The sequence below is a fragment of the Mesoplodon densirostris genome, chromosome 7, assembly GCF_025265405.1.
Source record: "Mesoplodon densirostris isolate mMesDen1 chromosome 7, mMesDen1 primary haplotype, whole genome shotgun sequence".
Classification (NCBI taxonomy): Eukaryota; Metazoa; Chordata; class Mammalia; order Artiodactyla; family Ziphiidae; genus Mesoplodon; species Mesoplodon densirostris.
In genome coordinates, this window is record NC_082667.1 from 64,974,875 (window position 1) to 65,096,770 (window position 121,896).

The window sequence follows — 121,896 nt, forward strand, 5'->3', positions numbered from 1 at the left end:
GCCCCAGCTGACCATGACGGCTGCCCCTTTCCTCTCTATCAATGTCATCAGCCCAGGCCTGGCACAGGTGCAGCCCCTTCCCCTGGGAGCCTTCCCTGAGAGCCCCTCTCTCAGAAGCTCTGCTATTTATCAGCTGTGTGGCAAGTTAGTCCACTTCCCTTGTGCCTCAGTTTCCTCATCTGTGAAATAGGGATAATAATATTTGTAAGAATCAAATGAGAGGGACTTTCCTGGTGGCGCAGTAGTGAAGAATCTACCTGCCAATGCAGGGGACGCAGGTTTGAGCACTGGCCCGGGAAGATCCCACATGCTGCAGAGCAACTAAGCCCAGGCGCCACAACTACTGAGCCTGCGCTCTAGAGCCCATGAGCCACAACTACTGAGCCTGCGTGCTGCAACTACTGAAGCCCGCGAGCCTAGAGCCTGTGCTCCGCAACAAGAGAAACCATCGCAATGAGAATCCCATGCACCGCAACAAAGAGTAGCCCCGGTTTGCTGCAGCCAGAGAAAGCCCGCGTGCAACAATGAAGACCCAACGCAGCCAAAAATAGAATTAATTAATTAATTAACTTTTTTTTAAAAAAAAGAATCAAATGAGAAATACTTGTAAAGTGGTCAGAATGGTGCTTGGCTCATAGTTAGTACTCCATAATGTTAGCGATCATCACCATCATCGTCATCGTTATTCTTGTCACCGTGTCCATGGACTCTGCCCTTGACAAAGACAGCACGTGGACATGTGTGGGAGGCTGCCTGGGGGAGAGCCCGGTATGATTTATCTCTTTTCTCATCACAGCCAGCATAGGTACCAACATGGAACTCATGCTCAATGCCTACTTGATTAAAACTTTGGAGAGAAGAAACAGCCCAGCTAAGAAACCACACATGAGCATTACCTGCCCTGAAACCCGTTTTGAGTTCATTTTTGTATGTGGTGCTAGGTAGGGGTCCAACTTTATTCTTTTGCATGTGGATATCTAGTTATCCCAGCATATCTGTTGAAAAAGACTATTCTTTCCCCACTGACTTATTTTGGCACCCTGTCAAAAATCAATTGCCTGGGGACTTCACTGGTGGTCCAGTGGTTAAGACTCCACACTCCCAATGCAGGGGGCCCGGATTCGATCCCTGGTCAGGGAACTGGATCCCACATGCATGCCGCAACTAAGAGCCCACATGCCGCAACAAGAAGATCCCGCATGCCACAATTAACCTGGCACAGCCAAATAAATAAATATTTTTAAAAAAAACAGTTGACTGTAAATGTGAGAATTTATTTCTGAATTAAATTCTATTCCAGTGATCTATATGTCTATCCTTATGCCAGTACAACACTGACTTGATTACTGTAGCTTTGCAGTAAGCTTTGAAATCAAGAAATGTGAGTCCTCCAACTTTGTTCTTATTTTTCAAGCTTGCTTTGGCTATTCTGGGTCCCTTGAACTTCCACATGAATTTTAGGATCAATTTATCAATTTCTATGAAGTCAGATGGAATTTTGGTAGGAATTGCACTCAACTATAGATCAATTTAGGGAGTATTGCCGTCTCACTAGTATTAAGTCTTCTGATCCATGAACATGCATATCTGTTTATTTACATCTCCTTTAATTTCCTTCAGTGATGCTTGGTAGTTTTCAGAGTATACATAGGTGTTACACTTTTGTTATAGATTCCTAAGTATTTTATTTTTTTGATACTATTATAAATTGTTTTATTAATTTAACTTCAGTTCGTTTATTGCTCCTGTAGAGACATACAATTTATTTTTGTATATTGATCTTGCATCCTGAAACCTTGCCAATCTTTCGTTTATTAGTTCTAATAGTTAGTATTTGCTCACAATTGCTTAAGTGCCTAGAACAGTGGCTGGCACATAACTGGGACTCATAAATTTGTTGGATAAATGAATGAAAAAGTGAATGAAAATAATTTCGGTGTTTTAAGGGTCAGGCCAGAAGACTGACCTGCTGGACCACCTGTGAACAAGCTCATTCTCTCAGTGTGCAGAGTGGCAGCAGGCCCAGGTGGAGCTAAGGGAGTATCTGCTCAGCAGAGAAGATGCCAAGATGGTATCTACAACTTTAAGTTGGAGTCAAACCACAAAAAGCATGACCTGGGTCAGAGCACTTATTTCCTCCAAGATGGGTGTTCTGTTCACAGTGAAAGGAACATCACCCAAGGCCCCTCACATTGGAAGAGCACACCATGTACCTGAGATTATTGACCTAGGACAACCAACACCAAGTTATATTTTAGTAAAATTACTTTAACTTTAAAGAAAAAGGAGAAATCCTTTGAGCATTTAGCCAAAAAACAAAAAAAAAGCATATGATTTTAAAAAGAAATAAAGTGATCATTGGACTTTTTGACAGTAATAAGTCATGCCAAAGACAGAATAATGTATTTCAGATATCCAAGGAGAGAAAAAGTGAGCCAAGATTTAATATCTAGCAAAACTGACCTTCAAGTAAAACATGTAAGAACTCTGGAAATAATATTCCTATGAGTCGTCCCTAAGGAATTTATTAAAGAATAAATAAATAGTGACTGAGTGGGAAAAACAAGAGGTGGCTAGTTTATTGGAGACCTTAAGACACGTGCTCCAGTAGGTGTGTAATAAACCCTATGAAGACTCAGGGACCTGCTACGTCACTGAAGTTTTTAGGTGTCCAGTGGTCGTGGGTGTGCCAGAATATCCCCTTCAAATTAAAAGACAGATTAATGCCTCTTTCATCCTCTACCACAAAGAAGGAAGCTCAGCACCTGGAAGGCCTCTTTGGTCTCTGGAGGTCCCACATTCCACAGCTAGGAATTCTTCTCTGGTGACATAGAAAGTGCCAGCTTTGAGTGGGGCCTGGAGTAGAAGAGGGCTCTACAAGAGGTCCAAACTGCTAAGCAAATAGCCTGTCATTTGGGTCACACAATCCAGCAGACTATATAGTGTTGGAAGTGTCAATGATGGGTAAAGATGCAATCTAGAGCTCATTGCAAGCCCCAGGGAAAGAATCACAAAGTAGGCCCCTGGGATTCTGGATCAAAGTCATGCCATCTACAGCAGAGAATTACACACCTTTTGAGAAGCAGCTCCTGGCCCTGGGCCCTGGTTTAGATGTTTTGCTTATCCATGAGCTCAAGTGAAAAGACATCAAGAACTTCCGGTTATGAACTGGGTTCTGTCAAGCTGGCCAAGTCATAAGGTCAGGTGCAGCCAGCAGTAGATCATTGTAAGATGGAAATGGTAACCTTGCTTGGTTTGCTGGTAGGTCAGCTTGGTATGTGGGTGGAAGCCAAAAAGGACAGTGGCTGCATGACAGTCACATTCAGGAGTTGCCTTGAAAGACAGTTCAGGAGTTGCCTTGAAAGACAGTGGGAAGCAAGGGAAAATCTTCCCAGTGAGCTTCAGACGGTGTCCCTGGTTATGGAAGGAGAGCTGTATACAAGAGGCTGGACACACATTCCTGGGCAGTGGCCCGTGGCCTAGCTGGCTAGTCAGGGGACTGGAAGGAAATGGTCTGGAAGACTAGCGACAAGAAGGTTTGGGGTAGAGGGGTGTGGTTGGACTCTTAGAAGTAGACAGCCAGTATGTCACACATCACCACCCACCAGACAGCATCTACCACAGAAGAGAAGTGAACTAAGTAGATTAAATGACTCAGCCACTTTGTCACTGGCCACCCTGGAACTGGCCCAATAAGCACATGAATGGAGTTGGTCACAAGATAGATATGGAGGCTATGCATAGGCCCACCAGCACGGATGCCCACGTACCAAAGCTAATCTAGCTACTGCTGCTTCTGAGTGTCCAATCTGCCAGTGAAAGAGACCAAAGCTGAGCCCCAGATATGGCATTATTCCTTGAGGAGACCAACCAGCCACTTGGTGGCAAATCAGCTATGTCAGGCCCCTTCCATCCTGGGAGAGCCTGCAGTTCATCCTCACAGGGATAGAGATCTATTCTGAAAACGTTTGCCTTTTCTGCCCACAGAACCTCAGCTAGCACCAATATCCAGAAGCTTAGAGAGTACCTGATCCTCAGGTACGGAATTACATCCAGCATAGCATTCAACCAGCGCACCACTTCACAGTGAGGCAAGTTAGGGAGTGAGCCCGTGACGTTAGGATCCACTGGTGATTGAGATAGACAGATAGGTAGGTAGATAGATAGATTTTTTTTAATTGCACCATCCAGCCGCTACCAACCTCAAAGAGCCCTGACATGGCCTACTAAAGGCAAAACTGAAGCACTAGCTTCAATAACCTGAGGCAATCATCTTCAAGGGTGGGGTGCCATCCTTCAGGATCCAGTATATGCATTAAATCAGAGACTTTCATGTGCTGCTGCATCCCTAAGGCAGAATACATGGTTCCAGGAACCAAGGGGCAGAAGAAGGAGTGGCCACACTTACCATCACTTCCAACGGCCCACTGAGGGACATTGTGCTTCCTGTTTCTGCAGCCCTGGGTTCTGCGGGGTTGGAAGCACTGGTCTCCAAAGGGAGCACACTCTTTCCAGGGGACACAGAACTACATTCTTTAGGTCCCGGTGCATTGAACTATAGGCTCCAGCTGCCAGCAGGGCACTTTGCATTCCATGTGTCTGAGGACCAGCAGACAAGAAAGGAGTCACCATCTTGGCAGAGATAATTGAGTCTGAAGAGCAGGAGGTGGCAGGGCTGGCTTTATACATAGGGGACGGGGGTAAAACACACGTGAAGCCCAGGGCTTCTTAGAGAAATAGCTGATTCCAAGTTTAGGACAGAAAATGTACAAGAGGAGCTTGGGACATCTTGAAATGCCAGAAAGCAACCACCAGAGTCTTGTCAAACAACTCCGGAGCCAACCAACTTGAAGAGGCTCCCAACAGCCAAGACGGGACAATAAAGACAATCATTGCAATGAAATGAAACCCATCAGATATGTTTATTCATAAGTTCACAGTAATTTTTTTTAAATAGCCACCTTCTGAGGATAGCAGGGAACCAGTCCAATTCATTGTCTTAAAAGCTGAGTAAATAAAAGGAAAGAATTAAGCACTTATCCTGCCTTTCCTATACAGACCCTACTGAGAAATCAAATAGATGAGGGGGCAGCATCTCCTTATAAAATTATTCCATCTAATAAACGAAAACAAAATGATAGATTAGAATATCCCCATGTTGCAACCCCCAGTGAATTACTTACCGGATGTAGGTGTTGAGCATCAGTGACTGCCAACACCAATAAAAGTGAACACCAGTCATGAGGTGCCTCCTGGTAAATGAGCACACACCGCCTAGAGTCTCATCATCAGAGGGATCCAACCTGAGGCGAATCAGGTCTCTGGATCTAGCTGCTGATTTGCAGGAAGTGCAGAGAGTAAAGGAGCACATTGAACTGCACCCCCAGGGTGAAACTAGCAAAATCCAGGCTGTGGAAAAACTACAGGTCAAACTGCCCAGGTTCCTCAACAGATAAACTGTAAGGAAAAGAAAGGGGTAGAGGAAACTCGTTAGATTAAGAGAGATGTATCAAGTCTAAAAAAAAAACAAAACAGTAAAACTAAACTATAGTGTGTAGGGATGCACACTTGGGTGATAAAACAACAAAAGAAACTCAGCGAAGTCATTACTGTAAAGGTCAAGAAGTCGGAAGGAGGGAGGCAGCTGGGACAGGAATGGGGAATGGGGAGCTGGGAGGACACTGGGGAGGCTGGTAAAGCTCTATTCCTGGCCAGGGTAGTGGTTACAAGAGTGCTCGCTTCGTTAACAATTCACTGAGTTCATCTGCTTGTTTACTGACCAGTCCCTGAAATCTCAGAGTCTGAGAATCATTGAGTTAGAGCAGGTGCAGAAGCCAAGGCAGGAAGGGCATGCTTGCTGAGCACACTGAATGCACTTGATCTACCCGGAGCTGCTCGAGAGGCAGTTGACTCGAGTGTCCTTGAAACATTGAGCTACTGAGCATGTCTGTTCTCTTATATCACACATCATTCCGAAAAGGGTTTGCTGCAGATTATAAAACAAAACACAGTAGAAAGTGAGACATTCATATTCATAGCACAATCAGCTGTTAGAAGAACACAGATGGTTCCAGGAGAGCCCTGATTTATAAAACATGATTCACACTTACCTTCTCAGCAGCGTCTGCTGGAAAGGGTGTTGCTTCTCCACTGCTTTTGGCTGACTGAGGCCTCCAGCATCCTCCGTCAAAGCACATAATCAAGTGCCGGGTGCTGTGCACACACCACACAGAGCCAGGACCCACTGGACCACTTTACAAGTTAGACCCATGACCACATCCAAGAAGGTCATTTAACTCTAATCGGCTCGACTGGTGGCTGAAGGCAGAGGAGAAATACTCCCAGGTTACCTAAACAGTATCCTCCCCTTGCTCCTCTGAGACGTGTTCCGGTCATGGGTGAATCTGCCAGGCAGTAGACCATACACGTTGGTTATGAGCCTATGTTGCCAGTGACCTGTTCAGGCCACACAGTTGTCATGTCTCAGCCCAGCAGTTATGCTCTGACCACAGGTTTCCATTTCTCATGTCAGAGGAGGGGCCAGAGCAGCAATAACATTCTTCACAGCTGTAAATGTGCACAAGGAATGCCACATACTGGTGGTATGGCTTTGGTTTTTGTGCCTGCAGCATGGGTTCATTCATTCATTCAGTCCACGTCTACTGAGCACCAGCAATGTTCAAAGCCCTGGGATACTTGTCAGCCTTTTCCTTGTCTCCCGCTTTGTGGATGCAGAGCCCACACATATGCTCTCCTCCCTCAGACTTGACTCTAGAACTAGACTTCCCCAAGCTTCACAGTACAGCAGGCACCTTCACATCGCCATGCCTTTGCACATGCTGTTCACTCTACATGCAATGCCCACTCTTGGAACAATCCTCCACCCTAAGCACAACTCACTGTGGTATCTTCCCTGATGTCCTATTCTCCTGCAGCACTTGCCTCTGAGCTCCTCAAGGACAGGGAGTCCGGGTCTCAGTCAGGAACCAGGACAGGGCTTGATACAATGGGGTAATAACAACGACCAACATTTACACACAGCTGACCTATTCCAGGCATATATACAGAGTCATTTAGTCCTCACAACAACCCTATGAGGCGGCCACTATTACCATTCCCATTTCACCGATGGTGAGTAAACTGAGGTTCAGCAAAGTTACATAGCTTGCTCTAAGTCCCAGTAGCAGAGCAAGAATTCAACCAAAGGACTTTGGCCCATAGTCTGTGATGCTAACCAGTGCCAATGAATTCATGTATTCCACAGACACCTACTAGGTACATAACCTGTGCCAGTTACTACTTCTTGAACAAAGTGGATTGGGTTCCTGCCCCATAAAACTTACATTTAGAATTACCAAATAATTAGTATAATGGTTGCCGATGTTAGGAAGAAAAATAAAGCAGAATAGGGGAAAAAAGTGACCGTTGGTATTTTAGACGTCAGAATAGGTCTCTCTAAGGACATCTGAGCAGAGACCTGAATCCAATAAGGGAGTAGTTGTCAATGGAAAAGCCACAAGCTTGGAGTGAAACAGTTCTGGTAACTGCAAACTACTTACATGATGTGTGGCCTTGGGCAATGACTAACCTTCGCCGAACTTCGATTTCCTCGCCTATAAACTGGGAATAATCTAAACTTGCCTTGCAGAGTTGTGAGGAAAAGGGAGAGGTATGTGTAAAGCACCTGGCTTAAGGTCATCTCTGATCTCAGCCCACAACATACACATGCTCCAGAGGCACTGCCTACCTGCCCCACTTACAAAAAAACCTGGACTCCCACCACCCGCTCACACCCCCTGCCGGCAGGATGGCGCACTGCAGCTGTCCCGGAAGCCTCCAGTCGCTTTCCTCACCTCTTTAAAAAGCCTCACCTGAGCACTGCCAGTCATCAGGGAGGGAGATGAATAAGAGACCCTCCCCGCCCTCTAGGAGCTCAGTCTAGGGAGTGGGCCCAACATGAAAGCAGGCAATAACAACCCAGAGAGGAAGTCCCAGCATCTAAGAAACTACAGGAACACAATGAGGGAATGATTAACCATGCCCGGCGGGTAAAGGAAACCCTCAACAATGAACATAAGTGGACATGAGGGGAGGCATTCCAGGCAGAGAACAGAACATGCAAAGTCAGGGAAGCATAAAAGAAGACACTGACTGGCTTGAGGTGCTGTACTTGATTGTGCTACACTTCTGGAGCTTCCTGCCAAAGCAGCTTGGTTGAAGAATAAAACCAAAGGAAGCTGAGTCCCGGGACCCTTATAAAGCTCTATCACCTGCCATCCTGGGAAAAAGCAAACCTTCTCTCAAGAAAAAGCTTTCCTTCCTGAGGGCAGACAGGGTCTCATGTGCCGTGTTCCCACACTTGGTCTTTCTTACCCTTCAAGAAATGGCCCATCCCGTCTCGGTCAAGTGACAACTTTTGCAACCTTGGCCAGGTCTTTTCCTCTCTCTGCCTCAGCCTCCTCCTCTGGGTAGTGGGAAATTAACCCCGGGATACATCCCTCTCAAACAGCCAGGAAAGCTCCTGGTGCCGCAGTGGGTAGGACCCAGGACACACAAGCCCCTCTGGGCAGCCCTGGCCTGGGAGGCGACGCTACAGCCTGGTTCTCTCAGACAGACCCAACTGCACCCTCCACTACCCACTCCTCACAACACCCCATGAAAGTCAGGGACCCACACAGTTCTGTTTCAGGTGTTTTATTAAGTGGGCCATACTGCAGCTGGTTTCTAAGTCGCAAAATAACATAAATTTAACAATGATAACATAGCCAGTTAGACTGTGACAGCTTTTTCTTTCCTTAAAAAAAAAGACTTGAAACACACAATGGAGGGTTAAATAAATAATACATAAAAGAAAGAAAAGGAAAACCTGTTAAAACGTGCTTATGTTTACTTCTGTGCAACTGCGTGCCAAGAGGAAACTGATTTTCTGCACGATGATACATCCTGGCATGTCTCCTTCCCAAATAATACTGACAAAAAAGAGAAAAGACATGGAGCTGACTCATCAGTGCTTGTAGAGGCACTACTAAAAATCCCTTTGATTGGAGTTGGGGCTTCCTGCTCCGCACACTGGTATGTGGCCTGTGAAAGCCAAATATCCATAGTAATGTTAATATAGAAAACATCAGTTTAAAAACAATGTGGAATGGCCTCATTAAGGCGGCGGGGATGAGGAAGCAGGACTGCCCCACACGTGCCGCAGGCTCAGTCCAGGGAGGCCGCAGGCTCCAGCGCGTGGCCACGGCGAGGGAGGGCACCCGCTTCAAAATAAGCGGCACCAACCTCGTCTCCCTCTCCCTATCACTCTTTCACATGAAAGTGTGTAAAAAGCAAATCAGCAAATAAACTCTAAAATAGATTATTTATTCCAAAAATCCTCTACTTTTCTTTTTACAGTGAGTGTACATCTCCTCTCATCTCCTGCACAACTCGCGTAGGTCCCTTGGGGAAGAAGGGGGGCAGAGCTACAGGCGAGTCTCTGGGTCCTGCTGTTAGCTGGTGCTGGGAAGTCAGATGTCGATGCCCTTGACCAGGGATGTCTCCAGCGTGATGTTGAACTCCTGCAGTGTCTGCAACACGCGGATCAAGGAATTGACAAGTGTGTGGTCTTTGATCAGCGCCACATCCTCATACATGTGTGCGGTGATGGGGCAGTCAGCCAGCAGGGCAATCCAGTGGTGCAGGAGGTGATCTCTGGCAGGGAAGGATCAGTCCAGATGCGTCAGAAGGGAAAGGGAAGGGAGACGGTTAGCGAAAGCCCAAGGGGGAAACCTGCTCCATCACTCCCTGAACAAAGTCTGAAGCTGGAGGAGCAGATATCTCCCCGCAGCCCCCTTTCCCTCCCCTAAGAGCACTTGGCGGAGATGTCTCACACAGCTTTAAAAGGCTCCCACTGTGGGCTACCGAGCCCTAGGGATGCCAACCCAACCTGACCCAAACAGGCCCTGTCATTTCCCACAAGGCCTGCTCCACCTCCCCCTCTAGCCCCCCAGACAACCCCACCAACAAGACACCATGTCCTGTCAGCAGCACTTCCTCCATCTCAACAGCCAATCTCTCCTAGATCATCGCTCCTCCCCACAGCAACCACCACCAGGAATAACACTGCAAGCTGACATCCACATAGCACTCAGCATGTGCCAGGCACCATTATAAGAGATTTAACCTTCATGACAACCCCATGATGTGAGGTAGGTGCTATCAGTGCTATTATTATCCCCACTTTACAGATGAAGAAAGTGAGGTTGATGGAGGTTAAGCAGCTTGTCCAAGAGCACACAGCTAGTAAGTGGCTGATCTGCAATGTGAACCTGGTGAATCTGGTTCCTGAATCTGTTTTTAACCACTATGCCAACTCCCTCCCTTCCACGGCCTAAATAAAAACTGCCTTGTTTATCTGGGCTTCGTGCTCTCACCTGACCCACTGGAATAACCCCTAACAATCTTGCCCATGCATACCATCCATGATATCAAATTACTATCATTTCAGTCCCCTGATTAAAAATCAACTCTGTCCCAGCTCCTCATGGCCCCTATCCCTTAAAGTGTTTCCTTCCCACGTTCCACCTGTTATTTCCTGACCCCACATGCTTTGCTTCCTTTAGGGCCTCTCTGTTAGTTCTGTCTGCTTCAAGCTCCGTCCTCACGTCTACCCTTCCATTAAGGCTCACCTCAAATACCACCTACTCCCTGAGCCTCCTCTGATCCTTCTCTACATTTTCAGCAAACGTTATGAATGCATACTTTTTTGAACTCTCCAAAACTTCTGCCTTGTACTAAATAATCAGGACAGGTGAACTTCTAAATGGTAGAGACCGTATTTTATTCAGCTCTATTCCCACACCTTCCGTGAGGCCTGGCATATTCAAATGTTTGTTAAAGAAATGACTAGATATATACACTCTACTTCAAATTTTGTCAGGGGGACGGTTTTATTCCTTCGCATCAAAATGTGGCCCCTCTTACCCAGTTACACACATACGCTTTCATCCCCACCCCACCCCCTCTCTCTCACACGCACACACACACACACGCATGGTACATGAAGAAAGGTAAGGGCCTCTACTACCAAGGCCTCCAAGGCCTCACCTGCCCAAGGGCGCCTGGCCATTAGCCCCTCCCCACCCCCGCACCACACTGGGCCTCCAGCACCACCTTCAGGGCTGGCTGTGTGCACACTGGGCCATGAGGCGGCAGTACCTGGCTCCCAAGCACACCAGCATCTGAAACTTGCCATCCTTGCCAATGTTCCGGGGATTATTGTTGATCGCAGTGACAAAACGGCAGAAGTTCCGGGCCCTCGTATGCCAGTTTTCCTCAGGAACAAGTTCATTCTGCTCCAGAGTCTCGTAATAGGTTTGTGCTTTTTCTGTGAAGAGGAGACAAGCTTGCCAGTGACAAAGGCTCTCAAAACCGACCTGTCCCTGACTGTCCTGTAGGCTGCTTGCCACAGGTCTACCTCCGTGTCAATGCCAGTAACTTAGTAGGAATAACATGAGTGCTCTGAGGCCACTGGTCACACTTCAAAATGATCCTTATGAATGTCTGGAATTCTGCTGAGAAAGAGGAATCTGCATCCTGCTGTGAAGCAGCCAAGTGCTTGCTTTTTGTTAGTTGTAGTCTCAGACTTCAATTCTAAAGGCATCCTAAAAATCACACATGACTGACCAACATTCAATACTGCATTGTCAACTGAAAATGAGAGAGACTATGTATATTTAGTTTGAAAATTTTGAAAATTTGTGTTTCATTCACTTTGATAGTATGGTTTAACTGGCCATTTTGTCTTTATGTTTTATTTTGAAACCATTTACTTTATAAAATGTTCCATATGGATATTTATTTTCACTTTGAATAAATTAAAACAATCAGTACTTTAAAAAAAATAAAAATAAAAAATGAGCCTTATGTTCCCTATCTCTATATTTTAAATTTTTTATGTGGCCCTTGATATAAAGATGGTCCTTTCTCAACAAAACTCTTGAGGGAGAAGCTTCTTGCATCAAATTCTCCAAGGGGGTGTAACACAGGGCTTGGACTCCAATGCAACTGGTCTTTTGGACCTACGAGCAGGAAGTGTGAGGAGTCATGACTAAGCCTGCATTATATATGACAGATGCCTGGAAAGAACCTTTCCTGTCCAATTCTCAGGAGATGAGGGGCGAAGGGTGGGAGGGCTTCTGTCATTACCTCCAAGAAAAGCCAGGGCAAACAAACACATCTAACCCGAAAGTCACCTGATTTGGCTTCTGTACCTCAGACCCCAGTGGTCAGCACCCACATTATGCTGATGATTCCCCCATGTCTCTGCATGCTTTTCCCACCCTGACACCCTAGCCCAACTCACCCAAGAAATCCCAAATAAAGACATTTTTGAAGAGCCGTGGTGATTTGAATCCATGCTGGAAAGCCTGTTCCAGGGCCGAGACAAGGCCACATTCTCCACAGAGCAACAGCGTCAGACTACCTCGCTATATAAGGAAACAGGGGAGAGTGCCAGGCTTGACTCAGCCAAGATGCCCTCCCATCACTGCATCCCCAGCCCCCTGCCCACACCTGGGAGGGCAGCAAAAGACACGCAGGGACCTTGTCTAGTCTCCCCAGCACCTGGCAGGGCCGGACTTAGAGCAGCTCTCAGTGAATAGCTGCTGAATGAACAGATGATGGTGCTGGGCCCCCAGCAGGGGACAAAGCCCATGTGGCCCATGTTCAGGGAGACCCAGATAATTTCAAAGAGGACAGAGAAATACACTGTCCACTGGAGGCCCAGGGACTCTGCTGGGTTGTCAGTGAGTAAGGAAAACAGGGCAACCCTAGGCACAGGCCCCCAGAGAAAGGAATCTGCTGAATCTCAAACTAACTGAGGCACACACTCTATGCACTGGGCTGTCCACAGCACATGGGCCTGGAACAAGATTATTCTCTCTTACTCAATATAAGGCCCTGGGTTGGAGGGCAGGGAGGCTCACCTCTTTCTCAGGCTTATGGAAGTGCTTCACGATGCCATTGACTGCCTCACCGATGGACTCCTGGATCTGTCCAGTGTTCAGCTCTGATAAAAATCAAGCAGATATCCAGTCTCAGGTTAACAGTACTTAGTTGACTGAGCAAAAGACTGAGGACACAGGAAGACCCACGGGAGAGGTAGGGCAGCTTGGACCCTGGGAAGAGTGGCTCTTGCCCACCCAACTTTGCTGAGCTAGCTCTTCCTAAAATCTTGGGACAAAAAGCAAAAGCTAGGATCTTAGAGTTCTGTCCCCAGGAGATGCTGGTCAAGTTTCTTCTCCACTTTGCCCTGGAACTTTTGGCAATCAAAAGAGTGCCAAGACTTGACAGTAAAGCCCAGGAACAAGGAAGGGGAAGGCCAGAGAGTAAACCCCTCTCCTCTACAGGGGCACATACAAATAGCACAGAGGACCCAGGCCAGGATCCAGGAGCTCTCCCCTCTCCTTCCAGTCCTCTAACAAGGGGCCAAACCCCCTCAACTGATTCATGAGAGGAGGGTGACAAATGCCTGGGGCTGCTTTGTCTTTGTCGGCAGAGGTGATTCCTGAGGCAGCTGCACAGGCTGCAGGGGATCCGGGCTCCCTTATCAGGACTTCCAGAAATCTGCCCATTCCCCAGGCAGGGCAACACGAGGGCCTGGCTCCATCTCCCACTTACTGGGCTTGCTGTTGGGTGAGATGGTAACGAGCCTCCGGATGACGCTGGGAGACTGCTGCAGGGGCGGGGTCCGGCATGGCCTCTCGTCCACCTCAGGCTGGGATGTGAGCAGGTCCCCGACTAGGACCCGCTCCAGGCTTCCGTCATCCATGCCCTTCCCCAACCACCGGCCACACGGGAACCTGAGGGTCAGGAAATAGCCTGTCAGAGCCGCCAGCTCCTTGAGCGTCCTTCCCCTTGCTCATCAGCAAAGGCCATCAAAAAGCCAATCCCTGAGGAGAGGCTCTGAAACCGGGCTAGGGATCCTCAAGGCCCTGCTCCTCATCCCACCGTGCGGCATCAGGGAAGCCACCCGAGTGATGAGTGGCCTGGAACCTGTGCACAGCGATGTCATACACCTTCACTTGTAAAGCCCTCCTCCTTCTATTTCTTTTCAGGGCATGAGGCAGAGCCAAACAGGAAGTTGCCTCAGCCTATCACAACCTAAAAGGTCTCCTTGAGAACCCCACACACCCAAGCATCAAGCACAGTCCCTGGTGGTACACCTAGCCCCACTGTCTCAGGGCATAGCTGAGGGAACACTTACTTGTAGGTATGTCCGGTGATCTCATTCCTGACCATCACATACTCCACAAGCCATTTGGCATACAGCCCAGAGTTATCATGGCCTATCTGCACCGTAGTGAGCTTCCCCAAGTTCTGGTACTGTGAGAGAACAGCCAAACAGAGAAGATGGGGTAGGTCAAGAAAACAGAAGAAAAGCGCCACACTCCTCAGAGGCACACATCTGACTGGCTCCCTGCAACCTGGCCCCCCAGTATCTGCAGGGGCAGAGCTCATGGCTCCACCCACTGCCAAAGCTGGCAGCATAGTACTACCTCATGAGGCACGATGCCAAGAAAGAAAGAGACCACTACCTGGAGGAAGACTAGGGCCTGGGAGCAGAAGGCTCTGGAAATGGCAGAGCAGTCTGAGCTCTCTGTGAACATTTGGGCTCAGCAGCTGAAAGAATTCTTGGGGATTTTTCAATACACCATGGACAAGGAGGTATTCAAGTCCAGATGGGTGCCTTCCAGCCAGAAACCATTTAGACAGGGCAGGTTCCCCCGTCCTCAGGTCAACCCTTGGCTCTGGCCTCTGATCGTCTTGGGACAGGTCAGCTGTGCTGAAGCATAACCCTGTATAGAGCAAGGCCTCTAAAACCCTGGAGAAAGCTTCCCAAAGTAGCTGTTGAAACTCAGATCCCCATAGAGGCTGGGGCTGTGGTCACCGGATAACACGTACCTCGAAGGTCATCTCTAACACGTTCCTGGGAATCTGCAGGATGTGTGTCTCACCCAGTTCTCCCGAGATGCAGATCCATGGGTTGGCGGTGAACATGGAGCCCCCCAGCTTCTTGCTTGGTACGATCAGGATGTGGTAAGGAATCACTGTTTAGGGGAAGCCACAAAGGCATTGGAGGGGATCAGGAATCCCTCCCATACCTGAGAGGGCCCTGACCTGCCCCAGGCGTGCTGGCATGATTGGGGTTCCTGATACAGAGCCTGGAGCAGCAGGTCCTGAGGACCCAGTCTCTGGCCAGCTTAGAATATTAGCCAATCTTCCCCTCAATCTCACTCCTCCCAGGGTTATCACCCAAACATCCAAATCCAAGCCCACCTGCAAGCTCAGAGCTAAGTAAACCTGTTCCTTAAACAATATCACCAACTCAACACTGCACTGAATTGCTTTTCAGAGCACTTTTCTATCTATCATCTCTAGGACTCTAATAACAATCTCCAGAGAGGCCAGGCAGGTATCACAATGCCTTTTCTGAGGAACTGAGAGGGAAACAGTTTCCCCCAGGTCTCCTATATTCCAGTCCAGTGCTGCTTCCACTGAAGCCTACAACCCTTTTCTCTGAGAGGGAGGATGGGTGTCATATAGAACAAGAGTCCACACTGCTGAAGCTGCTGAGTCACTGGCCAAACAACTAGTCATGGGGCAAATTCAGACCACCCCCCACCAAACAAAGCATCCTAGCACCAAAGAAAGTTGAGACTCCAAGGGCCTTCCTTAGACCATTTTAAACGCTCTTCCTTGCTCTGCAAATAGGGAGACTGAGCCCCACTGCAGGAGGAGACACTGCTCACAGATCCATAATGAGTTAGGGCAGAACAGGGCCTGCACCCAAACCTCCCACTGCCATCTGAAGTTCTTTCTGCTACTTCAGGAAGATTTGTTGTTCCCTGGGGGCTGGTCTGAAACTTTCTGTGATGCTGAATGACTCTCTCAGCCCAAAACAAGAGGGAGATTTCTTTACAAATGTGCAGGGAGGGCAGTGAACTTCACCCCCCACACCCCACTCCACCTTAGGCCCCCAGCGCCCAGGACCACAGTGACAACACAATGGCCAAAAGTGCTGAGCTCCCCTGTTCAGAACAAGAGTAAGAAGCTTGAGAGAAAATACAACCTCCAAGGAGGGCAAGTACACCTCCCTCCCCACAGAAGAAAGTACAAGTGATAATCTTTCTTTAAAAGGGGAGAGTAAGTTAGCCTCAGACAGGCTCATGAAGACTGGCATTGGGAAGGCTAGTGGGGAGCACAGGGCTACTCACAGATAGTTGTGAAGACATTGGTGAAGCAGAAGTAATCGACGGCATTGAAAGAGAGGAGGTGATAGAGGAACTGCTCCTTCTCATCGTCACAGCGCAGGAAGGCATAGCGCTTGTACAACTTTCTGTTGGAGAAGAGGCAATACATCAGTCTCCCAGACAAAGGAGGGGTAAGAGGCTAGAATTATTCAGTTCTGGAAGGATACAGCTAAGGGAAGAATGTGAGTCAAGCCTCAAGCTCTTTAGGACCACCGAAAAAAGGAACAAAGCCAGCTACTCCAACTGAGGGCTAGAGGGAAAGTGGCTTTAGCTACAGCAGGAACAACAAAAACCAAACTCCACCTGTGTCCGAGAGTTGACGTTACTATAATGTAAAGTGTCAGACGTCATGGGATCTTCTTTCCTAACCTGAGGGCTTCTATAGGGCATCACCCCAGTGTATGGTGTAGGAGTAGCAACAGGAGGAGGTCTGTGGTCATCATTCCTTACCAGGGCTAGTCTCTGACCCTCAGCAGACCTGAGACCCACAAGTCAGAACACTGCTCTGAACGTGAATGTAAGCTGAGGACAGCTTCAGAGGCAAGGAATGGAATGAACCAGGTCACAGGCAAGGAAGAGCTGTGCAGACAATGTCCTTCCCCTCTTTTCAAATTTCCTCCCATCCCCACCCCTCATCCACTGCTCACTCATCAAAGGCCAACCCCTCTGCCTGACACTGCAGGCCTTCTGGGCCTGCACAGCAATGGTACCTTCCCCAAGTAGCAGGGACACAGAGAGCCAAATGCACAGGCCCCCAGCACAAGAAACACACAGAGAACAAAGGAAGGTCCCTGTCCTGCCTGCCCAGACTGCAGTCACCATGCCAGAGAGGTATGGGATTCAGTAGACCTGTGAGGTTCTACCTAGACAGTTTATAAGGTAGTTTCCACAGAAAATTCACCAACCAAAACCTACTCTGTGCAGGTGCTGGAGAGGGAAGCACCTATCCTCACATACAGTCTAGATGAATAAATCTGATAAAGGCCACAGTATAAGACATAATGAGTTGCCAAATGAAAGGCACTCTCTGGGCATTTAAAGGTCCAGAAGTTTCGATGGTCCTAGAACAGGAGGGCCTGAAGGACAGCACAAATTTAGACAGGGGTTGTAGAAGAAGGAGAAGGACAGGGTATAAAAGCCAGTTTGGCTAGAGTTGAGGGCTCAGAGAAGTGATCAGCTAGCAATGAGACTGAAAAGTCTGGCTAGGGTAAAATGAAGGCAGGCCCTAAATATTCAGGCTAAAGAGTTTGTAATCTGCCCTGCAAGTAATAGGTTTCTTAGAAGTAAAGGGAAAGCCATAGCCAACTTCAAGAAATTTGAATTTAGTACAGCTGAAGAGTGAAAGGGGCATGAGGATGAAACCTAGGGAGCAGCAGTGAATAAGGAGACAGATGAAACAGCAGCTAAGGACCTGAAATGTGTATGTGGGAGGTAATGCTAAGCAAGGAGTCACACGAACTCCAAACTGTGAACCGAGGTAGGGAGAAGGAGTATTGGGAGAGGTATGTGGTTCATGCCTCCAATGAAAGCAAATTTTAATAAGTGGAAAACAAATGGATAATGATAACACAGACCACCAGTGGTTAAAAAAAAAAAAAAGGAATGAACAAATGCTGTGGGCGCCTGGAGGAGGAATGGACTAAGTCTCTGAGGAGTCTAGGCAAACTCTGGCAAAGAAGACTTCTGACTAGGCCCTGAAAGGGCTGAACACATCCTGAGAAGTGTGAGGGGTCTGATGTGGCTGGAGCTTTAAGCAAACTTAGGAGAAAGATGAGAGAGGGTAGGATAGAGTAGTAGGTAGGTTTTGATGAAGTACACCTTTCTCTCTCCCTATATCCCACCCAAAACGCAATCTGTGGCAGCAAAACTCTCATTTTCTACTCACTGGAGTAAATTCTGAGCTTCTGTCCTCTAACAGGGCTACAGTTTAAAGAAACCAAAATTAGTCTCCTCACCAAAGTCTGTGCCCTGTTTGCTCCTGCCTAGGCCCTTAAGTTCACAGGCCCTAGACCGATCCACTGCCCTAAACCTTCATAAAGTTCCTGGGCTTGACTCCCTCTTGGCTCCCTCTCTGCCATGTCCTCCTGCCAACTTGCAGCATCTCCCGATAGACGATGCCCACACCGGCCCACAGGAATCACTCCTGCCCTGTCAGCCCCTAGTGCCCACACGGCCACAGACTTTCCCAGGACACACAACTGTCCTCTAGAATCTGGTATGCAAACAATTCCCTTCCAAACTCCAGGCTTAAATGTTCACTTGTTCTCTTTTAGTTGTCCTTCCAATCTTCAAATTTTATTCCTAAACCTTTTCGTCACTAAAGGGAATCAAATGTAAGCACTTTAAGAATTGCTATTTTGTAACCTCTCAAAGTGAGCTCTCTAACCTATCAAGATTTTGAAACCGGTTTCTTGCTGTGGTTTAAACACACAATAAAGTCTAAAAAATTATATTTTCACTTTAAATAAAAACAGATTCTTCAGATTTAATCAATTCACTTACACAAAATTTCCCCAAGGTCCACTTCTCTGCTTTATTGTCCACAGGGAAGTCACATAATAAAGGATACCATGAAAAGATGCCCAAGGAAATGCCAAAAAGAAAAATGCCCAATAGGCTTGCCAATGAAGAAAGAACCAAACATATTATATATAGGAAAAGACAGAGAGGTGGTAACTGAGAGGCAGAGAAGGGAGACAGCCTTCCTCCCCACTCCTGCTCTAGTAACTAGGGTACGGAACGAATGCAAAGGATATAAAATCAAGAGAAGGGAACTGTAGATTTAGTGGCTCCTAGGAGTGAAGAAGAGCAAGCACCTGGTTACTTTGGGCTGGCCTAGGCTCAGGAGAGAACAAAAGAGATAGGGTATATCTTAGAAGTTTCTTTTTAATTCTCCAGTGCTTTCCCCCTCAAGACAGGAAAGAGACCAAGAAAATGCCCTATGTCCAACAGGTATACAGGTCACTTGAGTGCCACAAGGAGAGGAGGACGCCCAAAACTCTGAGGTATCCAATGAGGATTCCATCCTTCTCACTACCTCTGTAAGAAAGCTATTTGGTGGGGGGGGGATATAGATCAAGAAGGTAGGGAGAACAGATATAACAGAATTATTCTTCTACAGATAAAGAAGGCGAAGAAGAAATGTTACATCACCAAAAACTTCAGGAAGAATATACCACCAAAACAAGAAAAGTCCTCCCATCTTCTTTATGGGAACTGATCCGAGGTAGAGCACAACAAGAGCTCATTGGTGGACCAATGGCTGAAAGAGCCTGGATAAACCACAGTAAGTCCCAGAAGAGAAACCAACGGCCAAAAGGGAGGACCACTGCTTCCTGGAGTGGTTGTGGCTAGAGGCCCGAAGAATCCAGGCCTTTAGAACTAAGTTAGAAAAAAAAAAAAAAAAGAACTAAGTTAGAGAGCATGCAGTCAACTGATTACGTCTGAATGTTCCTACTAAAATAAGTGTGCTGTGTTGAGCAGTGCCAAAAGAGTTAATTCATCTACAGGAAAATATAAAAAATATTGCAGTGGGGCTTCACTGGTGGTGCAGTGGTTGCGAGTCCACCTGCCGATGCAGGGGACACGGGTTCATGCCCCGGTCCGGGAAGATCCCACATGCCGCGGAGCGGCTGGGCCCGTGAGCCATGGCCGCTGAGCCTGCACATCCGGAGGCTGTGCTCCACAACGGGAGAGGCCACAACAGTGAGAGGCCCGCACACCACAAAAAAAAAAAAAAAAAAAAAAAAAAAAAAAATTGCAGTGTAAGTGTACAACAGTGTTCTACACAGAAAGGAATAAAGAAAAAAAGAAGAAATGCTGCAAAACCTTCATATGCAATTTGAGTTTAGCTGAATTCAGCAGTAATGATATACCGAATACCCTTCCCTTCCCATGGGGGTTTCCAATCCCTCCCGCCATTTCCAGGAGCTGGTTATACTCCAAGTGGAGTGGCCTTACTTGGTGAGCTCATGGTCTGAGAGAAGCTGCTTCAGGTGTCTGGAAAGTAACTTCTTTTCCATGGACAGTCGCACCCATGCTCTGGCTTTTCCCACATCAGTCTTGATTTCCCCGATGTTCTGGATGTGCCTGAAGGGGGAATGGGAAAAGGGGAGTGGAGGGTAGGCTGGGAGATGAACTCACTATCAATACCTCCCCTGTAACACCAAAGGAAGCCTGGCCAGGAAGCCCTACTGCATCCTGAGAGAGTCCATTTCTCTTGTTCTCTAAATCCTGAGCTTCCATGTAACTTTGCCAGATAGGCTCAGGATAATTTGGGGGGCTGGGGAGGAAGCCAGTACAGCTCTTAAAAAGCAAGGCTAACCCCAGAGGTCTTAGGCCTTGAAATACTCTGGTGTAATTCTCCAAAGATGTCAGGAAACACAACTGCTTGTACAGCTCTACAAATGCATCATGAAGTACAGGACCAATGAGGAGGGATTCCTGGTTAAATGAGACACTGTAAAAGTTCAGGTCACTGAGACCCTGCTATTTAAAGTGGACACCTCAGACTTCCCTGGTGGTGCAGTGGTTAAGAATCCACCTGCCAATGCAGGGGACACGGGTTCGAGCCCTGGTCCAGGAAGGTCCCACATGCTGTGGAGCAACTAAGCCCGTGCGCCACAACTACTCAGCCTGCGTGCCACAACCATGGAAGCCCATGCACCTAGAGCCTGTGCTCTGCAACAAGAGAAGCTACCACAATGAGAAGTCCGTGCACCGAAACAAAGAGTAGCCCCCGCTTGCCACAACTATAGAAAGCCCGCGCACAGCAACAAAGACCCAATGCAGCCAAAAATAAATAAATAAATAAAGTGGACACCTAAGCAGCAACTGAAAACAGGATTTTAGTGGCTTATTACAAATGAGCCCAGACTGACCTCATATCCTGAATGAGGGAGATTCTCAGGGGAGGCATGACTGAGCTGGCATCAGACTTCCTCCGTTCTGAATCAAGAAATATTCCTAGAACAAAAAGTTGGTTAAGTCCAAAGAGATCTGTATACCCCAATAGCTGACTACCCTTCTTATCTCAAATCACAAGTATCTACAGAAAAAAGCTGGGGTTACTTTGGTAACACTTTGATCAATCATTTCATGAATATTAAGTACCTACTAGGTATCAAATTTTATACTTTTATGCATATTATCTCACTTAATTCTCTAACAACTTATAAGATAGCCATGGACGGTATCACAGAGGAGGAAACTGAAATTCAGAGAGGTTAGCTGCTTTGCCGCAGTCACCAAGTGGCAAAGTCAGGACTGGAAGGAACACAGATCCTCTGGTTCCTAATCCAGTATGTTCTCATCATAATCCATGGAAGCAGTGCTTCCACTAGGAGCTACTACTCATGTCCTGCTCTTGCCTCAAAATGGACTACAAAAGAGCCAAGGGAATATGTAAAGAACATGATCCAGAATGCTTAGGACCTCTAGATATAATACCTTTACATCCTCATGTCTGGCCCAACATTTAAAATTAGTATCTTCATCATTCAGCTGTTGATAATTTTTGGCTACAGTTTATCCCTTGGCAATAAATTCTACAGCTTTCCTGAGAAGACTCTGCTCTCATACTCAGAAAGTGGACAAAAAACTCCTTATGAGGCTACTTAGGGAGCTTTTGTACCTGGTTTTTTGCCCACTGTTTTCCCCATGTTCAGTGCTAGCTCAGATCAACTAATTCAAGGGCAAAGACAACACTGAGTATATGCCTACCTTTTCGCCCCCACTTAAACTTATCTTTACCATTAGGACAAGAACATCTAAGAAAGTTAAACAAACTCCCTGGCAGAGAGAGGAGAATGAAGGATGGTATGAAGAGGAGATGCTGCCAAGAAGAGAAGGAAGGAGGGAGACTGTCCTGGAAGGGACACTGCAGGATGTTACAAAGAACAGTAGACCAGGAGACAAGAGGCCTGGCTCCTGATCTGGCCTCTTCTATCAATTCACTGTGTGATCTTGAGTAAATTAAATTCCTCTCTGGATCCCAGTTTCCTCCTCTTGTAAAACAAGGGGGCTGAACTAGATGATTTCTGGGGTCCCTGCCAACTCTGATTATTTTTATTAAATAGAAACAGAAAGCAAATGGAAGGGACCATGCACACCAGGCCTTCACTTTGAGAAGTTCCAAGGCAGGACACTGACAAACAGGCTCTCTTAACTGATAGGATAGATCATCTCAATGTTCATCTCAGAGAAATAAAACAAAAGACTCTGAAAACACTCTAAACAGTATCAATCCAAATTCATTTAAAACCCAAACTTATTCTAAGACTGGCCTCTTGCTGATATAAATCTTCTATCTCACTGATCAAGTGTATAGAAACACATAATAAAAGCAAACCCCATGGTTTTGGCATGCTCTGTGGTTCAGAGAGCCCTGTGGCTTAAACATTACAGAGTAAAGACTTCATTGACCTGAACAGTCTGCTACAGATGATCACTTCAGTGGGGGATAGGAAAGTGAGTGGAGGGAGTTTGTCCAATGGTGCAGAGACCATCTTACCTGAGGTACTGAGGCTTCCTGATGTGAGTTTTCTCTGCCGGTTTTCCTGATAATGTAACAGGTGGGACCACAAGGCTGATTTCCCCTGGAACCAATGCAAGGGAGAAATATCTATCAGTTTAGATTTCTAAGGGCAAGGCATCTAGTGAGCAGAGTCAGAGATAATTTGGACATATAGATATGTGTTTTTGCTAAAAAGTATCTGTCCTATTTGTTATCTCGATATACACCCAGATGCAATGTATACAAATATATATCCCCTTACTAAAATCCAGGAGAAATATAAAGAAGAATGGAAGGGAACAGAAAAAGAAATGATCCCCCACTGGGAATAGGAAGGACGTGGCCAAAAAAGAGCCTGGGAATGGACCAGTGGATAAGAAAGAAAAAAGCAAATAACCTATCAATCTCTCAATAGTCTGTTGGTTGAAGGTCAGCTTGGGTAGTGCATGATGGCTTTTGCACAGAGGAATGGATACTGAGCCTACAAGATTCTGTGACAGCTCCCGAATTTCCTAAAATATTTAAAGGCATTCCTGCCCTTAGTGCAGCCTAGGGAGGGTAAGTCATCACAGGGATGGGGATTTACTGTGGAAGGTACTTTGAAGAAGCCTGCAGCAAAGGAGGCTGGTACTTAACTGCAAATCTGAGATATACTATAGTCGACACAGCAGAACCTTGGCATTTGAAAATATAAAAGCTGCAGTTTAAACTGCTGGAGACACGCAGTGATTTGTCATTTTACCAAGGCACAAATCTGAACAGCATTCTCAAGCCTGACATAAGGAAGCAATTTGCCTACATAGTGAATAAGCCTAGCTGGTCACCCAGCAACTGCTTTGTCTCTTTCTAGTCATCCTTCAGTACACAGTGACCCTTGTTATGGGATTAAAAACTTTATTTCGGATTCATGGTAAATGTTCCTATATAGTTGATATAATATAAATGTAGTGTAAGTTTAATAGTAGGATTTATTATGATCATTTTATAAGTCACTTAATGTCTGTATTTCATAAAAGTAAGAGTAATAATAAGGACAGAAGCTACCATGTCTTGAATTTTTCTATGAACTAAGCACTATGTTAAATGTTTAAAATACAATACTCTATTTAATGCTTTCAACAGTCCTAAAAGGTAGGTACCTCTATCCTCATTTTCTTTAGAAAAGAGCAAATTGAGGATCAGAAAGACTAAGTAACTTGTAAAAGATCACACAGCTAGGAAGTAGAGTGTTGGGCAAGCTTAAGTATATCTAATATTAGAACCATTGCTGTTAATAATGATGCTATACGGCTGCTTCTGGAAGAGAGCATTTAACTTCTGAAGTTATATTTTCTGAAGAAAATTTTATTCTCTGGAATGAATGTGAGGATTTAAGGTCTCAAGATTTTCCCCTTGAGAATACTGAGGATCTGTTTTATTTTTAACCTCCAACTTGATCTGTTTTGGGGGAAAAAAAATCAAGCATTTGAATGGAAAAAAAACCCTCATCTATAGATCAGCAAGCTGTTCACATAAACTTGCTGTATGTTTGGCTTTCCTACAAGATTTAACCAACTTAAAACCCAACAACCTCAATGGCAGTTTTTAAAAAATCACACAAGTTAAAACTAGACAAGACCATTTTTTTAAATTCACTGAATTACCAAACGTTTGAGAAAACAGCTGTTCAACAACATCAATGAGACTACTCCTAAACTGTTACTAACTGGTATATTAATACAATGTATGTAGAAGACAATACGAGACCTTAAAATATTCATGCTCTTTGATTTAGTAATACAACTTCTAGAAACCCATCCATCCATCCATTTACTGAAACCATAGCACAGGCCCCTAAAAAGGCAGAGACAGCCTTTTTCATCACTGTATCCCTAAAATCTGGGCAGATGAGGAAGGCAGCCTCCCTTAACAGAACTGTCTGGAAGTAAAGTACAGCTGGTCACCAGAGAGTCCTCACATGCAATGATACTGAAGAGCCAAAGGCAAGAGCAACACCAGGCCACTATGCCAGAAGGACGCCCGGGTGCTCAGTGATTGCACTGGTCAGGAGGGAGAGCCAGGGCAAGAGTGAGAGAGCAGCAGCTGGGCTGAAGCCTAGTGACAGGGCACTGGGGGTTTTCTAGTTCAAGAGACATGGATTATTCTTTTCCTCTTTTGCAAAGGGGCTGATTGGGACTGCAAGATTCAATACAGTCCAACTACCCATTTGGGAATGTGGCCACACAATATATAGCACCAGATTCTCCAAGAATGTCACATGCATGAAAGATGAGAAACAACCCCTTTTCATTTACCAGTCCTCAAATGGCAGCAGTTACAAAAACAGTATGAAAAAACCAAACCTCACCTTTAATTGTTAGAAAATATACTAAAGGAGAAAGTCCAGGTCCTCGGAAAATGTCACCGAAAGCCAAAGAGAATGGTGAGGATAACAGAGGTTTTTATGAGGACTTGCGGCAGGCAGCCTGCAGGCAGCTAATAACAAAACCTAGGAGGCCAGCAGCAAAAACTGCGGTTTGGGTTCTCTCTACTTTCTAAGCAGATACTATGGGTAGTTGCTCAGTAACGTGCCCAAAAAATCAGAAAATGGGTAGTTGCTCAGTAACGTGCCCAAAAAATCAGAAAAATCAGAAATAACTCAAACAACCAATAATAAAGGATTGATTCAGAGAGGGGTGATAAGATCACCCCTCTGAGAGTGAATTTGATTGCAATCGGGTGGGTACACGATGGAAGAGACCAGGGAGCCAGGTTATAATCCCTGGACTGCAACATAACTGAAGAATGTCTCAGCAGGAGAAAAGTAGTCTAAAAACAGGCTAACAAAATGGAGGCCTAAGGAGAACATGCTGTAGGAACCCCACAAAGATAGTCAGGGATTTCAATCCCCAACTGAACAATCCCTACCAGCAGGCATAGACCCTCACTTCCTTCTGTGACACTGTCAGTGGTTCACTTTTAGAGCTTCAAAAGCAGGACTAAGAACAAAATGGAACCTCAATTGAAAGGCCCCCACTATTCTCTACTGGTTTCTCACAAGTAAGTAGCCTCTGTCTATCCAAACTGAGAGGGGGATCAAATGGGCTCCAAAAGAAATTCCTCAAGCTATGGGAATTCTTTAAGGATATAGCTGCAAAGCCTCAGGGTTTAAAACACCTGTGATGATATGGTATTATCTTTTTAATGCCTCACTAACTCCCTGAAGACTTTTATGGAGAATATCAAGAAGTTTGAGAGGCATATGCTTTACCAAAAAACCTAAAGAGCTCAACTATATTGCCAGGCTTGCTAAACTTCAAAGAAAATGATAAAATGATTATGTATATTCTACTCATTTATTACAGAGAAAAGGAAAGAAACAGAAATCCTTCATGTAGAATTCAGCATAATAAGAGCTGTCATATGCTGCATACCCACTGCATGCCAGGTACTTTTTTTTTACTACATCTAATTATCATAACAATCCTGAAAGTCAGGTTTTAGCTCACAGTGTTGCTACTATACTACAAGACTCTCAGGGGCTTCCCTGGTGGCGCAGTGGTTGACAGTCCGCCTGCCGGTGCAGGGGACATGGGATTGTGCCCTGGTCCGGGAAGATCCCACGTGCCACGGAGCGGCTGGGCCCATGAGCCATGGCCGCTGAGCCTGCGCGTCTGGGGCCTGTGCTCCGCAGCGGGAGAGGCCACAGCAGCGAGAGATCCGCGTACCACAAAAAAAAAAAAAAAAAGACTCTCAACGTTTTAGGGATGTGATACACAATTATTAACATTTTAAAAAATCTATAATCACAGCGCGGTTTGTAATACTGAAAAATCAGAAATAACTCAAACAACCAATAATAAAGAATTGATTCAAGTACTGCACATCTATACAGTGGAAACAATTAAAACTGAGATTTTAGAGGAATAACCACAAACATTTACAGAGAAACTCCCAGATACTAGGCTCTGAGCTCAGTGCTTTACACAAAGTATCTTATCAAATCCTCACAAGAATCCTACAGAGGTGGTTCTTTTAAAATTCCATCATACACATGAGGAAACAGAAGCTTAGGAAGCTAGGTACCATGCTCAGTTTCATAAACTTAAAGCAGGAATTAAACTCAGGACTATCTGATTTATAGTCTCAGCTCTTAAACACTTACTATACTATCACCTAATTAGTTAAGGACATGGAAAAGATATTCTGAGGCAAGAAAAAACAAGTTCCAAAACATTGTGTACAGTATGATCCCATTTGGATTTTTTTTAAAAAACAGCTTTATTGAGACATACTTCACATTACCATAAAATTCATACTTATAAAGTGTACGAAGTTCTGTACCAAAAAAAAAAGAAAAATCTGTTTCAGTATAGTCACAGAGTTGTGCAACCATCACCACTACCTAATTTTAGGTGATTTTTACCACCCCAAAAAACCCATTAGCAGTCACTCCTTATCCCTCCCTAGCCTGTGGCAACCCCTAATCTACTTTCTGTCTATGGATTTGCCTATTCTGGACATTTTATATAAATGAGATCATACACTATGTGGTCTTCTGTGACTGACTTCTTCCACTTAGTATGTTTTCAAATTTCATCTATATTGTACCATGTATCCACACTTCATTCTTTTTATTGTTGAAAAATATTCCACTGTATGAATACACCACATTCAGTTTATCCATTCACCAGCTTCTGGACGTTTGGGTTGTTCCAACTTTTGGTTATTAGGAATAATGCTGCTAGGAATATGAACATTTTCACACACATATTTACACAGACACGTTTCCCTTTCTCTTGAGTACATAGCTAGAAGTGGACTTGCTGGGTCATATGATAACTCTAACATTTCAAGGAACTGCCAGATTGTTTTCCAAAGAGGCTGCACCACTTTACATTCCCATCAGCAATATCTGAAGGTTCCAATTTCTCTGCATCCTTACTAACACTTGTTATTGTCTGTCTTCTTTATTTTAGCTATCCTAGTAGATGTGAAAAGGTATCTTGTTGCAGTTCTGTTGGATTTTTAAATATACAGCTGTACATGGGCATATGTGTACAGAAAAATGTTTTGAAGGACAGATGAGGTAGATTGTCTCTATGCCCATGAGAATGAAAACTCCAGAGGGCAGAGATCTTGGTCTGCTTTGTTCACTGAGGTATCTCAAGTACCTACAACAGTGCCTGGCACACTGCAGGCCCTAAATAAATATTTGCTGGACACTTAAATATATTTCCTAATTTTTCCATAATAAAACTGCTTTTGAAAACTTTTCAAGTTCTTTTCAAATTTAAAAATGCATGAAAGTGTAAGCTGTCCATCTTGCCTAGTTATTCAAAGTACAGTATTTTGAAATAAGGAGAATTCTCTTGGTATTAAGCAGTAAAAATCAAACTTACTCAACTTTTTTGGTACTCTCTCAAATCTTTAGAAGGTTAAGCTATCTGCTTATAAAATAAATGTTAATGACAGACCTTCTCCCACTGGGAATGTACAAATAGTGAAGGACCCTTAAAATACATTTGGTACCTCCTGAGCTCCAAGTTCTCTTTCTCTAGTGTTCTATCTCCAGACTAGGACCAGCTACCAAACAGGATCTGTCAGTTTGGCCTTCAGCTCTATTTGCAGGGAAAAAGATGGCACTTTTAAAATGTCTGACAAATACACAGATTTATAAAGCTTATTTTTAAAGAAGATAGCTTGGGTCACATTTATTTACTTATTTGTTGAACTATTTCAAGTCTCACTCCAAAAGCACCATGCACCATTCTTCAAAGCCAGCCAGCTGGAAAAGTGTGGGAAAGCTAGTAAGCAAAAACAGGAAGACAGTCTGCTCAACAGGGAGAGGCTAGACATTCATTACCTGTTTCACTTGTAGCCCATGACTCCAAATCCTTTCCAGGAGGTCACAAAGGCTGGCAATCAAGGTGTTCTCTTCCACCCCTGTGATGTTCACCTCCCCGTGCCCTAGCTCCACAGCCTCTCGGCCCATCTTCTCCACCAGCATCCTCTTGGTCTATAAGAAATCAGTCGGTAAGATTAGACACCCACAGTTAGCCAGATCACATTCAACGAGAGAGAGTTGTGGCCAACTGCCCAGCATATCTGCTGGAATGGGAGTAAGACCCCACGGATAAAGTGTATTTATTCTCCACCACTGAGGTCAGGTTATAGTAGAGGGCCTTCTTCAAAGAAGATAAAAACACAGAAATCACTATTTGACCCTGGGCAAGTGATTTCATCACTCTAGATTCAGTTTTTACATTTATGAGTTGAAAAGAGTTGAATAAAACCCTTTGGTCATGCTCATCTCTGACATTCTCTGACTCTGACTGCTTAACTGACCCTATTAAACAAACCTTTCAGCATTTAATCCTAGAAATATATCTGAAGTATCCATCAAGGGGAAGAAAAGTTGAGGAGGAATAATTTACTTTTAGGTAAAATTTTTCACGTGCTCATTGTAAAACAAAAACAAAAAACCACACTGAATAATGATAACTGTAGCTTTGTGCCAGGCACTGTACTAAGTATTACATTATCTCATTTAAGCCTAATAACTCTATGAGAAGTATTATTATTTTTCACAATTTACTGATAAGGAAATTGAGGTCAGAGAACTTAAGTAATTTGCCCAAATTCACACAGCAAAGAAGCAGATCTGGTCTTTGAACCTAAAGCTGCCTGAATATTGAATCCAAGTTCTTAAGGAAGATTTAATCATGTTATAAATTTGTGACATATAAAAATCTAGGGGCTTCCCTGGTGGCGCAGTGGTTAAGAATCCGCGTGCCAATGCAGGGGACACGGGTCTATTTGTCTATTGTCTATTTCCACGCTGTATAGCATTCCACTGTATAAATATACTGCAATTTATTATTTATTCTCCTACTGACTGGCATTTGGGTTGTTTCCGGTTTGGGACTATTACAAAGAATTCTGCTGTAAATGTCTCGTACATATCTCCTGGGTCATGCTGCAAAGGTTTCTCTAGGGAATATACCTAGGAGAAGAAAACTGGATAATAAATGCTATGCTGTTTTGCAAAGCAATCATACCAATTTACATTTCCAACAGTATCAGAGTTCCCTGTTGCTCCACATGCTAGCCAACAGTTGATAGCGTTAGGCTGATTACTGTGTTTCTTCAATTCTAACATGTACACTTTTCCACATATCAACAAATCTGAAATTAGGATATATTTCACCATCATTGTTGACCAGGCAGTAGACATAAGAAAGTTGTCACTGCCAGAGCATGCATCTCAAAACTTGAGAATGAATGCAAGGGGCATGGAAAACAAATCCCAGAGACAAGAGACAAGAGACAAGCCCTCTTTCAAGAAAGGCAGCATCACCAATGTTCTTGATGGGAGAAAAGCAACATTGTTGGGAAAAATCATAGATATCAACGACTTAGAATGAACTGATGAAGTTTTTAAAATGCCTGAATTCAAAATATCAGTACTGGTATATCAACCTAACTTGTAACAGTAATAATTTTTTCTGCAAGAAGAAGCATATTTGATTTCATCCCATAAATGAGCATCACTTAGAAACAAATGCAGGAAAATCTTTTTCTTTCCATTGATGAATAAACAGGATGTAGTAGGGGCCAAGTTAGTTCAACTGTCCTAAAAAGCACAGTATACTGACTTGGTTGAAAGGCTGTATTTTTATTAGGAATTTAAGCTCTGAACTAAAATATTAAAAGTTAAGAATGACTATCGTGGGACTTCCCTGGTGGCACAGTGGTTAAGAATCCCTCTGCCAATGCAGGGGACATGGGTTTGGATCCCTGGTCCCAGAAGATCCCACATGCCTCGGAGCAACTAAGCCTGTGTGCCACAACTACTGAGCCTGCGCTCTAAAGCCCTCAAGCCACAACTACTGAGCCCACACGCCACAACTACTGAAGCCTGCGTGCCTAGAGCCCGTGCTCTGCAACAAGAGAAGCCACCACAATGAGAAGCCCGTACACCACAACAAAGAGTAGCCCCCACTCACTGCAACCAGAGAAAGCCCGTCGCAGCAACGAAGACCCAAGGCAACCAAAAATAAAAAAATAATAATAATTTTAAAAATAAAAGAAAGCAGATCTCTACAAATCTGTTATTAAAAAAAAAAGAATGACTATCTTTTGATCCAGCAATCCCACTTCTGAGTATATATCCAAAAGAACAGAAATTAGGATCTCAAAGAAATATCTGCATCCCCATGTTCACTGCAGCATTATTCATGACAGCCTAGATATGGAAACTACCCAAGTATCTACCGATAGATGAATGGATAAACCATATGTGGTATATACATATATATGATGGAGTATTATTCAGCCTTTAAAAAGCCTTTAAAAAGAAGGAAATCCTGCCATTTGCAGCAACATGGGTGAACGTGGACGACATTATGCTAAGTGAAATAAGCCAAACAGGACAAATACTACATGATTCCACTTATATAAGGTATCTGAAATAGTCAAACAAAGTCATAGAAGCAGAGAATAGAATGGTGGTTGCTAGGGGCTGTGGGGAGGGAAAAATAGGGAACTGTTGCTCAAGAGGTATGAAGTTTTGGTATTCATAGGTAAGAAGAACAAGCTCTGGAGATCTGCTGTACAACATAGCACCTATAATAATACAATATTGTGCAATTTAAAATATGTTAAGAGGACAGATCTCATGTGTGTTCTCACCCCAAAAACAAACAAAAAACGCAAAAAAATATAAGGAAATTTTTGGAAGTGACAGATATGTCTACCTTGATTGGTGGTAACGGTATCACCAGTGTATGCATATGTCCAAATTCATCAAGATGTATACATTATATGTGTGCAATTTTTTGTATATCAATTATACCTTAATAAAGCTTTAAAAAATTACTCTTCTTGTAGAATGGAAAAAAACATGCCAACGGCAAGCTTAAACTGAATAATACACCTTAATCTGGCACACAGTAGGCACTCAGCGAATTCTTGTTTCTAGACATGAGATCAGTGCTATCAGATTAAATCAGAGAGGCAAAAACATTTGCATACGTGTAAGACTAATCTGTTGAAGACAATTCAACTACATTACTTAAGATATTACTTACTTAAAATTAATGATTTTAAGTAACGTAAGATGTCTAAAATTTAAAACTACACCTGTCTCTCAGTTTTAAAGAATACATATTAAGTTTTTATCAAGCCAAGTGTGCTTGCTCTCAATTAATGGTATATTTTATTTAAAACAAATATACCTAATTCCAAGTTAACAGGATCTTAACATTAGTACTATCCCATTATATTAACAGTATTTTCAAAATCAAGAAAAGAGTGGTCAGAGCTAAGCCTTGGTCTCATCTTGGCTGCCAAGGAAAATACACATTCAGAAGTGTCCACAGCTCACCTTGTTGCGACATTCCTTCAGCAGACCCTCCACAAACTTCCAGTTGGTTTGGGCAATCACTGACGGGGAAAGGTTGGACAGTTTGGGCTGGCGGATGGTGCTGCCCATATTCCTGGCTTCCTGGATGTACTTCTAAAGTAAAAGGAAAAATCAAAGACTCTTCATGCCCATGCACACAGACCACAGGCAACCAGTACTGATGGGGCCTGAAGAGGGCACTATCACCCCGCACTTTCTTACTGCCTCTTTCCTAGGCTCAGGGCAAAGTTTAAAATGCAGTGCTTGTATCGTAGGGAGAACTGAGAAAATATGATGAATTAATTCTGTTTTTTCTAATGTAAAGCCCTCTTGGCTTTAATGATACAAGAGGTAAAAAACATATGGCTGCAACATGTATGAGTGTGCAAACTCCTATGAGTAGGCAAACCAACTCAAATCTCAGAGTACTATTGAGGAAAATCATTTTCCCCACCAAGTTTGGAGGAATTTAATTCCTCTGCTCCTATCAAAGATATCCATCCTTGCTAAATTAGGGCCTGAAGAACATGTGTGTACACTCAAAACAACAACTGCATTTTCTGATTTTCTACAGTTTGCTGGTGATTCCCCATATGCTGTCTGTTTTAACATATAACCAAATCAATGCAGAAAACTGCACACTGACATCCTCTCAGTATCCCAGGTTCACAACCATTTTTACTCCCGACTTCCTTCTTTCCCCATATGTATTCCAGTAGTACAATTCTGTCCATTCTATCTTCTAGCCCCTCAATCTGCCCCTACTACCAGCCCCTAGGATTAGGCTTCAATTACTATCACCTGCACTACTGCTACCTGCTCCTAACTTGCTAGCTACCTCCAGTACCTCTTGCCTCCCAAATATTCTGCCCACAGCCTCCTTCACACAACCACCACCAAGCTTTGGATCCTGCCTCTCCTTTATTTGCAATACTCGTCTTTGTCCCTAACAATCCTATCATCCTCAAGACTTAAACAGGTGCTGGTTCCTCCAAACAGTCTTGTTTCAGATTACCCCAGACAGAACTGACCTCTGCTTTCTCTAATCAGTGATCAAACACTGGTGTGCTTCTCATATGGCCCTTTCATATGGCCTTTGCTTCCTTAATAAACTGGTATTCCCTGAGGACAAGGCTACCTCCTTATCATCTTTATATTTCAAAGTGTTTACTATAGTGATTTTGACCAAGAAAACGTACTCAGTAAACTGCTGAAAGAAATAATATGGAGGTGAGGTGGAAGACCCAGGGGAGACTTTTAAAATAACACCTACACCCAACACCCATTAGGCCACCCTCACAAAAACACCAAGTACAATTGTACCCTATAAACCAGCAGTTAAAAGTTCATAACCATATTTTGCAATATTAATTTATTCCTTTAAAAAACAGCAAAGGCAAAATATTTTCCCATTCATTGAGATGCCAGACACATATGAAAACAACATGCTTTACTGGATTTCATCTGTATAAAGTGCAAACTGCAGGGTCTTTTCTCAGAGAAGTTGCTGAAATAGGTTTCTGAAGGTGAAGCTCCATTTTCACAAGTTCTCTGCAACTCAGTAAGGCAGGGTCTCCAACCTGAGGTTTATAACTAGAAACTTTACTGGGAACAAGTTACAGTGGAGCTGAGAAACTCAGCTTACGAGCAATAAGGACTCAGGTCAATTCAAGAATCCTCAATCCCCATATGCACCTGATAATAATATTCCTTTGCTCCTCTGAGGAAAAAAAGTCAAGACTACCTGTTTTAAATTAAGATAAAGAAAAAAATAAGAAAAAAGGCTCCTCCTCCCCAGGTTCAGAGAGCCACAGCATTAACCCAAGTTCAGCTTTTCCTCTTTCTCACTCTAACAAAATTAACTTCTTTACCACCATACCACACACACAGACACACACAAAAGCCTCAAAAATTTTAAAGGGATTTTTCCCAAGTTTTAGAATCTTATCTTCTGAGGTTCCTGTCACCCCTCCCACTCTCCCAACCCCTGGGAGGAAGTGAGTATCATTGCACGAGTGACTACTGAAAGGACAGTGAAAGGCTCTCTTCCAAGCACTGGTATCATTCCTGAACAGAGGTGCAAATCTGGTTCAGGGAGAGGACGCACATGGCTAGTGGCCCTGCTGCCCCTTGGGAAACACTGTCCATCCTGGATTTGTCACAACTGAGGCTCATATCAGGGATCAGGAACTAACTTATTTATTAACCCTTCTTTATGAGGAGGATATTTGAATCAGACCAGAGGCCAAGGAAATGAGAAAGAGAAGGAGGGTGTAGCATGATAACAGGGTCATTCCTTGTCATTCTCAAGGTGTCTTACCTCTCTCTGGTCATTGTCTAAACGCAGGTGTTCTGTGTGCTGCTTCTGCCGGTCTTTACGCCTCCACTGGGCAGGGGCATTCCTTTTTGTCCACCTGACAGAATCAAAGCAGACAATTAAGAATATTCCACTAAGAGGGACTTCCCTGGTGGTGCAGTGGTTAAGAATCCGCCTGCCAATGCAGAGGACACGGGTTCGGGCCCTGGGCCGGGAAGATCCCACATGCCGCGGACCAACTAAGCCTGTGTGCCACAACTACTGAGACTGCGCTCTACAGCCCGCAAGCCACAACTACTGAGCCTGCGTGCCACAACTACTGAAGCCCGCACACCTACAGCCCGCGCTCAACAAAAGAAGCCACCACAATGAGAAGCCTGCATACCTCAACAAAGAGTAGCTCCCACTCGCCAAAACTAGAGAAAGCCCGTGCACAGCAACAAAGACCCAACACAGCCAAAAATAAATGAAGAAAGGAAGGAATGAAGGGAGGGAGGGAGAAAGGGAGGAAAGAAGGAAAGGAAGAAAGAAAGAATATTCTGCTAAGAAAGTAAGGTCAACTGACAGGAGAAAACTTAAACATCTAGGGACCAATGCTGGCCATGGGAAACCACCAAGAAACCACCAGAGATAGCTCAGAAACCTTGAGAAGGGTAGCTTAAAGATCAGTTACTAGGCAAGAAAGAGATAACTCCCCAGGGACAGAGACATACCTTTTTTATTTTTTAAAAATTTATTTATTTATTTATTTATTTTTGGCTGCGTTGGGTCTTCGTTGCTGTGCGTGGGCTTTCTCTAGTTGCATTACTGTGTGTGGGCTTCTCATTGCAGTGGCTTCTCCTGTTGTGGAGCACCGGCTCTAGGCATGCAGGCTCAGTAGTTGTGGCGCACGGGCCTAGTTGCTCCGTGGCATGTGGGATCTTCCCAGACCAGGGCTCGAACCCGTGTCCCCTGCACTGGCATGCAGATTCTAAACCACTGCGCCACCAGGGAAGTCCCAAGAGACATATCTCTCTTGAAACACCTAAAAAAACTTCACTTGCAGATCCAAAACTATATTCACTCAACTCTGCCTGGGCTTTGATACACTCATCTCCAAAAGTAACGAAGAAGAGCAATCCTGCTAAGCTATCTACTTTCAGTTCTGTTATTTCAACCACCACTTACTAACAATACAGTGCTAGCTAGGTGTTGTATGGATTCAGTCATGAGATGATTTCAACCCATCTGCAGCCCAGCCTTTTACAGGCCATGATACATGAAGCTATCCCAATTTTCACAGTGGAGACAGGAGCTGATGATACTCTGTCACCTGTTTCCTTGTTCAAACAAGTGAACAACCTGGATAATGTGTATTTTCTCCATATTTGCTTTACAAATGTCAAGGTCTTCTGGAGATAACAGTCTAGGTGCAGATACTGTATAACCCTCACCACTGTGGCTAGGGAGCTGGATCAGGGAATCCCTGGGGTTGACTCACTTGTTGCTGGCTGGCCCGGTGGAAAGCACATCAGACTGCAGCTTAGGGAAGAAGCCTGGTTCATACTTCCCTTGTCCAATCTTCATGTCAAGTAAATGGGGGTGAACCGCAGTATGATCGATTTTTGCCAGTCGCAGCTCAATTGCTTTCTCTGGATGAGAATGAAAAAGTCCAATATTTTAAAAAACATACCATATTCTGGGCCATAAAACAAGTCTCAATACATTTAAAATAATTTGAATCATACAAAGTATGTCCTGTGACCAACAATAATTAATAATACCTTAAAACTAAAAAACAAACTTCTAAATAACCAAGGGGTCAAAAAGGAAATCAGCATGGTTGAGGCTAAAATGGAGTGGATTGCCTATCATTGGATGTAGATTGTGCTCTCTATTGTTAAGAGTACTTGAAACAATTCAGGTTGGTTTCCTTGAAGTAATTTTTTTTATTAGTTTCTGCTTTATAACAAAGTGAATCAGTCATACATATACATCTGTTCCCACATCCCTTCCCTCTTGCGTCTCCCTCCCTCCCACTCTCCCTAGTTGAAGTAATTTTTATTTATGATTCAGAGGACTCATGTGGATGGAACTCTCTCTGGCTCTTGAAAAACATGCCATCAGCACTCAGAGTTGCTGTTGCCCACTACATGTCCTGCCTTCTGAATAGAAAAGAGGTGTTATTTAGGGAAAACCTTTCTTTTAAGATATGTGTAGATCATTTTATTTACTACTGATAATATTTGTTCCTTGGTCCCTATAGGGATAGTTTTTCTTTAATAGCATATTTTTTAGTGGTTGTTTTAAAATTATACAGAGAGCAGAAGTTCTTTATCTGATGTGATTTAGTAGGGTAGTGAATTCGATAATAGAAAAAGTCACTTAAGTTTGGGAATCCTAAAAGGATATATACATCCCTTAAACATTTTAATTTAAACCATATGACTGTATAATCACCAGTCTTTTGATGAAGTGTCTGTGCATTTTCTTTGATTATGGATCCACTAATCAGGGGTCTGCATTGTTTCTCTTGCATAAATCTCACCCATAATTCATTCACACTGAGTTTTCCAGTTTTTAAAGTGGAGCGAGAACTTTTAAAGGACCTTGCAAAAGAACCACAGTAGATGCTAGTTTTCCCAAGTTTTCTGCACTTAAGTGATATGCCTAATTCAACTGCTGTATTTTTAGTGACTTTGTTTTACTGAGTCTTTTTAAAGCACTTAATTTTGTTTTCAGAGAAACAGTTCTTTTTTTATACCCTCATATCTTACCATTTATTTACATAATATTTGGTTAAATTATACAACCCAGTAATAAGTTCAACTAGTGCAGATAAGCTTGGAAACAAATGCATACATTAGTATTTTTTAATCGCATTATAGTTGATGTACAATAGTATATAAGTTACAGGTGTACAATACAGTGATTCACGATTTTTAAAGGTTATACTCCATTTATACATATTATAAAATATTGGCTATATTCCCCGTGTTCTACAATGTATCCTTGTGGCTTATTTTCTACATAAGCTTACATTAGTTTTTTTTTTTTTTTTTTTTTTTTGCAAAGTAATACAAACTCCAGGCATGCAATCAAAAAATTTTAAAGGGAATAAAATGAAATCTCCTTCCTGTGGTAGCCGGAGATCAAGTTTCTTGTGCATCCTTAATGAAAATAATAGTTTTTTAAAACAAATAAATAATGTGTGGAAAAACAGTGCAGAGAGAATTCAATGTTTCCTTTTTTTTTTTGTTGGCTGTGCGGGCTTTCTCTAGTTGTGGTGAGCAGGGGCTACTCTGTTGCGATGCGTGGGCTTCTCAGTGCAGTGGCTTCTCTTGTTGCGCTGTTGCGGAGCACAGGCTCTAGGCATGTGGGCTTCAGTAGTTGTGGCACATGGGCTCAGTAGTTGTGGCACATGGGCTCAGTAGTTGTGGCTCACAGGCTCTAGAGTGCAGGCTCAGTAGTTGTGGCGCACAGGTTTAGCTGCTCCGCGGCATGTGGGGTCTTCCCGGACCAGGGATCGAACCCATGTCCCCTGCATTGGCAGGTGGATTCTTAACCACTGTGCTACCAGGGAAGTCCCTGTTTCCCTTCTTTTTGATCTAAAATCCTACCCTTGTGAAATAATCTCTTGATTTTTTTTATGCCCTCCTCCTAAATACTTTTATATAATGCACTATTTTTAATGTTGTGTTGCACATATATTAATTGTAATATTCTTTAAATTATATACATTTTGATATACATATGGTATATTAAAGTAAAACTTGGAAAAAAAGCATTTCAGTCATATGGTAGAAATTTAAAATATTACAAAAGGGTGTATGTACAGTGACGTGTTAAGACTTATCACTGTTTCCTGTTTCCTTCCAGACATAGACATGCACATACAGCATGTATACCTTTTAAAAACAACACAGATGGGAGCATACTGATCATTGTTTTATACCTTCTTTCATTTAACAATTTATCTTGGAGATATCAGGACACAGATTAGGTTGTTTCCTAAGAACAAAGATTGCATGAGAAACATCCTTGTTCATACAGTTTTCACAGAAGTGTGAGTATGCAAGGACAGTTTCTAATTCAATTTCTGATTTGCAGGAACTTCCCTGTAGTTTGTTTTAGGAGTGAACTTATCTGTAAAGTGATCCCAAGTCTAATGTCTTTCTCTGCACAGAAAGAAGTCATAAGAATGTGCTGATTATTCTCTCTTCACCACTCAGAAGTGGTTGTAATCCCAGTATGCTTTGCATTATCTCCTTTTGTTAAAAGTAATTGCTCATTACAGCATTATGGGAGCTGTGAGAAAACCCAGAGAGTTGCCTGGAGCTGAAGTGTTTCCAGTTGATTTTGATTGGCTAAGCTCTTTGGATGCAGATGACCTTCAGCTGTTTCCTATTTATTAGTTTCACCTTCTTGGCATGATGAGCACAGAGACAGGCAATGGCAAAGGAGGTACTGATTTTATCGTTTGTACTGGTGTATAGAAATGGATTTTTTTTTTTTTTTTTTTTTTTTGCGGTACGCAGACCTCTCACTGCTGTGGCCTCTCCCATTGCGGAGCACAGGCTCCGGACGCGCAGGCTCAGCGGCCATGGCTCACGGGCCCAGCCGCTCCGCGGCATGTGGGATCCTCCCGGACCAGAGCACGAACCCATGTTCCCTGCATCGGCAGGCAGACTCTCAACCACTGCGCCACCAGGGAAGCCCCTAGAAATGGATTTTGTGCTGTTGCTTACAGCTCTGGGAGGTCAGCATCCTAGTGTGGGTACCACGGGTTGATGGATCCCGGAGGCATGGTTTATTAGGCCATCCTTCAAGATGAGTTGTTGCTTTTTTAAAATACAAAAAATGTAGGGAAATAGAAACCCACAACTCAGACCAGAGAGGCCATAAAATTCCAAGTTTCTAGTATCTGTAAGACCAAACCATATAAATGGAAAGCAGTTTAGCCTTGAAAGAGGAGATTATTTCTCACCCCCTAAAGTGTTTTGTTTCTAGGAATCGCACACTTTCAAGTGTATCACAGGGACTTCTTCAGGGATTTCAATCTGAGGCGAATAAGGTTACCCACTCTAGCAGAAATAAATGGGCTGAGTTTCAGATACTGGATTAGACTCATCCTGAAGAGTAGGGAAAAACCAGAACTAGATGTCTGTACTATTGAAAAACCTGCTTTTATGGAGCAGAGGAAGCCCCTTCCTTCAGACTTTAGCATGCCCTGTTTCATGTTTAGAGAGTAGATAGATGTTCCCTGACACTGTAACTAGGTACACTATAAGGAGTAGTCCAGTGTCCAGGAAGCCTCATGAGGAAGGCATTTCAGGGACTCCTGAGTACTCCTTTACTCAGAGTGTCTGTTGGACCCCTATGAGATGTTCGTGTCTCTGAGCAGACCTGTCAGGAATGCCAGCCACGTAAAGGAGTAGCACCTGCTTTATTGACTTTTGGTAAAAGAAGCAGCTTTTTGGTTTTCACATGATTGAAAAGGCCTTTCTCCTTCCTGCCTTTTTTTAAAAAAACCAGAAATGGTGTGTGTCTATATGTGTGTGTACACTGAAACGGGGGGAGAAGTTATTCAGTGTAATATTTATTCAAAATGGGTGTTTAAGAGCCAGTGTTGGGACACAGTAAGACTGGACCTTCAGCTTTAAATACCTCTTGGAGGTTTTCTCCCACAGCTTTACATTCTTTTGATCATCTTAAGTTTGAAATTTAAAGTATATTCTTATCATGTCTGCGATTCTCAAGATTATTACTCTTAGTAGATTATTTACAAGCATTCATATCTAGAAAAGAGAGGTGAAAGATACAAAAACTGAGGCCTCACCTAGAGAATCATTAGAATTCTTCTTAATAATAATTGTTAGAGTAATCATAGAGCAGGAAGATTTCAACAGAAAGATAACAAGCAAAGTTGTACAGGTGCCCGGTGGAACTGAGATATCTCAGAAGAGGCTGAAGGTAGAACTTGAAGTGGCCTAAATTTGTTCCTCAGTTGTTGCTTACTCTCACGTTGGAGTAAATACTTTTTCTGAAAGGCTATATAGATTATCTATTTAATCCTTGAAAGAGTGTGGTTTTTTTTTTTTTTTTTTTTTTGTAATTCGGGAAATATTTTTGTTGTTGCTTCAATTGGGAGAGGGTGCTCACCAAATAGTCTTTAATATGGGAATGGCAGTGCTTTGTGGGGCACAGTGAAAAATGAGATCGACTTTCTTCTTGAACTCTTTATCAGTCTGTTCCTGATTTTAGTGAATATGAAAAGCTTGCACTCTTTTATCCTTCTGCTAAATCAGCTGTATTTTTTAAAAAATCATTATTGATGACCAAATCTCTGAGCTCAGTTTTACCCACTGATTGTTTTACATCACTTATCTATTATCTATCAAATGCCTTAGCTTTCCCCGAAGAAGCTGAGGCACTTGCTTAGAGTGTACTCAACATGTTGGAGATGATGAAGTTTTAGTCATCAATTTTTATTTATTTGCATTACTAGTTAAAAAAAAAAAACTATTTCCAGGGCAGGCTTAGCCAGGAGCAAGGTGGTAAGCTGCTCCAAAGTTTTATTGGTGAGCACACAGGATGCTTTGCTAAAACCTAGTTGATATATATCAGCTTCTGCTCACTTCCTGCTCATTCTTCTTCATTTTCTGGAAAGCTTTTTGTTATTTATTACTCATTTATGAACCAAGCTGAGGTTTGCTTAAATGGTGGGCTGAGTTTTTAGTGCATAAAACTGTTTAACTCCTGTGAAAACTCACTTGAAATCAGCCATTCCAGGAGGATATTACTCATATGATTTTAAAATTGATGTTCCTACTTTGTCTTTAAGTGTCTGAAACCAGCATACCATTTGTAAATAGTAATGTGTTAAATCTCAATCTATTGTATTGGCTTTGCTGATGTATTTTTTACTCATTTAAAAAAAAAAAAGTCTAGAGATTGCATTCTGAAGAAAAGCTAAACTTTGAGCACAAGCTTCTCTTCCAAGATTTTAACTTACTATTTGAGAAGCAAGTACCTTGTTTTTGACTGGTTTTGTGTGTGTTTTGTTTTTTTGACCTAGATTACCAGAGACTGATGACTGTGGCGGAGACAATTACAGCTCTCATGTTTCCTTTCCAGTGGCAGCATGTCTATGTTCCTATCCTCCCAGCTTCTCTCCTACATTTCTTAGATGCTCCTGTGCCATACCTGATGGGCTTGCATTCCAATGGCCTGGATGACCGGTCAAAACTGGAGCTGCCTCAAGAGGTAAGAAACACATGCAGCTTGGATGCTGGTGTCTGTGACCCTGACACAGGATTTGGGAGAGAAGGGCTTTGGGATGAGCCCAGGGTGGTATCACCAAGCTTGTTTTCTTTTATTTGGGGGAATACAAACAACTTTCCAGGAAAAAAGTGAAAACAATGAAGATTTAGCTCTATTTATATAATTCCAGAAACACTTGTTTCCTCTATCACCTGACATACTTTTATAATAATGTCTGTTTATACTATTGTGAACTGCCTTTTTCAAACATGATATTTTACATATTTTTAAGAAAATCTTTTTATTATGTAATCGTTTAAACTTACACAGAAGAGTAGCATAGTGAATCTCTGTGTTTTCAATACTTAGCTTTAACAGTTATCATACATTTAAATTGTATGTTACTTCTGTACTTTCTACCCCCTATTTTTTAAAGAAATTCCACATAATATAATTTTATAACTGCTTTAGTAGCCAGACATGTATTAATAAACCAGTGGTTTTGTTTTATAGGCCACAGTTGCTCTGTAAAAGTTGACCTGATCATAGTGATTCTTGTAGTACTGAATGTAGCTTTGAAAACTTTCCTTGCTGAAGATAAGGAAGGCCTTGAGAGAATGCTTCTCCTCCCTTGCTGTGAGGATGGCCTGCTCCTCTTTCCTATTGTTTCAAATACTAAAATAATTGATTTTAAAAATATATTTGTTTATCTACTGCTTCATTCTAAAATAGATTTAAAGCATCATTAGAAATAAGATTGTCTTGGTTTTTATTTTCCTAGAATTACCAAGAGAACTGGTCTACCTCTTTTGGTCACTTTGTGGCTTGTATGAAACTAGCAGGGGGAAGGCCTTTCCTACTCTGAATTTCGTAGTCAACAGAAAGGCCTGGGAAGAAGACTTTGGACTATGCACACACTGGTATCAGCATGACTCTGTCCCATCCTTCCACCAATGATTTTTTGGGGGGAAGATTTTTTTTTTTTTTTTTTTTTTTTTTTTTTTGCTGTACGCGGGCCTCTCACTGCTGTGGCCTCTCCCGTTGCGGAGCACAGGCTCCGGACACACAGGCTCCGCGGCCATGGCTCGCGGGCCCAGCCGCTCCGCGGCATGTGGGATCTTCCGGGATCGGGGCACGAACCCGTGTCCCCTGCATCGGCAGGCGGACTCTCAACCACTGCGCCACCAGGGAAGCCCTGGGGGGAAGATTTTTATGTATAGCTGAGGAATATGGGTAAGAGGACCTCCAAAGAAGAGACTGTTCTCATGGAAATGGATCTAAGCAGCATTCACATTGTTGGGCATGTCTGGGCAGCCATATTGATGAACATGCCTGATAATTAGATCATACCCGTAATGTTTAAGTTATAGTCAATTGCATCTCTTTTTCTCTCTCCTTTGGTTTTTAGTTATTTATTTATTTGGCTGCGTCGGGTCTTAGTTGCGGCGCGTGGGCTCAGTAGTTGCAACACGTGAGCTCTCTAGTTGCGGCGCACAGGCTCTGGAGCGTGTGGGCTCAGTAGTTGCAGCACGCGGGCTTAGTTGCCCCGCAGCATGTAGGATCTTAGTTCCCCGACCAGGGATTGAACCCACCTCCCTTGCATTGGAAGGTGGATTCTTGTTTTCTTTTTTAAATTTATTTATTTAATTTATTTATTTTTGGCTGCATTGGGTCCTCGTTGCTGCGCGCAGGCTCCCCCCAGCTGCGGTGAGCGGGGGCCACCTCTCGCCATGGTACGCGGTCTTCCCATTGTGGTGGCTTCTCCTGTTGCGGAGCACGGGCTCTACGTGCAGGGGCCTCAGTAGTTGTGGCACATGGGCTCCGTAGTTTTGGCTCGTGAGCTCTAGAGCACAGGCTCAGTAGTTGTGGTGCATGGGCTTAGTTGCTCTGTGCCATGTGGGATCTTCCCTGACCAGGGCTTGAACCTGTGTCCCTTGCATTGGCAGGTGGATTCTTAACCACTGCACCACCTGGGAAGCCCCGGAAGGTGGATTCTTAACGTCTGGACCACCAGGGAAGTCCCTCGCCTTTGGTTTTAGAATCAGAATATCTTCCTTGTAGTTTTTTCCGTTTCTGCCTCCTTTGAATCTATAGAACTTTGTGCTGTTTGGGGTGGGACAAGATTAATTAAGGAAGAAAAGATCTAAATAATGTCAACTAAAAAAAATGCAGGAGGCTGCGAAAAGAACAGAGTTTATTTGGGGACTTAAGAATTGCAATTGGGGAGACACAGATTCAGTTAACCCTGAAAGAGTATTCCGAGGAAGAGAAAGAGTCAGGGGCTTATAAAGACAAAAACCACGAGGTTGTTAAAAGTTGCCCTGGTGAGAGTTGTGATTGACTCTGATGCGAGTCAAAATATTTGTCCTTAAGAAATCACAGGTTATTTTAGGGTAGGGGTCTTGTAAGTATATAGACTGTCACGAATTGTTTTAGGGTAAGGGTCTGATTAGTATCTTGAGTTTCTGGCAGGTGTTCTGGTGTTCTGTTCTTCATCAGGTCAAAAGGTCAGCTTCCATCCAGGCTGAGTCATGCAAACATCGTACTTCCTTAATGGCTTCCCAGCTTCATTTCAGAGATCTCTCTTAGAAATACTGACTCCATTTTGACTTTCCTTTCACAATGATGGAGAAAACCATTGAGTTTTGGGGTACTGGGTTTTTATATGTATTTGTCTACTGATAAATATGCATAAAGAGTAGATATCAAAGACTGGAGAGTGGGGAGCTTTTTGTTGTTGCTTTAAATGGTTGCATATTTAATACTGACACCTCCTTCTGGTAAACCTAATTATCATTTTGTAAAAGTCAAAATAAGAATAACAGTAAAAATGTTCATTGCAGCTCTATTGACAATAGTCTGGACATGGAAGCAACCTAAGTGTCCATCGACAGATGAATGGATAAAGAAGATGTGGCACATATATACAATGGAATATTACTCAGCTATAAAAAGAAACAAAATTGAGTTATTTGTAGTGAGGTGGATGGACCTAGAGTCTGTCATACAGAGTGAAGTAAGGCAGAAAGACAAAAACAAATAAATACCGTATGCTGACACATATATATGGAATCTAAAAATCAAACCAAAAATATGTCATGAAGAACGCAGGGGCAAGATGGGAATAAAGACGCAGACCTACTAGAGAATAGACTTTAAGGACACGGGGAGAGGGAAGGGTAAGCTGGGATGAAGTGAGAGAGTGGCACGGACATATATACACTACCAAATGTAAAACAGCTAGTGGGAAGCAGCCACATAGCACAGGGAGATCAGCTCGGTGCTTTGTGATCCCCTAGAGGGGTGGGATAGGGAGGGTGGGAGGGAGGGAGACGCAAGAGGGAAGAGATATGGGGATATATGTATATGTATAACTGATTCACTTCGTTATAAAGCAGAAACTAACACACCATTGTAAAGCAATTATACTCCAATAAAGATGTTTAAAAAAAAAGAGATTATTTTGATAATAATGGTACAGAATTAAATATATGTCAGAGAACATTAAAGGAATTCCAGAATTTCTAAGGAAAAAAAAAGGAAATAAAGTATTTTGAGCTGAATAAAAATGAAAACACAAAATATCAAAATTTGTGGAATGTCATTAAAATATTACTTGAAAGATTTACAGCCTATCTTAGGCCGTGAATATTACAAACAACTCAATGCCAACAAATTTGACAACAGATGAAAGACACAAACTGTCAAAGCTCACTCAAGAAAACAGATAACCTGAATAGCTCTATATCTAGTTTTTTAATTGAATCTGTAGTCTAAAACCTTCCTACAAAGAAAACTCCAGGCCCCGATGGCTCCACTGATGAATTCTGCTAAACATTTAAAGAAGAAATAGTATCACTTACACAAGCTCTTCCAGAAAACTGAAGGGAGTACTTCCCAACTTATTCTATGAGGCCAGCATTATCCTGATACCAAATCAGACCAAGACATTACATGAAAACTATGAACCAAATCCCTCCTGAACACAGATGCAAAAATTCTAAACAAATTTTTAGTAAAGCGAAGCCAATAATAAACAAAAGGATAATACATCATGACCAAAGAGAGTTTATCTCAGGACTGCAAGACTGGTTTACACATTCAAAAATCAACGAATATAATTCACCATTTTGACAAACTAAAGCTAAAAACCATATAATTACCTCAATAGATGCAAAAAAGCATTTGGCAAAATACAACCACCACTTCTGATAAAAAAAACTCTCAGCAAGCTACTAACAGAAACCAACATTCTCAACTGATACAAAAGTATCCATGAAAAACCATAGTGATGGGCTTCCACGGTGGTGCAGTTCACTGAAAACTATATAACACTGCTGAGAGAACTTAAAGACCTGAATAAATGGAGAGATATGCCATGTTCATGTATCAGAAGACTCAATAATGTTAAAATATCAATTCTCCCTAAATTGGTCTATAGATTCAAGGCAATCCAAATGAAATTTTCAAAAGGTTATTTGTAGACTGGCAAGCTGATTCTAAATACATATGAAATAAAAAGGACCTACAGTAGCCAAAACACTTTGAAAATAAGAACAAAGTTGAAAGACTAACACTACCTGACTTCAAGATTTAATATAAAGCTACAGTAATCAAGACAGTGTGGTATTGGTGTAAATGTAGACTAGCACATCAATGAAACAGAACAAAGAATCCAGAAACAGACTCACACATAAACAGATCACTAATATTTTGACAAAGGTGAAAATACAATTTATCAGAGAGAGGATAATCTTTTCAACATATGATTCTGGAACAACTGGATATCTATCCGGAAAAAATAAACCTGGACCCTTAGCTTACACCATTTACCAAAATCAACTTGAAATGGATCATAGACTTAAATGTAAAGCCTAAGACTAAAAACTTCTAGAAGGATATGTACAGAAAACATAAACTATGTTATCTTGGTTAGGCAAAATTTTCTTAGATACAACACTAAAAGCATAATCCATTAAAAAAACCTGATAAACAGACTTCATCAAAATTAAGAACTGTTCTTTGAAGGACACCATTAAGAGAGCAAAAAGACAAGCCACAGAACGGGGAAATATCTGCAAATCATATATCTGATAAAGGACCTGTATCCAGAATATATAAAGAACTTCCAAAACTCAGTAATAACAAAACAACACAATAAAAAAAATGGGCGAAAGATTTAAACAGGGCTTCCCTGGTGGCGCAGTGGTTGAGAGTCTGCCTGCCGATGCAGAGGACACGGGTTCGTGCCCTGGTCCGGGAAGATCCCACATGCCGTGGAGCAGCTGGGCCCGTGAGCCATGGCCACTGAGCCTGCGCGTCCGGAGCCTGTGCTCCGCAACGGGAGAGGCCACAACAGTGAGAGGCCCGCATACCGCAAAAAAAAAAAAAAAAAAAAAAGATTTAAACAGGCACTTCACCATAGAAGACCTGTGGATGGCAAATAAGCAAATGAAAAAATGTTCAACATTACACTCATCAAGCACATGCAAATCAAAACCACAATGAGATACCACTACATACCTATTAGATGGCTAAAACTGAAAAGACTGAGCGTACTAAATGTTAACAACAATGTGGAAGAACTATAACTCTCATACACTGCTAGTGAGAATGTAAAATACACAACTACTTTGCAAGACAATTTGGCAATTTCTTTAAAAAGTCAACATACGAATATCATATGGTGCAGTCATTCTACTCCTAGGTATGTATGCAAGGGAAAAGAAAACATATGTCTATACAAAAACTTACATACAAATGTTCATAGCTCTAATGCCCACCAACAGGTAAACAAGCAAATTGTAGTAATATCCATACAGTGGAAGACTACTCAGCAATAAAAGGAACGTGAATGAATCTCAATATAATTATGCTGAGTAAAAGAAGACAGACTAAAATAAAGAATGCATACTGGGGCTTCCCTGGTGGTGCAGTGGTTAAGAATCTGCCTGCCAATGCAGGGGACACGGGTTCGAGCCCTGGTCCGGGAAGATCCCACATGCCGTGAATTAACTACTGAGCCTGTGCTCTAGAGCCTGTGAGCCGCAACTACTGAGCCTGTGCTCCACAACTACTGAAGCCCATATGCCTAGAGCCCATGCTCCACAACAAGAGAAGCCACAGCAATGAGAAGCCCGTGCACCGCAACAAAGAGTAGCCCCCCTCGCCGCAACTAAAGAAAGCCCGTGCGCAGCAACGAAGACCCAACACAGCCAAAAAAAGAAAAAGAAAAAAGGAATACAGGGCTTCCCTGGTGGTGCGGTGGTTGAGAGTCTGCCTGCCAATTCAGGGGACATGGGTTCATGCCCCAGTCCAGGAGGATCCCACATGCCGCGGAGCGGCTAGGCCCGTGAGCCATGGCCGCTGAGCCTGTGCGTCCGGAGCCTGTGCTCCACAATGGGAGAGGCCACAACAGTGAGAGGCCCGCGTACCACCAAAAAAAAAAAAAAAGAATACATACTGCATGATTCCATTTATAGAAAAACCTAGAAAATTCAAACTCTATAGTAACAGAAATCATATCAGTGGTTGCCTGGAGACTGGGGGAGAGAATGCAGAGAGGACAGGATGGAGGTATTACAAAAGGGCATGAGAAAACCTTTGAGGATAATGGGTATATTCCCGATGTCAGTGAATATAACATGTAACAAAACTTTAAATGTGTGCAGTTTACTGTATATCAATAATATCTCAAAAATTTTAAAGAGTAAGAACCAAAAAAGCTGGTAATTCTCCTGGTATTGTCTAGATACATATAAAAACATCTCACCTTTGGGCCTTGCTGAGTGTCCTAGGTCAAGTGCCCTTCTCTCTCTGGGCCTACCTTACTTCCTCCCACCCTTACCCCTCCTTCATCAGAACTTATTTAGTCTCTCAAAAAAGTGCTAAGCACTATTCTAGGTACCCAGATACAATGGCGGGCCAAAGGAAAATCTTTACCTGTAAAATTAGTGAATGAGTAGAGTTAATTGCCATCAAGATCCCTTCTAAATGTAAATTTTAAAGAATCTACAGAAAGACCCCTTTAGTTATATTTTTACCATTTTCAAATCAGACTGATTCAAGAAGCTAAGGTGTCCATGAGGAATGGCGTGAGGTAGCTGAACTACTCCTCTAGGCTATAAATCTGAAGCCAGTGGCAAGAACTCTGAACTAGCATATTTGGAGTACGTATCTCAGGGAAATACCTAAGGGCTATACCAAGGGCATGATTCCTGGGAACAGAGCATGTAGTTGCCTGGAGGATCTCTGTGATACCCATTTTTCTGAAATGAGTCATAGAAATGAGGGTTAGTTAACCCTCCTTCCATATCCCGAACTCCACATTCTAATGGGACCACAAGAATTCATGTCCTGGCCACAAATGAGACCAGAGTAACTCATATCAGTATTTGGTGTTCAACAACTGGATTACAGATAGGCTGAGAACTGACTGCCTCAACCCTTTGGACAGAGGGGCAAGGTTTCAAGCGACTAGAGTGTCTCATTTTACAGTCTCCAGCTATAAGCGGACTCCTCCCTTTACTCCCACAAGCAATACATAAATATTGTCATTTTTCAAGTGTAACACAACATGAAAAGATTGGGAAGTCCTGACTTAAAGCGATGGTTTAAGAGATGTTTCTCTAAACCCACAATCTTGTAAAAAATTCTCCATCATGCTCTCCAGGACCAACGCCTTAGGCAGGGTTCAGGACCTGAAACTTGATGTGTGTGTTCCAGGAGGCAAGGAGGACTGTGTTAGAGTATTTCACTTGCATGGGCAACACGTCCTCAAGTCTTGGCCAAGAGGACTGTCACCTTAATGAAAGGCTTGGAGCAAGAGCTGAAAGATAAAGTCAGAAGGCTATCGAGCATAAGGCTGAGGAACCCAGGATTTTGTCCAAACTGTCACCACTTGTATCTTCAAAACCTAAAAAAATGCCTGCCACATTCATTCATACGGTAAATACTTGGTGTGCACTTCCCACACACTGGGCATGTAGTGGGTATTTATATTTGGTAAATGAATAAACAAAATATATAAAAAGGCTACAACAAGGACACTGAATATTGCACAAGGAAGAGAACACACTACTTAATCTGACACCTCAAACTGAGACTATTCTCTGGAGAAACTGACCTAGACGGGGCCTCTATGAACAAAAAGGTGTATTCCATCATGCAAGTAGCAAACAACTTTTAACATCTATATGTTCTAGGCACAATGTTAGAGGACTGGGGGTAAGACAGTGATTAAATACAGTCTCTGCTCTTAAATTGCTCCCTGATAATGATGGCTCAAAACAATAGAGATTATAAAGGGGAGGCAAGAACAAAGCAAAACAGGAGCTTAGCAGAGAATCAACTCAGCCTAAGGACGTCAGAGAAGGCTTCACAGAGGAGGAGACACATCAGCTGGATTTCTATAAGCTGCTTACCCATAACTCACTCGCCCCTTCTTTCTTGTTAACAGAAGCAATACAATTCAGGGTAACATTACACCCAGGTCAATACTCACTTTCACAGCCTCCCTTGCACTTAAGGGTGGTCATGGTTCTGGCCTATGAGACAACAGAAGTTGTTGGGAATTCTGGGAAAGCTTTTGCTTTCTGATGTAAGAGGGAAAATACAGCTGGCATCAACTTTCCCCTTTGCCCTGAATGTGAACATAAAAGGCCTCTTGTAACAAAGAGGCAACAAGTATGAATATAAAAGTCAACATGCTAAGGACAGCTGAGTGAAATGACAGACTCTCATTTCCTGATTGTTGAGCAGCTGAGCAACCACCAATTCTGCACTTCTTGATAATTTAAGAAAAATAAACCCCATTTATCTCATGCACTGCTGATTAGATTCTCTAGTCCTTACAGCAGGACCCATTCCTAACTGACACAGTGTTAAAGGATGAGAAGAAGTCTGCCAGGCAAAAAAGACAGGGGAAAGCATTTCAGGCAATGGGAACAACTTATGCAAAAACAGAAACAGGGAAAGAAGCTGGCATGTTTAGGAACAGGGACACGTTAGTGACATAATCCAAGAGGCTAGAAAGTACAACAAGGAGGCCTCACTTGCTTCATCCACAGTGGTACACTTCTGGTACATGGATGTGCGCAGAGTAGGTGTCCGAACATTCAACAGCCTGATCTTGTCTACTCGGGAATCAAACACCCGGAGCACAGGATCTTTATCATCATCGTCATGACACATGATTTTGTTGTCAATGAAGGAAGCAAACATCTGGGTCTCCAAGAATCTTGAGAGGAAAGGCAGGTAGGGCTCAGGCTGATCTGACAGAAAAGATGCCTGGTGGGACCAAAAGGAAAAAGTCATCAACAGGGAAGAGGGCATGTCAGCCTTCATCAACCAAGGCTACATACCCAAGGGATTCAGTAGGTTAACTCTTCTCTGAAGCTTCCTAGGTTTTTATAAATTGCAAACAGTAAAACCTCTCCACCCTTTTTAAAAATTCATATAATTTCAGATATCCTGAAACTTTGACACACTGGCCCGTTTAACTTACTCAGGTAACCTACTGTGGCAACCAATGTTCCCAGAATCCTGATGTTCAACGTGCATGCACATCTTTGCCTAAGAGAGCTCTTTGACTGAAGGTAAACCACCTGATAGCAATAATCAGCACTCTGCTCTAAAGCAAGCAGACCTTATATTTTATTAACATCAGAAGGACCATGAACTTGTTTCCAGCACATATTATGAAAGAAAAACTCATCTTCAGTCACATCTTTAAGAGAGTCTGGCACGTTCTCACTTCTTACCACCTCCCCAGTGGAATTATACTCACTTTGTCAAAGTTTTGCATCTGCTCCCTGTTGGTAAACCAGGACTCCTTATCCTGGCTGGGCTGAATGACAAACACCTCATAATCTGCAAACATCTGAGTGAAACGATTTGCAAAAACTTCCCGGATCTGAATGTTTAGCTGGTAAATCCTTAGTTCTTCTTCATCACACTGAACTTTGAGATCCTTATTGCTGCTGGGGTCTTCACGTACTTCCAGCTACAAAAACAAAACAAAACAGTTGAGAACGTGCAAGCTTTTCCTTTTATCCCAAAGAAATGCAACTCATCCTTTCCCCCGTCCTCCGCCAATGGTCATTCACTTTTGCAGCAAATGGAGAAAATAAACAAAAGAGAAAAAAACGGGAAGAAAAGAAAAAGAAAGGAATTCTGACATGGAGAAGGGATAAATGAGGGTGTTCCACTTGCAGGTACCCAGCAACTCAATGAAAGTGGAGAGGAACTCATTATGGGCAGAGAGAGATTCAGCGATAGAGGAAAAGACACCAGTTATCTCAAGGGTCAGGGAAAGGAAGGAGTCTGGGAAGTCAACAAGAAAATGATAATGCAAAGCAACAAGGTCAGACTCTGGTTTTCCTTTCATCTCTTTGATTTTTCTCCCCCATATCACTTTCCCTATCTTTCTCCCTAAAAATGTTTCCTTACTGGTTTTCTTAACTTTTTTAATCTCTCTAAATATTTCTCTGCTCTTCTTTAACTGGCTATGATTTTTCTTTTTTAATATCTGCTCTACTAACTAAACAAATCAGGAAAATGAAATGTTTCACACTTCACTAAAAAATAGCCCAACGAAATGATTACAGTACCCCATTTTGTTTATATGTAATTTAAGAAAGTAATTTAATAGTGAGAATGGGGAGGGTGAAGAGATGGGTAAACAACTACAGAAAGCAGACAGTCTCATCAAAGTCAGGAAATGGAAAGTTAAGTACATCCCTGGGAAGAGCAGAGGACTAGAATTCAAGAGGACCAGGTTCTAGCCGCAAGTCAGCCACACAGAAGCATTTAATCTTAGGTAAAACACTCAGGATCTCTAAGTCAACAATTCCTGCTCTATGTGCTTTAGGATGCTGTGCAATTCACAAGGCAATGGATCTGAAAGAGTCTGAACACAAAGATTGCCACCACCATCCCTCCAAGTCTCTCTGCAGTAGTGTTTACAGAGAATGACAGCAGCTTCTCCTTGATGTTGAAGTGAGAAACTACCGAGATTTAGATTCAAGTAGCATTTATACTAGGATAATGTTTGCCAGAGCTAAATCCAGAGTCTCCCACACAGAGCATCCTTTCAGTACTCACAGATATGCCTTGCCCTGAACTGGGTGCCTTCTCATTCCACACTTTATTTCACCAGGACATCATCTTAGCACAGACCCATATACAGCATCATACCTTCTCCAGGCTCACCCCAGTCCTCTTGACCAAGGCCTGCAGGCGGGCGATAGTTTCATTCTCCTTGAGGAACTCGTAGGAATGTAAAGGGGAGCCTGCGATGTTTCCATTCCTCTTGTCGGAGACGAGCTCAGAGGCCCGGAGCCTCTTCAGCTTGGAGGCACTCTCGCTACAGTGAAGGTTCCCTTCAGGGGGAATGCCAAATGCCATGAGAATCTCAGAGACTTCCTGGACAAACTCCAATTTGTTGGGAAACTGAGGCAAGTCCTCCGGCAGCTCAATGAAGTGGTTGTCAATGTCCACAAAGCAGAGGTTAGCCTGCAGTCAAAACACGATGAGGAGTGTGAACAACTCCGAAGTATTAAGGAAGAAGCTTTAGAGGGGATAATGAACAAGAAAGGAAAGAGCAAACGTCTGCAATGGGCATAACTTAGGTATGGTTAAAGAAGATGGGGTGGAAGGAGGTAGACCTGAGTTCCAGTCTTCCCCTGATGCTTTCTAGTTGTGGGATGTTGGGAAAGTTACATAACTGTTTCCTCAGCTATAAAATGGTGATAAAAACAACTTATCTTAGAGAGTGATAAGAATTACATAATAACATAGATGTTTAGCATCTAGCACAAAATTCTCATATATAGTAAGTGCTCACAGAATATTTGTTGAATTCACAAATTCTTACAAGAGTAAAAAGAATGCTACGAGTGTGTCAGAAAGTCTAGGTTCCAGACCTGAATCTGTCACTATCTCCCTATATGACCCTGAGCATACCAGTATCCCTTTCTGAGCCTCATTTCTGATTTGTAAGATTTGATGGCTCGTCTTGATTTTTGTGCTTCCTTCTGGCTTTAAGATTGCTCCTGAGAGGATGCAGAGAGACAGTACTTTCATACATTGCTGGGGAGGCAGGTAATCTGGATTAACAAAAAATAACCTGGCAATATCTATCCTTATTTTATAGACATAACTGACACAGAGAGGTTAAGTAACTTGTCCAAAGTCACATAGCTAGTAAGTAGTAGAGCTGGGATTTGAACTCAGTTAGCCTGACTTCAGTCATACCCTCAAGCTCTTAACCATACATTCTTCACCTTAGAGGTCTTACACATTTCTTGTTCAATTTAACTTAAATATTTTATAGTTCTCATCCCCGTTGGAATTTTCTTGCAGTGCAGCTATTAATTAGAAAAGCTTTTTATTTTTGTATATTTATTTTATAACCATGAACCTGTTCTAGCCAAGACAACTGTCATTTCCTTCACTGCAGAGCATTATTAAATGCTTAAGTGTTTGTTATAGCAAGGATAATAATATTACCTATGTCATAAGTTTGTTTTGAGGATTATGAGACAATTAATGTCAAGGATTTAGGACAGTGTTAGTATACAATAAATGTCAATTAACATTGTTATTATCACTGTGGAATATAAAACTCCAATAAATGAATACACACATACACAATATATATACTATATTACTACATAGGAAAATTCCATAATGAAAAGATGCTAATAATCCCCACATTTATTTGTAAATTTAATATATATATATTTTTTAATCCCAGAAAGATTTTTATTTTTTTCAAGGGAGTATCTGATGAATTGATTCTGAATCTTACCAAAAAAAATAAAAGAATAGCCAAGAAAATTCTGAGGGGAGACTTGCCTTGCTGGATTCTAATACAAATATAAAACAATGGGACTTCCCTGGTGGTCCAGTGGCTAAGACTCTGCGCTCCCAATGCAGGAGGCCCAGGTTCAATCCCTGGTCAGGGAACTAGATCCTGCAAGCCGCAACTAAGAGTTCGCATGCTGCATCTTAAAATCCCACATGCTGCAACTGAAGATCCCACATGCCTCAACAAAGATCCCGCGTACCACAACTAAGACCCGGCGCAGCCAAATAGATAAATAAATATTTTAAAATAAATAAATAAAATGTTTAAAATATACATAAACAATAATCTATTGGAAAAGAACAGTCTTGAACAGACCCATTTATTGTGGATGAATTATGCAATAAATGTTTGGGGGACAAATGACTGTACACTTAGAAATGTTAAAGTATAATACCATACTCAAAAATAAATTTGAGATAGACTGAAGATTTAAATATAAAAAATAAAGCCACTTTATGTTTTAAAAAAGAATCTCTACCTTTTAGAGATACATACTAAATATATGATGACATAATAATGCTGTGTGAGATTTGCTTCAAAATAATCCAGTAGGGTAAATGGGAAAAGAGTGGAGGATATAGAAAGAAGAGTGGCCATGAGTTGATGATTATTGTGTAATGATGGATGCTAGTCTCTTTACTCTTACATGTGTTCAACATTTTCTGTAACAAAAAGTGAAAAAATAAATACCCCCACAAAAGTATTAAAAGAAGGGCCTCCCTGGTGGCGCAGTGGTTAAGAGTCCGCCTGCCGATGCAGGGGATACGGGTTCGTGCCCCGGTCTGGGAGGATCCCATATGCCGCGGAGCGGCTGGGCCCGTGAGCCATGGCCGCTGGGCCTGCGCATCCGGAGCCTGTGCTCCGCAACGGGAGAGGCCACAACAGTGAGAGGCCCGCATACCGCAAAAAGAAAAAAAAAAAAAAAAAAAAAAAAAAGTATTAAAAGAAAATATAAAAGATTACTATTATGCCTTAGGGTAGAGTTGGACTTTCTAAACTTTATACAAGGCTAAAAAATAATTAAAGATAATCTGGGAAACAATAATTGTCATACATAACATGTAAAAGGTTAACATCCAAAGAAATTATTGAGATAAAGATAATTTACCCAGCTGAAAAATGGAAACAGGTTATAAAAGGCAAACACAGAAGAAGTTTCCGTTAATTAACTTCAAATGTATGAAAAGATGTTCAATTTCACTAATAAACCAAGAAATGCAAACAAAATATTTTTTACCACCTGGATTAGCAAAGATTTAAAAGATTTATAATGTCCAATGCTGGCAAAGTTACTAGGAAACAAACAACTCATACACTGTTATTGGGAATGTGAACTGACAACTTTCCGGGAACAATCTTTTTTTTTTTTTTTTTTTTGCGTTACGCGGGCCTCTCACTGTCGTGGTCTCTCCCGCTGCGGAGCACAGGCTCCGGACGCGCAGGCTCAGCAGCCATGGCTCACGGGCCCAGCCGCTCCACGGCATGTGGGATCCTCCCGGACCGGGGCACGAACCCGTGTCCCCTGCATCGGCAGGCGGACTCTCAACCACTGCGCCACCAGGGAAGCCCTCGGGGAACAATCTTAAAGAAATTCTTTTTTTTTTTAACCAGTCCAACCCAAGAACTAGAAATTACCAATATTTTTATCTACTTATATACTCTTCCCCAATCCCATCCCCCAACCTATACAGTCCCACCCCTGTAATCACTATCCTGAATTCTGTTTATTACCTTTTTGCCTTTTGTTTTTTAATTTATCACGTATGTATAGTACATGCCTTTAAATTTTTGCTTGTTTTTGAATTTTATAAAAGGATTATTGTTCTTTACACAGTCTTATGATACTATTTTTCTTCACTGAACATTAAGTTACTAAGATTCAGCCATTTTGTTGTAGGTAGCTACCCATTATTCATTTTCACTCTTGTGTAATATTACACTATGTGGATATACTACAATTTATTCATCAATTTTCCCATCAAAAGGCATTTGACTTGCTTCCTGTTTATTGTTTTTACATTGTTATACATGTTTTCTTGGACACGTGTGCAAGATCTTCTCTTGGGTATATCCTAGGAGTGGAACTGCTACATTGTGAGGTATGCAAATGTTCAATTTTATAAGGCCTAGCTGTGTTCCAAAGTGGTTATAACAATTTACATTTTTACCAACAATCTAAAGTGATCCTACTGATCCAAATATTTCCAAAACTTGGTATCATCAGATTTCTTATTATTACCACTTTAGTGGGTACATTTATTTACACTTCCCTGATTGCTAGTGAAGAAATGTGTATTTTTTGTACAATCTCTCTTCACGTCTTTAGCCCATTTTTCTGTTGGGATGCTTATCTTCTTACTGATTTGTAGGAGTCCTTTATAACCTCCTGATGCTAACTCTTCATAGGCTATATGTGTCCTACACATATCTTCTCCTAGTTTTTATTTTTTCATTTTAAGATGTCTTTTTCTTAATTAAAAAAATCAAAGTTATCAATCTTTTATTTTATGGAAAGTGCTTTCTTCATCTTGTTTACAAAGTCCCTACCTACCCAGAGGTCAAAAAGGTATTTATTAATATTTCCTTCGAGAAGATTTAAATTTTTCTTTTTGACATTTAACTGCTTAATCCGTCTCAAGTTGATTTTGTTATGGCGTTGGGTAGGAATCCTTCTTTACTTTTTCTCCCTATGGACAAGCAATTTTTCCAGCTCTGTTATTAAAAAGTTCTTTGGCATGGTATGTTTATTATATATCAAAATACTGATCCTGCTGTTTATCCCTGTACCAGTAAGTCTTGTATTCTAAGAGGCAGGAGGCCCATATAGTAAATCCAGATTAATATAACTATTCCACAAACTCTCAATCTATTAAGACTGCATGTTTTAACATGTCCATGTATGCGTTCATTCAATACACATTTGCTGAGTGCATAAATTACTCCATTTACAAATCTATAACTAATAAAGAGAACTTTCCCATATCCAAGATTCAAAAATTAGAAGAATCACTTTAAATTTCACCTTCTAGAGTTCCTCCACTAGATAACAACTTTAAACCCGTCCTTGTTAAAGAGACGATAAATGTTTAACACCTAAAAATAACACCTATTTTTTGTTTATTCCTCTAAGATTTTAAAATTATAAGTGCCTTCAGGTCAAGCAACTAAAAAATATAGTAAAGACAGAATTAAATCATCTAGTCATGAAGCTCACCTGCCTCATAAGCCTGTCCATACAGCTAACAGAAGAAAGGCACTGTGACCCACCAGAAGCACACAGTGCAATCATTTATCCTCTTGGTCCTCCTCTCTTTAGAGGAAAAAACCAGTTTGTCCAATAGGAAACATAAAGGCAGCTAAATACCACTATAACCACTCGACAATGCTTGGCTGGCTTTTCTCCCACTGCTATTGACCAAACACAGAATGTCTGTAAAGAACTTTATAAACTCCAAATGCTGTATCCACATATTGTAGATACTCCTAGATAGAGGTGGCCAGAGGAAAGAAAGCAGCTCAGGCACACTTCAGAGATTAAGATAGGAGCCTCTGAGACACTACTAGCCATTCTTTGCAGAGTTGGGCTGAAGCAAGTAGGGATAAGGCAAAATGAAAAGGGGGCCATTCAATTACTAGACTCATACAACAGCCTCACGCTTTCTCCTCTCAGTACTCAGAGGGCTCTGGCAAACAGAAGTAACTTGCAAACCTACCTCAAACCCCTCATGCTCCCCCTTCCTCACCTGAAAAGAGGCCAACTCCTGCAAAACAGCTTGGGGGACAAGAAGCAACCTGGAAGGGGCACTGAACCCAAGTGATCAGTCTTCCTCAGTTAACCTCCTGTCTCGTTGGGAGAGGCCATGGGAAGACTTTGCTACTCTGGGGTAGTGATCACATGGATATCCCAAACCACAAAAAGTTTCCCAAATCCCTTCCTGCAAAAGGTCACAATGGCCCTTCCCAGCCCTGAGTTCCTGCCACCAAATCACAGACAGCCTCACTGGCTAGTCTATCTTCAAGATATTCACTGAAGGGGAGCTCAACAGATAACTGGGGAAAAGCTATTGAAAAAGTATCCTGAGAAAGGAGAAAAAAAAAGTAGGAAAGAAAGAGAGGCCCAAGATAGAAAGAAGTAACACCCCCTTCCCCTGACATAGCTGTGGAAGAACTGCCCCCTTCCTGTGCTCAGACAATGAAACCCAAAAGAGAAGCACAAGACAAAGAATGCCTCACAAAGGCAGCTCAGCACTCTCACTTGCTCAGGGCCAGCTGAGCTCATGTGTTGGTGTAAAAAGAAACAAAGGGCTTTTCACAGACTTTTGATGCCCAAAGATAGGGCAGCAACTGATGAATTCTGACTTGGGGGGTTAGAGAATGTACACTCTCCATGTCTCTGGACAATGTCCCTTTTATAAGTCTAATGTGCCCCCACCCCACTACCCTGATGGTGCCCACCTGCAAAGGCCCAAGTGCATTTCCCAGCCTCAAGGCTTCCTTCTAGCAGCATAAAGATACCACAGGATGGCCACCAAAATGTTGAAAGTAGTTATCTCTGGGTGGTAAAATCTGAGGTAATTTTTACTTTATACTTTTGCATTGTTAGAATTTTTAACTATAAATGTATCATTTCGGAGACATCCCAAAGCTGTCTTTCAGAGATATTATCACGCTCCATTCATTATGTGTACCTTTCATGGTGCTTTACTCCTTGAGAAAGCCAGTCTTTTCTCACCAGCCTAAAGTTTTCCATGGGGACTGCACAGACTCAGATATCCCAGAGGTTACTTGCTAAAAATCAAGTTATAAAATATCCAGCTACGTAATTGTCCGCACAAATACGTGAACTTCAGAGGAACAGGCTGGATGAAGTGGGACTCTGAAACCCTAGAACTGCTTATGAAATACACACAGGTATTCTACAATCCCACTGTCACCACTCCTTCTCAAGTAGACCACAAGGAGAAGCAGAGTGCAAAAGATGCAGCAATGGTGGAGGCTGCAAAAGTGGAGAATCCAATATCCCAGAACAGAGTGAAATTTTGGGTTTCTCAAACAACCCACAGTTTCTCAGTCCTGTTAAGAAAACTGCTGGTCTCCCAGCAGCCTCTTCACACACCCACATACATGAAGCACACACAAAATGATGCTGAGAGAGCCTACAGGAAATAGAACTTGCCCCAAGTATACAGCAAGCTGAGGCCAAAGATGAAAATAAAACAGAAATCTGGCTTCTGGCCTAGTGACCTATTTATCAGATTATTCATGCCTCTTCGGCTTTCTACCTTCAATCATTTTTTACTGCTAATCTTTTTTTTTTTAACATCTTTACTGGAGTATAATGCTTTACAATGGTGTGATGGTTTCTGCTTTAAAACAAAGTGAATCAGTTATACATATACATATATCCCGATATCTCCTCCCTCTTGCATCTCCCTCCCACCCTCCCTATCCCACCCCTCTGAGCTGATCTCCCTGTGCTATGCAGCTGCTTCCCACTAGCTATCTATTTTACATTTGGTAGTATATATATGTCCATGCCACTCTCTCACTTCATCCCAGCTTACCCTTCCCCCTCCCCGTATCCTCAAGTCCATTCTCTAGTATGTCTGCATCTTTATTCCTGTCTTGCCCCTACATTCTTCATGACATATTTTTGGTTTGCTTTTAGATTCCATATATATGTGTCAGCATACGGTATTTGTTTTTCTCTTTCTGACTTACTTCACTCTGTATGACAGACTCTAGGTCCATCCACCTGACTACAAATATCTCAATTTCATTTCTTTTTATGGCTGAGTAATATTCCATTGTACATATATGCCACATTTCTTTATCCATTCATCTGTCAATGGACACTTAGGTTGCTTCCATGTCCAGACTATTGTCAATAGAGCTGCAATGAACATTTTCACTCTTATTCTTTTTTTTTTTTTTTTTTTTTTTTGCGGTACGCGGGCCTCTCGCTGTTGTGGCCTCTCCCGTTGCGGAGCACAGGCTCCGGACGCACAGGCTCAGCGGCCATGGCTCACAGGCCCAGCCACTCCGCGGCATGTGGGATCTTCCCGGACCGGGGCAGGAACCCGTGTCCCCTGCATCGGCAGGCAGACTCACAACCACTGCGCCACCAGGGAGGCCCTCACTGTTATTCTTATTTTGACTTTTACAAAATGATAATTAGGGTTACCAGAAGGAGGTGTCAGTATTAAATATGCAACCATTTAAAGCAACAACAAAAAGCTCCCCACTCTCCAGTCTTTGATATCTACTCTTTATGCATATTTATCAGTAGACAAATACATATAAAAACCCAGTACCCCAAAACTCAATGGTTTTCTCCATCATTGTGAAAGGAAAGTCAAAATGGAGTCAGTATTTCTAAGAGCGATCTCTAAAATGGAGCCAGGAAGCCATTAAGGAAGTACGATGTTTGCATGACTCAGCCTGGATGGAAGCTGACCTTTTGACCTGATGAAGAACAGAACACCAGAACACCTGCCAGAAACTCAAGATACTAATCAGACCCTTACCCTAAAACAATTCGTGACAGTCTATATACTTACAAGACCCCTACCCTAAAATAACCTGTGATTTCTTAAGGACAAATATTTTGACTCGCATCAGAGTCAATCACAACTCTCACCAGGGCAACTTTTAACAACCTCGTGGTTTTTGTCTTTATAAGCCCCTGACTCTTTCTCTTCCTCGGAATACTCTTTCAGGGTTAACTGAATCTGTGTCTCCCCAATTGCAATTCTTAAGTCCCCAAATAAACTCTGTTCTTTTCGCAGCCTCCTGCATTTTTTTTAGTTGACATTATTTAGATCTTTTCTTCCTTAATTAATCTTGTCCCACCCCAAACAGCACAAAGTTCTATAGATTCAAAGGAGGCAGAAACGGAAAAAACTACAAGGAAGATATTCTGATTCTAAAACCAAAGGCGAGGGACTTCCCTGGTGGTCCAGACGTTAAGAATCCACCTTCCGGGGCTTCCCAGGTGGTGCAGTGGTTAAGAATCCACCTGCCAATGCAAGGGACACAGGTTCAAGCCCTGGTCAGGGAAGATCCCACATGGCACAGAGCAACTAAGCCCATGCACCACAACTACTGAGCCTGTGCTCTAGAGCTCACGAGCCAAAACTACGGAGCCCATGTGCCACAACTACTGAGGCCCCTGCACGTAGAGCCCGTGCTCCGCAACAGGAGAAGCCACCACAATGGGAAGACCGCGTACCATGGCGAGAGGTGGCCCCCGCTCACCGCAGCTGGGGGGAGCCTGCGCGCAGCAACGAGGACCCAATGCAGCCAAAAATAAATAAATTAAATAAATAAATTTAAAAAAGAAAACAAGAATCCACCTTCCAATGCAAGGGAGGTGGGTTCAATCCCTGGTCGGGGAACTAAGATCCTACATGCTGCGGGGCAACTAAGCCCGCGTGCTGCAACTACTGAGCCCACACGCTCCAGAGCCTGTGCGCCGCAACTAGAGAGCTCACGTGTTGCAACTACTGAGCCCACGCGCCGCAACTAAGACCCGACGCAGCCAAATAAATAAATAACTAAAAACCAAAGGAGAGAGAAAAAGAGATGCAATTGACTATAACTTAAACATTACGGGTATGATCTAATTATCAGGCATGTTCATCAATATGGCTGCCCAGACATGCCCAACAATGTGAATGCTGCTTAGATCCATTTCCATGAGAACAGTCTCTTCTTTGGAGGTCCTCTTACCCATATTCCTCAGCTATACATAAAAATCTTCCCCCCAGGGCTTCCCTGGTGGCGCAGTGGTTGAGAGTCCGCCTGCCGATGCAGGGGACACGGGTTCGTGCCCCGATCCCGGAAGATCCCACATGCCGCGGAGCGGCTGGGCCCGCGAGCCATGGCCGCGGAGCCTGTGTGTCCGGAGCCTGTGCTCCGCAACGGGAGAGGCCACAGCAGTGAGAGGCCCGCGTACAGCAAAAAAAAAAAAAAAAAAAAAAAAAAAAAAAAAAAAAAAAAAAAAAAATCTTCCCCCCAAAAAATCATTGGTGGAAGGATGGGACAGAGTCATGCTGATACCAGTGTGTGCATAGTCCAAAGTCTTCTTCCCAGGCCTTTCTGTTGACTACGAAATTCAGAGTAGGAAAGGCCTTCCCCCTGCTAGTTTCATACAAGCCACAAAGTGACCAAAAGAGGTAGACCAGTTCTCTTGGTAATTCTAGGAAAATAAAAACCAAGACAATCTTATTTCTAATGATGCTTTAAATCTATTTTAGAATGAAGCAGTAGATAAACAAATATATTTTTAAAATCAATTATTTTAGTATTTGAAACAATAGGAAAGAGGAGCAGGCCATCCTCACAGCAAGGGAGGAGAAGCATTCTCTCAAGGCCTTCCTTATCTTCAGCAAGGAAAGTTTTCAAAGCTACATTCAGTACTACAAGAATCACTATGATCAGGTCAACTTTTACAGAGCAACTGTGGCCTATAAAACAAAACCACTGGTTTATTAATACATGTCTGGCTACTAAAGCAGTTATAAAATTATATTATGTGGAATTTCTTTAAAAAATAGGGGGTAGAAAGTACAGAAGTAACATACAATTTAAATGTATGATAACTGTTAAAGCTAAGTATTGAAAACACAGAGATTCACTATGCTACTCTTCTGTGTAAGTTTAAACGATTACATAATAAAAAGATTTTCTTAAAAATATGTAAAATATCATGTTTGAAAAAGGCAGTTCACAATAGTATAAACAGACATTATTATAAAAGTATGTCAGGTGATAGAGGAAACAAGTGTTTCTGGAATTATATAAATAGAGCTAAATCTTCATTGTTTTCACTTTTTTCCTGGAAAGTTGTTTGTATTCCCCCAAATAAAAGAAAACAAGCTTGGTGATACCACCCTGGGCTCATCCCAAAGCCCTTCTCTCCCAAATCCTGTGTCAGGGTCACAGACACCAGCATCCAAGCTGCATGTGTTTCTTACCTCTTGAGGCAGCTCCAGTTTTGACCGGTCATCCAGGCCATTGGAATGCAAGCCCATCAGGTATGGCACAGGAGCATCTAAGAAATGTAGGAGAGAAGCTGGGAGGATAGGAACATAGACATGCTGCCACTGGAAAGGAAACATGAGAGCTGTAATTGTCTCCGCCACAGTCATCAGTCTCTGGTAATCTAGGTCAAAAAAACAAAACACACACAAAACCAGTCAAAAACAAGGTACTTGCTTCTCAAATAGTAAGTTAAAATCTTGGAAGAGAAGCTTGTGCTCAAAGTTTAGCTTTTCTTCAGAATGCAATCTCTAGACTTTTTTTTTTTTAAATGAGTAAAAAATACATCAGCAAAGCCAATACAATAGATTGAGATTTAACACATTACTATTTACAAATGGTATGCTGGTTTCAGACACTTAAAGACAAAGTAGGAACATCAATTTTAAAATCATATGAGTAATATCCTCCTGGAATGGCTGATTTCAAGTGAGTTTTCACAGGAGTTAAACAGTTTTATGCACTAAAAACTCAGCCCACCATTTAAGCAAACCTCAGCTTGGTTCATAAATGAGTAATAAATAACAAAAAGCTTTCCAGAAAATGAAGAAGAATGAGCAGGAAGTGAGCAGAAGCTGATATATATCAACTAGGTTTTAGCAAAGCATCCTGTGTGCTCACCAATAAAACTTTGGAGCAGCTTACCACCTTGCTCCTGGCTAAGCCTGCCCTGGAAATAGTTTTTTTTTTTTAACTAGTAATGCAAATAAATAAAAATTGATGACTAAAACTTCATCATCTCCAACATGTTGAGTACACTCTAAGCAAGTGCCTCAGCTTCTTCGGGGAAAGCTAAGGCATTTGATAGATAATAGATAAGTGATGTAAAACAATCAGTGGGTAAAACTGAGCTCAGAGATTTGGTCATCAATAATGATTTTTTAAAAAATACAGCTGATTTAGCAGAAGGATAAAAGAGTGCAAGCTTTTCATATTCACTAAAATCAGGAACAGACTGATAAAGAGTTCAAGAAGAAAGTCGATCTCATTTTTCACTGTGCCCCACAAAGCACTGCCATTCCCATATTAAAGACTATTTGGTGAGCACCCTCTCCCAATTGAAGCAACAACAAAAATATTTCCCGAATTACAAAAAAAAAAAAAAAAAAAAAACCACACTCTTTCAAGGATTAAATAGATAATCTATATAGCCTTTCAGAAAAAGTATTTACTCCAACGTGAGAGTAAGCAACAACTGAGGAACAAATTTAGGCCACTTCAAGTTCTACCTTCAGCCTCTTCTGAGATATCTCAGTTCCACCGGGCACCTGTACAACTTTGCTTGTTATCTTTCTGTTGAAATCTTCCTGCTCTATGATTACTCTAACAATTATTATTAAGAAGAATTCTAATGATTCTCTAGGTGAGGCCTCAGTTTTTGTATCTTTCACCTCTCTTTTCTAGATATGAATGCTTGTAAATAATCTACTAAGAGTAATAATCTTGAGAATCGCAGACATGATAAGAATATACTTTAAATTTCAAACTTAAGATGATCAAAAGAATGTAAAGCTGTGGGAGAAAACCTCCAAGAGGTATTTAAAGCTGAAGGTCCAGTCTTACTGTGTCCCAACACTGGCTCTTAAACACCCATTTTGAATAAATATTACACTGAATAACTTCTCCCCCCGTTTCAGTGTACACACACATATAGACACACACCATTTCTGGTTTTTTTAAAAAAAGGCAGGAAGGAGAAAGGCCTTTTCAATCATGTGAAAACCAAAAAGCTGCTTCTTTTACCAAAAGTCAATAAAGCAGGTGCTACTCCTTTACGTGGCTGGCATTCCTGACAGGTCTGCTCAGAGACACGAACATCTCATAGGGGTCCAACAGACACTCTGAGTAAAGGAGTACTCAGGAGTCCCTGAAATGCCTTCCTCATGAGGCTTCCTGGACACTGGACTACTCCTTATAGTGTACCTAGTTACAGTGTCAGGGAACATCTATCTACTCTCTAAACATGAAACAGGGCATGCTAAAGTCTGAAGGAAGGGGCTTCCTCTGCTCCATAAAAGCAGGTTTTTCAATAGTACAGACATCTAGTTCTGGTTTTTCCCTACTCTTCAGGATGAGTCTAATCCAGTATCTGAAACTCAGCCCATTTATTTCTGCTAGAGTGGGTAACCTTATTCGCCTCAGATTGAAATCCCTGAAGAAGTCCCTGTGATACACTTGAAAGTGTGCGATTCCTAGAAACAAAACACTTTAGGGGGTGAGAAATAATCTCCTCTTTCAAGGCTAAACTGCTTTCCATTTATATGGTTTGGTCTTACAGATACTAGAAACTTGGAATTTTATGGCCTCTCTGGTCTGAGTTGTGGGTTTCTATTTCCCTACATTTTTTGTATTTTAAAAAAGCAACAACTCATCTTGAAGGATGGCCTAATAAACCATGCCTCCGGGATCCATCAACCCGTGGTACCCACACTAGGATGCTGACCTCCCAGAGCTGTAAGCAACAGCACAAAATCCATTTCTAGGGGCTTCCCTGGTGGCGCAGTGGTTGAGAGTCTGCCTGCCGATGCAGGGAACATGGGTTCGTGCTCTGGTCCGGGAGGATCCCACATGCCGCGGAGCGGCTGGGCCCGTGAGCCATGGCCGCTGAGCCTGCGCGTCCGGAGCCTGTGCTCCGCAATGGGAGAGGCCACAGCAGTGAGAGGTCTGCGTACCGCAAAAAAAAAAAAAAAAAAAAAAAAATCCATTTCTATACACCAGTACAAACGATAAAATCAGTACCTCCTTTGCCATTGCCTGTCTCTGTGCTCATCATGCCAAGAAGGTGAAACTAATAAATAGGAAACAGCTGAAGGTCATCTGCATCCAAAGAGCTTAGCCAATCAAAATCAACTGGAAACACTTCAGCTCCAGGCAACTCTCTGGGTTTTCTCACAGCTCCCATAATGCTGTAATGAGCAATTACTTTTAACAAAAGGAGATAATGCAAAGCATACTGGGATTACAACCACTTCTGAGTGGTGAAGAGAGAATAATCAGCACATTCTTATGACTTCTTTCTGTGCAGAGAAAGACATTAGACTTGGGATCACTTTACAGATAAGTTCACTCCTAAAACAAACTACAGGGAAGTTCCTGCAAATCAGAAATTGAATTAGAAACTGTCCTTGCATACTCACACTTCTGTGAAAACTGTATGAACAAGGATGTTTCTCATGCAATCTTTGTTCTTAGGAAACAACCTAATCTGTGTCCTGATATCTCCAAGATAAATTGTTAAATGAAAGAAGGTATAAAACAGTGATTAGTATGCTCCCATCTGTGTTGTTTTTAAAAGGTATACATGCTGTATGTGCATGTCTATGTCTGGAAGGAAACAGGAAACAGTGATAAGTCTTAACACGTCACTGTACATACACCCTTTTGTAATATTTTAAATTTCTACCATATGACTGAAATGCTTTTTTTCCAAGTTTTACTTTAATATACCATATGAAAATGTATATAATGTAAAGAATATTATAATTAATACATGTGCAACACAACATTAAAAATAGTGCATTATATAAAAGTATTTAGGAGGAGGGCATAAAAAAATCAAGAGATTATTTCACAAGGGTAGGATTTTAGATCAAAAAGAAGGGAAACAGGGACTTCCCTGGTAGCACAGTGGTTAAGAATCCACCTGCCAATGCAGGGGACATGGGTTCGATCCCTGGTCCGGGAAGACCCCACATGCCGCGGAGCAGCTAAGCCTGTGTGCCACAACTACTGAGCCTGCACTCTAGAGCCTGCGAGCCACAACTACTGAGCCCATGTGCCACAACTACTGAATCCCACATGCCTAGAGCCCGTGCTCCGCAACAACGCAACAAGAGAAGCCACTGCACTGAGAAGCCCACGCATCGCAACAGAGTAGCCCCTGCTCACCACAACTAGAGAAAGCCCGCACAGCCAACAAAAAAAAAAAGGAAACATTGAATTCTCTCTGCACTGTTTTTCCACACATTATTTATTTGTTTTAAAAAACTATTATTTTCATTAAGGATGCACAAGAAACTTGATCTCCGGCTACCACAGGAAGGAGAGAGGAAGGAGATTTCATTTTATTCCCTTTAAAATTTTTTGATTGCATTACTTTGCAAAAAAAAAACAAAAAAAACTAATGTAAGCTTATGTATAAAATAAGCCACAAGGATACATTGTAGAACACAGGGAATATAGCCAATATTTTATAATATGTATAAATGGAGTATGACCTTTAAAAATTGTGAATCACTGTATTGTACACCTGTAACTTATATACTATTGTACATCAACTATACTGCAATTAAAAAATGAATTAAAAAATACTAATGTATGCATTTGTTTCCAAGCTTATCTGCACTAGTTGAACTTATTACTGGGTTGTATAATTTAACCAAATATTATATAAATAAATGGTAAGATATGAGGGCAAAAAAAAAAGAACTGTTTCTCTGAAAACAAAATTAAATACTTTAAAAAGACTCAGTAAAGCAAAATCACTAAAAATACAGCAATTGAATTAGGCATATCACTTAAGTGCAGAAAACTTGGGAAAACTAGTATCTACTGTGGTTCTTTTGCAAGGTCCTTTAAAAGTTCTCGCTCCACTTTAAAAACTGGAAAACTCAGTGTGAATGAATTATGGGTGAGATTTATGCAAGAGAAACAATGCAGACCCCTGATTAGTGGATCCATAATCAAAGAAAATGCACAGATACTTCATCAAAAGACTGGTGATTATACAGTCATATGGTTTAAATTAAAATGTTTAAGGGATGTATATATCCTTTTAGGATTCCCAAACTTAAGTGACTTTTCAATTATTGAATTCACTACCCTACTAAATCACATCAGATAAAGAACTTCTGCTCTCTGTATAATTTTAAAACAACCACTAAAAAATATGCTGTTAAAGAAAAACTATCTCTATAGGGATCAAAGAACAAAATTATCAGTAGTAAATAAAATGATCTACACATATCTTAAAAGAAAGATTTTCCTTAAATAACACCTCTTTTCTATTCAAAAGGCAGGACATGTAGTGGGCAACACCAACTCTGAGTGCTGATGGCATGTTTTTCAAGAGCCAGAGAGATTTCCATCCACATGAGTCCTCTGAGTCATAAATAAAAATTACTTCAAGAAAACCAACCTGAATTGTTTCAAGTTCTCTATTAACAATAGAGAGCACAATCTACATCCAATAAAAGGCAATCCACTCCATTTTAGCCTTAGCCATGCTCAGCAATGCTCAGGAAGTTTTCAGAAAAAGGTTTTTTTTAACCATGCTAAGCATGACTTTTAGGTCCTGAGTTCAATTTGATTCTGCATACAAACCTTCTCAACTGCCTTCAAACCTCTTAAAATTATTATGTATACAATAACCCATATTCTGGGAAATATAAGGAGGAGCACTGAAGGAAAAAATATTACCTATCATATTTCTGGTTTTAATCCTCCTTTTCTCACCTTTAAACATCCCCAACTGCATCATAGGTATTAAAATGCCACTGCACATTTTAATACCCTATCTGGTTTGGTTTCTTCCTCTGTTCTGGTCTAAACCAGACAGTCTTCACCACTCAACCAAGTCTCTGTTTCAAAGTACAGTTGACCTTTGAACAACAGGGAGGTTAGGGGTGCCTACCACCCACACAGTTGAAAACCCGCATATAACTTTACAGGCGGCCCTCTGTATCCATGGTTCCACATCCAAGGATTCAACCAACTATGGATCATGTAGTCCTACAGTACATAGTTATTGAATAAAATCCACATATAAGTGGATCCATGCAGTTCAAACCCATGTTGTTCAAGGGTCAACTGTTTTGCCCAGCTCCAGTCTAGAAACAGTAACTAAAAAAGCAACGAGAATTGTACAAGTCTATACTTCACCCAGAGACAGAAATCTGAAACATCATTATTTTAAACAAGTTGCAAAGTAAAACCTCAGGAACCACATTTTAGTCAACAGATGCTTTTGTTCAGTCTGCAGTGTTCAACAAGAATGTTGTTGCCAATGTTTAAAAATCAAAAATTTCACATAAAAAATCTGGGTCCTCATGAAAAATTGGAAGACCTAGTAACATTAGGCCAGCATTTCCACAAGGAATTAATTGGAGCTAACTAGTGGCTGTCCACTTTAGATGCAGTATATGCTCTTCAATTCAACAGAGTCTCCATTACTTCACCTTCAGAATCCAACCATATCATACCACTTCGCTGTTACCTCCCTAGTCAGAGACAACATAATCTCTCACTTAGATTGTTAAAATGGCCTCCTAACTAACGTTATTCAGACTCTGCCCATGGACCAAATCTGGGACATTTGACCATCAAACTAATCAATCATAGTTATGGCCTATATAACCTACTGAATAAATAAAAATCTATGAGTCCATACAATAATAAACAAGGGAGAATGAAATGTTCTTCCTCACAGTAAAATGCAACCATCCTGGTAACTGGTTCAGACTAGAATCATTAATGGATGTTAAAGCTATTAAGCAAAATTTTGAAGAGAAACAGTATATTTACAGGGTTTCTCCCCACAAATTACTTCTTAATTACAAAGGGAAAAATGATAACTTTCCAGTTAAGAAACTCAGCAGACATCGTCTTAACCAAGTGATCAAATCAACATTACCAAAAATGGGACAAATGAACCATGTGCCTCCTATGATGATAAATGGACATTATGTGCCTCTAGATACAATGCACTGAGAGAACCACAACATCACTTCTGTGATATTGCAGCCAAAAATTTATAACCTGAATCTAGTCATGAGGAAACATCAGACAAACCAAAACTGAGGGACATTCTACAAAATACCTTGCCTGTACTCTTAAAAAATGTCAGTCATTAAAGACATGAGGAATTTACTACTAAAAGCAATGCATGTTACTGGACTAAATCCTGGACAAGGAATTTTTAAAAAAAATTATCATTCACTTTTATGTGAAATCTAAAAAATAAAACAAACTAGAGATTATTAAAAAAAAGAAAGAGACTTACAGATATAGAGAACAAACAAGTGGTTACCAGAGGGGAGAAGGAAGAGGGGGAGGGGCAATATAGGGGCATAGAGGATTAAGAGGTAAAAACTATTCTGTATAAAATACACTACAAGGGGGGCTTCCCTGGTGGCATAGTGGTTGGGAATCTGCCTACCAGTGCAGGGGACATGGGTTCGGGCCCTGGTCCAGGAGGATCCCACATGCCACAGAGCGGCTGGGCCCACGCGCCACAACTGCTGGACCTGTGCTCTGGAGCCCACAGGCCACGGTGCTGAAGCCACGTGCCGGGAGCCTGTGCTCCGCAGCAAGAGAAGCCACCACAGTGAGAGGCCCGTGCACCATAACGAAGAGTAGCCCCTGCTCGCCGCAACCAGAGAAAGCCCGCGCGCAACAATGAAGACCCGACACAGCCAAAAGTAAATAAATTTAAAATAAATAAATAAGCTACGAGGATTTATTGTACAACACAGGGCAGCCAATATTTTATAATAACTATAAATGGAATATAACCTTTAAGAATTGTGAATCACTATGTTGTATACCTGAAACATATAATATTGTGTATCAACCATACCTCAATTTTTAAAAATTTATCATAACAGACATTATTGGACACTGGTAAAACATGAATACAGTATTGTTATTTTATCAATGTTAGATTTCCTAAATTTATTAATCATACTATGGTTATGTAAAAAAAATGTTCTTGTTCTTATGAAATAAAAGCTGAAGTATTGAGGAGTCAAGGAACATGGAGTCTACAATGACTCTCAGTGGTTCAGTTATGTTTACACACATACAGAGATACAGAGGGAATGATAAAACAAATGTGGCTAAATGTTAATAGCTGGTGTATTGTGGGAGAGTGTACAAGAGTTCTTTGAACACTTCTTACAACTCTTCTATAAGCTGGGAATTATTTCAAAACAAAAAGTCAAAAATCTTAAAACCTCCAATGACTAAGCATCTCAGAGTAACAAAGTCCTCACAATGGCCTACAGGACTCTGTACAATTTGGCCTCCTGTTAAGTCTCTAACACTATCTGCTACTACACTCCTGCTCTCTCACACCATGTTATCTACCAGGCTTCCTCAATGTTCTTGAACATACCAATCACATTTTTGTCTCAGAACCTTTCTACTTCCTGCGCCCTTTGCCTGGATTACTTTTCCTAGACATTAACGTGGGTTGCTCACAGAGGCCTAACCTAATCACTCTATTAAAAATTGGAATTTCCCTTCCCCCAATACTATCCTTCCTGTTTTATTTTTTTCCACAGACCTTATTACCACCTTACATACTATATATTTTATTTATTTATTTAATCACCTCTCAAAAAAAAAAAAAAAAAGGTGGGGTGGGGGGGCATTCCCTGGCAGTCCAGTGGTTAAGACTCGGTGCTTTCACTGCCAGGGCCCAGGTTCAATCCTTGCTCGAGGAACTAAGATCCTGCAAGCCTTGAGGCCAAAAAAAAAAAAAAAATCACCTCTTTTTCCCCACTAAAATATAAGTTCTATTATAGCAGGGATTTTTATCTATTCTGTCCTCCCTGAATCTCTAGCCCCTAGAGTAACTCCTGGCACACAGCAGATTCTCAATAAACATGTACTGAATGAATGAATTTTATGTTACTTATCTGGCTCCTTTAATAAACATTTGTTTCCTTCTGCTCTATTTTACTGTTTTGTCCAAATCTGCTGCTCACTATCACTTAACGTCTCATTTATAAAAACAATTCAGTTATAACAAACAACAGAAAAAAGCAACACATCCTCGTTTTCTCAAATATATTTTTTCAAAAATATGAAGGATCATCGTACTGTCAGGCTGAGGAAGGGGCAGAAATAACTCTGCAGAGTGATAGAACAGAACTGATGGAAAGTCAATTTCCCATGACCATCAACTCCTGCCTCCTCTTTTCAGCATCAATCAGACGTCAGAAGGCAGGGTTCCCCTCCCACACTGGAGTGCCCAGCAAAAGGCCACGATGATAGCCAATTAGAAATGGTAGACCTCTCGTGTTCCATTAATTTGTCATCCAGCACCTACCTGCAAAAGATCTGAGTTTTGCTCAAACTGTAACAGCCCTTGTCCTTTACAGTCAGCCCTACTGTATCTGATATGGAAAGAAGAGAGGCCCTATGAAGGGAGAGAGCTCTAGTAAGCACTGACTTACGCTGTGAGTAGAGCAGGATTTGAAACTCCAGAAGGGCACAAGTGAAAAGTTGAAACACATTCTCCACCCCAAGCAGTTCAAAGACCTCTTTGACAGGAAAGTCGAATAAGGGAAGCTCATTGGTACTTGGTCTCTGGCAGACAATTGGCCCATAGACCCCAGAAAACTTCAAGGACCGGCCAGGAGGTGGGAGAGGCACCTCGTAGAGTACATTGTATATGTAGCTCTCTAGGGGCAGTGGAGGGGGCTGAGGTGAAGTGACTGCCTGGTGAAGTTGTTCCAGCACACTCCGACATGCTTTCATGAAGGACATGGGCGTGATGAGGCAAATGCACTTAGAGACGTAGAGCGTATCCCGGCTAATGTCGTAGGAGTTGAAGCGCTGCAGCTTGGTCCCAGGAGTGCCTTCACCATCCTCCATGTCACTGTGGTCTCGGCCATCAGCAAGGGGAGCATGGAGGACATCATACTCAGCATTATGCATGTGGTAGAGGGTCTGCATTGCACTGCAGATCTGCTTGCTAGTCACCTCCTCATAAAATGTGAGGGAAAACCCAAATGTCCGAGAGCCATCCTCCCTTGTGATAATAAAGGCATGGAACTGAGGTTCCCTGGGATCAGCCTGGGTCTTGAATGCCAGCCCTTTGGGCATGCATAGCTGCAAAAGACACAAGGAAACAACTGGTGAGAACCCTCACTGCTGATCCTCTTCTCAGAACACCATCACTACTCATTTACTTAAAGAGCACCTACTGTGCTGGATATCTGGGATATAAGACCAACACAGCAAAATATCTGCCCTAAAGACCTCCCATTCTAAGACACACAAGTAACTAAAATTATAATGCATTTATCAAGGCTATACAGAAATATACACAAAGTGCTAGAGGAACAAAGAACAAACAACTCAGTCTCAGCCTTCATCAGAAAAGGCTTCAGAGATGAACTTATGCTAGGATTCATCAGGTAGATAAGAGAAAGAAGGGTATTTCAGGGGCATGAAGAAAATGCACAAAGGAGGTAAAAGAAAGCTTGGAGAATTTAGGTAGGTGGTTAAGCATGACAGCATCTATTAGGAGATGATGCTAGAAATATATCTAAAAACCAGACAGATGCAACTTCATACCTAAAAATAAACAAAGTTTTAGATTCTATCAGCTCACAAGATTCTGTCATCAATAAAATCTTCTCTTTTCATAGAAAAAAAAAAGCGTGTTCATTTCATGTAATGCAAGGAGATGATATAATCAGGATAGAGATGCACTTTTTTCACTCTAACTCAGATGGGTTATATAAAGAAACTTGGGTAGCTAATCTAACTGACCTGAATCAATCAGCTTCCATTTTCCACTTTTCCACAAACCTGGCTATACAAAGGAACTACGAGGAGCCTGGGTTAACAAGTACAAGGAGCTACATTATGGTATATCCATTACCCTTGAACTTGACTTCTCAAAGCCTAAGTGTTTCTAGAATATAGTATGTTAAAAGGAAATAAGCACTGGACTAGGAGTCAAAAAACTTGAGGCTCTCTACGATTCAGTTTCCTCTCCTGTGAAATGAAGATAATACAGTTTACTCTGCGTACTTCACAGGGTTACTGCATGCATCAAACAAGATCATCCTCAAAAAGCTATTAAAAAGTAACAGAGGGCTTCCCTGGTGGCGCAGTGGTTGAGAGTGCGCCTGCGACGCAGGGGACAGGGGTTTGTGCCCCGGTCCGGGAAGATCCCACATGCCGCGGAGCGGCTGGGCCCGTGAGCCATGGCTGCTGAGCCTGCGCCGCCGGAGCCTGTGCTCCGCAGCGGGAAAGGCCACAGCGGTGAGAGGCCCGCGTACTGCAAAAAAAAAAGAAACAGAGGCAGTACAAAGATATGGTTAAGAGCAGAGTTCTGGAAACAGACTACGATATTTAAGCTTGCTCAACTGCTCGTTAGCCATATGACACTGAACACATTACTTAACCTCTCTGGATCTTAGTTTCCTCACCCATAAAATATGTGTCTGTGTCTGTGTGTGTTTACTTAATATTATCTACATAAGGGGTATTGTGAGGATTAAATGAGTTAATTCATGTATAATACTTATCACAGTGCCTAGCACAAGGTGAATACTCAACAAACGTTAGCTTATTCATTGTAGTATTCATCTACAAATTTAAAATGCTGCCCTATCTAAAATTATAATAAAACAAAAACACCCATTTCTGTCATATTACTCAGATATATACAATACAGATGAAAACTGCTTTAAACCTCACTTATTGTGTAAAATCAATGCTATAAGCAACCAACAGTTCAATCTCACAAAAAAAGTTCACTGACCCAATACTGTGTATTTGTCTGACTCAACAGAAGCACCTTGTGACTTCTGGTATATCTGATATATTCCAAATATTTGATATAGTGATCAAAATGCAGAATCACAAACAATATGCATATAAGAAGTTACTGATACTTGGTGGAACCACTGCTACCATAGTCTGAACTCACAATCCTACTGTGAATTACTCTGTAAATTATCTCACACTTGTAGCTAACAAATACTAACCATTCCCACTGCATCTTGGTCAAAGGGATTCCAGTCCACGTTCTCAGGATATCGTGCAAGGACCTTAGACTTGAATGTTCGTCTCAATGGTGTCTGCTCAAAATTTTCTCCTGCAAGAAAAAGAATGAAGCAAGTCATCTGCACAAAGTCCCCTGAAACCACAGGTTATGAATATCTGAGCTTGGTAGTCCAGCAAGGTACAGAAATGAAGGCAAAAGGGTGAGTATGCCAACCATCTAAGAACAGGAAAGGTATTATAGTTATTAGATCAGTAAGAAGCTGGAAAAGTTTAGCATGGTTAATACTGGATACTGTTAGCTACCTTGGTTTTTCTTTAAAATGAAATCATTACTACAATCTTCTTGGGAGGAGAGGGGAGAAAGCACAAGGAAAGATGAAGGATTATATCCATCATTTTTTTTCCCCTAAAAGCTACATTTCATTTGCTTAAAGTCAACTAATAACATCATAGAAGCATAAATTATTTTAAATTCAAAATAAAGTATGCATTTCTATGATCTCTGAAAAAATACAAAGGGAATTAAAAAATTCAAGAACATTAAGAAAGCAGATTTCAGGATAAATCCAATGAGCTATTTTGTCAATTGAGAATCATTTGAAATTTCTGAAATTCTCCTTTGTTTCCCCCTTCCCCCTCCTAAAAACATTAGAGCAGACTGAAATATGAAAAGAAACTGAAAAGAAAAGAGGAAGAATCAAAGAACCCACCACCTAGAGGGATACAAATATGAAAAAATCTATTGGTCGAAAAAGGCATAAGAAAGTTAGGTCAAAGGGTACAAAATGCCACTGGAGAGACTTATATAAGAGCCACCAGAATGCTTTGGGTGTTCTCAATTTTGTTTTGTTTTTACCTTCAGTTGTACTTGAAATGAAAGGGCTGGCACCATCCCTGGCTTTAGAAGCCTGTATGTACTGGCATAATGCTATATGATAAATGAAATAACATAGTATTACAATAAAGCAATGTTATTCAAACTTTTTTGACCATGACTCCAGTATGAAACAAAGTTTATATCAGGAAGCAATAAACACACACATGATATATATTAATATATATAAATTCACTTAAAACAAAAATTTCACCAAAAAAATACCCTTACTATATGGAATGTGTTCTCATAATTTCTACTCTATGTCATTAAAACCAAAAAGGCTAACTGCAGACCTACTAATGGTCATGATTCACAGTTTGAAAAACACTACAAAATAGTATAATGGGATGAAGAGCTCAACAGGTATTAAATTACTATAAAGCCACTAGTGCTTTTTCTAAAAGTATACCACCCAAATATTGCTTTTCCCAAGGGATTAGGGAGAAGGGAACAAATTAAATGCACCTAAATATTTTGAACAAATAAATTTAGTAGGAATCATGGGAAAATATGTGGGAAACATGATCAAGGACAATTCAATTGAATTCTATATCTATTTACTGAGTAATCATGTTATACAAGGGCCTTAGGTACTGTGGAGGATAGAGATGAACCAGATGAAACACCCATCCTCAAGGACCTTTCCGTTAAACGTATAGGAAAAAGAACATACACAAATAACATTTTCCCAGGAAGGTTATTATCTGGGAGGCTCCAGCTTATGTGGTCTATCCATTCAGAGCACACTTGCACAGGATCCTGTTCACGGGCTCTAGTTGATAGAATAAATTCTGTTCCAACTAAAGTTTTTATAAGTTGGCTTAGAACCCAAAGGGGCTGGTGATTATTAAGGAAGATGCACTCCTCACCAACACAAGACTGGGATGAACCTAAAGTCAGATAGTCCTTCACTCTAAATCAGCCCAGAGGCACCTTGAAAGTTTTTTTAAACAGTTTATATTATATTACTTCTAAGGCACCTGTTCCAGAAACTAATAATGATTCCAGTCAGTGAGTTATTGCTTTTAACAATTAAAACCTTCACTTCCATTTTCTCTCAGGTTTTGTCCACCATCATCATCAGAAGCCCACTTATTCATAATTTTCAACTTCTGACAAGACCCAACCTTCTTTCTGTTAGTAAAGCAAGTTCCACAACTCAATTCCTCTAATTTCTAATCCCTTCTTCCAAATTGATTTTTCTGAAACTCTTTTCTAGCAAATTTCATCTCTCAAAATACATTTCATAATCTTCACTAAATAAAACTGGCAAAATCAGCCGGCAGCTGGTAATACCAGTAGCAACAAAGCCCTACAGCTATGTTGAGCTAGTCTCAGAGTTTTCACTAACACCTGCAAAGAGTGCAAAGAGCCCACCCATGGCAAGCCTGCACTCACTGTACAAAGTAATTAAACAGCAAGCAGCTGACATAAGGTCTTGTCTACAGTCTGACATTCTCAGAATGTATTTTTAAACTGCATTCAGTTCTGAGAGAAGATAACTATTTCTTCCTCCTAAGCTTCTTTATTTTTAATTGTCAGTTTGCTCATTTCTTCCTTAGTAGGCTAGAAAATCCCCTCAGTAAAAACCACGAAATATTTGAACACATACAGGAATCAGGGCAGTTAGCAATGTCCTATATGGAAGCCTTTAGAGAAAGTTTTCCTAAGATGGCTACAAGGTGCCCCGTAAGACATGAAGAGCATTCAAAGGATGGAACAGGGGACTATTTAGGGGGAGAATTTTAAACAACCAGTGAGATGTAGAATGGAGCCAGAAGTGAACATGATGAGCTGACCTGGAGTGCAGACAAAGAGGTGGGGAAAGCTATGAATCACAGGGTGAACTGGCCTTCAGATCCTCTGTCCCCACCACTACCTCTCCACCTCCTGCTCCTTCTTTAAACAAGCTGAGTAAAGAAGTCTTGTTAAAGAGTCAGGTTCTGAGTAAAGGCACAGCAGAGAGCGCCAATCTCAGACAAAAGTCCTTCTGTGTATTAGACTGGACCAGTAGCAGGAACATAGTCTTTTCACTGCAAGGAGAAAGAAGAGGTATAAAGAAGAGGTATGAAGGCCCTGAGAACAATCGTGTTCATTATAATCACCCTATGAAGTGTCAGAAAGTAATAGAAGAAGGAGATCACAAACCTAAGATCTTTCTGTTAAAACAATTTAATCTTTCATCATTTACCGAGGGCTGAGTTTTTTGAGAATAAGCAATGGAGACTTATTGCCTCAGGAACATCTACATAGCCCCACCTCCTGAAACCTACACATGTGTCACAGGTCCCATAAATCCTCAGTTATTTAGACCTTTGGAAATTCAGACAATATCAGGAATATGACATCACAACAACTACTGTCCTATTTTCCTAGAAACAACAACTAATTATTTGCCCAGCACAAATGTCAGCAGGTCTGAATATCAAAACTAAAGCCCATTTCTAACAGCAACTTAAAAATTAGTCAACTAGGTATCAGTCTGTCTTTGTGAATCTGCTCCCTGGAAAGTACAGTTCAGATAAAATCACGACAGATTTTTTTTTAAAGCCTGCATGCCTTACAAGGACTTCTAATAGGTTCTTTGTTTACTTGTTCTGCTCTGGCCAGGCCAGAAACAAATTGATATTTGTATTGCTATTAGCCTCTTGGTACTAGCTTGATTTGAATAACCCTGAATGAGGGATGCTTATGCTGAGAAGCTTCAAAGGAACCCCTAAACTCTCTGAAATAATTTACAAATTTTTGTATGAAGACATTTGCATTTTTCTGGGGAGAGAACACAATTTCTATCAGATCTCAAAGGATCTCATGACTCGAAAAAGTTAAAAACCACAGCTCCAAATGTTTATCCTAATTTGGGCAGAAAATATTTTGACCACTTAAAGGTTAACCTAAATGGGCAGGTTTTCATACAATCTAAAATAAAATACACATACTACTAAATAACTGCTTTCTAGGTTGATGATGACCCAAATTAAGACCATTATTTTCTCCTTTCTTATCATGAGACACCTATGTTGATTGTTTCATACATGCATGTCAACAAGTCAAAAAAGAAAAAATATATATCCTCAAAAGTTCTGTCTGAAGTCCTCTGTAAGGTCATCAGAAAATGTTCACCAAGATCTCCAAGTTGTACATTTATATTAAATTTATTACATCTGTGTTTTTAAATGGTAGAGCAGATATGAAAAGGTAGGTACCCAAACAGCTACCTGAGAAAGACCCAATATGGTTAAACCTCAACCTGGTTTATGTTGAACCACACAAAGCTTCTCCAGATCACAATGTTAGCTTAGATTCAAGCACAATAAAAGTAACCATCATTTCCTGGGAAACTGTTTATAGGACATATCTGTTATATCTACATCTTGGATTAGATATACCAAATAAAATGAATATTTCAATTTCTAAACCTATCAGTAATCAGAGTTTGGATACACTAAAGGAGTTTTACATAAAATTTGAAGTTTAAAAAAACAAAACAAAATGGACTTCCCTGGTGGTGCAGTGGTTAAGACTCCACGCTCCCAATGCAGGGGGCCTGGGTTCGATCCCTGGTCAGGGAACTAGATCCCACATGCATGCCGCAACTAAGAGTTCGCATGCCACAACTAAGGAGCCCGCCAGCCACAACTAAGGAGCACACATGCCACAACTAAGGGCTAGCACAACCAAATAAATAAATTAAATAAATATTAAGGGAAAAAAGAGCTAAGGACATTTTTATATCTGGTCCCTTGGAGGAGATAGGGAGGATAATATAAATATCTGTGAAACTGAAACAAAACACAAAAACAACAATAAAAACTGACTTTGTCAACAGAATAATTTATATCTAGTTTGATGGAAGTTCTGCTTCCAGCGAGACCAACTCTCTTGCAGATAACCATGAACTCCGGACAAAATATAAAAAACAACTACCTGAAGGTCCTAGAAATGAAAAGCAGGCAGATTATGAAGGCAAATGGAGGGTCAACTCTTGGGAAAAGGTAACAACACTGGGTAAATGTCCCCTTTTCATGGCTTTTGGCTAGGCAGGTCCCAGTCTGTGCCATGAGAGGTGGCTAAAATTCGGATAAAGATCCATAGTTATACTAGCTTAAGGAACCGGAGGACAGAATTTAAAGGCAACCACAACAGCTGGGAAGCAAGGGAAGGAAATTCCAGAGAGAGCCAGAGAGGGGGTACCGCTAACTCTGTGTATAAACGCTGCTCAAATCTCTGGCTGATCCCTGAACCATGCGTGCATGGAACAGATCCCAAGCAGCTAGGTTAGGGCTAACAGAACTGAACTGAGATTTAAGTGGCCGCTCACTGCTGGGAAACAGAACAAACAAAATTCAATGTTTTTGGAGGAAGGTGACAGAATCCAGAGTCTCTACAACATATCGTACATAATGTCAAGGACACAATCTAAAATTGTTCAGCATATAAAAAAACAGAAAAACATGACCCATTCTCAAGAGAAGAGTCAATCAAAAGAAAACGACTTTGCATTGATCCAATATTGGGATTAGGAGACAAGGATTTAAAACAGCAATGTTCATAATGAATGAAAAGACAGTACAATGAAACAGACACTATAATTAAGTGGATGGGCTTAACAGCAGACTGGAGATGCAGAAGAGTTAATGAACTTAAAAACAGGTCAACCAAAAAGTAACCAATCTGGGGCTTCCCTGGTGGCGCAGTGGTTAAGAATCTGCCTGCTAATGCAGGGGACACGGGTTCGAGCCCTGGTCTGGGAGGGTCCCACATGCCGCGGAGCAACTAGGCCCGTTGAGCCACAACTACTGAGCCTGCGCGTCTGGAGGCCGTGCTCCGCAACGGGAGAGGCCGCGATAGTGAGAGGCCCGTGCACCGCGATGAAGAGTGGCCCCCGCTTGCCACAACTGGGGAAAGCCCTCGCACAGAAATGAAGACCCAACACAGCCAAAAAAAATTAATTAATTAATTAATTAATTAATAAAAAGTCAAGCATTTGAAGCCCTTTAAAAAAAAAAAAGAAAAATCTCTGACATTAAAAAATTCATTAAAAAAAAAAAAAGTAACCAATCTGAAGAACAGAGAGAAAAAAGATTAGTGAGAGAAAGGGGGTCCGGGGTTGGGGGGGACCCAAAGATATGTGGGGCAGCAAGTCTAACATACATATAATTGGAGCCCCAAAGGAAAGGAGAGCAAATGAGGTAAAAAAGAATATTTGAAGAAATAATAATAAAAAATTTCCCAAATTTGGTAAAAGATATAAATTTACAGTCAAGAAGCTCAGCTGAATCCCAAGCAGGATAAATACCAAGAAAATCATATGCAGTCAAATTTTGAAAAAAAAAAGAGAGAAAGAATTTTAAAGAGAAAATCTTGAATGGAGACAGGAAAAAAAAAACACATTACATTAAAGAAGAAAAAATGATTGAAATTACTACTGCCTTTTTAACAGAAACAATGGAGATTAGAAGACACGGAACAACACCTTACAAGCACTAAAAGAAAAAAAAAAGGCCTTGTCAACGTAGAATTCTATAAACAAACAAAAATCCTTCAAAAGTGAAGGCAAAATTAAAACAATTGCAAGTAAAACAAAACTAAGAGAATTCATTGCTGCAGACCTGCACTACAAGAGTAAGAAGAGCCCATCCCAATAGGTTACATGCTGTATGATTCCATTTATATAACATTCTTGAAACGACAAAATTATAGAAATGAACAGGTTAGTGGTTGCCAAAGGTCAGGGATGGGGGGGAGGGTGGCTATAAAAAGGCAACCCCAAGAATTCTTGTGGTGATGGAACTATTCTGTATCTTGACTATATCAATGTCAATATCCTGGTTGTGACAGTATACTATAGTTTTTTAAGATGTTACCATTGGGTAAAGGGTACAGGGTAATCTCCCTGTATTATTTCTTACAACAGCTTATGAATCTACAATTACGTCAAATAAAAAGTTTAATGTATTTAAAAAGTATATTTTTAATTTTTAAAAAGTGTTTTAATGTTTTTAACAACCTGCCGAGTTTTAAAGCAGAGGCTGCAGGCAACACAATTGAAGCATTCAAAGCTATACAGAGCTCTTTGGACAGAGCTCTTTGAAGGCAGCTTAACTATCCCTCTCTCCAGGCCCAAGACAGAAGTGTCACATAAACTGCCTCACCTCACCACATCAACACCAATCCTACAAGGTCTAGTTCACATTATCTACAGCAAGAATGATGAAATTTTTTCCTCTGGGAATGGATATAACCAGGTTATTACGCTATCGTTTGCATACTGGCATCCTGGGATGTCCTACAATTGATCCCGTTAGTGTCACTGGCCATCAATTCAGTGCTACTCATGCTATAATCAATTTCCTTCCTGCATTAAAAGACATCACTGTATTTTTCGTGTTACAAACATTTCCGAAACTGACTGCACATCAGAATAGTATTACTACTACCAACTCATACTTGGGTTTTCAGTTCACGTTGAAAACCAGCTGGTTTTATCTTCATTTGTTGCCCCAGCATTTCAATTCTGCAGATAATTTCTTAACCCCTGTACAAATCAGAGATCATCTTCTGTCATCTTTGACTAACAGGGCACAATGTAGTAAGAGAAGGGAATGCAAATTTCTAACTAAATTAACCTTGTTATTACTTTTAGATGACTACTTCATTAATATCAGCACTTTTTAAATAGAGACAGCTTTAAAACACACAGTAAGACTAGCAAGCAGAGTTCTGGTAGCTAAAGAAAGCCACCTTACACTGCCCTCATCACTGTCTTCTTCCTCTCTCATACACATAAAATTGAGGTAAATTCACAGCTCCTGCAGCATAAAGTGAAGAAGGTAACTGCTCCTTGAAGAGACAGCCTATACCTTGGCCCACATCACCAAGATGACTGTGGTGCTCAGGAGTCAGACATTTACAAACAAATATCCAGAATGTAGATAGTGAGCTGCCCCCACCTTGGACAAGCCACAAGGCCTCTTCTAAGGCACTATCTAACCCAGGAAAGCTGTTTACCAGGCTTTTCAATGAAAGAGCAATAGAAACCATCTGTTACTCCTATGTGTTCCCCTGAGGAAGATTTGTTCACTTTCTTTCTCAACATACTTTCTTTGTCAGATAACTTTAGATTTGTGTATACAGCCACTACTTTTATTGATGCTTTGCCTCCTGCTTGATATTACCCAGGCACCACACCTAGTCCAACTCATGAACCTAGTATTCCTAAAATGGCTGAACTTCTCACGTACCCGATTTTAACAAGAGACTGAGATTTGAGAACCTATCCAGAGATGACTGCTCCAAACCACAGCTAAGACAGAACTTTGGTAGCAAGGCATCAAGTGTAGATACTGCCTCCCTTTCAGCCCAGCTGAATACCCTGCAGGGCACACACTTGTTGAGCTAACATCTTGAACTAAGATATGTAATTTGCTGTGTTTAGTGGGGAAAGCAAAAAGCTCTCAAATTCATGGTCCAGTTTAACAAACCCAGTCCTGTGAGATGGAAATACACATACTATTCTAAATAGAGTGAGGGCTCCCAGAGGCTTTACGTGTGTATACACAGGCACTTTTCTCTATAAGCTGGGCCCTCCGGAAAACTGGGCTTAGGCAAACCCACTGGACTGGAATCTCTAAGTAAGAAATAGCAGAGGACAAATATGAGCAATGGTCCCCATGCTCTCCTCAATACCAAATTTTAAAATAAGCAGCCTAAATTAAGTGTAAACAACTAGCCTAGAAGGGAGGAAAGAGGGTCAAGGTCCCACCTTGGCTACTAATTGTATGATCCTAAACAACTTACTGAGTTTTGTGGGTCTCACTTTCCTCAACTGAAAGATAAAGAAGCAGAGAACTAGTTGGTGATCTGTAAAGGTTTTTCCAGCTCGATCATTCCAGGACTTAATGACTGCTGGGCCTACAGTCTGACCAAGCGTGGAAATTCTGCCTTTCAAATTGTGAGCTCTAGGCATGCGTTAGTTCTCCCTCTACTGCCTCTCTCTTTCCAAAATCCCACTGAAACAGTAGAGAGGTGGGGAAGCATAAACCTATAGAATGAAAGTGAAGATAATAGCAACAAAATTTTAGAAGCTGGGAAGCAGATGGATGAATCATTACTGACAGGAGACTTAAGAAAACTGAGATACAACATAACCTCCAAAAAGCTCAGGAACTTGTAGCATCAGGTACTTATGAAGTAGGGATTACGACGGGGCTAAAAACAGAAGAATTGATTGAAAGCCTATTTAAGAACCAGCTGGCATCAGCTCATGAATAAACAAAATGTTGTGTAACTACACAATGGAACATTATTCAGCCATAAAAAGAAATGAAGTACTGTTACATCTCGCAACATAAATGAACCTTGAAAACATTATGCTAAGTTAAAGAAGCCAGACACAAAAGGCCACATGCTGTACAATTTCATGTATATGAAATGCCCAGAATAGGCATATTTACAGAAACAAAAAGTGGTTGCCAGGGGACTAACTGCTAATAGGTATGCAGTTTCCTTTTGGGATGATGGAAATGTTCTGGAACTAGATAGTGTGACGGCTGCACAACACAGTGAATACACTAAAAACCACTGAAGTGTACACTTCAAAATGCCACATTTATGGTACATGAATTATATCTCAATTTTGAACCAGCTGGACCACCCAGCCCAGCCCAGCCCACCCCATACATTTTCCACTCCATCTGGCCTCCTCCATTCAAGAAGAAAACAAAGTTTATTCTTTACAATGGATAAATAAAATGAGTGGGGAGGGCAAATGGGTGATGGTGGTCAAAAGCTACAAACGTCCAGTTATAAGATAAATAAGTCTTGGGGCTGTAATGTACAGCATGGTGACTACAGTTAACAATACTGTATTGTATATCTAAAAGCTGCTAAGCGAGTAAATCTTAAAAGTTCTCATCACAAGAAAAAAAAAACTTGTAGCTATGGTGATAGATATTAACTAGACATTATGTAATCATTTTGCAATATATACATATATCAAATCATTGTTGTACACCTAAAACAATACATTGTTATATGTCAATTATATCTCAATTAAAAATAAAAAAAGAAGGGACTTCGCTAGCAGTCCAGTGGTTAAGACTCCACGCTCCCATTGCAGAGGGCATGGGTTCAATCCCTGGTTGGGGAACTAAGATTCCACATGCCGCACGGTGCAGCCAAAAAACATAAATTAAAAATAATAAGGGGCCTCCCTGGTGGCGCAGTGGTTGAGAGTCTGCCTGCCGATGCAGGGGATATGGGTTCGTGCCCCGGTCCGGGAGGATCCCATATGCCGCGGAGCGGCTGGGCCCGTGAGCCATGGCCGCTGAGCCTGCGCGTCCGGAGCCTGTGCTCCGCAACGGGAGAGGCCACAACAGTGAGAGGCCCGCGTACTGCAAAAAAAAAAAAAAAAAAAAAAAGAAGAAGAAGAAGAAGAAGAATGGGTGTCTATACTTGGGATTGCACAGTATAACAGCTGAAAAACCACAGACATAGCTGAGAGCAAGGGTATTGTTCTAAAAATAGGGAAATAAGAAAAGATTTACATACTGAACATTGAGACCCTCAGTGCTCTTCCACCACTTGGCTCTCAGAAACTTGGCAGCTAGGATTATGCCCTCAAGGCAGAGATCTGAAGGAGCATTTTATGTGAACCTGACCAGCACAAGAAAAAAGACCTAGAGATACTGATGGTAAAAGGGAAAAAACTATATAGCCAAATCATTCTATAGTGAACCGCTCAGTAACCAAATCCCACCTATGAACACAGAGATCCCAATCAGCTTCTTGGTGCATTTTTTTTAATTAATTAATTTATTTATTTATGGCTGTGTTGGGTCTTCGTTGCAGTGCGCAGGCTTCTCATTGTCGTGGCTTCTCTTGTTGCAGAGCACCGGCTCTAGGTGCGCAGGCTTCAGTAGCTGTGGCACACGGGCTCAGTAGTTGTGGCATGCAGGCTTCAGTAGTTGTGGCTCGTGGGCTCTAGAGCGCAGGCTCAGTAGTTGTGGCGCACGGGCTTGGTTGCTCTGCAGCATGTGGGATCTTCCCAGACCAGGGCTCGAACCCGTGTCTCCTGCATTGGCAGGTGGATTCTTAACCACTGCGCCACCAGGGAAGCCCCTTGGTGCGTTATTCTTTGATGTAATGCGTAGCCAGAGATCATGAGGTGAAAAATAACTCCCCACTCCTTAAGGATGGGCTGCTCATAGGAAAAATCTGACAAACGCTACCAAATTTGACAAACACTGGAAAAATCTGACAAACACTATCAGATCAAGATAAACATGAACAATGATAAGTCATGTTGAGAGTATGTATGTATTCCTGATATAATATGATGAAAATGATACTTTACCTCTGTAGTCTTCCTCTCAAAAAACCATAACCCCGGTCTAATCATGAAGAAAAACATCACACACATCCCGATTGAGGGACATTCTACAAAACAGTTGACCAATATTCTTCAAAACTGCTGAAGTCATCAAAAAGAAAACAAGCCTGAGAAAAGGTTACAGCTAAAAGAAGCCTAAACAAACATAACGACTATTTATGATATGGTATCCTGAATGGGGAATACTGGACAGAAAAAGAGTTAATGCAAAAACTAAGAAAATATGAATAAAGTATGGAGTCAGTCCACTAAGTCTAATATCCAAATAATAGAATCCCACAAAGAGAGAACAGAGAAAATAAAGGGGAAGATCTTATCAACAAAATAATTCAACAAAATTTCCCAGAAATGAAGGGCATGAATTCCCAAATTTGCAAGTGCACTCCAACGATCCAGCACAGTGGATGAAAACAGACCCACACTTTAATTATAATAATGTATCAATAGTGGCTCACTAATTGTGATAAATGTACCATATTGAATGTTAAGATACTACTATTGGGGAAACTGTGTGTGGGGTATATAGGAACTTCCTGCACTATCTTCACAACTTTTCTATAAATTTAAATCTATTCTAAAACAGTTTATTTAGAAGATTTTTTAAATTTTATATAATTTAAAAAATTTTTTAAATTATATCCCATTTAAACAAAATGTCCAGAATAATCAAAGACAGAAAGTACATTTGTAGTTGCCTACAGTGGGAGGATATGGACTTCATGGTATGTAAATTATATCTCAATAAAGTTGTTTTTAAAAAAAATAAAGAGACAAACAACAACAACAAGCTTGTGGAAATTTAAAAGGTCTCTGCCAAAACTAAAATTAACCAAGAAAGATGTATATATGGGATGTGCAGCAAACTGGAACTATCACAAGAAAAGTATCGCAAAGTATAACTCCAAGATAAAGGGACAACCTAAGGTACTAGCTGTACAATAGGCCTAGCAAGCCAAGATTTCAAATGATCCAGGTTGATGGAGCTAGAGCAAGGATCCCCAGTTTGTGTAAGATTCTCAAAGGAATCTGTGAACCAAAAACTACCATAAGCCACTGCTTCAAAGTATCCATTACAGGGCTTCCCTGGTGGCGCAGTGGTTGAGAGTCCGCCTGCCGATGCAAGGGACACAGGTTCGTGCCCCGGTCCGGGAAGATCCCACATGCCACGGAGCGGCTGGGCCCGTGAGCCATGGCCGCTGAGCCTGCGCGTCCGGAGCCTGTGCTCCGCTATGGGAGAGGTCACAACAGTGAGAGGCCCGCGTACCGCAAAAAAAAAGTATCCATTACAGGTTTCACCCAAGGGTCAAACCACAACATACTCCTATAACAAAAAGAATCTCTCAGATGTTGCAAATCTCAAAGAGAAGAAATATAGAGAGTAATGAAGATTAACATAGTTTTCCTAACTAGATATGATCATGTACAAATAAAAGGAAAGAAAGGAAACAGAGGCACAGTTAAAGCCCTCAAGAAGCCTTGTGAATGGGATTTCAGATGAAACTTGATACCTTACTCTACAGAGCTTAAGACATCCTGAAGATAATGGTATTTTATTTAATTTTGTGATTTCTGTCCTACCTACCTCAAAAAATAAAATGACATAAGAAAAATCATATAAAAATTTTAAATCAGAAGAACATTAAAAGCAAAAAAAATAGATGTTAAGTACCTATAACATACATTTCCCATAAATTGCAAAAAAATGACAGTTTGCTTATAATATATATTTTTTACTGAAATATAGTTGATTTACAATGTTTCAGGTATACAGCAAAGTGACTGTTATATATACCTACACATATACATACTTTTTCAGATTCTTTTCCATCATAGGTTAAGGTTATTACAAGATATTGAATATAGTTCCCTGTGCTATACAGTAAGTCCTTGTTGTTTATTTTATACATAGTAGTGTGTATCTATTAATCCCAAATTCCCAATTTATCCCTCCCGCCCCACCTTTTCCCCTTTGGTAACCCTAAGTTTGTTTTCTATGTCTAGGAGTCCATTTCTGTTTCGTAATTAAGTTCATTTGTATCATTTTTTAAGATTCCACATGTAAGTGATATCATGATATTTGTTTTTTTTCATTTATTTTAATTTATTTATTTATTTTTGGCTGCATTGGGTCTTTGTTGCTGCATGCAGGCTTTCTCTAGTTGCAGCTAGCACAGGCTACTTTTTGTTGTAGTGTGCGGGCTTCTCATTGTGGTGGCTTCTCTTGTTGTGGAGCATGGGCTCTAGGCACGTGGGCTTAGTAGTTCTGTCTTGCGGGCTCTAGAGCGCAGGCTCAGTTGTTGTGGCACTTGGGCTTCGCTGCTCTGCAGCATGTAAGATCTTCCCAGACCAGGGCTCAAACCCATATCCCCTGCACTGGCAGGAGAATTCTTAACCAACTGCGCCACCAGGGAAGCCCATCGTGTGAATATGTCTTTCCTTGTCTGACTTACTTTCCTTAGTATGATAATCTCTATGTCCATCCATGTTGCTGCAAATGGCATTATTTCATTCGTTTTTATGGCTAAGATTCCATTGTGTGTATATACCACATCTTTTTTAACCATTTATCTGTCAATGGACATTTACATTGCTTCCATGTCTTGGCTATTGTAAACAGTGCTGCTATGAACACTGGGGTGCATTACAATATATTTTTAAGTAATTCAACACAGAAAAAATTATGGAAAGAAATACACAAAATATTAAACATGGTTATGTTACTTCTAGAAGGCTGAACTATGGGTGATTGCTATTTTTTTCTTTATGCTTTTATCTACTTTCTATATTGCCTACCTTGAGCACGTATGATCTCAAGATAAAGAGATTATACTAAAAAATATGCATAACTTAATAGCACGAGCCTCTCGAGCTGGTAAAGAAGATTTTTTTTTAACTAGGATTTAGAATACTAATTTAATTCCTAATTTCTATACTTCAAAATTTAGATACCTTAACAATATTAAAGTACAAGGATTAAAAAAAAACTCTTCCTATTTATATGTACCAATTTAAAGGTGAATACTAGAAGACTAATATTAATCACGTAGTTCTTTTAAACCAAAGAAACATGTATTAAAATAGTTATATAATATTAACACAGTATTTGAAAACTGAAATGAACAAAACTTTAACTCAAAGCCAAAACAACTGTAGGAGTCCTGACTCATCACCTACAAAGGGATTTGCATAGCTACATTATTCATTAATAGCAAAAAGGAGAATAACCATCACTCCCTGCCTTGTTACTAAAAGCCCTCTTGGGAGGAAAAAATATTTGAAATTCATAACCCAGTACTACCTTATAGTGAAAAATCTACAAAGGCTCTAGATTTAGTTTCCAACTTGAGTCAACATTGTTCTCCCTTCCCAGATTGCCACAAGTGAGTAAAGCAGGGTCTCCTCACAAATAAAATTTCAAGATAATTTCCTCCTTCCCAGATTTCTGCTCACCCAATACCCACTTTCTCTGTGTTTTTGCAAAGACTTCCAAAGAGGAAAATACAGATCTTTTCCTTAAAGCCCTCACTGTCAGAGTTTTCTCTGTATCTTCTTTAAGTCTTAGAAAATGAAAAGCATTCCTCCTCAAAAGGTCAATTTCATGAACCCAAACTTTCCATAATTATCCACATATTACTCCTGCACATTTCCTCTACTCTTGGCATTATATAGAATGAGAAACCTTGAATTCAAAAAATGAAAAAATATATATACTATCTGAAATTCACTAAAAACATTTTCACATAGTATATTATTTTATTAAGCTTCACCACAACCCTCAGAGGGATTTTACAGATAAGGAAACTGGCTCAGAGATAGTAAGTCACCAATGGGTATAAGGCAAAATGGGATTAGAAACCCCTCCAGACACCCCATCCAATGTTCTTTACACATACTACACTAGAGTTTATGTCTCTTAGAACTTTAAAATTTAGAGCAGTCAAGAAGTAAAATCTTGGTGTAAGAGTAAGTAATCTTCATCAGAAGGCTAAAAAGCCATAAAACCCCAAGTTCTCTACTGTGATACAAAGCAGTATCCTCAAGCCACAGGTCATAATAGGGGCTCCTCCCCAACTAAAGCAACCCAAATCTCCTGGATCCTTTCACTGCACCAAGCACCATCAATCTCCAAGTTGCCATACCCTTTAGCGGTTAGGACAAAGACGGCCCCTCAGAGCCTTCTCTTGGTACTAGGGATCCACAGAGAGTAAAAAATGAGGTTAAACTGGGGGCCCAACCTGCCAGTAACTGAGCTTAGTAAGAGGAACATGAACTCATGAGGCTAGGGCTTTCTATCAGCCCCGGGAAGAAAACCAAGACTAAAAGCCACCACTGTTGCCAAAGCTTTAGATGAAAAGCTTCTTAGAAAGAGCCCAAGGAGTAAACGCTATGTCAATTTTTTTCTCTCCACCTTCTCAATGTCCATTATCGTCTACATCTCTCATATTCTCTTATCTGGATAGACTATGAAAATTAATCAGCTCCATTTAGATCAACAACCCTACAAACACTGATCCTACTTTTCCTAGAAAATCATAGGTCTGCTAAAATGAGGACCCCTAGCAGAATGACTAACAGGGTAGCAATTTTCCTGCAAGTTATTTATAGAAGCAATAGTGGCAGCTGATAGTCTTCAAGCTATTACAGTCAAATACCATCATTTCTCTTTTTTTCCCCCACTATTATTTTTCACACAGTCTGTCTGGCATATTCTTGTTTATTTTACTTGTTCCTCTAACTCTTTAATCTTAGCCTCCATTACCGTGCTGTAAATAGCATATGTTATGGCCAAACAGGATGACTCGACATTGCCTAAACATGCCCCATAGCTCCCTGCTCATCCACCTTTTACCTGCCCCACTCACATCAAGTCTAAGTTGTTCCTATCCTTCAAGACTTCATTCAAATGCCACCTTTATTATGCAGCTAACTCTCTAATTGAGCTAAATGGCAGTATCTTAAACTGACTTCACTGAAGGCAAAATTTAGTTCATACATTCCCATCCTTCCCCCTGTTCCCAATGAAAGCTCAGTTCTTCTGAATAGAACCAAATTTATCCTTTTTTCCAGACTGTTAACATGCCTTAAAACTTTGGTATAGCAGTCAGAGAATTAAACACTGAAATGGTTCCAACACACTAAGTGACACCTGTGAAAGAAGCTCAACCAAACTAGCATGACATCACAAAAGCTGTAAAAAGAAAAAAATATCCATACCCTTTGACCTGCTAAATCCACTAAAATACCACCCAAAAGGTACCAGGAAAAAAAAAAAAAAAAAAGCACCCACTAAAATAGCACTCAAATAGCATTTTTTAAAAAAGCTATTTCTCATAGTAGAGCTATTAACAACTGCAAGAAAAAGAAGAAAAGCAAATGCTTAACAACAAGAAGATAGTTTGGTATATTAAGTCACTGGAATACAATCTAACCATTAAAGCAACATACATAGGAAAAGAAAAAATTCCCAATTACAATATTAATTACAATTGGGTTAAGAAGTCTAAATACAAACAAGGTTGATCAAAATTTTTAGAGTCAATGGCTCCCAACTAGAAGCCCATAAAGCCTTTCTTCCTTTATGGCTGAGTTGGGTCTTTGTTGCTGCGCGCGGCCCTCTCTAACTGCAGTGAGTGGGGGCTACTCCTCGTTGCAGCGCACGGGCTTCTCATCATGGTGGCCTCTCTTGTTGCAGAGCACGGGCTCTAGGCGCGCGGGCTCTAGAGCGCAGCCTAAGTAGTTGTGGTGCATGGGCTTAGTTGCTCCGCAGCATGCGGGATCCTCCCGGGCCAGGGCTCAAACCCGTGTCCCCTGCATTGGCAGGCAGACTCTCAACCACTGCGCCACCAGGGAAGCCGGGGGGCATCATTTCTAATACTTCAAAAAGCTATACTATATAAAAATATTATATAAACTAAAAGGTCAAATTTCTTTGCCTTTAGCTGGAAGTACAGACATACCTGAGAGATATCATGGGTTTCGTTCCAGACCACCGCAGTAAAGCAAATATTACAAAACAGCAAGAGTGAGTCACACAAATTTTTTGGTTTCCCAATGCGTATAAAAGTTATGTTTATACTACACTGTAGTCTACTAAGTGTGCAATAGTATTATGTCTAAAAAAACAATGTACCTATCTTTTTTTTCTTGATTTATTTATTTATTTGGCTGTGCAGGGTCTTAGCTGCGGCACAAGGGACCTTCCTTGCCATGTGTGGGATCTTTTAGTTGTGGCATGCGGGATCTTTAGTTGTGGCATGCAGGCTCTTACTTGCAGCATGTGGGATCTAGTTCCCTGATCAGGGATCGAACCTGGGCCCCCTGCATTGGGAGCGCAGAGTCTTAACCATTAGACCACCAGGGAAGTCTCCAACATATCTTAATTAAAAATACTTCATTCTAAAAAATGCTAACCATCATTGAAGCCTTCAGCAAGTCAATCTTTTTTGCAATAATAACATCAAAGATCATTAATTACAGATCACCAGAGCAAATACAATAATAATGAAAAAGTTTAAAATATTGCCAGAATTACCAAAATGTGACACAGAGATATGAAGTGAGTAAATGCTGTTGGGAAAATGGAGCTGACAGACTTACTCCATGCAAGGTGGCCACAAACCTTCAATCTGTAAAAATGCAATATCTGTGAAGCCCAATAAAAGGAAGTGCAATAAAATGAGGTATACCCATATTAACACCAAGGTGTACTTCTAACTATTGCAAGGCAATCAGAAGTTATAATTGCCAATAATGTACCTTTGAGAATTTTTTAAAATCCAATTATAATTTTATAAATGTGGGGGGGGGGTTAAAATACATAAGCTTTTTCTAACTCTTTATTATGAAAAGTACAATGAATTACCATGTATCCATCATCCAGTTTCAACAAATATCAATGCATGTCCAATGTTCCTTTATATCTGTACACCCCCATAACAAATTATTTTAAAGTAAATCTTGACATATTTTATCTACAATATTTCGGCATGTGTCTCTAAAAGATAAGACCTCTTTTTTTTTCTTTTTCTTTTTTTTTTTTTTTTGCAGTACGAGGGCCTCTCACTGCTGGGGCCTCTCCCATTGCGGAGCACAGGCTCCAGACGCACAGGCTCAGCGGCCATGGCTCACGAGCCCAGCCACTCCGCGGCATGTGGGGCACGAACCCGTGTCCCCTGCATCGGCAGGCGGACTCTCAACCACTGTGTCACCAGGGAAGCCCAAGACCTTTTTTTTCTTTTAACATAACCGTAATACTATTAATACACCTAGAAAAAATTTGACCAAAAGAATCCTTAGTCCATGTTCAAATTTCCTTAACTGTCTCCTAATATTTGAACCTAGCTTGCCAACACTGAGTGGACTTCAAGGAAAATACTACGTAACGGCCTTTAATAATTTTTAAAAAAAAATTGTTTCCAGGAATTTTTAAAATAAAATTGTTTAAGAGTATGAGGAGAAAAAGAGGCAATTTCTCTGTATGAATAAACCACAAACAAATTACAGAAACTTCAGGTCTGGCATAAGATCAGGAAAGAGGGATGGTTAGAGTTAGACATGATTCTCAAAATATTTAACAATCAGTACAATGTGGGCACCAACCAATCAGGACAAATGCTAGCCATACACATATAGTATACAGACTGGATATCAACCCTGGATAGAGAGAGCCCTGACTAAGGAACAAGGAGAAAGGCCTCAGAAACCTGCTTCCCATGCTGAAATTCAACCCTGCCGGCAGTGGAACAATAAGCTACAACCACCGCGGTCACACGCAAAGTTACCACAAGGTCTTGATAAACTTATCTTCTATTTGGCACAGCTGTTAACTGCTGGATCACTATAGCTGCAACTGTTCATTCAAGCATCTATCATTTAAACTAGGCAAAGAAAGAACCCTCTTTTAAGCAAATAGCATGGAAAAGCAGAAAGAGTTCTTGATTCTAGCATGACCTAGAATATAGGCTGTCTGTCTCTAAAAGTTAAAACCATTATCTGGCACTGATAACTAGGAAAGTTAACAGCTGAACCTACTGCTTGTAGGTCACAGCTTTTCTTCAGTTTTTTTAGCTTGCTATCGAATGTAAAAGATAGTCTTGTATGATTATTTAGAATCCTTTCATAACCATAGGCCATGCCCTGACCATTTTAAAGTAAACGTAAAACAACATACCTAAAGAAAAGGAAGAGGGAGAGAGCTCTTGAAAGGACACAAGAAAGCCTGGAATTCTAGGCCTGGTTCAATATACAATCAAGACTTATGCCAATCACTTTTATCCACCTGGATTCCAGTTTCTCCACCTTCATATAAGGCACCTGCCCATTTCCCCAGTTTCACCTCCTACTACCCTCCTCTTCCCCTTTATACACTATCTGTACTAACTCACTTGTAGTTCCTCAAATATGGCATGCTTTTTCATACCTTCATTCTTTCTGTAGATGCTATTCTCTGCCTAGAATGACCTTCATACCTTTCTTTGCCTGCTTAGCCAAAATTTACATTTGTTCAAGTGAGTGCTATCAAAATCTATGGCAGTCCAACAATGCTGCCATTTCTCCGTCTCCAAGTTTTTCTGGAACTCTTCTGTAGGAGCTACTGTCAGAGCTATATACTGGTCAAAAAACAAATCTGCTCCTTTGAATGTAGTTCATATGATATTTTCAGGTCCCTCACCACCCTAGATCTTAGAACTGAAATCAGTACTCTACCTAGGTGTGGTCTAACTAACATCATTTAAAACAGCACTATCCACTCGCTCTTTCAACAATATCTATTAATGAAAGCTAAAACTACAACTTTTTGTCAACCAAACCACACTTTTGCCATAAATCCAACTTGCAGCCAACTACAAGCCTTACATTTTTGTGTTGCTATTAAGTCATACCTCCTTTCTATAATTATACATTACCTATTTCTTTTTTCCCCCCTTGGGTTTTTGTTTGTTTGTTTGTTTTTTTGCCATGCTACACAGCTTGTGGGATCTTACTTCCCCGACCAGGGACTGAACCCAGGGCCACGGCAGTGAAAGCGCCAAGTCCTAACCACTGGACCGCCAGGGAACTCCCTGTATCACCTATTTCATCATACAGCTCAAATCTCTTATTCCCAACTATATCCTAATCATTCCCTTCAAAACATTCTTGAATCAAAAATTGGTAACTCATTTACCAACATGAGCTACCATACTCATGAAATTGTCATACTGAGTGAAAGTCAGACAAAGAGAAATATCGTATGATATAGTTTATATGCGGAATCTAAAAAGAAATGATATAAATGAACGTACTTACAAAACAGAAACAGACTCACAGACTTAAGAGAATGAATTTGTGGTTATGGGGGGCAGGGGGGGCGAAGGGTGGAGGGAAGGGATAGTTAGGGAGGTTGGGATTGACATGAACACACTACTATATTTAAAAAGGATAACCGACAAGGACTTACTTACTGTACAGCACAGGGAACTCTGCTCAATGTTTTTTGGGGTTTTTTTTTAAAGAGTTAAGCTCCCTTACTCTTTTTTTTTTTTAATATTTACTTATTTATTATTTTTGGCTGTGTCGGGTCTTAGTTGCAGCGCAAAGGCTTAGTTGCACTGCAGCACGTGGGAATCTTAGTTCCCCAACCAGGGTTTAAACCCGCGTCCCCTACACTGGAAGGCGGATTCTTAACCAATGGACCACAAGGGAAGTGTGTGGCAGCCTGGATGGGAGGGGAGTCTGGGGGAGAATGGATACATGTATATGTACAGCTGAGTCACTTTGCTGTGCACCTGAAATTATCACAACTTTGTTAATCGGTTATACTCCAATATAAAATAAAAAGTAAAAAAAAAAAGAAGGTAGCTGACAGTATTCCCCTTTTCTACTAGTCTACTCCCTTAATAAAGAAAATGTGGTGGGCTTCCCTGGTGGCGCGGTGGTTGAGAATCTGCCTGCCAATGCAGGGGACACGTATTGGAGCCCTGGTCTGGGAAGATCCCACATGGCGCAGAGCAACTAGGCCCGTGAGCCACAACTACTGAGCCTGTGAGTCTAGAGCCTGTGCTCCGCAACAAAAGAGGTCGCAATAGTGAGAGTCCCGCACACAGCGATGAAGAGTGGCCCCCGCTTGCCACAACTAGAGAAAGCCCTCACACAGAAGAAGACCACAAACGAAGACCCAACACAGCCAAAAATTAATTAATTAATTTAAAGAAAAAAGAAAATGTGGTTAGTTAAGTCACTAACATATTCCTAGCGGGCCCGTGTTGGCTCCTAATAATCACAGTTTCCTCTTCTAAATCCTCAAACTACGTCCTTAAACCATTCTAGATTTTGACTAGTAATATGTCAAGCTCTTACCTTCTTCTCAGACTTGAAAATATGTCTTTTGTGGTAATTCTATGATTCCTTACAGGTTACTGACAGTGACTAAATGATAATCATACCAAAATTCTTTCAGAACTCTGGGGTGTAATTTGTCTGGGTCAGGAGACTTGAATTCATTCAGAGGAATTAAATGCTCCTATGTAAATGCTTAATAATCTCAGGTTTCAGTCTCCTCTTACCAATTCAGTTCTATCCTTGCCAATCTATTGATAATTTACCATGACAATGGAGGGGGGAGCTTCTGGGGCCATTTCAGTCTTGGAGATATTTTTTTCAAATGTGGTTATTTGGGATTTCACATTTAGAGTATCACCCAGTATAAAACATCCTTCTTGAAGAACTATTTATCACAATAAAAGTTTTTTCTTTTTTAGGTTTCTTCAAAGCAAATCCATAAAACTGTTAGAGGAAGCAGAGATGGTAATTATAACACAGTTCTTCTTACCACAGCAGCAAAAACCAAACCAGCCAACCTATTCCAAATGAGGCTAAAGAAGAATTTTGAAAATGAATACACTTCTGCTACCACAGAGAGGGAAGAAAATGTGTCAAGCCAAAAATTTTACTTGTCTCCCAAGGTGAAAATATCCCCAAAATTCATCAACATATCAACCCACAGATATTTACTCATTGTGCAAGACATTTAATCAAAACAATTCATCCAAAACCTAACATCATAATCACACCCTCTCAACAAATCCAAGCTATAAATATAAGCACAGACTGATGTTTTCTCCACTCAGCCACCGGATAGAGACCCTGTCTACCCCACATTCACCCATTCTGTGACATTACTACATTATTCCATACTCAAGCAATTATCCATTAATCTTCATTGAGTTCCTACTGTGTAGCACACAGCTCTATGCCGCTAAGTGCTATAGAGACATAAAAATTTATCATTCAAGGGACCTCCTTGGCGGTGCAGTGGTTAAGAATCTGCCTGCCAATGCAGGAGCCAAGGGTTCAAGCCCTGGTCCGGGAAGATCCCACATGTCGCGAAGCAACTAAGCCTGTGCACCACAACTACTGAGCCTGCGTTCTAGAGCCCATGTGCCACAACCACTGAAGGCTGCACACCCTAGAGCCCGTGCTCCCAACAAGAGAAGCCACCGCAATGAGAAGCCCACTCACTGCAACGAGACAAAGCCCATGCACAGCAACAAAGAGCCAACACAGCCAAAAATTAATTAATTAATTAATTTTTTAAAATTATCGTTCAAAACCAACCCCTCCTGGAATTCATGAACACACTTGAGTAAACTTGTATTTCGTCCTTCAGGCAGACAGGCCTGAGAAATCTGAATGGGTCTCTCATCCAGATGAAGCTAGGAAGGTACTGCTGTATATCCTGTGGTATAGATACTATAATAGTGGAAGAAACAGGACTTTAATGACAGCAAATCTAAATTCAAATACTAGTTCTATGTCTTGTTGAATTTTAAGTAATCTGCCCAAGGTCTCTCTTCTATAAATCTCAGTTTCCTCACCTGTAATGCAGAGATAATAATATCTATTTCACAGGCGTATTGAGAGGACTGAGTGTGTAAATATGTGTAAAGCATATGGGACATACTTGTATGGAGCACAAGAGGCAAAAAAACAGCCATACATGCAAGAATCACATTTAAATCTTCAACCATGAAAACAAGACACAGAAATGCCCTGGAAATTCCCAAATGCTTCCCAAAAGGAAGCCTCTACTGCATGAAAGTGACAGCATTTATCTGCTTCACAGAATGAGTACCAAAGCAGAACCCAGAGCAGGAAACATGGCTGTACCAAAAACACTAAAATGTCCCTAAATCCAAATTTCAAACCACAACTCACAAGGAAGCACCCAACAGTCTTCTTTCCCAGAGTGCCAAGATTTAAGAATCTGGGAGCCTCCTGTCAGGTTACCCTCAATAACAGAAGAGAATTATCTTCACCCTTAAGGCCTTTTATAGTAACAACCTTTTTTTTTTTTTTTTACAGAGTTTCCTAAACCACTAAAATTTTACCAATTGGTACTAAATCAAAGAACAATGACTGGGCTTCCCTGGTGGTGCAGTGGTTAAGAATCCGCCTGCCGGGCTTCCCTGGTGGCGCAGTGGTTGAGAGTCTGCCTGCCAATGCAGGGGACGCGGGTTCGAGCCCTGGTCTGGGAAGATCCCACATGCCGCGGAGCAACTGGGCCCGTGAGCCACAGTTGCTGAGTCTGCGCTTCTGGAGCCTGTGCTCCGCAACAAGAGAGGCCGCGATAGTGAGAGGCCCGCGCACCGCGATGAAGAGTGGCCCCCGCTTGCCACAACTAGAGAAAGCCCTCGCACAGAAACAAAGACCCAACACAGCCATAAATAAATAAAATTAAAAAAAAAAAAAAAAAAAAAGAATCCGCCTGCCAATGCAGGGGACACAGGTTCAAGTCCTGGTCCGGGAAGATCCCACATGCTGTGGAACAAGTAAGTCAGTGCTCCACAACTATTAAGCCTGCGCTCTAGAGCCCATGAGCCACAACTACTGAAGCCTGTGTGCCTAGAGCCCGTGCTCCGCAACAAGAGAAGCCACTGTAATGAGAAGCCTGCGCACCGCAACGAAGAGTAGCCCCGGCTCGCCACAACTAGAGAAAGCCCGTGCACAGCAACGAAGACCCAATGCAGCCAAAAATAAATAAATAAAATAAATAAATTTTAAAAAAAAAGAACAATGACTAACATTTGTTTTACTAAATGTGTATTAAAAGCACTGTACTGGTCATTTCAAAGCCTTGTTGTACTTTAGGCCCAGCTGTGAGAGCAATGGAAATGTTTCTCTTTTACTCTACAGAATGCTGATAAATGGTGTGCTCCCATGCATGCGCACACACACACACACACACACACACACACACACACACACAGATGGGGGAGCTCTTTCAGGCAGTACAGAATTGTGTTATAGCACAGTGCTTAAGAGAGCTAGCTCTGGGATTTCAGATCTAAATGTGAATGGTAAAACAATAAAGCTTTAGAAGGAAACACAGAACATCTTTGCGACCCTGCAATAGCAAAGATATCTTAAACAGAATACAAGATGCATGAAACATAAAGAGAAAAAACTGATAAAATGGATTATATTATAACTAAAAGTTTCTGCTTTTAAAAGTCACCGTGAAGAGAATGAAAAGGAAATACACAAATCACAAGAAGATACATGCAATACATATAACTGAAAAAAGAAACATATCTAGAAACATATAAAGAATTCCATTAAATCAATAAGGAAAAAAAAGACCACCTAAAAGAAAAATGGCAAAAGGCTTGGATACTTCTATAAAGAGGATATACAAATATCGGATATACCTTTGAGAGGTACTCAACTTCATTAGTCATCCAGAAAATGCAAATTTAAGTAATGCAATACCACTACATAACCGCTAGAATAGCTAAAATGAAAAGGAAGGAAAATGCTGAGTGTTGGTAAGGATAAGGAGCAACCTACACTCTCATGCACTGCAACTGAGAATGTAAATTGATCCAGATACTGTGGAAAACAGCACGGCAGTATCTACTAAAGCTGAACATAAACCTATGACCCAGCAACTCCACTCCTAGGTATATACTCAACAGGACAAAGTGCATGCTCACAAAAAAGGCACATACAGGAAATGTTCATAACATATCACTATTGTAACACTCAAAATCTAGACACTATCCAAGTGTCAACAACAGTGGAATTGAGAGAGAAATTATGGAATAGTTTACACGAAAGGAAACACAGTAGTGAGAATGATCAATCTAAAACTGCATGTAACAGTATGAATGAACCTCTCAGACATAATGTTGTGCAAAAAAAAATCCAGACACAAAAGAGCACATAGTGTATGGTTACATTTATATAAAGTACAAAGACAGGCAAAACTAATTTATGCTGTTATAAGTCAGAACAGTGGTTACCTTTGGTGGGTGGGAGGGCAATTACGGACTGGAAGAAGCACAAGGAAGGATTCTGGGGTTCTGGCAACATGGGTGTGCTCAGTTTGTGAAAATATATCACAGTGTACACTTTGACATGTACTTTACTGTGTTTGTTTGTTTCCTTAATAAAGTTTTACTTTTTTTTTAAAGCATAAACTCCAGATTCTGACAGATCTGAGTTCGAACCCCAACCTTTCTGTATATTAGCTGTATAACCTCAGACAAATTGTGTTGTGCCTCAGTTTCCTCGCCCATAAAATGGGAAAAATAGAACTTCTCTCATATGGTTGCTAACAGGCCCAAATGAGATAATATGTAGTACTATCACCCCATTTCCACTTCCCAACAATGTCAAAATTATATAGAAAATTAAGTGATGCAAAGAATAAAAATGTTAGCAATAGCAAACATTTAATGGATACTCATTATGTGCCAGGCACTATTGCAAGCCATTTAATGTATTAACTTATTTAATCCTATAAAATCCCTAAGAGATAGGTTTTATTTCCACTTTAAAAACGATGTAACTAGGGCTTCCCTGGTGGCACAGTGGTTGAGAGTCTGCCTGCCAATTCAGGGGACACAGGTTCCAGCCCTGGTCCTGGAAGATCTCACATGCTGCGGAGCAACTAAGCCCATGTGCCACAACTACTGAACCTGCACTCTACAGCCCACAAGCCACAACCACTGAGCCCACGTGCCACAACTACTGAAACCCATGCACCTGGAGCCCATGCTCTGCAACAAGAGAAGCCACCACAATGAGAAGCCTGTGCACTGTGATGAAGAGTGGCCCCCACTTGCCGCAACTAGAGAAACCTACGTGCAGCAACAAAGACCCAACGCAGCCAAAAATAAATAAAATAAATAAATTTACAAAAAAAAAAAAGAAGTAATTAAAACACAGAGAAGTAAATCACCCAAGGTCACACAAACAGTAAATAGATGATTCTGATCCAGGTGACAGATGTAAATTTTAGGCTACACTATATCCTTTACTATCTCAGCAGAGAACCTCAGCTTTAAGGAGAGGAGACCAATATAGATACAGATATAGATTCACAAATATTTACTTCTTTAACAGTTTGCACAGTTTGTATACCGTATCATGGGAAAAAACACTCACTTAAGAATTAAGGGACCCCAAATTCAAGTTTCAATGCTAAGTTAACTAACCAGCTGTGGGAACCCAGACAAATTATTCAAAACCCTCCCAGCCACATGTTCTTTCTCTGTAAAATGAGACGTCTGGAAAGTCTAACCAGCTCTTGCTTCTCTTTTATGAGCCTTTGTTGCCTATATTAAAAGAATATAGCACAAATACAAGGCCTAGATAAGACAGTGATTACTGATGACAATGACAACATATCTGACTGGTTCCAACATCACTGTGCTAAAGAAATACTTTATTATAGATAAGAATGTTCTACCAAAACAGAAGTTTGATTTTTGTCAGAGTTACATGGCTTCTGTCAAATATAACTGGACCTAAGTCATTTTTATCCTAAAATCCTATGGTATAACACTGTAAATCAACTATACTGTAATTTAAAAAAACAGTCTTAAAGAGTTCCCTGGCAGTCCAGGGGTTAGGACTCAGCACTTTCATTGCTATGCCCCAGGTTCAATCCCTGGTCGGGGAACTAAGATCCCACAAGTCGCGCAGCACGGCCAAAAAAAGTCCAATGGTATTTCTGAATGCTAAGTGTAGTAACAGTACAGAGCAATGGTGATATTAGTTTCTTCTTCCCTAAGTATTCTTCCTAGGCTCTCCTTTTTATTCCTCTCTGCTTCTTGCTCACACTTAGAGAAATTCAAGACCTATCCTTTAGCCCCTCTGTAGTGGGTAGAATGCTGGCCCCAAAAAAGATATGTCCACATCGTACTCCCCAGAACCTGTGAATATTATCTTATTTGAAAAGATCTTTACAGATGTTATCAAAGATCTTGAGATGAGAAGATCATCCTGAATTAGCTGAGTGGGCTCTAAATCCAAAGAGAAGTATCCTTATAAGATAGACACACAGAGAAGACACAAAGGTGATGGTGATGTGAAGAAGTGAGTGATGTGGCCAGAAGCCAAGAAATGCTGGCAGCCACCAGAAGCTGGGAGAGGCAAAGAATTATTCTCCCCAAAGGCCCTCTGAGGGAATGCAGCCTGCTGACACCTTGAATTTGGACTTCTGGCCTCCAGAACAGAGGGAGGGAAAAAAAATCACTATTGTTTTAAGCCGCCCAGTTTATGGTAATCTGTTGCAGCAGCCACGGGAAACGAATACACCCTCCAAACCGCATTTGTTTACCCCTTACTTCTCTAGCTAACTCACCAGCTTTCCTAAGCAAAAGAAATCCATAATTACCCTTCAAAAGCAGCCCAACCTCAATCCTCCCCAATCTCCCACCAAAAAAAGAGCAATAAAAGAAATTATAAAAGCATACATAGACAATTCACGATACGAACACAAAGGATCAATAAATAGTTTTTAAAATCTACCTTAGTAGTAGTCAAAGAAATATAGATTAAAACATAATGATATCCCAAAAAAGGAAAATAATGAGAATTAGTGAGGATGTGGAGAAAGTAGAGCCCTCGTGTGTTGACAGTCTGAAAGTAAAATGGTGCAGTCACTGTGGAAAACAGTTTGGCATTTTGTCAAAAGATTAAACACAGAGTTACCATATGACCCAACAATTCCACTCCTGGGTGTATACTCAAACAGGTGTTCCTACAGAACCTTGAACACAAATGCTTATAGCAGCACTATTCATAATAGCCAAAAAGTGGAAACAACCCAAATGTCCATCAAGAGATGAATGAATAAACATTCATACATACAATAATATCCATATAATGGAAGGAATGAGGTACTAATTTATGCTACAACATGGATAAACCTTGGAAACATTATGCTAAGTGAAAGAAGCCAGTCACAAAAGGCCATGTATTGTATGATTCCATTTATATGTAATATCCAGAATAGGCAAATTCAAAGAAACGGAAAGCAGATTAGAGGTTGCCGGGGGTTTGGGGGAGGGAGGAATAGGGAGTGACTGTTCAATGAGTACAGGTTTCCTTTTGGGGTGATGAACGCGTTATATATATCATAATGGTGATGGCTGCACAATATTGTGAAATGTACTAAATGCCACTGAACTGTGTTAAATGGCTAAAATGGTAAATTTTATGTTATGTGTAATCTACCACCCACCCCAAAAAAAAAAAAATATATATATATATATATACATAAATGATGGCAAGCTAGAAGTGAGCACAAAATGGTATAGCACTTCCAAGAAGAAATTCATCATTACACATGAAATGTGCTTAAAAGTTCATCTCATTTGACTTAATAACTGTCTTACTGTTATATATACTAAAGCAACAGACACTCAGATTTGTATAAAGTATACACGTTGTAAAATTATTTATCATAAAAAAGTATAAACAAACCACCAAAGTGCCAAGTAATCATTAAAATTTTACAGTTCACTCATACTTTGGAATCAAATAACAATTAAAATCGTGTATGAAGAATACTTAATGGCATGAGAAAACTACTCAAGACATATTTAAAAACATGGGAAAATGATCAACATATAATAGTAAATTTAAAAAGCAGGATACATTTTTTTCTCTTATGATCTCAATTTTATAACTCTATATTAGTGTACATATATTTTTTTTCACTGCAAGTGTTTCTGAGGTATTTCCTGAGAATCAAAATATTCCTAAGAGATAAAGTTTCTGCAAATCAAGGAGAAAAATATAAACAACACAACAGAAATATGAACAAAAGGACTGAACAGGTAATTCATTGAAGGAGTGAAACATGAAATACACAAGTGTACATGAAATATATGAAAAGATACTCAGCCTCACAAATAGTTAAATTTAGATTAAAACACACATTTTCTTCCCAGCAGATTGAAAACATTTTGGAAAAGCAGTTAATATTTTGTTGCAGATATAGAGAAAAAATTGGTAGAATCTTATTGTTGGTTAAAGGCTAAACTTTTGAGGAGGGCGATTTGGCAATATCTATTAAAACTTAAAATGTACATTATTCCTTGGACTCACTGAGTCTAGTTTTATCAATTAATCCCATACAATGACTCCCACAAGTGTAAAAATATATGTACTAGGGTATTTGATAAAAGAAAATTTTGAATATATTCACCAGAAAGATCTTTGTACTGATGTGGGATATTTTTTAAGATGTTATTTATAAATATATAGAATGTTATAATTTGAAATAAATCCCCTTTTTACTTCAGCTTGTTTGAATGAGTTTCTATTACTTGTAATTAATTAACGCTTAACCAGGCACAATAAAATTTCAGGAGAATACTTGCTGATATTGAGAAATACTCATGACAGGACATTAAGTGAAAAAAAAAATCAAAACATAAAATGTTTACATTTTGCCTTATCACAGTATGTAAAAGTATACACACATACACCCACATATAGTAAAAACTGGAAAGAATATCGGTGATGATTATACACATGTAAACATATGTAAAAATACATCAAGCTATATACTTAGGGCTTGTGCTTAAGGCAGATTGCAATACGAATTTTTAAAAATTGGAAGGAACTACAAAAAGACATCAAAATGCTACAAGCTTAATTCTGAATGGTCACTCGTGAGTGACTTATTTCTGTACCTTTCTATAATTTCTAAGTTCCCTATAAGAAATGTACTTTATAATTTAAAGTTTTATTTTTAGAGAGAGAAAATACCACTCCTTACATGGTTGACCTTCAAATATGTTTTTTCCAAACCTCAGAGTCCATAACTTATGTATAGGCCAAAGGTGTTTTTGTACATATTAAATAAGCATTGAACTAATCAATGAATACATGAGAGACCATGTTTTTGTTCAGGGTCACAGCCAGAGCTAAGCCCTCTACAGCAAATTTTGCAAGACATAAACTACAAAGCTAGAGAACAGAATACTCTTTCCCTCTCCTGAACCCCAGCAACACCTCATTATCTGCTCCTCACTTAAGGAACTGATCCTTTTCCACAGCTATTAGTTTATGTATGCCTGACTGGTCAGAAGACTATGAGCTCCACAAGAACAGCAACTCTATCTCATACATGTATGCAAACAAGTGTCCCATCACTAAGTTGGTCTTTCAGTAACAGAAAGGTATATGGTAGAGGACTTTAGAGACAAGGAAAAGAGGTTCCCAATTCTTGCTATGGGAACTCAAGCATGTTATTTAAATTCTCTTCACTTTAGTTTCCTAATCCGTAAAGCGAGGATAATGTCATTTGGTACCTAGAATTTAAATGTATTCACTAAACAATAAATAGCTATTAATTTAGTTATCAGGGATTGAACAGCTTACTCTAGCCTCATTTCCTTGCCTGTGTTCCCCATTAACTACAGTGTACTTGTGAGTGGGATGGTCAGCTGAGGCTAGTACAAAAGTGGGTAGAACAAAGCTAACTGGTCCTTATGAAGACTAACTCAATGACCCTGGCCTTATTAAATTCATCACACTCATAACCAACTGAGCTAAGCAGCCAACAGAGCTAGAAAAGGAGACCAACAATCCTCCACAAAACACTAAACATTCTTCTAGAAGATAAAACTACAAATGCTTAAATACCAACTTTCCACACAATAAAAGTGCAGTGGAAAGAAATGTGTTTCACAGAGATGTGAGAAAATGGGGGTAAAAGAAGAATACTAGGTTAATTACTTAGCAAAGAAAGGGATTAAATACCATTTGAACATACAGAACCTCAGAGCTAAGCAAAACTGGATGGATGTCAGTTTAGCAGGTGATACTTCTAGGTACTTGTTTTATTTTTCCCAATAAGAGACTGTGATCCTAAGTCCATGGGACTGGTTAAATAAACTAAAACTAGATTCATTAAAAAAAAAAAAAAAAGCTTTATACATTAAAAATTACAAAAAAATTATAAAGCTAAAAAATTTTAACTTTATATATTAAAAATTACAAAATAATCACAGTGCAATACAAAATCCCTCTCCCATAACCATCTTACCTCTAAATCTGACGTTGGCCCTCAGCTTTTTGAGTATGGGTAAACAATCAGTGCTACTCATCTCCTCTACAGACCCCACCTTCTTTATTACTTAGCACTTAGAAAAGTTGTGGAAGTCTAGCTTAAGTTCTAAAAAGTTAAGTACTATGCCTTATATCAGAAAAATATATATATATGATTACATACAATTCTTTGAAAATCTGAATAAGCAGCCTTTACCTTTTCATAATTAATACAAATCTTTATCAAATACCTACTATGTAAAGCATTTCTTCTAGCAAAGCTCAGAAATTTGTCTACCTGACTCTGGGACAAGAGAAGTTATAACACAGTTCTGTAAATTTTTTTTTTTTTTTTGCGGTACACGGGTCTCTCACTGTTGTGGCCTCTCCCGTTGCGGAGCACAGGTTCCAGACGTGCAGGCTCAGCGGCCATGGCTCACGGGCCCAGCTGCTCCGCGGCATGTGGGATCTTCCCGGACAGGGGCACGAACCCGTGTCCCCTGCATTGGCAGGCGGACTCCCAACCACTGCGCCACCAGGGAAGCCCTGTAATTTTTTAATTTGTATAATGACCTACGGTTTTTATAATCAGGAAAAAAATTTTAATGTAATGGTCATTGTCAAATAAAGACTCCAGGGAAGGGACTTCCCTGGCGGTCCAGTAGTTAAGAATCCGTCTTGCAATGCAGGGGACGTCGGTCAGGGAACTAAGATCCCACACGCCACAGGGAACTAAGATCCCACATGTCACGGGGCAACTAAGCCCATGCTCCACAACTAATGAGCTCGTGTGCCACAACTAATGAACCTGTGTGCCACAACTAGAGAGAAGCCCACAAACTGTAACAAAGGGCCCACGCGCTGCAACGAAAGATCCCGCGTGCCACAACTAAGACCTGATGCAGCCAAAAAATAAATAAATATTTTTTTAAATAAAAAAAAAAAGACTATGGGGAAAACAAGAAAAGAGACATTTAACTTACTCAAAATAAAACCTCTGGTTTTCTTCAACGATATAACAATAATTAATACCTATCTTCATGACATTGTTAGAAAACCATTATTCTAAAACTACAAAAATAAAGAAAAAAAGGACACCAGAGATGACACAACTGAGAAAAGAACCAATTCTTTTGACATTCCTGGAGAGTAACTCTAATGTATTACTGTTTTTAATGAATGTAATTTGTTGTAAATTGGGTTTACCCACTTATAAATCATGGCTTATGATTATTATTTCTAAATAATTTCCTTCTCTGTCTTCCTGACTTTAAAAATCCTGAAAGTTTTGGGGGCTTCCCTGGTGGCACAGTGGTTGAGAGTCTGCCTGCCGATGCAGGGGACGCAGGTTCATGCTCCGGTCCGGGAGGATCCCACATGCTGCGGAGCGGCTGGGCCCGTGAGCCATGGCTGCTGAGCCTGCGTGTCCGGAGCCTATGCTCCGCAACGGGAGAGGCCACAACAGTGAGAGGCCCGTGTACTGCAAAAAAAAAAAAAAAAAAAAATCCTGAAAGTTTCTTTACAATAGCCAGGTCATGGAAGCAACCTAAATGCCCATCGACAGACGAATGGATAAAGAAGATGTAGTACGTATATACAATGGAATATTACTCAGCCATAAAAAGAAACGAAATTGGGTCGCTTGTAGAGACGTGGATGGATCTAGAGACTGTCATACAGAGTGAAGTAAGTCAGAAAGAGAAAAACAAATATCGTATATTAATGCATATATGTGGAACCTAGAAAAATGGTACAGATGAACAGGTTTGCAGGGTAGAAATAGAGACAGATGTAGAGAACAAACGTATGGACACCAAGGGGAGAAAGTGGCAGGGGAGGTGGTAGTGGTGGGATGGATTGGGAGATTGGGATTGACATGTATACACTAATATGTATAAAATAGATAACTAATAAGAACCTGCTGTATAAAAAAATAAATTAAATTAAATACAAAAAAACAAAAAATCCTGAAAGTTTCTTAGTTGCTTCCCATTACCTTTCATTATAAAGAATATGGTAAATCAGAAGTCATAGCCAGCACCCAACAGCAACCACAAAAAGATGCAACCTGCAGGCTACACTGAGGGATTTCTGAGGTTAGTAGGTGCAAACCTCTTTTTTTTCTTTTCAAAGAAAACAGACCTCAGACAAACAGCATAAAGCATCCTGAAACAGCCACACAAAAAACAGAACTTCTTAGAAACAAAGCCCCAGTAACTATTTGGTCTAAGAAAAACATTTCCAGAACTGATAAGAATGGGGAGACAGGAAAATATATATATAAAAAATAACAACCAGCCTTAACTACAATTCAAAAAATGAGTGACCTGACTCCTCCCCTGACAGAGTTCCTCTACTGCATTGTGGGTTAGGGATTGATCAAAGAGGCCATGCCACAGCTCTGCTACTCAATGATTAAGCCATTGCTTCAGTATACCCAAATCTATCATTTTAAAAGAATAATCTCAGGAATTCCCTGGCGGCCCAGTGGTTAGGACTCTGGGCTTTCATTGCCGAGGGCTCAGGAACTAAGATCCTGAAAGCCGCATGATGCAGCCAAAAAAAAAAAAAAAAAGAAGAAGAATCTCATCACTGGTGAGACAGCAGACAGAAGACCTGGATTCTAACAGTTCTGTCTAACTTTCTGGGTAACAGTGGACAAAAAATTATATTTTCAAATGGGACTGAAAATATTAAAAACTGTTTAAAAACTATTAAGTCTTTTTTTTTTAATTTATTTATTTATATTTGGCTGTGTTGGGTCTTCGTTTCTGTGCGAGGGCTTTCTCTAGTTGCGGCGAGCGGGGGCCACTCTTCATCTCAGTACGCGGGCCTCTCACTGTCGCGGCCTCTCTTGTTGCGGAGCACAAGCTCCAGAGGCGCAGGCTCAGTAGTTGTGGCTCACGGGCCTAGTTGCTCTGCGGCATGTGGGCTCTTCCCAGACCAGGGCTCGAACCCGTGTCCACTGCATTGGCAGGCAGATTCTCAACCACTGCACCACCAGGGAAGCCCAAAAACTATTAAATCATTTACAAATATTAATCAGTACCATCTGTCAAAAGTGGTGGCTGGACTATCTCAGACCTAGCTCTGACAGTTTTTGATTCTGTGACCAATATAAATGAATGCATACTTATTTTATGTTTTGCCACCTAGAAGTAGTTTAGAAAACAAGAAATCCCACACTCACAGAGGGATGAAGCTTAATAAGAGGAACCTCCACACATCTTCTCCCTGCTCACAGCCTCTCAGCACTCCATGAAAACATTTTAGACTAACGCAGCTAGTTCAGCCCATTCAGTAGACCGCAGATGGCCTAGCAAAATTTTGACCTGAATTGCCCATCACACTAATGAACGAAACAAACAAACAAGAATTACTAACCTGGCTCTCTTTAATAAGAAACTATGATAGATCCTATGGATGACCATCAAGCAAATATCCTAAGTATAACATCTGAGAAACTTGATGGTCTAAACCACAGCTGTTCCCATCTAACTTCTTGGAGCCATACCCAACCCCTTGGAAGCACACTTGGAAGAAAACAGCTTGAAAGCTAGCACATGCCCTCATTTTCCACCACGACAGGACTCTGACACTCACAAACCCAGTCCAGGGTTCTGTATACTCTAAACTAAAATCAGTCATCACAAAACATCTGGAACATAGACATTTGACCAGTAACTGCCTCGCTTAATAACTTTTGAGAACTAAACCTAAAAATCTGGCAACGATAGTCTCTGTGTAATCACTGAATTCCACAAGAAGTCACCAGCTTCTAAAGGGCAAGGCTTTCTCTCTTTTACTAGGTACTATGCCATATCAGCAGTAACCTAAAACATATCAGGTATAGGTTCCCTCATGTGTACCTAGGTTCCTGAGAGACCTCTAAGACCACCTGACAGTAATTCAAATCCAGGGATGGCAACAGGAATTGAGAAGCCAAGCCAAGTACAAGTACACCTTCCACCAGAGTTAGCAATAAACAACAAGCTTATAAAAGGATATAGGACTGGAAATGGGTATTGCCGAAGGAGGCCCTAGGCAAAGAAAACTATTTATAATCTAGTACAGAAGGAAGGAAGGGCGGAACAGAGTCTAAGAATCTGGTTTAAGCACAAAACACTGTGACTCGGGATTTCCTCCTGAGAGGAGCACAGCCCCATTGTTATTAAAGTAAAATCCACTTACCTTCAATGCGATCCTCCCTACCTGAGAGAGTGTGAAGTAGGGTGCTCTTATGTTAAAAATATAGCCTCGCCAACTAAATTTAGCACATAATTTTACATCACCTTGGGGGCTGCTCTGTAATTGTTTTCTGTGTGCTAGTAGTGTCTCCCCTTGACTTCTTATTTGCTCTACCTTATAAAAGGGAACACATGACCTAACTTAGGAAATGTCCCCCTTCTACCCTGAACTCTGGAAGTATCCACAGATGCCTGAGGTAAGCTACCAAGATTTGAGTTTTGCTTCAGCTAAGAGTCTGAGCTTCAGAGCAGGGATGCCTTTATAAAATGATCATGAGAGAATCTGTGCTGAATTGACCAGACTGGTAGAGGAAAATAAAAATTAAGGTTATTTCAAATTGACTCCCTGTTCGAAACTGGCTCATCAAACTTTTTATACCCACTTCATCTCTGAGAAGAGAGAACTTTTTTTTTCTTTTAAATTAGATATCCTTCTTAGTCATCAAGAATATGCAAATCAAAACCACACTGAGATACCTACTAGATACCCACTTTACACCCACTAGGGTGCCCATGATCAAAAAGATAATAAGTGTTGGTGAGGATATAGAGTGTGGAACCCTCAAACACTGCTAGTGGAAATGTAAACCGGTGCAGCTGTTTTGGAAAAGAGTCTGCAATTTCTCAAAAGGTTAAACATACAATTGCCACATGACCTGGCTATTCCACCCCTAGGTATATACCTAAGAGATACGAAAACATATGTCCACACAAAAACATGTACACAAATGTTTACAGTAGCATTATTTATAATAACCAGAAAGTATATAAATAACCCAAATGTCCATCAACTTATGATAAGTAAAATGTGGTATATTTATACAATATCATTCAGCCATAAAAAGAAATGATATACTGGGCTTCCCTGGTGGCACAGTGGTTGAGAGCCCACCTGCCGATGCAGGGGACACGGGTTCGTGCCCCGGTCCGGGAAGATCCCACATGCCACGGAGCGGCTGGGCCCGTGAGCCATGGCCGTTGAGCCTGTGCGTCCGGAGCCTGTGCTCTGCAACGGGAGAGGCCACAACAGTGAGAGGCCCACATACCACAAAAAAAAAAAAAAAAAAAAAAAGAAATGATATACTGATACATGCTACAACACAGATGAACCTTGAAAACATGCTAGGTGAAAGAAGCCAATCACAGAAGACCATATATTGTGATTCCATTTATATGTAATGTCCAGAATAGACAACTCCATAAAGATCAAAGGTAGATTAGTGGTTCCCAATCAACCTACTGCCCTCAAACTCTTCTTTCTCCAACTAATCAGCACCTGTTTTTACGAAATTATAAGTACAATAACAAAAATAACTTTCATTTTAATAAAAGGTCTAGAAGGATCTATATTAAAATGTTAACTACCATGAAGAGATTAAGTTTTTCTTATTATCATGGATGTGAAGAATAATGATGTGAACTAGTACTGATTTGGTGATAAGAGAATAAAAGTTTTTTCACCCAAGGAGGAAAAAAAAAAGTAGATTAGTGGTTGCTTAGAGCTGGGGTGTTAGGGAGTTGGAAGGATATGGGGAGTAACTGCTAAAGGGTATAGGTTTTGGGGGGAGAGTGATGAAAATATTCTAAAATTGATTTTAGTCATGATTTCACAACTCTGTGAATATACTAAAAAACAATGAATTGTGTACTTTAAATAGGAGAACTAAATCTCAATAAAGATTTTTTATATATTAGAGAGAGAAAGATAAGACACACGTATATAAGTGATAAAGCAACTGGAGCAAAATGTTAACAGTGAATCTGGAAAAAGGATGTACTTAAGTTCTTTGTACCATTCATGTCAATGTTTGGCGTGAAATTACATTAAAAGAAAAAGCTAGGCTTCCCTGGTGGCGCAGTGGTTGGGAATCTGCCTGTCAACGCAGGGGACACAGGTTCGAACCCTGGTCTGGGAAGATCCCACATGCCACGGAGCAAATAGGCCCACGAGCCACAACGACTGAGCCAGTGCGCCACAACTACTGAAGCCCGCACACCTAGAGCCCATGCTCCACAACAAGAGAAGCCACCGCAATGAGAAGCCCGCGCACTGCAACGAAGAGTAACCCCCACTCACTGCAACCAGAGAAGAGCCCGCGCGCAGCAACAAAGACCCAAAGCAGCCAAAAATAAATAAAATAAACAAATTTTAAAAAATGTATTAAAAAAGAAAAAGCTAAAAAAAATTAAGATCTCTCTCTTGATAATCATGCACAGTATTCTTGCTTAACATGCAATGGAAACCTGCACTAGACAAAACTGCCATGTCTGCTCCCACCCCTGCCAGACAAGTATTTTACTTGTCTCCCCCACACTCATCAAACTACTGCAAAGCATGCAAAGCAGCACTCCAGTAGCAGAAAAGAAGGATAAAACGTGGCAAGGGAGACAAATATTCTCCAACTTTCTCAGAGCCTCAGTTTCCTCATCTGTAAAATCAGAAGGTTATATAGTCTCTAAGAGAGCTTCCATGTTTGACATTCCATGATTCTGTTGTTCTAATTTCATTGTCCAATATAGTTAAGGAGAAGTATGATCTGACCAGTCCTCTGGCTTTCCTGGACAGGGAGCATTTTTTCTCTCTTCTAATGATGACATTAAGAGATGATTTCAGGGTATGTCAGTGTTCTAAGCAGGTTCATACAGGACACTGGCCAGTTTCCCAACTATCTATGTTCCTAAGCCCTCTCTTCGATTCTTGGCAAGACCCACCACTCAGAGCCTGGGAGACTGCAGTAGTGGATGCATAAACCTAGAATACTTATATCTCAATGCTGGGTGCAGGTCAGTGCAGAGGAACGTAAGGATTCCATAGTAAGAAACAGGTTACTAGCATTCGGGAAACTTAACTCTCAGGCAGAGACAGGGAAAGTAAACTCAGGAGTCCCATGTCATGGTAAACCTTCTCCTGCAGTTACCTGGTGGTGACCATAAGAAGAAAAATGGAAAATGAAGATGCCCAGAACACCCATCCATCAAAGAGGCAGAAAGAGGGACTGGACTCTACTACCATCTGCCTCCCCACTTAGAATGGGCCAACAATAATGAAAAATCAAAATCAAAAACGTTTCTTCCAGATTTGCTTATCTCCTTGACAAACTCAAAAAGCTAACAAGCAGATACCATTTCTTAAAGTTGGCTAGACTTCTGCTTCACCAATAGATTACCTTTCTCTCCTTCAACCCAAAGTACTCCCTCAACTAACCAGAAGAGAAAACAAAATTAATTTTCATATCTTCCTCTGTTCCTTGCACAACAAATAACTACATGACTTGCCTAAATGCTTAAGTCTAGAAGAAAGGGGAGAGGTGACATGGAGAGACTCCTATAAATTCAATGATCAGAGTCTATATTCAACACAGCAAGCCCTATGCTTATTGCTGCAAACAGAAAAAAATGAATCTTAACCTTTCTCCATAAAGCCAGAAGGAACACTGAACATCTTTGATCTGCTTGTTCTGGATTCACTCCTAGAGTATAGAAGCTATCTGATGTATATAACTTAATTTGCTTAGAGAGAACATAGACTCCTTGGTACCTCCCTAGAGAACCTGGGTGCAATTCACAATTTCCTGTAGTTTCATTTACTATGACATCATCAGTTTAGGAGCTATAAGGCAGAGAGAAAATGCACCCTGGAGAGTCTCAAGACTGACCCGCAAAGAGCTATTTGTATTCTGTTTTGTTTTCCTCAAAGATTCCCTCTGGGTAGTCCAGATTCCCCTATCAACCCACCAGAAATGAAATAAAGGAAAAGAAGAAATCCTTCAATCAGTGCTTATTCTAACAAAGGCCACCTATTGAATAAATAGTCTTGGCATGCAACCACACTTAAAAAGACAGAAAAATACCCTTCCTTACACATTTTATACAGCTCATCCCCCCCTTCTTTATTCTCTCAATAAGCTTTCACAGGTATATAATTTGAGCTTGCTGAAAAGCCACATGATTAACAGATATTCACTAAAAGAGAATTAACCTTTTGAGAATCTACTTGATGAGACACTTTTTACTTACATTCTCTTTTTCATAGATAAGAACCCCAGCAGAGTTATCTAACTTGGCCCCCAGTCACAGAGTTAGTCAACAGCAGAGAAAGAATGTTTAACCCCAAAACCCATGCTCTCACTGACAAATCACTTCCCGGCTCCACTCCTAAGCTTTATCATTTGCAAAACATTCTCTTTATTTTTGAAAATCGAATGTCTATAAAATTTAATAGACACTTAAAAGCACAACATAAAAATAACACTGGTTTATTCCACCAATTTAAAGTTTCTTTTACTGGGGAGAACTGTGTCATTTTTAGTCTTTCTCAACATGTTAGTGTTTTCTAAAGACCCAGCCAAGCAATGAGATGCAGTTTAGTGTCACGAGAGGAGCACTGGATCAAAGTCAAGCAATTAACTAGCAGGACATGGGCCCTACTGTCCTTCCTGGGCCTCATTTTCCTCTCTGAGGTCCCTTCTAGTTCCAGTACCATGAACTGAATTCCAACAACTACTGATACATCGCAAAGTCACACATTTAACAAACAGGAAACACAGATGAAAAATTAACATCAGTATTATAAAAATTTGAAGACCTAAAAAAGTGAACTTAAACTACCCCAACAAGAGGCCTAGTATTAACTGTATTACTGATTCATGATTTTTTCTCCACCTGCTATTGATTTGAGGAAATAGTGTATTTGCTCTGACCTTGTTAAAGGTCATCAATTTATCACTTTTTTAGAAGTCCATTTTGACAAACAGGACAATCTAAAAGAAATGGATAAATTTCTAGAAACGTACAACCTACCAAGACGGAATCATGAGAAAACAGAAAATCTGAGCAAACCAATAACGAGTAAGGAAATTGAATCAGTAATCAAAAACCTCCCAACAAAGAAAAACCAAGGACCAGATGGTATTCCTAGTATTGTATTCTACCAAACATTTAAAGAAGAATTAACACCAATCTTTGTCAAACTCTTCCAAAAAACTGAAGAGGTCAGAACACTTCCAAACTCATTTTACGAGGCCACTCTGATACCAAAGCCAGGTAAGGGCATTAAAAGGAAAAAAACTATAGGCCAGTATCCCTGATGAATATAGGTATAAAAATTCTCAGTAAAATATTAACAAACCAAATTCGATAACACATTAAAAGGATCATACACCACGACCAAGTGGGATTTATCCCTGGGATTTAAGAAAGATTCAACATATGCAAATCAATAAATGTGATACAACACACATTAAAAAAAAAGTCCATTTCGAAGTATGCACCTTTTTTTTTTTTTTCTCATAAGAAACACTGAAATTTTTCTGATGGGGGGGAAAAAAACCACACAAAACCTGTCCTGTCATCTCTGAAGCAAAGTAAAATTAGTCAACAGGATAATCACCTTCAGGAGAGAAATTTTACAGTAAACACATCATGACAGAACAGCAGAAAGGAGTATCTCTCATCAAATCAGGATGACACAACAAACCTCCACCCACATGAAACGTGCAAACTGGACACTCCAGACAAAAACTTTTCCAAACCTTGAGATTCAAAGGCTCCAATGACGGTGCAGTGGAGTTCGCGGGGATTTTACAACTCTGACACCGGTGCAGTGGAATTCATGGGATTTTACAATTCTGACACTCTTGGGCAATTAGTGCCAAATCTGATCTGGGCCCTATCTTCACTTCCCCACCACTTCCCTTTGAAAGCTGACTTGAGAAGCATCACTACGCAACCCAGGCTCTCCAACTAGGCTGCTGCCCTTTTATTCACAAATGACGCTGGCCTCATAAAGGACATAAATTATTTTCAATAAAAAGGCACGGCCCCGGAGTACAAGCCCTTTCTAGATGTAAGGGAGTTCTCACCCTCCTTGGTGTGGCCCAAGTTCACTTTATTACTTCACGTCCCATCAACCCAGGGGGCCCAGCCCAGCGCTGGGTTAGAACGGTTTTGAGGAACTGCAATCACAGGCTTCTTGGGAAGAGGCCAGATAAACTCACCAAGTTTTTGGTTTGTTTATTTTTTTTAAGTCTGGGTGGAACTTACTTTCACCAGGACGTGGGATATCTTCTTCCCTCCCTAATGGGTGCTCGAGGACAAGCTTCCCTTTATTTTATACTAAGTCACTCAACCTTCACCAGACTGTGAAGACAACCCTTCTCTCCTCCTCATCCGGGAGGACCTGGCCACAGCTCAGCGGGGAGCAGGGGCCGTTCGGAACCCTCAAGGCTCAGAGCCCCTCGCCCGTTTCCCCTCCTCCAGAGTGACGCCCCCTACCCCGCGCCCGCCCTGGGTCCTTCCGACCGACCCTCGCCCTGCTCCCGGGACAAAGCGGAGGTGGGGTGGTTTCCTCGGGGGTCCCCGGCGGCCGCGGGGAAGAAGCCCCGGGCTCAGCGCGCACTCACCCGACAGCTCGTCCGGCTCCAGCCCGGTCTCAGTGTCCAGCCCGCAGATGACAAAGTAGTCGGCGAAGCGACTGGGCGCCGAGCCCCCTCCGCCGCCGCCGCCGCCGCCGCTCATGGCGCCGGGGCCGAGCCGGGCCGGGCCGTGCGGAGCGCGGAGCCCCCGCACCGGGCGCCCGCCCGCCCTCAGGCCGCCCCTCCCGACGGCGCCGACGCTACCGCGGCTCCGGCCGCCGCCCCCGGCCTTGGCCCGGTCCCCGCGGCCGCCGCGGCTGCCGTGACGGGGCAGGGGGGCACCGGGCCGCCCCGCGCCGCATCCTGGACGCCTTCCCCTCCGCGCCGCCGCCGCCGCCAGCCGAGAGCGCCGCGGCCGGAGCGAGCCTGGAAAAGGGCGTAAAGCGCTGAAGAGAACCCCCACCGCGGCCCCCTCCCGCCGCGCCTGCGCAGGCGCCTTCGGGGAGGGGGCGGGCGCCTCGAGGAAAGGATGACGTGATGCTCTTCGGACAGGCTGGCCGCAGCTTCCCAGGCGGTCTCCGCAGCGCGGCGGGTAACTACTGGGTCGCCCGCAACCTCCACCCACTCGGGGCTGCGACTCCTTTAGGGAAGGCAGAGGAGGTGCGGGATGGATGGACGCATCCCGCAGAGCCGGGACCCTGGCCCACGCTCCGCCTCCCACTAGAGGTCCGGCGATCTCCTGTTTAGACCGGCCCTGTCACAGCAATAGGGTCTCAGGATTGAGCTCGGAAGCCCACCTCACCCTAACTCCAGGAAGCCCACCGGCCTAGACCCCAGATAGCGCCTTCTCCTTGACCCCGCTTCCTAACGTCCACGCCCGGCCCTTTCCCGAGTAGAGCTGAGGATTCCCCCTCTTTTGGCCGAGGTGGATCTGCCCGCCCTATATTTACCCTTGGCTTACAAATGGGGAAACTAAGGCTCAGAAAGAAGCAAGGGCTTTCCCCAAGGTTACACAGAGTCTAAGAGACAAAGCCTGGACAAGAATCCTGGGCTCGTGGTTAGTCCCCGCTCCCTCCCCCCCCAGTCCAGCCAGGCCTTTTCCCATGCACCACGTTGTCCCTTTTTCTCTCCTAGAGCCTCCAGAGACCCATGCCACTTGGGAGCTCCCCTTCTGCTTCTGAGAATTCTCAGTTCCATCCCTGAGTCGGTCCTCCTGAGAGAAGTGGGGGATGAGGAGAAGAGAAACTTGCCTCCTGGTACTTGTGTTGGGACCCTGCGATTTGGTTTCCCACAGAAGCTAAGCAGGAAACGAGATCAGAAACCAAGAAGGTAATATGTAGAGTGGTTACTAAAATGGGCTCTAGAAACAGAATTTTTAAATTTATTGATTTGCTTAGATTTGAATCTGGACTTTATCATTTACTGTGTGACCTTGGGCAATCTCCAGGAGCCAGCAGTCATGTTTTCTGTGAAGATTACATGAGATAAATACGCATACAGGTTAAGTAGTTATAATAGTGCCTGGAAGTAGAAGGCACTCGATAAATATTAGAGATTATATTATTATTCCAGCAAGAGGTGTGCCTAGGGTTTGCTCTAGCAGGCTGCTGCTAAAGGCCCTAGAAGGCAGCTGGCTTCCCCAAGGGCTGACCCTGGGCTATCTCCTGGGTACCTCTCTAAAGTATTGGTTCCCGGGGGTGGGGGTGGGGGATTGGCTTGGAGGTCACAGCCAATGTCACTTGGAACCATAGTACCTGCTCCTCTTTGTATGTAACCTGCCTGAACTAGTAAGAGAAAAGTGTAGAAAAGGTAGCTTTACAAAGTGCATTTAGGGTGATGCCTCACCCTATCTTGCATGCTGGGGATGCAGAGACAGTAGAGGAGGTTTAGAGAGCCAAATGGTTACAAAGCACAGAAGAGGGGCATCTTTCCAGGTTGGGGGATGGTCAGGGAAGGCTTCCAGAACGAGGTATAATCCGACCTGAGTTCCAAAGGATCAAAAAGAATTTCTCAAGTAAAAGGGGGAGGAAAGGATGTTTCAGGCAGCGCCTGCAACAACAGGGAGTGACAGATTAAAATGGTTACATACAGGCAACAACAAGTAATTCATTTCTCTGGGAGATAGAGAATTAAAAGGAGATAAAACCAGGGAGAGAGGAGGGGGACAGAGCAGGAAAGGCTTCCAATGCCAGGCTAAAGAATTTACCCTGTAAATTTACGCTGTGTTAGAGGAATGGTAAACTGCAGGAATTAAAGCTGAGGAGGGACTTTCCTGGTGACACTGGTTAAGAATCCGCCTGCCAATGCAGGCTACACGGGTTCGAGCCCTGGTCCAGGAAGATCCCACATGCTGAGGAGCAAGTAAGCCCGCGTGCCACAACTACTGAAGCCTGTGCAAGGCATTGCAATGAGAAGCCCACACACTGCAAAGAAGAGTAGCCCCTGCACTCTGCAACTAGAGAAAGCCCACGCACAGCAATGGAGACCCAATGCAGCCAAGAATTTAAAAATAAATGAATTTTAAAAAAATAAATAAAGAGCCTTAATTTTTTTTTTTTTTTTTTTTTTTTTGTGGTACGCGGGCCTCTCACTGTTGTGGCCTCTCCCATTGCGGAGCACTGGCTCCGGACGCGCAGGCTCAGCGGCCATGGCTCACGGGCCTAGCCACTCCGCGGCATGTGGGATCCTCCCAGACCAGGGCACGAACCTGTGTCCCCTGCATCGGCAGGCAGACTCTCAACCACTGCGCCACCAGGGAAGCCCAAGAGCCTTAATTTTTTAAAAAATAAACAAAATAAAGCTGAGGAGTGACAAGATCTGACTCACATCTTAGAATGATCACTCTGGGAGTCATGTGGAAGAAGAGGCTTCAAAAAGTCTTAATTATCCTCAGTTTGAAGCCCAGAAACTTTTTATCCAATGTGTCCAGGGTGATCAGGTGCTAGGACACCACTCACACTAACTCAACTCATAAAACAAGTTAGAAACGAAAGACTGTATTAATTTGCCCTGGGAAATGTAACTGCTCAGAGGCCCAGAATACTCAACTGTAAAGTGATCTCCTTCCCAGTAGGAAATATGTTTGGCAGAGTGATTGCTTCTGCCAGAGTCAGAGAAAAAAAACAGAGCTGAATGCTTTTAAGTTTTAGTTTAAATCCTCACTCCCACTCCTACTAGCTGTATGAGCTGAGGCACATCAGTTAACTTCTCTGGAATGAGAATAATCAACCTTACCCCTACAAGACTGCTTTTAAGATTCATAAATTAATTTTTTTAATGAATGAAGAAAGGAATTTTAAATATCTGGAACATAATATACTCTTAAGAAGCGGCAACCTGGGGCACCCACTTCAGAATGAAGGATCTGAGAGAGAGCAAGTCGACATCTGAGGGAAGATAAATCCAGGAAAGGGCATGAGGCAAAAGTGTGCCTGGAGTGTTCAAGGAGCAATAAGAAGGTTAGGATGACTAGGAAGTGTTGGGGGTGGGAGGAGTGGGAGAAGATGGTAGGTGTGGTGATGTTGGCTTGCAGTTCACCAGATAATCATGTTTCCCCTTCCAGAGTGTGTGGAGTTGTTCCTAGGAAGCAGCTGCCTGGTCAGGGACAACGTTTCCCACCCCACTTGCATTCACATGTTGGTAATGTGACTGGTTCTCACCAATAGAATATGTGAAGGACTTTATGTGTGTCACTGCTAGATTAGTGTATTTAAGAAGCAAATGAAGGGGGACTTCCTGGTGGCGCGGTGGTTAATACTCCGTGCTCCCAATGCAGGGGGCCGGGTTTGATCCCTGGTCAGGGAACTAGATCCCATGTGCATGCTGCAACTAAAAGTTCACATGCCACAACTAAGGAGCCTGCAAGCTGTAACTAAGGAGTCTGCCGGCCGCAACTAAGACCCAGCGCAACCAAATAAATGATTAAAAAAGAAGAAGAAGAAGCAAATGAAGGGACTTCCCTGGTGGTCCAGTGGTTAAGAATCCACTTTCCAATGCAGGGGATGTGGGTTCGATCCCTGGTCGGGGAACTAAGATCCCACATGCCGCAGGGCAACTAAGCCCACACGCTGCAACTACTGAGCCCATGCTCTGGAGCCCACGAGCTCTGCAGCCAGCGCACCACAACTAGATAGAAGCCCACGCACCAGAACGAAGACCCAGTGCAGCCAAAATTTTTAAAAAGAAATAAGAAAAGAAGCAAATGAGAGAAAAGGGAACGCTTCCTACACTGTTGGTGGGAATGTAAGTTGGTGTAGCCACTATGAAAAACAGTACGGAGCT

At 41.5% G+C, this 121,896-nt stretch overlaps 1 protein-coding gene across 1 annotated transcript; it reads right to left on the reverse strand.

The window, feature by feature from the left end:
• Window positions 1-8,678: 8,678 nt before the first annotated feature.
• On the reverse strand, window positions 8,679-117,800 carry DENND5A (DENN domain containing 5A). The gene is made up of 23 exons (XM_060102737.1): window positions 117,664-117,800; window positions 76,271-76,342; window positions 75,396-75,505; window positions 72,846-73,503; window positions 63,603-63,790; window positions 52,950-53,267; window positions 51,541-51,756; window positions 50,807-51,041; window positions 35,992-36,142; window positions 34,515-34,608; window positions 32,177-32,308; window positions 28,655-28,807; window positions 22,807-22,891; window positions 21,176-21,260; window positions 20,256-20,384; window positions 16,260-16,381; window positions 14,947-15,092; window positions 14,249-14,367; window positions 13,663-13,844; window positions 12,969-13,051; window positions 12,347-12,470; window positions 11,200-11,368; window positions 8,679-9,693 (listed from the first exon to the last, which is right to left on the reverse strand). Exons 1-23 carry the CDS (start codon window positions 117,776-117,778, stop codon window positions 9,510-9,512), a joined length of 3,870 nt encoding a protein of 1,289 aa, XP_059958720.1. The 5' UTR covers window positions 117,779-117,800; the 3' UTR covers window positions 8,679-9,509.
• Between the last annotated feature and the right edge of the window lie 4,096 nt (window positions 117,801-121,896).

Excerpts from the sequence above, each read along its gene's own strand:
- DENND5A (XM_060102737.1), bottom strand. The coding sequence starts at position 117,778 with ATGAGCGGCGGCGGCGGCGGCGGCGGAGGGGGCTCGGCGCCCAGTCGC. Across the intron at positions 22,892-28,654 it reads ATGGGCTACAAGTGAAACAG|GGGAAATCAGCCTTGTGGTC; the intron begins GTAATGAATGTC and ends CATTGGTTCCAG. Across the intron at positions 11,369-12,346 it reads CTTTATTTGGGATTTCTTGG|AAAAAGCACAAACCTATTAC; the intron begins GTGAGTTGGGCT and ends TCCTCTTCACAG.